At 39.1% G+C, this 144,179-nt stretch overlaps 1 protein-coding gene across 1 annotated transcript; it reads left to right on the top strand.

Annotated features, from left to right (window-relative positions):
• Positions 1–128,747: 128,747 nt before the first annotated feature.
• Positions 128,748–129,690, top strand: RAP2B (RAP2B, member of RAS oncogene family). The gene has a single exon (XM_052644299.1). The coding sequence runs from the start codon at positions 128,830–128,832 to the stop codon at positions 129,379–129,381; it is 552 nt and encodes a 183-aa protein (XP_052500259.1). The 5' UTR covers positions 128,748–128,829; the 3' UTR covers positions 129,382–129,690.
• The last annotated feature ends 14,489 nt before the right edge of the window (positions 129,691–144,179 follow it).

Genomic DNA, 144,179 nt, shown 5'->3' with positions numbered 1-144,179 from the left:
CATCTATAAAACATCTTTATTGTACACTATAGATAAGCCATTATTTTAAGAACCACTTCCAATTACCAGTGACTGCCACAAGGTGGCTCTAGACCATTTCTATTAGTTCGACTTCCCTGGTGCAAATAATAAATAATAATTTCCTGGTCCAAATAATAAATAAATAATAATTATACAAATAATCATTTCTATTATTTCAGTTCAGTTCAGTTCAGTTCAGTTCAGTCGCTCAGTCATGTCCGACTCTTTGCGACCCCATGAATCGCAGCACGCCAGGCCTCCCTGTCCACCACCAATTCCCAGAATTCACCCAGACTCACGTTCATTGAGTCAGTGATACCATCCAGCCATCTCATCCTCTCATCTCATCCTCGTCCCCTTCTCCTCCTGCCCCCAATCCCTCCCAACATCAGAGTCTTTTCCAGTGAGTCAACTCTTCACATGAGGTGGCCAAAGTACTGGAGTTTCAGCTTCAGCATCATTCCCTCCAAAGAAATCCCAATAATTCTCCTTTCTGAATGTTGTTTTTCAAGAAATACCATGAAAACAATCATGTTTTTGTTTTATAAAAAAATAGAGCATATAAAACAGACATCATTTTATGTTTGTCTTTCTTGCTAAAGGTCTAATTTTAATTGAGGAATATATATGTTACATATAAGGATATATATTCAGATAATTTCATCATGGTTGATAGTCACTCATTTGTATCATTTTATATATTATTATTATTGTCTGAAATTGCATTTCTATTCCTTGTTCATTTAAGCTTGAATACTGGAGAATTTTTATAAATAATGCCAAAAATCTAGTTATTAGGGAGTATCAGAATAAAGAACTGACTTTTTTTTCTGTAAGTCTTTTTATTTAGAAGATTGATTTCAGGATAATTCAGTTTTTAACTTTTCAAAATAAATGAAACTTATAGGGTTTTTAATGATGTTTTGTGTCATTCACTTTTGTAGTTCAAGATTCCAAGTGCTTCAGATAAATTGATTTAAGATTTAATGTGGAAAGACACAGGTGTAGTCAAATCATTAATGCATTCACTCTTAGTTCTGCCTTGGTGCTGCCTTTGTTTACTCGAGCTTTTTCAGTTAGAAATGTTGAAACTGTTAATTGTGAGATAAGATGTTTGCTTTCTCATTGATCTCCCTGGAAAGCGTGAGTGAGAGTCAGACACTGTTGTTAAATCTTTCTCCCAGCTGACTGCTGGGAGTTTAATTTTAGCATTTTGCTTCTGCTTGAAATCAGGAGTGGTGCTGTTTTTCTCTTCCTGGGAAAACTGCTGGCTTACACTTCCTTAGCTTTCCTCCAGCATAGACTTCTAGATAAACTGTTAAAAGGTTCCTTTCTGGACCCTGATTTTCATTTCTTAGGAGACTATGTTTTACATGCAAATTTTGTAATACGTAATACTTTTTACATAAGCAGAGTCCTCTCTCGAGTAGTAGGCAGAACATATGGGCTTCTCTGATGGCTCAGATGGTAAAGAATCTGCCTACAATGCAGGAGACCTGGGTTTAATCCCTGGGTCAGGAAGATCCCCTAGCGAAGGGAATGGCAACCCACTCCAGTATTCTTGCCTGGAGAATCCCGTGGAGAGAGGAGCCTGGTGGGCTACACAGTTCATGGGGTTGCAGAGTCGGACACGACTGAGCGACTAACAACTTTTGGAACATAGCCCAGACTCAGATACACGTGCGTAAGCACCATGTATTTGGAAAGTGTATTTCATATCTATGGAATGTATCATCTTACTTACATCTGGATTTGAACCTGGGATTGATGCAGGACCTCTGATGAAGACTCATAAACCGGTTTACCACAGTCCTACCTTCTTTTCTGTTACTTGTCAGCTTTGTTCATTCACACCATCTGACTGGACTCAACATGTTTGAGCTTGTGACCCCTGCCTTCGGTGTTCTGAATCAGGGCAGGAAACACAAACGCATCTAGAGGAAGAGGGAGGTGGGAGAAAGTTGTCTTGTAGCTGGATAATTAATTTGTAAATTGGGGGCTAACTTGGCTGTAACAGCATTAAACAGGACTTTAGAATCTCATGTTCAGAAGCATAAATGAGCTAAAGTATTCTTCCACCTGTATATGTCTGTGATCACTCATTTTTTTCAATTGAAGTATAGTTGTTTTACAGTATTATGCAAGTTACAGGTGAACAATATAGTGATTCACAATTTTTAAGGTTATACTCCAATTATAATATTATTATAATATACTCTGATATAATATTATTATAAAATAATTGGCTATATTCCCTATATTGTACAATATATCCTTGTAGCTTATTTTATACCTAATAGTCTATACCTCTTAATTTCCTAAACCTATAATGTTCCTCCCTTTTCCTTCTCCCCACTCATAGGCATTAGTTTGTTTTCTACATCTGTGAGTTCACTTCTTTGTTATATTCACTAGTTTATTGTATTTTTTAGATTCCATATATAAATGATATCATAAAGCAAAGGAAATAAAACTGAAAATAAACAAATGGGACCTAATTAAACTTAAAAGCTTTTGCATAGCTAAGGAAACCACCGACAAAATGAAAAAAACCTACTGCATGGGAGAAAATAGTTGCAAATGATATGACCAAGAAGGAATTAATATCCAACATACATAAACAACTCATACAACTCAGTATCAAAAAAACAAGCAAACAATGACCGAAAACCTAAATATTTTTCCAGCTAGAAAATGCAGATATCCAACAGGCACATGACAAGATGCTCAGCATGGCTACCCATCAGGGAAATGCAAATCTCACTCATTTTTCACAGAACTTAGAACAGAAAAAGGGCATATATAGTATGGAAAGCCTGTGCGATAATGAACATGAAATAGTTAAATATTTGACCCTAACTGTGTTTCTCTGTTGTACAACTAAGGAAGCAACAGGGAGTACAATCGTCTCCTCAGTGGAGGCGTTACTCAGGTTACAGCAAATCCAGAAGTTGTTCAGCCAAAATCGACAACAGGACGGATCATTCTCAATGGAGGGCCAACCCAAGTTCTAGAATACTGCACAAACCCAGAAGCATCATTTCAGAAGAGTAAGTAGCTAGGGTGAGTGTTTTGTTAATAATGCCACGGGGAGAAAGAACTTCCCTAAGCTTTGCATAATTCTGAGAACAGGCAGCTGTAACCATAGACAGGAATTACTTAGAGCCTAACTCTGAGTGACCGCAGACGGAGACCGAAATCTCTGTAACTAGCAATTAAGTCAATGATATAAAAAAGCAGCCTAGTGGGGATGAGTTGAGGATATAAATCCACAACAAAGAACAAACAAAAGGGTAGAGTATATAGTTGATCAAGTTAAACATTTCTGTTCATAAAGGTGAGTTTGTGTATAGTTAAAATATATGTTTAAAGCACATTCTTGCCTGGAAAATCCCATGGATGGAGGATACTGATAGGCTACAGTCCATAGGGTCACAAAGAGTAGGACACGACTGAGTGACTTCACTTTCACTTTCAGTTCAGTCAGTTCAGTTCAGTTCAGTCGCTCAGTCGGGTCCAACTCTTTGTGACCCAATAAATTGCAGCACCCCAAGCCTCCCTGTCCCTCACCATCTCCCGGAGTTCACTCAGACTCACGTCCATCGAGTCCGTGATGCCATCCAGCCATCTCATCCTCAGTAGTCCGCTTCTCCCCCTGCCCCCAATACCTCCCAGCATCAGAGTCTTTTCCAGTGAGTCAACTCTTGGCATGAGGTGGCCGAAGTACTGGAGCTTCAGCTTTAGCATCATTCCCTCCAAAGAAATCCCAGGGTTGATCTCCTTCAGAATGGACTGGTTGGATCTCCTTGCAGTCCAAGGGACTCTCAAGAGTCTTCTCCAACACCACAGGTCAAAAGCATCAATTCTTCGGTGCTCAGCTTTCTTCACAGTCCAACTCTCACATCCATACATGACCACTGGAAAAACCATAGCCTTGACTAGACGGACCTTAGTCGGCAAAGTAACGTCTCTGCTTTTGAATATACTATCTAGGTTGGTCCTAACTTTTCTTCCAAGGAGTAAGCGTCTTTTAATTTTATGGCTGCAGTCACCATCTGCAGTGATTTTGGAGCCCCCCAAAATAAAGTCTGACACTGTTTCCACTGTTTCCCCATCTATTTCCCACGAAGTGATGGGACCAGATGCTATGATCTTCGTTTTCTGAATGTTGAGCTTTAAGCCAACTTTTTCACTCTCTTCCTTCACTTTCATCAAGAGGCTTTTGAGTTCCTCTTCATTTTCTGCCATAAGGGTGGTGTCATCTGCATATCTGAGGTTATTGATATTTCTCCCAGCAATCTTGACTCCAGCTTGTGTTTCTTCCAACCCAGTGTTTCTCATGATGTACTCTGCATATAAGTTAAATAAGCAGGGTGACAATATACTGCCTTGATGTACTTCTTTTCCTATTTGGAACCAGTCTGTTGTTCCATGTCCAGTTCTAACTGTTGCTTCCTGACCTGCATACAGGTTTCTCAAGAGGCAGGTTAGGTGGTCTGGTATTCCCATCTCTTTCAGAATTTTCCACAGTTTATTGTGATCCACATAGTCAAAGGCTTTGGCATAGTCAATAAAGCAGAAATAGATGTTTCACTGGAACTCTCTTGCTTTTTCCATGATCCAGCAGATGTTTGCAATTTGATCTCTGGTTCCTCTGCCTTTTCTAAAGCCAGCTTGAACATCAGGGATTTCTCGGTTCACGTATTGCTGAAGCCTGGCTTGGAGAATTTTGAGCATTACTTTACTAGCATGTGAGATGAGTGCAATTGTGTGGTAGTTTGAGCATTCTTTGCCATTGCCTTTCTTTGGGATTGGAATGAAAACTGCCCTTTTCCAGTCCTGTGGCCACTGCTGAGTTTTCCAAATTTGCTGGCATATTGAGTGCAGCACTTTCACAGCATCATCTTTCAGGATTTGAAACAGCTCAACTGGAATTCCATCACCTCCACTAGCTTTGTTCGTAGTGATACTTTCTAAGGCCCACTTGACTTCACTTTCAGTTAATTAACCTAAAAAAGCCGTGGTATTCAGAACTCTCAACTAGGTTCTTATTTTAAGTCCATTAGCAAACATCTCCCAGTTACATCAATGGAAGGAAGCTACACCTGCTGTGGGTTCTTCTTGTCACCTGACTTATACCTGGTTATAGGTGACTTATAACATAGAGACACGAACAACGGTGGAACAAAGTTGGCAGACTAGGGTGAGACAGCAGGCACAAACCTTGACGTGACACTCACTCTCCCAATTTTAAGGCACAAAAATTTTAAGGTGCAAAATTTAAGATACAGGGTCATCACCCACCTTAAATTTTACATCCTAGGTACCCCTTAGTCCCAGTTCAACATTTACTTACTCTCCTCATATTCATCTTTTTCATACAGTTCAAGGGGGGCATATTTGGTGTTGTTGCCACTATTTTGAGGAGAAAGCTTGGCAGGAAGGACTGGATTCTTTACCTGCATCATTGCCAACATGTTTCCCTCTATCACCGGCTGTTCTGTGAAACAGACAGGCAACGTCAGCTGTCTTAATTCCACCCACCCCAGCAGCTGCCTGGACCTGCTCCAGGCAGTACACAGCAGGTGTGTGTGTGTGTGTCTGTGTGTGTGGTGTGTATTAGAGAGATGCTTTCAAGACGTGTCATGACCTAAACTGTTCTTTAGACATTTTTCTGTAAATCTCTTTATAACATATCCTAGTTAGATGATGTAACACATACAATTTTCAAAGCAATTTAAAAAGTCTATCAGCTGTTTGATGCTGTTGCAATCTGATATCCCAATCTTGAAAAAAAAATTTAAGACCTAAAAAGATTATTTTACTAAATTATACACTTTTGGAGTTAAAAGAAAACTTCAAACGTCCTTTTCACACCTTTAATGTTAGATACTTTAAAAAGGTGTATTCTACTGCAGAATAAAATTTTACTCTTTTATAGAAGTATTATGTGAAATTTTCAAATGTCCTTAATAATTCAGTTAAACATAAATATGTAGCTGTCCACAATGTATCCAGACAAATGAAATTAGAGTAAAGGGATACACTATATATGTATTTTGAGGGTCATAGTGTTTGAAAAAATTGACAATCCTAAAGACTACTGTGATTTGATTGTACAGAGGATATTGAGAAATTAATGAGTCAATATCAGTTACAAGAGAAAAACTGTACAAGCAAAAGACACTTTGACCTTATAAAGAAAGAAAATTACTCTGAGTGTCTCTATTATCTGAAACAGGATAATGTGAGCACAGGGAAGTAAAGCAAAGATTTTTATCTGGGATGATTACAAATCTATTACCTAGTAGCATTTTCAATAGGATTCTTTCAAGTACTCAAAAGCAATAAAGTTAGAAGGGTGATATATACTTTCTACATTAAATGAGTTTCAGGAATGGGTGAGTGTCTCTTCAAGACATAGATATTATCTCATAGCATTAGTAATTCAACATCCTATAATCAACCTGATAATATAAAATATACCATGAGGCAATAGCTCAGGGTAAATGGCTTGCATGTTCATTCACTCAGTCGTGTCTGACTCTACAACCCCATGGACAGTAGCCCTCTGTCCATGGGATTGTCCAGGCCAGAACACAGGAGTGGCTTGCCATTTCCTACTCCAGAGAATCTTCCTGACCCAGGGATTGAGCCTGCGTTTCCTTAGTTTCCTGCATTAGTAGACGCATTCTTTACCACCTAGCCACCTGGAAGCTAAATGGCTTGGGCTTCACTCAGTTGAATGTATTGAAAATAATGAATAGAATACACTTTACCTACTTAGGAAACTTTTGCAAATAGGCAAACCATTTGTCTCAGAAGCCATGTAAAATCAGTGTTTTGAGTTATATTTAATATGTGCTTAGTCACTCAGTCATGTCCGACTCTTTGTGACCCAATGGACTATAGCCCACCAGGCTCCTCTGTCCATGGGGATTCTCCAGGCAAGAATACTGCATTGTGTTGCCATGCCCTCCTCCAGGGGATCTTCCCAACCCAGGGATCAAACCCAGGTCTCCGGCATTGCAGGTGCTTTACCGTCAGCCACTAGAGAAGCCGAAGAATACTGGAGTGGCTAGCCTATCCCTTTTCCAGGCATTCTTCCTGACCTAGAAATCAAACCAAGGTCTCCTGCATTGCAAGCGGATTCTTTACCAGCTGAGCTACCAGAGAAACCCCTCAATTATATACTAATTGAGATAAACTCAACACAGCAACATACCGATTAGAATATATTTATGGAAGTTTCAGATTTAAGGTTTAAAAGTCTTAATTCAATCACTTCAAATTAAAAAGAAAGAGAGACCTAAAATAAGTTGAAAGCTAATTGTTCCAACTTAAAGCATGTTTTCCCCCAGATTAAATAAGCAATACATCTCATTTTAGAAAATACAGAAATTTAGGAAGAAAGAAAAGAAGGAAAGAAAATAGGTAAACAAAAGTACACATATCGTCCCACAGGGCAGGTTTCTAGTGGCCAAAAATTCGAAACGTGACCAAAACTCATGCATATACAGATAATCATGCCTTTCTGTGTACCAGCGAATCAGAGGGTTTTTTTGTTTTGTTTACTTTTGATTTTCTACAATTTTCTTCTCTTTTTTACTTTTTATAGTTTTATAACATCTTCTTATATATTTTTTTATGTGAGGTCAAAATTTTTTAAACAAAAAGATGAATGGTCTACAGGTAAATTAGTGGACTTAGTCTTTGGATATGAGAATTCTAGACCTGGGCTGGTCCACTGAATCTTAAGGTCTACATGGTCTCAAAGACCCTTCGGTCAGGTATTCATAATTCTCCGAAGCCTTCTAAACCCTTACAAACGTCAAACAATTTCTTGACTTTTTTTAAAAAAATGCTATGTATCATTCATTTCTCCTGATATTTTCTTGTTTTCTTAATGCTTATATCACCAAACTGGAATGTGTACTCCAGGAGATTACAACCATTATCTATCTTGTTCACTGCTACATAGAGAACAGCAATACCTGATACAGAGTAAGAGATCAATAAAAGCTTTATATAACCCACATATAAGCTAAGTTTTTCCCCCCCAAAATTCTAGAATAGAAAATAACTATATATACATATATATATGAGTCCTTATACAGTCTACTGTGTTATGAACACTTTCATAAGCCATAAAATACTGCTTAAAACGTTAGACAAAAATGAGCCAACAATTTATTTTCTAAAACTAGTGCTAGTTTTCATGTTTTTAAAGATCATCTGTTGAAATTAGTATAAAAGAAGGCAAGGAAGGTGAACAATTTCAGTGCATTTTAACATTATGTTTGCAAAGGTTGGAGGTCATTATAAACAATACTTTTAAACTTTAAAAGGCAGTAAAAGTTATCGTATTACAAAGATTAGGAAGATGAATCTAGAGGAAGAATAAAAATGAAAATGAAATTGTACTAATGTTTGTGAATGGGGACCTTCAGTTTCCACATCACACACACAATCACTGTGCTATATCTCAAAAGAACTGATAAATGATGCTGCTATGATGATTTTAAAATACTCTGGAAATGACAAAAACACTAATGTCAAAGATGCATCTGAAGAGGTTAGATATTTCATAAGTGTAACTAAGGGAAAAAATAATATTTCTAAATTACTCTATTTGGATAAAATGTAATTTAAATGTATGTGTGGCTAAAGTAACAAGTTTAATTCTATAAGTAGACAAGTTACTGTTTCATCAGCATCCTTTACAATTTACATTTTCCCAAAGGACAACTGACTTACTCAGGGGAATCTTCCCACTAGAGTAAATAACAAGTCTATTTTAAAATACATCCTGTTGGACATAGATAATAGACTAGTGGTTGCCAAGGGGGAGGAGGGTGGGAGAGGGACTAACTGGGAGTTTGGGATTAGTAGATGCAAACTGGTATATATAGGATGGATAAACAGCAAAATCCTACAGTGTAGTACAGGGAATTATATTCAATATCCTATGATAAACCACAACAGAAAAGTGTATGAAAGAGTACTGAGCCACTCTGCTGTACAGCAATAATTAATACATTATAAATTGATTACACTTCAATAAAAAAATTAAAATAAAACACACTGTTATATACTGTGTGCTATTTCAATAAGAAATTTTATTTCTTTTAGTTCTATAAAACACTAAACTATCTTTAACTATTGCTTCTCACCTATTTCTTCCATTGTCTTTTTCTAAAATTCCTAGTAAACAGCTTCGGAGTCTTTCTATAGCACATCATGGCTGACTGCTATCTCATAGATATTTTTCATGTTTTACCTCCTAGGACTACATCCTTTGTATATTTCTCAGTACCCTCTTGCTGTTATTTTAAAATTTCCTCTTTAACTGCATTAGTCTTGAGTTAATTCTGTTTGATGAAAGTGAAAGAGGAGAGTGAAAAAGCTGGCTTAAAGCTCAACATTCAGAAAACGAAGATCATGGCATCTGGTCCCATCACTTCACGGGAAATAGCTGGGGAAACAGTGTCAGACTTTATTATTTTGGGCTCCAAAATCACTGCAGATGGTGACTGCAGCCATGAAATTAAAAGATGCTTACTCCTTGGAAGAAAAGTTATGACCAACCTAGATAGCATATTCAAAAGCAGAGAGACATTACTTTGCCAACTAAGGTCCACCTAGTCAAGGCTATGGTTTTTCCTGTGGTCATGTATGGATGTGAGAGTTGGACTGTGAAGAAGGCTGAGTGCCAAAGAATTGATGCGTTTGAACTGTGGTGGTGGAGAAGACTCTTGAGAGTCCCTTGGACTGCAAGGAGATCCAACCAGTCCATTCTGAAGGAGATCAACCCTGGGATTTCTTTGGAAGGAATGATGCTAAAGCTGAAACTCCAGTACTTTGGCCACCTCATGAGAAGAGTTGACTCACTGGAAAAGACTCTGATGCTGGGAGGTATTGGGGGCAGGGGGAGAAGGGGACGACCGAGGATGAGATGGCTGGATGGCATCACAGACTCGATGGATGTGAGTCTGAGTGAACTCCGGGAGATGGTGATGGACAGGGAGGCCTGGCGTGCTGCGATTCATGGGGTTGCAAAGAGTCGGACACGACTGAGCGACTGAATTGAACTGAATCCTGTTTACTTTTTTCTATAATAGTACTTTTTGATTCCAAGGTTTTTACTTAATATTTTTTCATAAGTTACTGCTTTGGTTTTTCATAATTTTTATATTCTCAAGATTGTTATTCTTTCATCTTGTTAAAAAATCTCAAACATACTTGTCTTAATTTTTCAGATTGCTCTTATTTTCATTTCATCCAAAGGGATCATACACCAATCTTAAATTTTCTTGGTTATCTTTTCAATTATAATAATTCTGATGTACTTTGGAATTTGGTTTTCAAGCTCATTTTTATGGGGTGGCGGTGGGGGGGAGGGGTTCTCTCATAGTCTTTGTTTGTTTTTTATGCTCTTGCTTTATAATTATTTCTCCAAGAGATGCATCACTTGGACCACTAGGGACCACAATCCAGAACAAGGTCTTGCATCAGTGACCGAGCTTACTTGGGAATGAATAGAGGCAAATGCAGATCTAGGCACTGTGCTAGTGAGCACTTTGGCACAAGTCCTGGATACAAGGCAGTTTTTATTCCCTTCCTACATTCTTGTTTCAGTTCAGTTAAGTTCAGTCGCTCAGTCGTGTCCGACTCTTTGTGACCCCCTGAATCGAATCCCCCAAGCCTCCCTGTCCATCACCAATTCCTGGAGTTCACTCAGACTCACGTTCATCAAGTCAGTGATGCCATCCAGCCATCTCTTCCTCGGTCATCCCCCTCTTCTCCTGCCCCCAATCCCTCCCAGCATCAAAGTCTTTTCCAATGAGTCAACTCTTTGCATGAGGTGTCAAAAGTACTGAAGTTTCAGCTTTAGCATCATTCCTTCCAAAGAAATCCCAGGGTTGATCTCCTTTAGAATGGACTGGTTGGATCTCCTTGCAGTCCAAGGGACTCTCAAGAGTCTTCTCCAACACCACAGTTCAAAAGCATCAATTCTTCAGCGCTCAGCCTTCTTCACAGTCCAACTCTCACATCCATACATGACTACTGGAAAAACCATAGCCTTGACTAGATGGACCTTAGTCGGCAAAGTAATGTCCCTGCTTTTGAATATGCTATCTAGGTTGGTCATAACTTTTATTCCAAGGAGTAAGTGTCTTAATTTCATGGCTGAAATCACCATCTGCAGTGATTTTGGAGCCCCCAAAAATAAAGTCTGACACTGTTTCCACTGTTTCTCCATCTATTTCCCATGGAGTGATGGGACCGGATGCCATGATCTTCATTTTCTGAATGAGCTTTAAGCCAATTTTTTCACTCTCCTCTTTTACTTTCATCAAGAGGCTTTTTAGTTCCTCTTCACTTTCTGCCAGAAGGGTGGTGTCATCTGCATATCTGAGGTTATTGATATTTCTCCCAGCAATCTTGACTCCAGCTTGTGTTTCTTCCAACCCAGCGTTTCTCACAATGTACTCTGCATAGAAGTTAAATAAGCAGGGTGACATTCTTGTTTAGCAGTGTTATATAAGCTAAAACCCTAGCTGTTGGTCAAAAGCTTTCTTTTAAAACTTCCTTTCACAGACTGGAGCTCCCAATCCCTGCCCTTTATTTCAAGCAATGGCCCAGGTTCTGTTCCCCTGTTCTTCTTAGACTGCAGGACCTGAAATATAGCCATCTTTCCAGCTTACTCCCAGAGCTCAGTGAGCCAACTCTCACCCCACTACCTTACCACCAAACTCACTGATATTGTTGCTGAGCTGTATCTTTTAACTTTTCTTTTTATTATAATCGTTATTTTTATGATTCAGTGTACAAGGAATGAAAGGTCTCAATGATGAGCAGTATCAACAAGAGTTTTTGTGGTGTTTCTTTTAATTAGAAAGGGCAAAAGTAAAAGATTATTTATACCTAAAGTAGATCAACTTTTCTCCAAGTGTAATTAAAATGCAGGGACTTGTCTTATTGACTGCCGTATCTCCAGCTCCTAGAATGTACTATGCACACAGTGAAGAGTTTAATGAACATGTGTCAATGGAATGATCTGCTGTCCATCCCTAAGTTACTGAGGCAAAGAAGAGGGAACGACGAGAAGAATGTCAGGTTACCAAAGGACAGTCTAGTGGAAGGGACAGGATGAATATACATGACACAACAAACAGTGTGAGACAGTATACAAGGCAACTGTCACACACTGTGGGTGGGATTGTACACTGGTGCAGCCACTGTGGACAACAGTACGGAGGTTTCTCAAAACACTAAAAGCAGAGCTATCATATGACCCAACTATTTTACTTCTGGGTACACACACCCCAGTGTTCATAGCAGCATTATTTATAATTGCCGAGATATGGAAGCAACCTAAGTGTCCATCAACAGGTGATTGGATAAAGAAGATATGGTACATATACACAATGGGATACCATTTGGCCATAAAAAAGAATAAAATTTTCCCATTTGCAGCAATATGGATGAACTCGGAGGGCATTAAGTGAAATGAGTCAGATAGAAAAAGACAAATACTGTATGATAGCACTTGTATGTGGAATCTAGAAAATTCAACAAAGTAGTGAATATAACAAAAAGAAGCAGATTCACAGACAGAACGAACTAGTGGTTGCCAGTGAGGGGAGGGAGTGGCAATATAGGTATGGGAGTGGGAAGCACAAACTACTGGCTGTAAGTTTGGCTCAAGGATGTACAACATGGACAATGCAGCCAATATTTTGTAATAACTATCAATGGCGGTAACTTTTAAAAATTGTATAAGAAATGAAACATTTTTTTTAAATTTCAAAAGACAGTATATGTTTCTCAACTGGCCAGTGCCAACTACAAGTCATGGTACTTGATAAATTTACAAAGTATATCCAACCATAAGTCTGAATGGAGGATAAAGCTATGAGAGATTAACTAATTGTCACAGATTTTAAAATTGAGAGGGGAGTCGTAAAGGAAAGGGGAAAATTATAACCTGTTTTGTTTCTTATATTTAGTTGCCTGTGACCAGTAGGATGTGGTCACCACTTAGGGAAAATTAGTGAATATCTTGTGAAACAGTACAAGGTAACTTATGTAAACAGTAAATGCCAGAGGTTAATTTTGCAGAGCTACTTAAGTAATTTCAGAATGTAGAAAACTGGCTTACAGACCTGGGTGAACACAGAACATCACAGGTACTCTCTTTCAGAAAAGAAAGACTTTTTTTTAATAAGCAGTATCTCCATGGCAACCATAAAGGCAAATCTCGCTTTGTGTGTATGATAGCAACACCAGTAACAGCTGGAGCAGGTTGAACAAAAATGGCAGGGGAGCAGAAGCTGGGGGATTTGGAAAGAAGGTGAGTAAAGAAAACAACAGCCCAACAGTAAGCTGTGTGACTTAAGACTGCCTTGGTTCATTAGCATTGCGTTTGAAGAAATCAGACTTTAAAATCTATTGTTTTCAAAAGCACTTTCCCTCATCCTGTTCAAATCAAAGGTGAGACAAATTATTACGCCATTTGTTAAAGAAAAATAAATGACTTGAATTGTGAATGTTTTCAAAATCCGTAGGTGTTGACAAATTAAAATATATTAAAAAAATTGATGTCTTTGACAAGAGTCACACAGAGAAAATGAAAACAGACATGAATGTCCAGCCCCAGATAATGAATTAATGCAAGAGGAAAGCTCTGTTGTTAAGGGATTTCTTTTCACATTTCAAAAAAAGAACACCATACAATGCAGGTCTATATAGCAAAGAAATGAGGCATCACAGAATTACTTGTTAGTGTAGTCTAACAATAAAAGCAGGGCACCAATGGAGGGCAGGTGCTTTATTCACTGAACTTTTTAAATATCTACTTTGTGGCTAAAAATATGTATAAAAATTTAGCTCTTTTTTTTAGACATGTGGGAAAATAACTCTAAGATAATAGGATTATCTACAATAATTTTTAAATATTTTTTGAATTTTGAGATCATCTAGATTGGCAATAAATGTAAAAAAAAAAAAAATAGTGATCTCATGTACCCATTACTCAGTTTCCTCCAGTGATAACATCTTGCAAAAATATAAAGCATTTCACAAGCAGACACTGACCTTGATGCAACCCACAGATCATACTCAGATTTTCCCTGCTTTTACACGTGTGCAGGTGTATGTGTACTCAGCTCTATGTAATTTTATTACTAGGTGTAGACAGTGTATCTACCATCACAGCAGTCAGACAAAACAGCCCTATCATCACAAGGATCCCTGGCATTGCCCTTTTATATTGCCTTCACACCCAGTGGTTCTATTGCTCACCAGTTCAGTTCAGTTCAGTTCAGTCGCTCAGTTGTGTCTGACTCTTTGCAACAAAACAAACACTAAGCTGCTCTCCATAATTTAGCCATTTCAAAATGTTATGTAATGAAAATCTGTGCTTAACTTTTTAGAAATGGTAACCTTTTCTCCACTCAGCATAATTTATTTGAGATCTATACAAACTGTTACATATATGAATAGTTCATTCCTTTTTATTGCTGAATAATATTCCATGGTATGGATGTACCACAGTTTGTTTAACCATCTACCCTTCTGAAGGACATCTGGTTTGTTTCCAGATATATACAGGTTTTTTGCATGAGCACAGGTTTTCATTTCTCTTGGCTAAACATCCAAGACTGTAGTAGTCTGGCCATATAGTAACTGCATGTTTAGTTTTATAAGTGAAGTTGCTCAGTCGTGTCCAACTCTTTGCGAGCCCATGGACTGTAGCCCACCAGCCTCCTCCATCCATGGGATTCTCCAGGCAAGAATACTGGAGTGGGTTGCCATTTAAGTAATTGCCAAAGTGCTTGCAAGAGTGTTTGCCGTTCTACATTCCCAACAGCAAGGTACCCATAATCCTTTCTGACATCATTTTTACAAGCTAATTAAAGTAACTACTGTCTCATCAGAGCAATGGAATTGAGAGTGTTTCCTGTTGTCAGGGTTTTTACACTCAGTCGGCCTGGGTTTAAACCCTGGCTCTGCCACTTGATATCAGGTAAGTTATTCTTCTACTCAGCCTCCGTTTCTCCATCTGGAGAATGGGAATAACAATACACCAATCACACAGGCATATTATGAAGGTATAATAATTATTATTGTTGTTTGATATATTATTTATAATTGATATAATTGTAAAGAGGTCATGCTCAGTCATTGTCTGACTCTTTTGCAACCTATAGACTGTAGCTCACCAGATTCCTATGTCCATGGAATTTTCCAGGCAAGAATAATGGAGCGGTTATCTTTTCCTTCTCTAGGGGAACTTCCTGACCCAGAGACTGAACCCACTTCTCTTGTGTCTCCTGCATTGGCAGGCAGATTCTTTACCACTGAACCACCAGAAAAGCCTGCAAAAAAGAAAGAAAGAAAGAAAGAAAAAGGCATAGATCTGTAAAAACAGTTTTTTTAAGGCATACATAAGGTTAACAGAAAACACCACCTATTTTATTATGATAGTTTGACAATGCCCATATAATGAAAATATTCTGAGAATGTCTCAAGTGATATGACAATGAATTTACACAGAAATACTTTCAGACTTAAAATTTATTACATTGCTGATCCACAGTGAAACAGTGGCAAAATAACTATGTTTTGAAATGTAGGTAAGAACAGAGCTGTTCCTCCAAATTATACAGAATGCTTTCATAAACCTGTGGTAAGGAGAGGTCTGATTTTACTAAAAGTTGATTGGATGGGAAATAAGATGGCTCTAAGGAGCAAACGGAAGCTATAAAAGATGGCACCTCCTGCCACCAATTACTACTTCTAAAGAGAGGCAAAGAATTACTACTTCTAAAGAGAGGCAAAGAGAATAAAGTGTTGACTTTGTAAATCTTCTATCAAAAAATCCTTTCAAAGGAAATGATACTGATCAGAATCTTACTCTAAACAAGCTGTCATTTCAGTTCGTTTGTTTTTGTTTGTGTCTCCGTGTGTTTGTGTACGGTTGCCAAAACAGAGTACAATGTAAATAGCTAATTTTTATGTCTTGCTATGTAAATGTAACACAAATAATTTTATATTTATTAAACTCACTACTCCAATTAACTTTGAAAATGTTTCTATTTTCATCTTTTGTTTGAACTTTTTAAAATAAATTGATTTCATTTTGAATTTCCACTTCAATTTGAAGTGTTCTTTGGGGGCATTTTGTTATTTTTGTTGTTTTATGTTTTCCTTAATTTGGTTTGGCTTCCAAGAAAATTAAGACATTATCTCTCATATTAAAAGTATGAGAGTACCACTTTAAGAGGATGGCAAAGCTCAAGACAACATGGATCATGAACTCTGAAGTTTGGTTTACCCAGTTTTCCACTGGCATGCTAAAGCATTTGAGAAAGTTAAGTGGGGCATCCATAAAGTAGTAAGCAGACTTCCAGTTTCCTTGTCTTTTTCATCGTTCATTCTATGGAATTTAGCTCTTCCTTGTCTCAATTTAAGTTCACCAACACATTTTGTTAGACATTTTTTTTTTCAATATGCCATTTGTTGATTTTTCTAAATGCATAATTACTTCTCTGTTTTATTAAAATAAGACTTATTTTCATATTAATTCTCTTTCTCAATAGGGTTTAAACAAACTATTTCTGATTATTTCTTTCTTATATTTCACTTATGTTTTAATTAAGATGTTTTCAACTGTAAGTAACAGAAAACTCATTTCTACATTACTTTCAAAAGGAAGCTCTTTATTGTTCATGTGACACAAAGTTCAAGGCAAGGCAGCCCCTGGTTGGTTATCTTAGTGACTCTAAAGTATCATCAATGCCCATCCTCCCATTTGTTCATTTTGTCATTTTTGAGGTGTGAACTCATTCCCCTCATGGTCACAAGATGACTGCAATAGTGCCAGGCATAACATTTTCAGAAACCACTGTCAAAAGCCAGAAAAGGAACTTTTCTCTCTTGTGTTTCTTTTTTTATCCAGAATGAGAAACTTTTCTAGAAGACTTCGCTGTCTCATTGGCCATAAATGGGTTACCATGTCCAATCCTAAACCAATTCCTTGGTCCCAGGCAAGGTATCAAAATTATAAGGTTAGGTAATTATGAAAGAGTGACAGAGAACATCAAGTTAGAGAAAAGCCACCAAAAAACCCCTAAAAAGAAACAAATAAAAACCACTTCTGCCTAACACATTATTATCAGCTTGAAAGCCAAAAAACTTGGGTGAGCTTTTGGCTATATAAACTAAATCTCTGAGCTTCAGTTTATTTTTTTTTTTTTCAACTCACCCAGTTGCTTTCTTTGTATTACATAAATTAAAATATAAATAAAACACAATGCATCAGAGAGATACAATATATGTTAATCTCCTTTCCCTGCAAATGTGCAAAATAATAATTAATTAACAGTTAAGGCTAAATAGTAGAAATTTTGAATAACGTAGATTTTCTGATATTCCATTTCAAACTCAGCAAAGAACTCCTAACATGATTTTGAGGAATCTACAGCAATAACAATGCTTTAGAGAATTCTGCAGCTGCTACTGCTGCTGCTAAGTCGTTTCAGTCTTGTCCGACTCTGTGCGACCTCACAGATGGCAGCCCACCAGGCTCCGCCATCCCTGGGATTCTCCAGGCAAGAACGCTGGAGTGGGTTGCCATTTCCTTCTCCAATGCATGAAAGGGAAAAGTGAAAGTAAAGTTGCTCAGTCGTGTCCAACTCTTAGCGACCCCATGGACTGCAGCCCACCAGGCTCCTCTGTCCAAGGGATTTTCCAGGCAAGAGTACTGGAGTGGGTTGCCATTGCCTTCTCCATAGAGAATTCTAATTTTGTTATTTAAAATCACTTATAAAAGTAGAACAATCTGTTTTAAAAATGTAGGTAGATCCAATATTATATATTTGTAGAACAAGAGAAGTATAGTCTCTGAAATCCTATAATTTTTGTCACCATTTATTCATTTGTTTCTAACACATTCACATAAGGTTTATACAGGATGCCGCATACCATTCTAGATGCTGGTGTGTGCTAGTATTGTCCGACTCTGTGATGAGTTGAGCAAAACCTGAGAAGTAAAGGTCCTTGCTTTTTCTAAATCACCTCTAAATTCTTGCTTTTACCAATGAGTATTGATTTTGCTATCAAGTTTCAAACTAAATGCCTTTTCCCTGAAACTCAACTATTTCATTACATTCATTTTTCCCATGTATAAAATACAAAAAAAAAAAAAAAATCAACCCTTTTGGAGCAGGAAATGGCAACCCACTCCAGTAATCTCGCCTGGAGAATTCCATGGACAGAGGAGTCTGGCAGACTACAGTCCATGGAGTTGCAAAGAGTCGACATGACTAGCGCCAACCTTTCAGATGCTTTTCTCCGTTACATCACTAGATGGCGACCAAAGAATCTATTTCCCAACAATGGACTGGAGAAAAAGTACAGTTCAAACAGCAACTCTTCACAGAGTAAAAGGGACAAGGTCTCTGCTGTCTCTTCAGCTTCTATTTTATTTATCTGTTATTTCGCCAAAGATGCACAGATGTTTTTCATTATCACTTGGCACTCACAGTAAATTTTTAAGAGAGTCTTTGCAAGTCCACTACAATTTAGTAAAGCTCTTTACTTGACAGTAAGTCATTTCTATTCCTCTATCTTATAAACGGCAATTATTTATTTTGCCCTTTTCTTACTCTGATACACACACTGCTCCACTTCTTTAAAAGTGGTCATTCTCTCGAGAATTAGAGTTACCGAATGTCATTCCTGCATTCACTGCTTGACATTCTGCCACAACTCTCTTCAAAGTGTATCCTGGAAAATTCCCCCACTGCACTTCTGCCTTCCAGTTATTTTGGAGTTTTCACAACATTTATATCTTTCTTAGGTGTTTATACCATGATAAAATCTAGGGAACTAAAATCTGTATGCTTGCTCTCATAAAAAAGATATTATCATTTCCCAAGCCCTGTCTAAGAAAGGAAAAACCATACACACACACACACACTCGAAAGAGAAATTAGTTCAGCAGTGAATCAAATTCCAACCAAAGAATTATGAAACCTTTTTTCCCTCCTCTGTATTCTGTACTAAAACTAGGGGAAATTATGCTGTCAAATAATTAGTCAAGGAGTAACTGCCTGATTTATTGAAATTATTTTTGTAGGTAAAATTTGAAATATATGTGCATTTATTTCTGTGGGTATGAATGCACATATATTTACACACACACACACACACACACATACACACACACACATCCGCACATATAAAATCTTTCTCTGTCACTTCCACCCAGTGTCTGCTGCTGCTGCTAAGTCACTTCAGTCGTGTCTGACTCTGTGCGACCCCAGAGACGGCAGCCCAACAGGTTCCCCTGTCCCTGGGATTCTCCAGGCAAGAACACTGGAGTGGGCTGCCATTTCCTTCTCCAATGCATGGAAGTGAAAAGTGACAGGGAAGTCGCTCAGTCGTGTCCAACCCTCAGCGACCGCATGGACTGCAGCCCACCAGGCTCCTCTGCCCATGGGATTTTCCAGGCAGGAGCACTGGAGTGGGGTGCCGTTGTCACTTCCACCCAGTGTCAGAGCCACTCAAATGTAGGAACAGAGCTCTTCATGGGACTTCAGTTTACAGACTTGAATTGGGATCTTGGATCCATTGTCCTTACTGTCTGTTTTTCTTTCCTATGGATTATGCCTGCAACTGAAATTTCACCATTTTCCCTGTTGTATATGGACCATAATTAAGGATGTTTTTCACAGACAAAATCTTCCTAGAACCCAGATGCTGATCCTTTGGCTCCTTACAAATTGCACATCCTTGCATGCCTGAGGTGGAGGTAGAGTTTCTGCACCCATTTTATTTTACAAAGTCTATGCGTCCTACAGTTTTGCTTTTTATTTATGTTATCCATAACATCTCCTGGATACTGAGGAATTGGCTTGCACTCAGGTTTTGAACTTATTCATTTGGTTTCTTCATCTCCATTTATTGAAAAAGGTATTAAGTGACCAGGGAGGTGACTGCAGTGTTATTAAGACACACCCTTGCTCATTTAGGTTATTACAGAGTATTGAACAAAATCCCCTGTTCTGTAAGTAGGTCCTTGTCCTAAATACAGCAGCTTGTACACGTCAATCGTAAACTCCCAATCTCCTCTCCCCTCAGAAAAAGACACACCCTTTAGAAACAGAGTGAAACTTATCTTTGGAGAAAATACAGTGAATTCTGTGACTTTATATCTTTTTCCATAATCAATTAGACGAAATGCCCCTGACTACAAACTGGAAAATTTAAGATCAAACAATCAAAGGCTTGTTTCTATTCAGAAAACTTAGAGGGCTGTAGAAACTCCTAGTTGGAAGATACATGGAGTCATACAATCTGATGCTAGTTTGTGAATTGGCATTCAAGAAAGGTAAGTCTGGACTCTTGAGTTACTACCTCTGCCAAGCCTGAATCTTTGTTTTGCTGTCACTGTGTGGCTGTGGCGGCCAAGTGGTCCTCTCATGCCCAGGAAGGGATAAGAAAATGTTCAGTGTGAAACACTGTGTCCGAAGCACTCAACATGGTCCCAGGAGCCAGACATCTTGTACTCACAATTCCTCTTCTGCCCCGTATTAACTACGTGACCTTGGGCAAAGGACTTACTTTCGTCTGTCTCAGTTTCCTTATCTGTAAAATGGGGATAATAGTAATAACCTCCCCCTAGTTTTGTTGTAGGGATTGAGTAAGTCAATGCACGGAAAGCATTTAGAATAGTACCTGGCACTGAGTACAGACCGTTCCTGACGGAATGATGGTTCGGCTTGCAATTTTTTGACTTAGATGGTGTGAAAGTGATATGCATTCAGTAGAAACTGTTCTTTGAATTTTGGTCTTTTCCTAGGCTAGTGATAATGCAGTAAGATGCTCATGATGTTGGGCAGTGGCAGTGAGCTGTAGCTCCCTGTGAACCACACAATCAGGAGGGTAAATAATTGATACACTTAGAACCATTCTGCATTCATACAGCCATTTTGTTTTTCACTTTCAGTATAGTATTCAATAAATTACATAAGACATTCAACACTTTATTATAGTATAGATTTGGGGTTAGATGATGTTGCCCAATATAAGTGTTCTGAGCACACTCAGGGTAGGCTAGACTGTATTAAACAGTCTAGACTGCTAGACTGTTTGGCAGGTTAGATGTGTTAAATGTATTTTTGACTTAATGGTATTTTCAATTTATGGTGGGTTTCATGGGTCATAACCACATCATAAGTTCAGGAACATCTGTAATAGTAAAAAAAAAAAATGATAACCTTGTTCTTATTATGTTATTTATTATTCAGGAAAAAACAAACTCATGAACAATATATTATTCTAATTTAAGAAAAGAAAACTGAGGCTCAAACAAATTAAATATCATGTCCAAGTTGAACAGAGCTGGTGAGTGTTATAACCGAAATTCAAATCCAAACCTGATGACTTCAAGCTTATACTCCTTACACCTTAAGAAGCTGCTTGAACACCTCAGCTAACAGCTGGAATGACTACTTACAAAGGCAAGAATTTTTATCACTGCATACTTCTGACAAATAATGGTAAAGCGTGATGACCATTTATAAAGTGACTGTTGAAAGACCATTTGTTGAATCCTTACTAATGCCAGTTGCTACCTGTAACACTTTGAATACATTGTTGACTCATTTGATTGTTATGATAACTCTGCAAGTTAGTTGTTATTTTCCCCTGTTTATCAGACAAGGAAATTGAGGCTCAGAGTGGTTAAATATGTTGCCAAACTTTTACAATCAGTATGTGCTGGAACAGATAGTTGAACCCCTGACTTTCCAACTGTGTCATTTGTGTGCTTAACCACTTTCTTGAGCTTCTGTTCCTAAAGATGCTAATGAATCAAACACTGAGTTTTCTAGGTCAAGTTAATTTTTGAGTTATTTGGAAAAAGAACTGAAGTTGCTATTTCCTAGGTTAAACATCCAAATTCCTTCAACAAATCCAGAGAGTGGACATGACCTCAGACAGTGGACATGACCTCATCTTGAGGCCTTTTAGCAACAAAGTCACTCCTCTGAATATACCATTGACCTCTTGGTTACTCAAAGTGTGATGTATTAGAGAGAGACAGACAGACAAAAAAAAAAAAAAAAAAAGAGAGAGAGAGGACATCCTACAGCAGGCCTACTTTGACTTCCACCCAGAGGTAATAAGAGCTTCTAAATAGGTCCACACGGATGACTGTCATCTTAGTGTTGCAGTCTGTTTTCTGTTTTAAGAGCTAACATTATAGGGACTTCCCTGGTGGTCCAGTGGTTAAGAATCCACCTTGCAATGCAAGGAACACTGGTTTGATCCTGGTTTGGAAGATTCCACATGCTGCGGAGGAGCTAAGCCCATGTACCACAACTACTGAGCCTGTGCTCTAGAGTACGGGAGCTGTACCTACTGAGCCCACGTGCCACAACTACTGAAGCCCACACACCCTAGAGCCTGTACTCTACAACAAGAGAAGCCATAGCAACGAGAAGCCCACACACTGCAACTAGAGAGGAGCCCCTGCTCGGGGCAATTAGAGAAACGCCTGTGAAGCAACAACCCAGCACACACACAAAAAAGGATAAATCTTTTAAAAATTAAAAAATAAAAGTAACATTATAGAGAAGGTTTTGTTTTGGTTTGTTTTTCAATTATTTCTACCTTTGTGGTTTCATGGTAGCCTGTGAAATGTGAAAGTCGCTCAGCCGTGTCTGACTCTCTACAATCCCATGGACCATACAGTCCATGGAATTCTCCAGGCCAGAATACTGGAGTGGGTAGCCTTTCCCTTCTCCAGGGGATCTTCCCAACGCAGGGGTCGAACCCAGGTCTCCCACATTGCAGGCGGATTCTTTACCAGCTGAGCCACAAAGGAAGCCCAAAAATACTGGAGTGGGTAGCCTATCTCTTTTCCAGTGGATCTTCCCAACCCAGGAATAGAACCAGGGTCTCCTGCATTGCAGATGAATTTTTTTTACCAACTGAACTATCAGAGAAGCCCCTTTCATGGTAGCCTGAGATAGATGAAAAAAAATTAATATTTGAAATTTTTGTGCTAATTTCTTCACAAGCAATATTTTGTTCAAACCTAGGTTTCTGAATTAGAAAAATGTGTAATTTTTTTTTAAAGAGGGGATACATTTTCCATCCAGATGGAATGTTAATCAAAGGCTACTTTGGTATATCGGTAACTAGGTGATGGATCAGAAACCTGTTTGCAATCTTACCTGATATCCACCTGTACAGAGAAATGACACAATATCCAAATATGAATACTACTATTTCAGGTTAAATTTTATTAAGTTCCCTTTATTTCTTCAGGACAAATAAGTTTAATGTCCATGTTTCATGATCTTTGTTTCTATGGGATAAGCAGTTGCTTCCCAGTTTCCCTCAACCCATGTAAATGTACTTCATTAAAGATGCTTGTGTTTTAGACTGGGCTTCCCAGGTGGTGGTAGTGGTAAAAAACCTGCCTGCCAATGCAAGTAGAAGTAAGAGATGAGGGTTCAATCCCTGCGTCAGGAAGATCCCCTGGAGGAGGGCACAGCAACCCACTCCAGTATTCTTGCCTGGAAAATTCCATGGAAAGAAAAACCTCATTAATAGGTATAATAATATAGTCTTTTTAAAGTTTTAGCTTCATTATTTTTAAATCATATGAAGTTGGCTCAAGTCTCTAGAAACTATCATATTATTAATGATGAAAAAATACTTAATGCTGTCTTTCTTTGGAAATTGGTGAGGTGTTTGAAAGAAGAAAAAGACACTTGTATGGATCCAGAGATCTTTCCAATGGTCCTATTCCAAAATGATCAGAAGGGTTGGATGCAGAGAACCAATCTGTTCTGATTATTTTTTCATGAGAATTCCCACTGATTAGTGAGAATAATGTGTCCAGTAATATGAGTGTTGAAAACCAACATAGTTAGTGGGTCTGTTTAGTCATGACTTACCTTGACTAGCTTCAAAATATCATTGCATAATAAATTCTAAATTACTCATATAAAATCTCCATGATTTCTAGATCTTGCTTGGGAATTAAGAATCAGTAGCCCAGACTCTGACATTACTCTTTTTTGTTTCTTTGCCGTTTAAATTTAAAGTTTGTTTTAGACTTACTTAAAAATTACTTTTGTAGTAGAAATTCCAGGCACTTTGCTCATTTCCTAACCTACTGGTGAATTTTGAGTTACCACCTCAATATCTAGTCCTTCAAATTTTCTCACCAACAGTACCCAAATATTCCTTTCAGGAATTCAGCCAATTTCTGACTTATGCCTTTGACCCAGCAGCGCCAGGAATGGGGCACCTGATCAACACTTCCCAGCACCAGCTCACCCCCATCATCACACATGGATAGTTCAGGGAAAAATATATGACTCAACAAGAGCTGCTGAGAGAATGAATCCCACAGCTTGGGTGGGGAACACAGACGACTCTAAAGCAAAGAGAGATGAGGTCCTAAGGAAGAGCCAAGAGTTTCTGGGAGGCGCAGTGTGGCCTAAAGCCAAAACCAACACTGCAGAAAACAGAAAAGAGAAAGAGAAATTGGGAAAATGTTGACATGTGTTAAGGTTTTGGACCAAGCTTGACTTCTACATCTATCTCCAGACTTCTCAGTTGAGTGACCCATTAAATTTATTTTATTATTTAAATCTCTTTTCATAACATTTTCTGTAGACAATGGAAATGGAGATAACTTTTCTGAGCCTCAGTTGCTTGTTTTTTTTTAATCAGTAAAGCAATGTTAGTATTACCCATCTCATCAGGTATTTGTGATGGTGAAATCAGATAACATCTGTAAAGCATGTGTTATGTGCTGAGTACCAGTATTACATAGTTCTTGAACTATTAATTTAACTATTTAATCCTGTTTCCTTTTCTTCTCTCCTCACAGACTTCTGGATACTGCTGTATCAGACCAATGAACGCTCCATTGATCCAGGATGTTTTCAGAGAAGGAGTGGTGTAGGATAAGGAATGAAGTCATTACCAAGGTCACAAAATTCCCAGCGGCTCTCCTTAGACCTGACCGTACGCTAGTGCCTTTCCCAGGAAGCGTTAGTGGTCAGCCAGGTTGATGTATGTCTGGTAGAAAAGCACTGCCAGCTCCCCAAGGTAAGCGGTAAGACAAGTAGCGAGACAAACTGGAATTTTCTAAGAAGAACATCCTGGAGGGGCCACATTTAACACCAATGGATACTCTGTTTTCCTGGGATCTCAAGCTTACTCAAGACAATACACTTCCAATACAGACATTTAAAGATAACTCTTGCTTTTGATGAGAAAAATCTTAGGGACCTACTGATGAAAAAGATGCCCCATTTAACCTATGTCAAAGAGTTACACTTCACTGTGAGGGAATTTTTTCATTCCTTACACAACTCTGGAACAGGAAGGGACGAGTTCATTCAAATTCTTATTTGACAGAGGAGAGAAGGAGGCCCAGAGTGGTGAGGGGAACAAGCCCCACAATCGGCTGAGGGCAGAGTCAGGGTTGCCAGTGCCCAAGTAGTCTTCTTTAAATAGACTGTGCTCCACCCTGGCCCCTGCCTAGCAGACTTCACTTTCTCTTACAAACCAAGTGTCTGGCAGACACATAAACACCCATCAGGTCTAACAAGCATAGCTAGTTTTCACAAAGGTGGCACAACTGTCATCTGTGAGTCAGCACTGAGTCTCACGGACACGTTTCCCTGCTGCTGTGCATGCACCAAGCAACTCACATAACAAGGCACATCTGATGTCTCGGAAAGGGCTAGTTTCACAACCTCAATACCACTCAATTTTGGCTGAATAATCCTTTTTTCAGTGGCAGAGGGCGTCAGGGGTGTGCTGCAGGATGTTTAGCATGATCCCTCTATCCACTAGATGCCAGTAGCAGCCCTTCAGTTTCAAACGCTAAAAATGTCTCCAGATAACTGTCAAATGTCCTGGAGAAAGGGGTGCAAAATCAACCCACTGAGAACCACTGCTGCAGACAGGGGCCTTTGTGCACTGGGTGGTCCTGAAACCATTTTCTCTTGGAAGCGCAGTCCCCCATGCAGGGAGGGGAAGGACTGGACACAAGAGGTGATGTGCACTGGGAGGTGGAGCATTTCTTTTCAGGCAGGTTAAAAAACTGTCAGACTTCCACAGAACAGACCCTAAGAATACTGGAGTGGATTGCCATTTCCTTCTCCAAGAACAGACCCTATTTCTTTAACTGATGGGTATTCTAGGTGGAGAGCAAAGACCAAATCTAAAAGGGTCTGATATCTTATTACGATAACAACAATAAGAAATTATACATTAAATAAGAAAAATTAATAAATGGGATGATAACATCTATAATGCAAGGGGATAACTATACAGAGTCTTTGGAAAATAAGGGGTTGAATACTCACGCATACTGGGTCCCCTCCAATTCCCAGGCCTTCCTGTTTCTTGGATGTCCTTACAGAAGGAGCACACAGTGTTGTCATGCCTAAGAACCTCTGCCAAGCTCCTCAGGGCCATGGATGTGGAACCCTAAGGCAGAAGCTGAGCTAGACAGTAGAAGAGAAGAAGGATAACAATGAGATGTAGAAACACGGCAAAAAAGAAACAGGAGGAAAAAGTAAAAATGAAAAGGGAGTAGGTATAAAATAAAACTTGCCAGAGAATTCTAGCCCCAGCCCTAAAGAAAACATTTTGTTTAAATTAGATTTTCTTAGCATGGATTCTTTTTGGGGGAACTAACATGAATATTTCTCATCCAGAAAGTCTTGTATCAAAGTAGCAATTGTGTTGCTGTCGTTTAGAATACTTAAGTATGTCAGATTCACATTATTAAACCTGATAGAACAAGAAATAATACCAAATACTGTATCAATCCTGCATAATCGGTCCTTCTGAATATTATGCTCTGCTGCTATTCCAAGCTGTCCGTGGAGATAGCCTTAGCCTAGCAATACAAAAGGCTTCCCTTCGGCCTTCACAACTGCCTAGGACAACACACTCTTACATCTCATTTTTAATCATCTAAACCTTTTCAGATATACCAGTGTGCTTTCAATAGGACAATAAAAGAGACCCAAGACTTCTAAGTGCCTTATGTTTCTTTCTTCTCATGGTTGATAACATGCTGTTTCTGCCTTGTACTAGGTACCAGATGTGGAGCTGATAGCATAAGGAGGAGAAAGTAAGAGGGAGGCCAGATTCATCTGAGAGTAAAAATAATTTCCTCAAGCCGGCAAGTCTCTTCAAAGAAGAAGGGGGGCAGTGTATCCATTCATTTCAAATGCTAAGATAAGACAATTTAGAATGATTGGCACAAAAAATCTTCAGTAGAAGCACTCTTAGGAGAGGACTGAATGACAATTCTTGGTAAGGAGAGTAAGAAAAAGAGGTACTGACAAAAAAAAAAGAAAAAAGAAAAGCATTCTAACTCAAAAAATTCTCCAGAATTATAAGTCGAGTTATGAATATGCTCCCACATATACTGGGAAAATACAGCATTAGTGATGTCGTTATTTTAAGAGAAAGCTCCTGGCTCAGTTTTTCTGCACAACTAATACACATGAGTGCACTAAACAACTTCAGTTGTGCCCGACTCTTAGTGACTCTATGGACTGTAGCCCACCAGGCTCCTCTATCCTAGGACTTCTCCAAGCAAGAATACTGGAGTGGGTTGCCATTTCCTTCTCCAGGGGATCTTCCTGATCCAGGGATCACATAAAAGCAAGATGATGGAAAGTAGAAGTAAATGCATTTACTGCAAGTAAGGAAGCTGAAACTCCAGTACTTTGGCCACCTCATGCGAAGAGTTGACTCACTGGAAAAGACTCTGATGCTGGGAGGGATTGGGGGCAGGAGGAGAAGGGGATGCCAGAGGATGAGATGGCTGGATGGCATCACCGACTCGATGGACATGAATTTGAGTGAACTCCGGGAGATGGTGATGGACAGGGAGGCTTGGCGTGCTGCGATTAATGGGGTCGCAAAGTGTCAGACACGACTGAGTGACTGAACTGAACTGAATTGAACAAGTTTCTCAGTGGTCCCCAAGCCCTACCGACAACTACAATCAATTTGATCTTCCCCTATACATTCTGATTTAACAGTGTTAGGTTGAGGTCTGGAACTCTACTTCTCACAGTCTCCCTAGATCATTCTGATGCTTTGTCAGGCTTAGAAGCCACCGGAGAATTTGAGTTATGGGACAGTTTTTTAAAATATCCTTGTATTTTTTAGAGCTGTATTAAAAATGACTTAATTTCCAAATATGCCACTCAAGTTCATTTATTGCAAGGCCTTATGGGCCAGTGACCTTTAGAGGTCATACAGCATTTTGTTGAGCTGATGAAAAACGCAGACCCTACTGTAGAAAAATACATGTCTCTAGAAAGCTAAAAAATTTATACACAGTTTTAGGGTGTCTATAGATTGCGGAAATCCATCTTCATCCACGTGGGGAGAAGTCTGTTTGAACGCGTGCCCTTATGGTTTGTGAGTGTTAATAGTTCAGCAAAGGCCCCTCAAGTTTTAGCACTTGAAGATAGTCTGAAACTTGAAAGTTGCTACATTTAAGAGACCAGGTTTAAGAATCAGGAAATCCAGAGGCAATAATGCAGATTCTACGAGAACCTCTTACATGGTCCCTCTGCCTCCAGTTTTCTCCCTTCAATCCATTCTCCACTAGTCAGCCAGAGGAATAATTACAAAGTGAGTCTGACTATAACCTGCTCATGAATAAAAAACTTCAAGATTATCATTTTGCCCTAGGTCTAGGTCTAGGTTATCTTCCCTCATAGCTCAGTGGGTAAAGTATCTGCCTGAAAGGCAGGATACCTGGGTGTGATTCCTGGGTCGGGAAGATTACCTGGAGAAGGAAATGGCAACCCACTCCAGTATTTGTGCCTGGAGAATCCCATGGACAGAGGAGCCTGGCAGGCTACAGTCCATGGGGTCTCAAGGGTCAGACACAACTTAGAGACTAAACCATGCAGCCACCTAGGTTACAGGCTGTTGTTGGTGAAGGGTGAAGTATCACCTTCAACTGTTTTCATTGCCTTGCCCTTCAGCATCACTAGGGCTTCCCTGATAGCTCAGTTGGGAAAGAATCTGCCAGCAATGCTGGAGACCTTGGTTTGATTCCTGGGTTGGGAAGATCCCCTGGGGAAAGGAAAGGCTACCCACTCCAGTATTCTGGCCTGGAGAGGGCCACAAAGAGTCAGACACGACTGAGTGGCTTTAACTTTCAGCATCACTAGATGCTTTTTAAAATACCAATGCATGGGTACCACCCTTGACCAGTTACCTTAAAATCTCTTGAGGGCCAAAAGGAGTGACTTATAGGAAGGGGCAGAGTCTAGCATTTAAAAAAAAGAAGGGACGGGGAGAGGAGGAAAACACCTCCTGAGGAGATTTGGTTGTGTAGGTGAGTCAGGGCTGAATTGATCCAGTCTAAGACCCACCCTCTAGGTCTTCTACATATTCTTCCTTCTGCTTACCACAGTTTTCTCCTTCTGTTTCTTCACTAAGCTAACCCTATCCACCCTTATTTCTGAAATCAAAATTCCCAAAGCTGGGGCCCTCCATGGCTCATCTCTGATTACATTGTAAGCAGTTTGTAAGTTTGGTGTTTGGGATTCTTTTCCAATTCTAGAACTAGAGTCTAGTACTAAATCTAACATATTAAGTAGCCACTTGTAAATAGTTAATGAATAAGAAAAAATTCAGAATCTGCATATTAGTATATGCAGATTACACCCAAGTTCACTGGTTCTACTCTTGGAAGGCTGTATGATACCTCAACAGGGAACCTCGATGGTGCACATGAGAACTTTTCTGTTTGCTCAGATCTCTCTTTAAAAGATGGTAGCCAGCAAGGGTGATCAAACAAATCTCAGTTTGGTATTCAAGCTCTTCATCTTTTAAAATTATCTTTCTAAGCCTTCTTCCTAGCATCTAAAGGTAGCTGGAAATACTGTAGTTTATCATCCAATAAATATTAGTTAAGTGACTGAAAGAGTGAAAAGGTTTCAGTCTGTGAAACTTGGTTCTATGGGGCTATAGCTTATGAACCTGCAATATGTGTTAAAAGCATATCTCCCAAGTACACTTGGTCTGAAGTTTCTGTATGGAGATAACTTGGTATTTGTTATGGTAAGTAATTTTGTACTAATAATATCACTTTGGACATTTTTATTAGAATAGATAATAACAGAGAATATTTTTGAGTCCCCTCTATAAGTCACATACTTTTCCAAGGATTTCAGATATATTGACTGATTGTTCTTTTTTTTTAAATGAAGTATAGTTGCTTTACAAAATTGTGTTACTTACAGGTATATAGCAGTGATTCTTTTTTTTTTTAAGGTTATATCCCATTATAGGTTAATATAAGATATTGGGTAAAATTCCCTTTGCTATATAATCATTAATTCTTTACAACCTAAAAAGAAGCTTCCATTATAATCCCCACTTTACAGATGAGGAAATTTAAGCATAAAGAGGTTATTTAACTTCCCTAAAATTAATAGCTATTAAATAGAAGAGTCAGAAGTCAAATTCTGGTATCCTGGCTCCAGAGACCATGTTTTTAGCCATTCCACTGCCATTCAAAAGACAGCATCAAGGCACAACACTGTTTATTTTATGAAATGTATATTTAATCAGAATCCGTACCTGTAGTGGATTTTAAATTTTTTAAGAAGAAACTAAACTGTTCTCCTCTGGCCTGGAGAGGGTTGGATAATTTTTTTTTTTTTCTAGAGAGAATTTATCAATATGCATCTTTTCATAGGCTCTAAAATCTATAATAAAAGCCCATGTTTCTATGGCCTTATTCTTAAATTTTTAGGTCAGGAAACACTTTTTATGTGTCATTCAGAACAAAATACTTCTCTTTCTTCCCAAATAGACAGCAGGAATAAGAGAGAAGTGTAAAAAAAACATAAGAATGGAATCTATAAAACAGAGATTTATAGAGATCTAGAGAACAGAGATCTAACAGAAGTCTCCCCCTAATTTTTTAAATTATAATTTTAATGCTACAATACTTTTGAGAACCTATTTTCAGTTAATGTGCTAGGTGCTGATAATCTCTAGACATAGCTGAGCAAGTCAGTTGCTAATTAATAGGTAAAGATATCACAGAGATAATTTCAGATAGTAATGAATGCTATGAAAAGAATAAAACAGGGTGTTTTAGTACAGGGTGACTAGATCACAGGGTTATTTTCATTTCATTTCATAAAATGCAGGATGTAAAATTAATCATTTACAGTTGACATTAGTTAAGGGGTTTTGGTTACAAAAGCAAGTCTATCTCACTCTCTGAGTTGTTTTTATGTTTTACCTGAAACTAACTTTTTATCAAAATTTAAAATTCTCTTTTTGTTTTTCCTATTCTGTACTTGTAATATAAAAATGTCAATCAATATTATCTTTCCCCTTCAAATGATGTCAGACCTGAAATTTGGGGAAATTTTCTCTCTGTGATGTTTTCTATCAATTTGTGATTTTTTTCATGGAAGTGTTTCTGAATAGTGGTATTCCCTACCTTATCAATTTAATTAAAGACTAATTGCCAGTTAAATAAAGGAATGGGTGCTTTTGGGTAGATATTGCTTAATTTTATTAGTAGGTCTGAACTAATTCTGGAATATCACTATAATCCTACCAGAAAACAGAAAGTGAAAATGAAACTAGTGATGTTAATTTTAATAACTCAGAAATTTACAACTTGTAGAATTAAAACATGGAAGAGTAAATTTACACAATTCCATAGTTCAATTAAAAGTTTTTAACTATTTATTACTGAGCTTAAACTTGCACTGTACATCATGAGAAACGCTGGGCTGGAGGAAGCGCAAGCTGGAATCATGATTGCCAGGAGAAATATCAATAACCTCAGATATGCAGATGACACCACCCTTATGGCAGAAAGTGAAGAAGAACTAAAAAGCCTCTTGGTGAAAGTGAAAGAGGAGAGTGAAAAAGTTGGCTTAAAGCTCAACATTCAGAAAACTAAGATCATGGCATCTGGTTCCATCACTTCATGGGAAATAGATGGGGAAACAGTGGAAACAGTGGCTGACTTTATTTTGGGGGGCTCCAAAATCACTGCAGATGGTGACTGCAGCCATGAAATTAAAAGACGCTTATTCCTTGGAAGAAAAGTTATGACCAACCTTGACAGCATATTTAAAAGCAGAGACATTACTTTGTCAACAAAGGTCCGTCTAGTCAAGGCTATGGTTTTTCCAGTGGTCACGTATGCATGTGAGAGTTGGACTGTAAAGAAAGCTGAGGGCCGAAGAATTAATGCTTTTGGACTGTGGTGTTGGAGAAGACTCTTGAGAGTTCCTTGGACTGCAAGGAGATCCAGCCAGTCCATCCTAAAGGAGATCAGTCCTGGGTGTTCATTGGAAGGACTGATGTTGAAGCTGAAACTCCAATACTTTGGCCACCTGATATGAAAAGCTGACTGATTTGAAAAGACTCTGTTGCTGGGAAAGATTGAGGGCAGGAGGAGAAGGGGATGACAGAGGATGAGATAGTTGGATGGCATCACCGACTCAATGGACATGGGTTTGGGTGGACTCCTGGGTTTGGTGGCGGACAGGGAGGCCTGGCATACTGCGGTTCATGGGGTCGCAAAAAGTCAAGACACGACTGAGCCACTGAACTGGACTGAACTGAAACTTGAAAAACTGAAAATAAATCCACTGTGATATTTTTATCTTCAGTTGTTTTATATCAGTATTTCGTCAAACCATGTTTTCAAATCAAAACTACACATTGGTTAAACATTTGACTCTTGAGTCATTCCCTGAAACAGAATTTCTTTCTTGCATTGTTCGTTATTAATTCTGAATGGTTTTAGGCATTCTGACTACTTACAAACCCACAGCTTTTATGTTGGTCCCTTTTGAAAGATATTGTATTATGCATACTCCCTGTCTTTAAAATAAATGGCAATAATAGAAACAACAGCCCCCACCATGTCATATCAGAAAGGAATTGTTCTCTGCAGCTGGGTGATTACAGTGTGTGTTTTGTGAGACAGTCCTTGAAAATGGCTCATAATGCTTCCATTTTTCCTTTGGACTGCAATATATTGTTGGTAATAAAATCTATGAGCTCTGCCAAACACAAAATTGCAAATCGAGACTGTACAGGGACTGTCATCCAGTCTGTCACTGTTTATAGTTACCATCATTAGTTTTAGTCTATAACTAAGGCTGAGGCTCTCTATTAGGCTTCTGACAGGCTGAATACATATTTGTTTGGTAATTACATTGAAGGATGTACAGCAACCATGTGGTATTTTTGCTGAATATGTATTATTGATAAATAGAAATGACAGGAACTATAACATCTGACACGCCAAAGGTCTACATGATAGCACCTTTTCAAGGTTTCGGTTTTGGAGATTAACTAGTATTAGTTACAAGAATTCAAGGTTGTAAAGTACAACAACAAAAACTAACTCTTATCCAGTACTTTGCAATTTAGAATGTTTTCCTTCCCCCCCTAATTATTTGAATCTCATTACTTGGAGAGAGGTATAAATAATTCAGTGCCCAATCAGGAAGAGAGAAAAACCATGACTTGGATCCATGAACATGGACTTCAAGTTAGAATATGCTGAGGCCCAGATGTTTATCCTCAGTGTTTAAAGTTCAGAAGTGTATATTACCTCAAGGCCATTCAAGAAGTGAAAATCAGTACCGTTAAGCTTAGAGACCAATGCTATCCTGAAATACATAGTCGGCTATTTCTCCAGCAAAACTGGGTTCATGTGGAATCAGCAGAAAATTGTAATTCAGGGTCTGCAATCATGATGAGCCCCATACAAGTCCCTGCAAGGGAAGAAGAGCTCTTTTATAGAGAGGAAAAGTAAGTGGGGAGGGCTGTAGTAAACAAGAGTCCATGAGTTTTCACTGTCTAAGTCCTTGCCAGGGAAGGAGTCTATTTTCTTCCTGTTGGGCTCTACTATTGCTACATGAGAGCTCCCTCTTCTGGTAATTCCACTCTATTTAACTGAGATTTCTATTTATTAATTTTAAACACCAAAGGGTTTCCCTGGTGGCTCAGACAGTAAAGAATCCGCGAGCAATATGGGAGACCAGGGTTCAATCCCTGGGTTGGAAAGATCCCCTGGAGGAGGGTATGGCAACCCATTCCAGTATTCTTGCCTGGAGAATCCCCATGGACAGAGGAGCCTGGTGGGCTACCAGGGTATATCACCATGGTATACGCTGGCAGGGAGCTCTGAATAGTAGGTTTTAAAGTTTAAATTATCATCTATTTAAAGAACAAAGAAAAGGAGAGAGGCAGATGGAAGTAGGGGAGAAAGAGAGAAGCAGGGAGAGAAGGCTGGAGAGAGAAAGGAAAAGAAAGAAAAAGGAAAAGACAGAGAGAGTTCTTAATTGCCTGTGTAATGTACAGTTGTTCCAGCCACTCAGCATTTTGCATTCTACAAGGTCATGATCATATTTTCAAGACTTCTAGTGAGTTCTCAGTATGGTTTCTAACCCTTTCCTGACTCTAAACTCTCTGTGCTCCAATTTTCCCAGCTATAAAACTCTACATGCACATAAACACACACATGTAATACATTTCAATATTATAAGGATCAACTGAGATAAGCCATTAAAAAAAGGTGGCAGGGGGGCTATTTCCTTCCTTTTGTTTTCTTTCTTGATGTGCGCATTTTAAGACTACCCAAACTGAAGTATATCTGAGCATTGTTGTCATAACAGCGACCTGATTACAGAATTATACTGAATTGGGAAAAACAGATTTTGATACCACTCTGACCAGGACCATTGTCCTCTTGCTGGGTGTCTCCCAGACCAAAAAGAGTTCTCCATGTCAAGGGCCAACTGGATGAATGCCAAATACCTTATGCAGCAATCCTTCTCCAGCTTTTCTGTTTTAAATATGACCTATATCAGTGAATTAAAACTTATTATTCTAAGGGCCTAAGGATAGTTTCTGTTTTTATAACAGGTAAATCAAATTCCACTAAGATATTACATATAAGAAAGTTAGCTAGATTGGCTATTTTCAAAGTATGGTGACTAAGGGATTACATATTTTATTACTGAATCCCTGGGTAAATGGTAGTTATACTCTGAATTATAATTTTCTAGGCCAGAATACTAGAGTGGGTTGCCATGCCTTCCTCCAGAGGATTTTCCCAACCAAGGAATTAAACCCAGGTCTCCTGCATTGCAGGCAGATTCTTGCTTACTACAGCCCTCTCAACTTCCTTTTCCTTTCTATAAAAACGTTCTCCTTGCCTTGACTTACAGGGACTTTTGTGTGGCTCACCATGATTGCTGAAGGGGGTCTGTGTCCAGACTTCTCTATAGCTCAGATGGTAAAGAATCTCCCTGCAATGCAGACCTGGGTTCGATCCCTGGGTCAAGAAGATTCCCTGGAGAAGGAAATGGCAATCCACTCCAGTATTCTTGCCTGGAGAATTCCATGGACAAAGAGACCTGGAAGGCTACAGTCCATGGGGTCACAAAAGTAGGACACAATTAAGTGACTAACACACACAAGATATTAAGAAGAGGTGGCAAGAATACACGGAAGAACTATACAAAGAATATCTTCATGACCCAGATGACCATGATGGTGTGATCACTCACCTAGAGCCAGACATCCTGGAATGTGAAGTCAAGTGGGCATTAAGAAGCATCACTAGGAAAAAAGCTAGTGGAGGTGATGGAGCTATTGAGCTTCATAGTAATAGCAGCATCAGTTCAGTTCAGTTCAGTCACTCAGTCGTGTCCGACTATTTGCGACCCCATGAATCACAGCACGCCAGGCCTCCCTGTTCATCACCATCTCCTGGAGTTCACTCAGACTCACGTCCATCAAGTCCGTGATGCCATCCAGCCATCTCATCCTCGGTCATCCTCTTCTCCTCCTGCCCCCAATCCCTCCCAGCATCAGCATAGCATAGCTCAATAGCAGCTGAGCTACTTCAAATGCTAAAAGATGATGCTGTGAAAGTACTGCACTCAATATACCAGCAAATTTGGAAAGTTCAGCAGTGGCCACAGGACTGGAAAAGGTCAGTTTTCATTCCAATCCCAAAGAAAGGCAATGCCAAAGAATGTTCAAATGACCTCACAATTGCACTCATCTCACATGCTAGTTCAAGCCAGGCTTCAACAGTACACGAACTGTGAACTTCCAGATGCTCAGGCTGGATTTAGAAAAGGCAGAGGAACCAGAGATCAAATTGCCAATATCCACTGGATCATCAAAAAAGCAAGAGAGTTCCTGAAAAACATCTACCTCTGCTTTATTGACTATGCCAAAGCCTTTGACGTGTGAATCACGACAAACTGTGGAAAATTTTTCAAGAGACAGGAATACCAGACCACCTTACCTAACTCCTGAGAGACCTGTATGTAGGTCAAGAAGCAACAGTTAGAACTGGACATGGAAAGATAGACTGATTCCAACTTGGGAAAGGAGTACGCCAACGTTGTATATTGTCACCCTGCTTTTTAACTTCTATGCAGAGTACATCATGAGAAACGGCTAGATGAAGTACATGCTGGAATCAAGATTGCCAGGAGAAATACCAATAACCTCAGATATGCAGATTATATCACACTTATGGCAGAAAGTGAAGAAGAACTAAAAAGCCTCTTGATGAAAGTGAAAGAGGAGAGTGAAAAAGTTGGCTTAAAACTCAACATTCAGAAAACGAAGATCATGGCATCTGGTCCCATCGCTTCACGGCAAATAGATGGGGAAACAGTGGAAACAGTGACAGATTTTATTTTGGGGGGCTCCAAAATCACTGCAGACGGTGACTGCTGCCATGAAATTAAAAGACACTTGCTCCTTGGAAGAAAAGCTATGAGCAACTTAGATAGCATATTAAAAAGCAGAGACGTTATTTTGCGATCTAGTCAAAGCTATGGTTTTTCCAGTGGTCATGTATGGATGTGAGAGTTGGACTATAAAGAAAGCTGAATGCAGAAGAATTGATGCTTTTGAACTGTGGTGTTGGAGAAGACTCTTGAGAGTCCCTTGGACTGCAAGGAGATCCAGCCAGTCCATCCTAAAGTAAATCAGTCCTGAATGTTCATTGGAAGGACTGATGTTGAAGCTGAAACTCCAATACTTTGGCCACCTGAGGCGAAGAGCTGACTTACTGGAAAAGCCCCTGATAGAAAGACTGAAGGCAGGAGAAGGGGATGACAGAAGATAAGATGGTTGGATGGCATCACCGACTCGGTTGACATGAGTTTGAGTATGCTCCAGGAGTTAGTGATAGACAGGGAAGCCTGGAGTGCTGCAGTCCACGGGGTTGAGTCAGATACAACTGAACAACTGAACTGAACACACAAGAAAAAGGCAACAATGTCCATTAACATGAAAACTTTTCTATTACTAACCTTCTCACAAATCTTAGTTGATCTGTTTGTACTGACTTCAGCATTATGTAGTTAATTTAATCTGAAAACAGAATAACACTTACAGTTAAAAAATATTAATTTAGCTAAAGTTCCTCTGAGTGCTTGCTAAGCACTAGCCACTGTCCTAAGCAATTCATATGAATTAACTCATTAATCTTCACCGACATCCTGCTATGCCTTCTTATAGGTGATAAAACTGAGGTTCAGAGCAATTAACTATCCCAAAGCTTTCTATATTTGTGACTTTATGAAGTTAATTCAGCTTAAAAATATAAAGCTGTTACCTCTGGCTGTGTGTGTGTGTGTGTGTGTGTGTGTGTGTGTGTGTGTGTGTGTACACATTTGCTCAGTCATGTACAATTCTTTGCGACCCTATGGACTATGGCCTGCCAGGCTCCTCTGTGTTGCTCTGGTTGTCCCTTTCCTGGTTTTACCTTATACCTGCTTTGTAAAGATCAGTTCTATAACAGGTAAACTGAGCTTACTTTAGAGAAAAGGCCTTTTATTACCCTAGGGAGTTTGGTATTAATATGCCCTTAGTACTTTACAATGAATTCTGTTTTGAACTGCTACTTTTATTTTTCCAAAAAGTATACCCAAGGATTGTTTGTCCATATCCACTTTGCCCAGAGGATGAAACAATATCCACAGCACTCATTCAATGCAGTGGTCCACTGAAACGGATCTCCTTGGATGTTCATAAATACAAAATCTCTCTTACACAGATAGATGTGATTAGATTGAGAAGTTGAACAGGGAACTAATGATTCCACACTGAAGATCTCTTGTTCTTCAGGGGTTTCTTGTTTTTTGAGTCTTACTTCAAGACCAGGATGATTTACTGACAGAAGCAAGACCAGTATCCTGGTTTTCAGTCTGTTTTGCATACAGAAAGGCTTTGAAAGGCAAGGTAACAACCATCTCTACTGTAATTAACATTAGAGGAACTTTCAGATGATGCAAAAAGCTACAGCAATTTCTAAGAGTGCTTTCCACTTCCCGTCTGATTTAACTTTCTTGTCTGTAAATTAGGAATATTTCTAATCTACTATAGAGCTGGCCTGAAAACAGTCAAATGCTGCAAGGTGAAGCTGCTAGTGCTACCATTTGTTTTCTATGATGACAACTGTCTTGAGATTTCAATGCTGTTTTCAAAGTAAACCCATGTGTACTGGTTATTTTCATAGGTTCCTTAAAGGAGCATACTGTGCTTCTAGAACAGTCACCTATGGTCTCTCTAGGGCAGTGATCCCTAATCTTTTTGGCACTAGGGACAAGTTTTGCAGAAGACAATTTTTCCAGAGAGCAAGGGTAGGGGTGAGGGTTGGTTTCCAGATGATTCAAGCACATTACATGTATTGTGCACTTTATTTCTATTATTATTACATCAGCTCCACCTCAGATCATTAGCCGTTAGATCCCAGAGACTGGGGGCCCCTGCCCTAGAGCAGCAGTTATCAAACTTGCATGCATCACCCAGAGAGCTTATTAAAATACTGATCACTGGGCAGCATCTCTAGACTTTATGATTCAGTCAGTAAATCTAGAGCAGGGGCCAGTAATTTGCAGGCCTAACGAGTTCTGATGATGCTGATGCTACTGGTCCAAGGACACTTTAGCACTGCTGATGTAGGAAATGCTACAGAGATCTATTTGTTGGAGTTAGTATGACCAACTAGTGAGGTCTATTTCAAACTGCCACTGCACTGAATGAATGCTGTGGATATGGCTTTGTCCTCCAGATAAAGTGGATATAGACAAACAATCCTCAGATACACTCCTTGGAGAAATAAAAGTACTAGTTCTAAACAGAATCTGTTGTAAACTATTCAGTCAGTTCAGTTCACTCGCTCAGTCGCGTCCGACTCTTTGCGACCCCATGTATCACAGCACGCCAGGCCTCCCTGTCCATCACCAACTCCCAGAGTTCATTCAAACTCACGTCCATCGAGTCGGTGATGCCATCCAGCCATCTCATCCTCTGTCGTCCCCTTTTCCTCCTGCCCCCAATCCCTCCTAGCATCAAACATTACATGCATATTAATGCCAAGTCCCTAAGATAATAAAATAAAAATCATAGAATATGGACAGGGTAGAGGAGACAGATGGAGAAGAATATTTGTAGTCTTAAGACTGTTTTCACTGTCAACTCTTCAGTATTTATTTAACCAATCCCAGAAGACCATGCCACTGAAAGGATTGTCTTTCGGCAATTGACAGGGAGGACAGACACAGAATTCTAACACGAGCTGAGGCAAACGTGTTTTCTGGGGTGAAGGACTCAATTCTTTGTCTCTCCTTAGCGGGAAATTTCAGTGAATTGCAAGAATTATAGATTAGGGCTATCATCCAATTGTCAAAAATAATTTGAATCTGGACCACTGTTCTGTTTTTCTCAAGGTGAAAACAGAAATTTATCTTCTTCATTTTATCTTTATAAAAATGTTCTTGTATAAAAGTCTGAAAAACTGAAAACTGTTATCCCAAAATCTAAATGTATAGGTATGCTTCTTAAGTGTATAGTCACAAAATTTTCAAGTAGCATCCAATTTTTTTTTTCATAAGCTGTCCTTGTAATAATACCTTAAACCAACATCTCTGAAAAGTTCAAAGCTTCTATATCTTTATATCACTTATTCTCAAAATACCTCTGGGAGGATGCAGGCAAGGTATCATTAAACCCATTTTACAGACAGTACAGCTGAGGTCCAGACTGCTTGCATCACTTAGAAAACTAGTGGGGCAGAGTCTGTTATTATACACTTGTTCTAGAATTTCAACATCCTACCTTCATTTTAAAGCCACATGTTATATAGTATTAAAATGAAAACTTCTGTTTTGAAAAAATTTTTAATAATTTTAAATTTAGTTCTTACTCCCTTTTAATTTTTTTACTTATTTAGTTTTAAATTTGGCCTTGTCATGTGACATGTTGGATCCTAGATCCCCAACCAGAGACTGAACCTGCAGTCCCTGCATTTTAAGTGTGGAGTCTTAATCACCCAACGGCCAGGGAAATCCCAAAAGTATTCTATTGTTGAATCAAGGCTTTTTAAAATGCCATGTTATTTAATCCTAACGGATCTTGGTCAACTCTCTTACTACTAGCATATTCTCATTAACTCTATTTAAAAAAAAATATTTATTTTTGGCTATTCTGGGTCTTCACTGCTGTCTAGGCGTTTTCTCTAGTTGCAGTGAGCAAGGGCTACTCTTCATTGTGATGTGCAGGCTTCTCCCTGCAATGGCCTCTCTTGTTGCAGAGCACAGGCCCTAGGACTGGGCTTTCAGAGGTTGTGGCGCATGGACTTAGGGCTCCACAGCATGTGGGATCTTCCTGGGCCAGGAATCAAATCTGTGTATCCTCTATTGGCAGGCAGATTCTTTTACCACTGAGCCACCACAGAAGTCCTCTTACTCACTCTTTTCTCTGTTTTAACAAACTTACATATATACGTTTCTCATTTTTTAAATGATATTATTTTGACTTTTTTTCTTCGGACAAAAGTAATACATGCTTATGGTAATATTTTTAAAAATATTTAAAATAAAAATTACCTATCATTCTATTACCCAGAGATGTCACCAGTGCCACTTTGTGACCATCATCCACTTATTTTTCCATAAAAATAGAAATATTTTTCTATATAAGATGATTTTTCTAAGAAGATTTTTCTCTTTCTGTTCCATCCTTTAAGATGGAAAAGGATTTTTTATATTAAAATATATGCTGAACTTCTTTCTATGTTATGAATCCTTCTTAAGACTTTTCGTCTGGTAAATGTTATTGAAGTAACTGAAGTACAACAGACATTCAGGAAAGTAAACAATCATCAGTGTACAGTCTGATGAACATTTACAAAGTGAACATCCCCATGTATCAGTCTGAGACCAAGAAAAGAACACTGACAGAACTCCAGAAGCCCTGTGCCTACCACCAGTCACAAGGCACTTTCAAAGTTATCCATTAGTTATTTTTGCCTCATTTTGACTAGATATGAATGACATCGGGCATATATTCTTTTTTGTCTGGCTTCCTTTGTTCAGCATTGTGTTTATTAGATGCATTCATGCAAAAATTCTTTTTAGTGGCTGCACAGTATACTATGGATTTAGTGGATTACTATGATTTACTCAAGCATAAAAGCAAAAAAACACTCTTATAGGACCCATAAGGACATTTAAGGCATTGCGTATTTCTCACTGTCATAATAATGTTGCTATGAGCACCCTCGTTGATTTGTTCATGTTCTTATATGTTCCATTGGATAAGTTTCTAAAAATAGAAATACTGAATTGTGAAGATATCCATGATGTTAAGACTTTTGGTGAATATTACCCGATTGCCATTTAGAGTGATGAAAATACATTTCCACCGGTAACATGGGAGACAGCCTGTTTCCCATTTTTTTCTCCATCACTACATGTTTCAATTTTCTTTAGTCTTTAAGGTCTGATGGTTTCTGGTCTCAGCATATTAGAATTCTTAACAGCAATATTTCTCAGTTCAAATCTTGAATTATTTTAGAGGACCAGTTTTTCTTTTTTCATTAAAGGATAATTGATTTACAGAATTTTGTTGTTTTCTGTCAAAGCTCAACCTATGAATCAGCCAAAGATATACATATATCCCCTCCCTTTTGAACCTCCCTCCCACCTCCCTCCCCATCCCACCCCTTTAGGTTGATACAGACCCCCTGTTTGAGGTTCCTGAGCCATACAGCAAATCCCCATTGGCTATTTTACATATGGTAATGTAAGTTTCCATGTTACTCTTTCCATACATCTCACCCTCTCCTCCCTTCCCCTCATGTCCATAAGTCTATTCTCTATGTCTGTTTCTCTACTGTTGCTCTGTAAATAAATTTTTCAGCACCATTTTTCTAGATTCCATATATGTATGTTAGAATATGATATTTATCTTTCCGTTTCTGACTCACTTCACTCTGAATAATAGGTTCTAGGTTCATCCACCTCATCAGAATGGACTCAAATGTGTTCCTGTTTATGGCTGAGTAATATTCCATTGTGTATATGTACCACAACTTCTTTATCCATTCATCTGTCAGTGGACATCTAGGTTGCTTCCATGTTCTAGCTATTGTAAATAGTGCTGCAGTGAACACTGGGATACATGTGTCTTTTTCAGTTTTGGTTTCCACAGGGTATATGCCTAGGAGTGGGATTGCTGGGTCATATGGTGGTTTTTTCCTAGCGTTTTTAAGGAATCTCCATACTGTCTTCCATAGTGGCTGTATCAGTTTACATTCCCACCAATAGTGAGAGCGTTCCCTTTTCTCCACACCCTCTTCAGCATCTATTGTTTGTAGACTTTTTGATGATGGCCATACTGACTGGTGTGAAATGATATCTCACTGTAGCTTTGATTTGCATTTCTCTAATAATGAGCAACATTGAGCATTTTTTCATGTGTTTGTTAGCCATCTGTACATCTTCTTTGGAGAAATGTCTGTTTAGGTTTTCTTCCCACTTTTTGATTGGGTTTTTTGTTTTTCTGGCATTGAGTTGTATGAGCTGCTTGCATATTTTGGAAATTAATCCTTTGTCAGTTTCATTTGCTATTATTTTCTCCCATTTTGAGGGTTGTCTTTTTACCTTGCTTATAGTTTCCTTTGCTGTGTAAAAGCTTTTAAGTTTAATCAGGTCCCACTTGTTCTCTTTTGCTTCTATTTCCATTACTCTAGAAGGTGGGTCATAGAGGATCTTGCTTTATGTCATTGAGTGTTCTGCCTACGCTTTCCCCTAAGAGTTTTATAGTTTCTGGTCTTACATTAAGTCTTTGATCCATTTTGAGTTTATCTTTGTGTATGGTGTTAGGAAGTGTTCTAATTTCATTCTTTTACATGTAGCTGTCCAGTTTTCCCAGCACCATTTATTGAAGAGGCTGTCTTTGCCCCACTGCATATTCTTGCCTCCTTTGTCAAAAATAAGGTACCCATAGGTGCATGGCTTTATTTCTGGGCTATCTTGTTCCATTGGTCTATATTTCTGTTTTTGCACCAGTACCATACTGTCTTGATGACTGTAGCTTTATAGTATAATCTCAAGTCAGGAAGGTTGATTCCTCCAGCTCCATTTTTCTTTCTCAAGACTTCTTTGGCTAGTCGGGGACTTTTGTGTTTCCATAAGAATTGTGAAATTTTTTGTTCTAGTTCTGTGAAAAATCCAACTGGTAATTTGACAGGGATCATACTGAATCTGTAGATTGCATTTGGTAGTATAGTCATTTTCACAATATTGATTCTTCCTACTCAGGAACATGGAATATTTCTCCATCTGTTTATGTCATCTTTGGTTTCTTTCATTGATGTCTTATAATTTTTTTGTGTACGGTTCTTTTGTCTCCTTAGGTAAGTTTATTCCTAGATATTTTATCCTTTTGTTGCAATGGTGAATTGGATTGATTCCTTAATTTCTCTGATTTTTTTTAATTGTCAGTATCTAGAAATGCAAGTGATTTTTGTGTATTGATTTTATACCCTGCAACTTTGCTAAATTCACTGATTAGCTCTAATTACTAATTGCTAATTAGTTTTTCTTTTCTTAAACTAAGTTACTCTTTTATTATATGTATTTGTATGAGCCAGATTTTTTTATTGTTGTTGTTTAGTGCACTCTTCAGTTACTAACTCTTAAATGCTAACAGACATCATGATATAGGATTCCTTGAATGTGTACAGCCTGACCTAGCTAAATATTTCACTTCTCAAATATGTATTGTTCTAGTGTGTGAAAGAAATATAAATTCTGTGTTCTTTATGTCTGTATTTTAATTGCTTTCTGTTCCCTTAAGTCTAGAGATTTACTAGTCTAAGTAATAATTATTGCCCCATGTTTTTATGACTTAAATGTTTCCTTCCCTAAAGCCTTTTATAGAACTTTGTCTTAAAAGTAACATTATTGTGTGAAAACATAAGTCAGAAGAAAGCAAAAATCATCTGTATCCCCTCTACCTCCCTCCTTGTTTGTTTGCTATGTCTCACTGCAGTCTTAGTGTTGCATATTTACAGAATTATTTTCACACAAAAAAATGAACTGTACTGCACATGCTGTTTTGTAACCTGCTTTTCCCCCCTTACTATATCATGGACAGTTGTCCATCCAATCATTTCTTGATCCAAATAACATCCCTCAATCAATCAGTGTTATAGACTTACATACATTCTCTCCAGAGTGCTTTGTAAACACCACAGTGTAAAGAAGGTGAAAGTTCCTTCTTGTGGAATTATCTGGCAACAACTGTGTTTGGTGTTGAAAGAGTCTTGGTGTCCTGGGACCCAGTGAACCCAGGTGAGAATATATTTATTGATGTGATTCTCTAGGCTCCAGCCCATCTCCCCAGCCATCCTCATTTTGCTCCTAGCACTTTTGTCTGACCAAAAGGAAAAGTTAGCAATTCACTTTCTTATCTTTCACACACATTTCAGTTTCCAGTAATGAATCCTGAATGCAGAGATCTGCAGTTTTCTTGGATTTTTGCTAAACAAGCTATCCCTGGGAAGCAGGCAAACGGTTACATTTATTTCCCAAAGTGTCACTGTTGTTTTAATTTCATTTATAAGCATGCAGTGCTTATCAATTAGGAGTGCTATCTCCATTCATAAAATGTATGAGCTGATGGTACAATGGCTAGTTAACTAAAAAAATATGCAATTACTGTGTAAAACACATGGTCTTAAGCTAGTGAGGATTTGGAATGGGACCAGTATTTTTCTCATTAAATGTGGGTTTGGGGGGCGGGGAGCTTATTACTATAGTTCCCCAGCAGCATAATTATTTTCAGAAATACTCCTTTCTAGTTACCTAACACAAACTGGTATGTATTTTTAGTTGTTTGTATCCTTGAACAGACAATCCAATGAGAGACATAGATTCCCTGATTTAACTTTTAGCCCAGGATAAGAGAAGTTACTTAGTTATAAAACTTGACTTTATCCAGGGGTGAAAAAAAAAAAAATCTCTCTGAAGATCAACTGTGAGTTATTTACCAGGCCCAGCCAATGTTTGAGTATCTTAAAGGGTATTAGGCGTGACAATATGTGTTTGAAAAGTGTGTTGTCTTCATCCTTTGACAGAGCTAAATCCACAAATCATTAGGTCCAGAACTAAACTTGAGATGAAAGCTCACTGCTTTTTTCCACCAAGCCATCTAACCTCTAGTTTAAGCACAAGTATAAAACCATCTGCTTACCAGGAGGTTGAGGCCGCCCAAAATCCATTAACACCATATGTATCAACAGAAGTGTGATTTCAGAGCCTCAAATGTTTTTCTTTTTTTTTCCTTTCCTTCATTATTGTCTGCCAGAAACTTAGCTGGGATGCTTTTCCTTTCCTTAAAATGCATTGCATTTCAGTTTAATTATGCAAGTCCCCCTCTTATTAAGTAATCACACACATTTTCTCATCTGTTTGTCTGTAGTTCAGAAGTAACCACTTCATTTAGTTGAAAAATAAGCCAAAAAGAGGAATAAAAGATTTTATTTTCAATTTCCTTTCTTCCTCCCTAGGGGAACTAACACATCTTTCAATGCATCACAAGATAAAGATGCTGACTCAGTCTCTTAAATCACCCCTGGAGTCTCCAGTACAGTCCTTAATGAGACGGAGTTTGCTGTACAAGAAGTTGTTTTATTAAGTGAGTGAAAAATAACTTTTCCTCCTCCAAAAGTGCCCTTGGTGAAATAATTTATGTCTGAACCCAAACCTCCTATGCTTATCCCAAAACACAGGGAAGGGCAAACAATACAATTTCAAAATGACAAAATGGCTACTTGGTTGGAAGTCATACTTTGGAAATATCACCCCAAATGAGAGGTTAACTGTGGTCAACATATGGAAGTAAAGTACCTGCCAACTGGGTGGGGGGCGGAGTGGGGGGGGAAGGTGGGGGAGTTTGAGGGGGAGAAGACAAATCATGCAGATCTTCAGAGAGCAAGGAAGGAAACAAAGTGGGAGAATTTCTACTGTAGTTCATAATGATTTTGCCTTATTTATGTGGATGGAGATTTTCTCTAATCTTTGGCATTTGTGGCTTATAAAAATAAGCATTTTTATATCAGTTACCTCATTCAATCCTCATAACAGCCTTAAGAATGAGGCAAAAAATAGATTACTCTTCCCCCAAGTCACAGACATGATTATTAAAGATTATTAAATGACTTGTCCAAGGTTCTATGTGGTTGATCAGTGCTCCATGACAACCGATCCTGAATGAGTCGTGTCCTACTGCTTTTTAAATTAACCGATAGAAAATTATTTATAGTATACAAGTTCTTTGCAGGCTATAGTGACTCAGCAGCACTGGTGGAACAAAGGGAAGTTAAGAATTATTGGTGCATATAATCCACATAAAATGCTAAATTCAAGTGGCTAATTTCAGCTTTGTCCACCCAAATCTTTCAAAGATGCTTACATTCACATAGTAATCACAGATATTTAAGTTCCCCTTTTGTTTATCATGACACTGGTTGATGGAAGTTTCACTGATTTTCTTTTTGCCTGCTAGCAGAACAATCCAACGGTAAAACAGCAGGAGGGAAAAGGAAAGGAAAAAAACAAACCCTGCATATTCTGAAAAGTCAAAAATAAAAAGTTGATATTATTGATTGACTATGAAGTAACATCTCCCTGAGGATTCGACCCCATGGATTGTAGCTCACCAGGCTCCTCTGTTCATGGAATTCTCCAGGCGAGGGGTTGGCATTTCCTACTACAGGGGATCTTCTCAACCCAGGGATTGAACCTGGGTCCCCGCATTTCAGGTAGATTCTTTACTGTCTGAGCCACCAGAGAAGCCCACTGATCTACTAGCTTACTACAAAGTAGCCTCCTAACTTGTCTCCCTGTCTCCTCTCCCCACCCCACTTCCCTCTAGCCTTATAAATTGCTGAAGGATTATTCCAATTGTAGTTACCTTATGCAAACCCTTCCATAAACTGGCTAAGAAAATAGAAACTCTTCACCCTTGTATTCAAGACCTCTGCAAAATAATAATACCTATTAAACACCTACTATAGAACGAATAGGCTTCCCTGGTGACTCAATGGTAAAGAAACTGCCTGCAATGCTGTAGAGGCAGGAGACCAGGGTTCAATTCCTGGGTCAGGAAGATCCCCTGGATGACGTCATGGCAACCTTCTCCAGTATTCTTGCCTGAAAAATTCCATAGACAGAGGAGCCTGGCAGGCTACAGTCCATAGGTCACAGAGAGTGGACATAACTGAAGCAACTTACTAGGCACACACACAGAACGGATATCTCAAATGATCCTGAGAAATGTATGATTAGGTTCGTTTTAGAAGTGAGAAAACTGAGGCTGAAAGAAGCTAAATAACTCTACCTACGTTAGGTATTTATTCAGTGGTGCCACCAGTGTCCAAACTCAGGCCCACTTAACTCCAAGGTCCAGCTTGTCTGTCTAGATTTGCTTCTGACCACTAGGACATGTGTGTGTGCATGCCTTCAGCCCCTGTACCATAGCCTGCCAGACTCCTCTGTCCATAGGATTCTGCAGGCAAGAATACTGGAGTAGGTTGCCATGCCCTCCTCCAGGGGATCTTCTGGACCCACGGATTGAACCAGTGTCTCTTAAGACTCTTGCATTGGCAGGCAGGTTCTTTTCCACTAGGGCCACCTGGGAAGCCACCACTACCACATAGGTAGCCTAAATTAACAGGAGCCTGCCCTGCTACTTTGCAACCATTCCTGGCCCCATCATAGTCTCGTGCTATGTGGGGAGTTTTTCCATCTGGAATATTCTCCTCAATCCTACTGCCTTATAGATATAACAGTTCTGGAATTTCCCTAGTGGTCCAATGGCTATGACTGTATGCTCCCAACGTAGGGGGCCTGAGTTCAGTTCCTTGGCAAACTAGGTCCCACATGCTGCAACAAAGACCTAGCGCACTGAAATAAATAAATTTAAAAAATAAAATAAGTAGACGTTAGTTGTTCAGGACACATCTCAAACATCACCTCCTCCTTGAAGTCTTTTGCTGAATCTTATTTCCAGCGACCTCTAACACTTGAAAAAAAATCTCTCTCTTCTTTGAATACATTTACGTCTTTGCATAGTTCTTATGGCACTTACCTTCTTCTTTATTGTAGCTGTTTTCCTGTCCCCATGAAAAATTTGCAAATTTCTTGAAAATGGGAAACTCGGATTTATTCATTACTAATGTCCTTATAGCCCTAGTACGAATTAAACGTAGCAGGAATTCAGAGCTTCAAAATAGAATTGCAATATCCCAGGGACAGGGGAGCCTGGTGGGCTGCCGTCTATGAGGTTGCACTGAGTCGGACACGACTGAAGCGACTTAGCAGCAGCAGCAGCAGCACTGCATTAAGAAACATCACCGGCAGCAGCCCAACCAATGAGAAGCCTCCATACTTTGGAATCCTGACTTCCACCAATGAACTCCTTTATTATTACAGCCTCCTTTCAATTCTCCGCTTCCTCCTCAAACTTTCCCCTATTTAAAAGCAAGTCCTGACTTTGCTTAATGTCAGGCATAGTTCACAAATTCAGGATGATGCTTTTCTTGGGTACTCTTGAATAAATTGCTTTTGCTGGTAGAAAAAAGAAAAAGAAAAAAGGGACAAAGAAATACTACGTAGACTATACCATATGGAAAAACACTCTTTCTCGCTCCCCTTCGTGTCCTGAAGCCTCCCCGCAGACTTTCTCATACACTCTGTGCTCTGTGCGAACTAAGAACCCCTAGGAAGCCCCAGGATTGGGGCAAAGCCCGGCTGGTTCCCCCGAGGCCTAGGGGATCCGCTCTGTGCTGGCGATGGGGTCGCCCTGAGGGACGGCATGAAGCAGGAGTAGTAGGTTGGGTCCTCCCAAGCTTGGGTTCTGCAGCAGACTGGAGCGGGACCCGGGACCTCCCGGCCGAGGCCCCGCAGGCCCAGTTGCCAGTCCTCATCGTACGTTGGACGTTTTCGGGGTCCATGAAGAAGAGGGCCTGTCAGTACCTGCTATAGAGGTACCTGGGCCTCTTCCTGCACGAGGAGCTGAGCCTGGAGCTGCTCAGGCTGGACCAGATCCTCGAGTACCCCGCCCAGGTCCTCTGACAGAAAGGTAAGAGCAGCCGGCAGCCAGCGGGGCGGGACTCTTGCGGGTGATTTGAAGGCGAGTCATCCAGGACTGATGATGTATGGCAGGACTCAGAGAAATGTGTTCAAGTGTTGTTTCATCTTTCTAGCTGTTTTGCACCCTCCAGTCTCCATGTTCTAGAAACTTAACAGAGGTAATGGCATCTACACTGTGGCAGTCAGTTAAGCCAGTGGTTTGAGGGAGTCCATGAAGCTGGCTTAAAGGGGTGCATCCATGGAAGGAAGTGACCAGTGCTGCACCTTTTAGGAGTCGTCACGGAGTTCTGTGCAGACAAACTGTATTTCATGGGATGAGACCTCCTGAGAGATTAAGGCTGAAGAAGATCTTTGAGAATATCAGAATGCCTAGTTATTCCTGTATTTATTCGGGGTTGGTTACTTGCTTGTGGCAACCTATGTACAGCGTTTGCCATCTGGAGGAAAATAAGTGAAGGCCTCCTCTGCCAGGTTGCCGGCTTTTGCTTGATAATGTTTATGAGATCAGCCTGTGGGTGGGATGGTTGTGGGCCCCTAACTGTGCTATTCGGTTATACCTGTTTGCTTCACGTGACAAATCCTAAAAGCAGGTGTTGCAAATGGCGCTGGCGTTGCCGTCTTCAGACATTCAAAAACGTGTTTTCTGCTTGTCCAGAGGTGGTGAACTGACTTGCCTTAACAGGTGCTTCTTGTACAGTTCACCTCACCACATCCAGTCGTGTCTGGATGTTTTGTGCATCATATTTGCTTCATGTGTATTCTGCCTTGAGTTTGGCAAGAACAGAGTGCCTTTCCCACTTCCCTCAACTCTATGTACTGCTAGAATTTGCTGCTTACCATTTGAATTGGTTGTGCCACTCTAATATATTACTATTCTAAAAGCGTTCCTACACAGTTTACATTTAGGAAATCATAGACATAGGTGAGTTTCCTGTGGTAGTTAGGCAAAAGAAAACTTTTGTCTTAATTTAAGCTGTGTAAAAACCTTAAGTACTTATTTTTTAAATTTATTTTATGGAAGAGTATTTTAACTGAGTAATAACTTCCTTAGCTATAGAAACCTGAAAAACTCAAATTATCATTAACATCTTATTACAACCCTAACATTAATTTGTACTACTCTAAATAAGCATATAATTGTTATCAGCAAGTATATAAGTTAACCTAGGCAGAGTACACAGGATAGTGGAAAGAGCCCTTGAGTAGCAGAAATACCCAGGCTAGTTTATCCTGCCACAGTCAGCTGACAGTGGACGCAGTAATTCATCTGAATTCAATAAACATTAGTAGAGGGTCCACCCCATGCCAGGTACTGTGTCAAGGTACTGGTAATTCTTATCAGAAGACAGTGATTCTGATGGATATTTTTAAATTCATTGACCCATGAGCATTGGTACTGTTGGTATACTATACCAAGGATACTGGAGTAGGTTGTCATGCCCTCCTCCAGGGGATCTTCCGGACCCATGAATTGAACTAGTGTCTCTTAAGCCACCTGCATTGGCAGGCAGGTTCTTTTCCACTAGGGCCACCTGGGAAGCCACCACTACCACATGCGTAGCCTAAATTAACAGGAGCCTACCCTGCTGCTTTGCAACCATTCCTGGCCCCATCATAGTCTCGTGCTATGTGGGGAGTTTTTCCATCTGGAATATTCTCCTCAATCCTACTGCCTTATAGAAATATTAGTTCTGGAACTTCCCTAGTGGTCCAATGGCTATGACTGTGTGCTCCCAACATAGGGGGCCTGAGTTCAGTTCCTGGTTGGCAAACTAGGTCCCACATGCCACAACAAAGACCTAGTGCAGTGAAATAAATAAAAAAATAAAATAAAATAGATGGATTGTGTCTTTGAGTGTGCAGGAGGTGAGGGTCAAGGGTGGCACAGTGTTGATTAGAGAAATACCTAAAGAGGGAAGGGGATGAACTTAATAAATCCTGTTAAGGTTTTAAACTTTATTCAGGTGGTTTATTTCTATAGACACTGTGTGGCAACATGCAGGAATCTAGTCATTGCCTTTCTGTTTAGATATTCAGTTCCAAGATGGAAAAATGTGATTATGTCCACAAAAAAACGTGCTTCAGTTGTTTATCCCTTTCAGCACCTTTCTTCCCTCCTCACTGTGCTCTATTCTCTTTCTCTTGTAGAACTACTGATTGCCCCAGGTGGTCTATTACAACAAGTTTCAGTGCCTAGTGACTTATTGAATGCCCCTGACTCACTGAGTGTACAGGGCCTGCAGGGCTGTACCTGCCTGAGGATATCTGTGCTGGAAATAAACTCCAGCCCCTTCCCCACCCTCCCAGGGCTGCCTAGTGGGGGGTGATTGTTTTTATGCATCCCTGATAAACTCTGTTGCATACTAGGTCACCACTGCCATAAAAGAAAGGAGGCTGGTGAGAAGTTTCTGTGTTTTAGTACTCAATCTGCAAGGAGGAGAGAAGGCAGCAAGTTCAGTTCAGTTCACTCAGTCATGTCTGACTCTTTGTAACCCCATGGACTGCAGCACTCCAGGCTTCCCTGTCCATCACCAACTCCCGGAGCTTACTCTAACTCTTGTCCACTCAGTCAGTGATGCCATGCAACCATCTCGTCCTCTGTTGTCCCCTTCTCCTCCTGCCTTCAATCTTTCCCAGCATCAGAGTCTTTTCAAATGAGTCAGTTCTTCCCGTCAGGTGGCCAAAGTATTGGAGTTTCAGCTTCAGCATCAGTCCTTCCAATGGATATTCAGGACTGATTTCCTTTAGGATGGACTGGTTGGATCTCCTTGCAGTCCAAGGAGCTCTCAAGAGTCTTCTCCAACACCTCAGTTCAAAAGCATCAATTATTTGGCGCTCAGCTTTCTTCAGTCCAAGGGCTTCCCTGGTGGTGCAGAGGTTAAAGCGTCTGCCTGCAATATGAGAGAACTGGTGTTCGATCCCTGGGTCAGGAAGATCCCCTGGAGAAGGAAATGGCAACCCACTCCAGTATTCTTGCCTGGAGAGTCCCATGGACGGAGGAGCTTGGTGGGCTACAGTCCACGGGTCACAAAGAGTTGGGCACGACTGAGCGACTTCACTTCACTTTCTGCAGTCCAACTCTCACATCCATACATGACTACTAGAAAAACCAAAGCTTTGACTAGACGGACCTTAGTCGGCAAAGTAATGTCTCTGCTTTTTAATATGCTATCTAGGTTGGTCATAGCTTTTCTTCCAAGGAGCAAATGTCTTTTAATTTCATGGCTGCAGTCACCATCTGCCGTGATTTTGGAGCTCAAGAAAAAGGTCTCTTGTTTCCCCACCTGTCCTTCAGCCACTGAGCTTTACAGACAGCACTGCAGAGGCAGCAGAAGCTGATGTGGGCAGTGCTGTCCAAGAAGTAAATCACAGGCCATTTCCCCACAAGAGGCCTAACTGTTTAATTCAGAAGTCTCCCTGTCATCTTGGACCCAGACAAGCCTATAAGCTTCAGCTGTCCTGTGAACAGGGGTTGCTAGGGGGGCCTACCCTCCTTCTGTTTAGAAACACCTGATATATAGGTTATCTTCTCCTCTACTGCCATCTGTAAGGCAGGAAACCTATGGTCTTATCCTCAGTCCCACTGCTTGACTTTGTGAACTTGGCAAGCTGCTTAACATTTAGATGCCGTGATAGTTTCTTTTTTTCTTTTCCCCACCAGGAGTAGTAATAAGTATCCCCTCCTAACTTCCTAATATGCTGGATGCATTTGATTGGGGCTTTTTGGAGCAAATGGTTAAAATACATGCCCCTATCATAATCAGCTAATTTGTATCAAAATTATTTTTTTAACATTCTTTTTGAGATGGAAAAATATATATCTTTCCAAAGGAGAAATGGTCTTCTTTGATTATCTGTTGAAAATGAACACACAATAAATTGTGTTAAGTTTTAAAATATTAGTTCCAAAGAAAATGCTTTATTAAAAATGACTGCATCAAGATATTTACTACTCTATTAGCTTCCCAAAAGATAAGGCAAAATAGAATTCTGGAAATACTTCTAACATCCTGACCAAAAGATTTGATCAATATCTTGCTGTATTTTAAACTATAAATGAAGTCATAGAATGTAATATTCCACTAGTATGTAAATAAGTGACTATTATCTTATAACTCAAAGGTGTTAAGTCTATTTCTTAGTGAAGAAGACAGATTCATTTTTGAAATTCCCTTCTTTACCTCTCAGAACATTGTAGTAATGTTCCGAGAGGTATATAATTAATCTTCTTTTTACTCAGACCAAACCAAAGCTGTACTTAATGACAAGAAAAGGGGTGGAAGGGAGCCTGTCAGATAGGATCATTCATAGGAAAGAAAACTAAAGAGATTTAAAATTGCACCCTGTCATTACCTTCTGCATCATATCGGAAGGACTGAAAAATACCACTTTATAAAAAATATAAGTCTAGAAAGGAGAAACAACGTCTGTTTTTTTAAAAGTGTTATTTCAACTATCGTGATTATCTGGTAGCTTACATAGCTCAATATGAAGGTATTATAAAACAGCATTAGTGGCTGGGGGCAGGTGGTGGGGTGTACTTCTTGACAGCTCTATTCACTATCAGGTATTAAAGGTCAAGGGTAGCATACCACTGAGGGTGTCAGAAATTCTTAGTTAGGTGACTAATAACTTTTATTTGTCTCAAATTTTTGCTTCAGTTCAGTTCAGTTGCTCAGTTGAGTCTGACTCTTTGCAACCCCATGAATTGCAGCACGCCAGGCCTCTCTGTCCATCACCAACTCCCGGAGTTCACTCAGATTCACGTCCATCGAGTCAGTGATGCCATCCAGCCATCTCATCCTCTGTTGTCCCCTTCTCCTCCTGCCCCCAATCCCTCCCAGCATCAAAGTCTTTTCCAATGAGTCAACTCTTTGCATGAGGTGGCCAAAGTACTGGAGTTTCAGCTTTAGCATCATTCCTTCCAAAGAACACCCAGGACTGACTGGTTGGATCTCCTTGCAGTCCAAGGAACTCTCATGAGTCTTCTCCAACACCACAGTTCAAAAGCGTCAATTCTTCAGTGCTTAGCCTTCTTCACAGTCCAACTCTCACATCCATACATGACTACTGGGAAAACCATAGCCTTGACTAGACGGACCTTAGTCGGCAAAGTAATGTCTCTGCTTTTGAATATGCTGTCTAGGTTGGTCATAACTTTTCTTCCAGGGAGTAAGTGTCCTTTAATTTCATGGCTGCGGTCACCATCTGCAGTGATTTTGGACCCCCAAAAAATAAAGTCTGCCTCTGTTTCCACTGTGTCCCCATCTATTTCCCATTAAGTGATGGGACTGGATGCCATTATCTTCGTTTTCTGAATGTTGAGCTTTAAGCCAACTTTTTCACTCTCCTCTTTCACTTTCATCAAAAGGCTTTTTAGTTCCTCTTCATTTTCTGCTATAAGGGTGGTGTCAGGCACAGTATAAACCATTAGCTGACAAATCTTCAAATAATTATGTAGATTCAGGAATTTTCTCCTGTATTTCAGTTTTAAGAAACTGAAAAAGGACAGTGTGTCTTCAGTGTCCCAAATAACCCCTTTTTATGCATTTGTCTTCTCACCTTCCCTGACTTACTCATGTGCCTAATCCTAAGCCTCTATCTGTGTGAAAGTGAAATCTCTCAGTTGTGTCCCACTCTTTGCTACCCTATGAACTGTAGCCTGCCAGGCTCCCCCATCCATGGGATTTTCCAGGCAAGAATACTAGAGTGGGTTGTAGTTTCCTTCCTCAGGGGATCTTCCAACCAGGGATCAAACTTGGATCTCTTGCACTGCAGGCAGACTCTACCGTCTGAGCCACCAGGGATCCATCTGTAGACGTATATGTAAACACATTGTTGTCACAAGGCTAAGGGCCTGGTGATACAGTAAACTGATTATTAAGTCATAGCACGTTATTAGAGTCTTAGTGTAGTATGTCCCTCTGCTTTTTGAAAGAGAAGAAAAGTCTTAAACACAAATGACTTGACCTTCAATAATAGAACATCATGCACTACAGCATTTTCTGTGAAAAGAGTACTAATACCCCCACAAAATTACACTTTGTAAGTCTCCATCCTCTTCTTATGAATAGGGATGACTTGGTTGCCTTAAGTCAAAACATCAACAGTAAACCAGAAATTTAAATTTTGTCTTCTAATACCTGATTCTGAGTTCTTACTGTCAGACAGATTCACACAGCCTCCTAAGTAATAGTTAGTGATGGGAAAAGCAGATGGAATTATGAAATTACTATAAAGCAGAGGAAATCCTAAGGTCATCAATACCTTCATGCTAGAGTTGTACCTGTAATTATTAGCTGGTGCTCCAGCTGTTGGCAGCACATTTTGAACCAAATTTTAAAATTTAGCATTAAAGGACTTCCCTGGTGGCTCAGGGTAAAGAATTCTCCTGCCAGTGCAGGAGACATAGGCTTGATCCCAGATTCGGGAAGATACCACTTGCCATGGGGCAGCTAAGCCCATGCAACACAACTATTGAGCCTGTGTTTTACAGCCCAGAAGCCACAACTACTGAAGCCCGTGCACCTATAGCCTGTGCTCCACAGCAAGAGAAGTCACCACAATGAGAACCCCATGCACCATAACCGGAGAGGAGCCCCTGCTCTTTGCAACTAGAGAAAAGCCTGCACAGCAAAGAAGACTCAGGACAACCCAAAATAAAATAAATTTAAAAAAAAATTTTTTTTTAATTTAGCATTAAAAAGTTCATTTATATACTCAGTAACATGAATCTGGCAGATTTAGCCTCTCTGTGCTTGTGCTTAGTCGAGTCTGATTAATAATATATCATGTAGACTTATCTATTTAAATATGAGGGAAAATAAAGAGCTGATATTTTAAAATCTAACTTTCTCAAGTGGTAAATGCTGAAGAAGAGGGCAAAATAAGCGATGGAGGAGTTGGAGCAGGAGAAAAGAAGAGCAGGGAAATGTGCTATGCATCTCCTGAAGCAGATTGCTGCAGAAATTTAGTTATTATGGTTTTATGCAGAGAACAAATTAAATTAATTTGGAAACCCCAAGTTAGAAGAAATCAAGCAAATCTACAAATCTTAGTTAAGTAACATACATAATAAATGGGATGCTACGGAGCTCAATATCATCTCTTTGTACTGAAATGCCCCTTAGGATAGGGTATAATTTCAACAAAAATTGAATTAAGGGGATGGATAGCTTACGAAATGCCATAGGGTACATGCAGACTTTTATTTTTAGACTGTTCATTTACATGGAGTTCCAATCTATATGTGCTGCTTGCAATTAGCCCACCAAGTAGCCAGCCATGGAATGATAGGAAATAGCTTTATTTAAGAGGTGGGGATGGGGGTGGGGGTGGGCCTTAAATTTTTTTATTATCTGTTAATGGGCAGAAATAGAGATCTGAGTGATCAGGGAGTCAAAAAACTAGATGCAAAAGTGAGATGATTGCTAAAGTGTTAAGTTTCACAACTCTTCGTCATCCCGCACCTCCAAGGAAGCTTCTAGGTAGAAAGGAAAATCTTAATTGAGGAAAGGAAATATGGCGCTTTAAAGCTATACAGTGGGGAGCACTATGTTGAAGAAACTGAATTTCAGGAAACCGAATTTCATCTAATGTTTATGATATGTGATCATTTTAGTCCCCTCCAACATCATTTTCCAAGATGAAGTGCTCTTAGAACACCATTTGAGGCTATTCTGATGGTAGATACCATGTTCAACAAGTGCTTTTCTACTAGTATACTGGTGGCATGGTTTGGGGTTTATTATTATACCAGTCTCTGCAACTACTTGCTTTAATCTGAGACTTAGAATATTTCTTTAATAGCAAACCATGCATATTCATTCACTCATTCATTCATTTGTCCTTTTATTCTATAACCTCTGTATACATGGGTGGACACTTTATATACCATGTTCCCTAAAAATTAAAAAGAATGACAGTTCCTATCCCCCAAAAGTTCATTATCATAGAGAAAATTACTTATATGTGATATAACACAATGAGATACAAAATTTGATTTTATACAAGTTCAACAGGCCTCTGTCTCTCCATGTGTGTATTTAAATATTCAACTATGTTCTATTGTTGAGAAGCAGTACTGGAGTTTGCATAATTAAACTAGCATGCAAGTCCTGACACCATCACTAACTAGTCTTGTGACCTTGAGATCTGGGTGGAATTTAGCCTCTCTAAATCATTTCACCTCTCAGAGCCCCAGTTTCCTCATAATAGATAATAGTTAATGATTGGGCTTCCTTGGTGGCTCAGATGGTAAAGAATCTGCCTGTAGTGCAGCCTGCAATGCAAGAGACCTGGATGCAATCTCTGGGGTTGGAAGATCCCCTAGAGAAGGAAATGGCCACCCACTCAGTATTCTTACTTAGGAAATTGCATGGACAGTGGAGCCTAGTGGTCCAGTCCATGGGGTCACGAGTCTGACATGATAGTTTAGTATGAGCTTTGCTGTTGTTTAGTCACCAGGTCGTGTCTGACTCTTTGTGACCCTATGGACTGTAGCCAACCAGGCCCCTCTGTCCACGGGTTTTTCCAGGTAAGAATACTGGGGTGGGTTGCCATTTCCTTTTCCAAGGGTTCTTCCCAACCCAGGAATCAAACTGGAGTCTCCTGCATAGGCAGGCAGGTTCTTTACCACTGAGCCATCTGGGAAGCCCTTAAGATGAGCTAGGTACCATTATATCCTTTATGTGTATTAATTTATATAGTCCTGTCAGTCGACCCATCAAAAGGTTGCTAATGCAGTCCTTGTTTTGTGTATAAGAAAACTTTGGTATACATAGGATGTATACCCCAAGGTATTCCCCAAGGGTGAGACAGCTTAACAATCTTTGAACCCTGGTCACAGCATCTCGGCTGTTACTCAGTGCTCTATATAGCCTTTTCACATAGAGTGATAATAGTTATAATAATGTGCTTAAAATTAGAGTACCTGTGGGAAAGGATTTTGAGAAGTTTGTAGCATACAAAAGTAAAAAGTGTCATTTTTTTTTATTTTTTTTTTTTGAATCTTTAATTCTTACATATTTTCCCAAAGGCTTTTAAATCCAGAACTGCATTGGAGGAAATCAACTAACAGCTGTAGTGTCCTGCTGTATTTCCTTAGCACCTGAACCATCTTCCTTAGGGAATAGCATTTTGATTTCCTTCCTTAACCCTCAGTCTCTTTAGGTTGGGTAGGAATAGCCCCATTCCTGTCTCCAGCGATGAGAAAATTGAAATCTGGTTGTGCACGTTGTTGTTCAGTCACTCAGTCGTGTCCTACTCTTTGCGACCCTGTGGACTGCAGCATGCCAGACTTCCCTGTCCTTCACTCTCTCCCAGAGTTTGCTTAAACTCACGGCCATTGAGTTGGTCGTACACGTGTTCTGGACCAAAAGCTTAAGGGAGAGCTAAAGTCAAATCCCTCTATATCCTCCAAACTCTGAAATCCTGCGCATGCCTAGCCTTGGAAACCGCTGTCAGAAGCCTTTGCTTTTCCTCCTGAAATCTGTTAGGAAGCAGCTGTTAGGCTTCAATTTTCTCATCTATACTAGCCACTGAGTTTCTTTGTTAGTTATTGCCAGGAATCAGCAAAATTATACATCTATATGAGTCTCGACCTATAGGTTGTATCCAAAAACTAGGAACACATGAACATACTTCTAGGCAAGCAAGTTTTCCTGTCATCATCACCAAGCATGACAGGGAGCAAAGGAGGGATTCCTAGCTAAAGGGTATAGCCCAGAATCACACCAATCTCATACCCCACTGGAGCTAACTGACACAGTACTTCGGAGGCTAGTCCAGTAAATGTAGCCATTTTGCTAATGGTCATAAAATTGTAGAAACCAGGTACCTAAGGCTACCTACAGAGAAGATCGAAAGCCACCATTTTTTGAGGCTCAGTCATGGCCCTCAGCATAGGGTGGCAGAACAAACATTATTCTGCCATATAATTTAAAGTTGGCATTCATAGTTACATGTTGTAATAGAATTGATGACCATTTTAGCCCTGTAGACTTTTACTAATGTAACCATATCAAGAGAGCATTATTTAAATCGTGCTTTGAACTGAAACAAGTCAGAGCGAACAAAGATTTCCTTCCAGCCATGGGTTCCTTCTAGGTTTATATTTCTGATGCAATTACCACTGCCCTCCATTTGCTCTCACCGCCATCTTTGTATCTCTCAGCCCCTTTCTTTTCCTCCACACACTTCAACTGGAATCCAGTAGTCTCCTCCTGATCTGCAGGGATAAGACTCCCCAGTGAATTCCTGAAACTTCTGATAGTACTGGACCCTGTATATACTATGTTTTTTTCCTTAGACGGACATCACTGTGATAAATTAGGCTAGGCACAGTTAGAGGTTAATCAACAATATCTAATAATAAAATAGAACGGTTATAACAAAATTCTGTAATAAAAGTTACGTGAATGTAGTCTCTTTCAAAATATCTTGTTATACAAATTTAATGCCTTTCATGTCTTACCTAAACACTTATGTGCTGTGGCCAAAAGATTTTCAGTTAGAGGTGCAACAGCAAAACTAGCAGAAATTTCTTTTTCCTTTTTCACAATTTCATGCATATAAGATTCCTTCTTACCATAGGTCTTAGGAACCTCAGTATACGATTTTTGTTTTCTTTCCTTGTTAAGTCTAGAACCATTCACATTTTTACTTTACAAAAGCACTCTATATCTGCTCTTTGCCATATCCAAATTTTCAGTATCACTTCTCTTGCTTTGGGACCACTATAGTGGTGCTGGTAGTAAAGAACCTGCCTGCCGATGCACAAGATGCGAAAGATGAAGATTCAATCCCTGGGTCAGGAAGATCTCCTGGAATAGGAACCCCCACTCCAGTGTTCTTGCTTGGAAAATTCCATGGGCAGGGGGGCCTGGCAGGCTACTGTTCATGGGCCGCAAATAGCTGGACACTACTGGGGCACTGAGCACGCATATTGAGTAAAATAAATGTAATTTGAACACAGTGAAAATATGATACTGTGACAGTCCATCTGATAGCCACTGAGTGACTAACAGACAGGATATGCTAGACAAAGGGATGATTCACCTCCTGGGGACAGGGTGGGACAGGGTGAGGTTTCATCATGCCAGTCCAAATGGCGCACAGTTTAAAAGTTAAGAAGTTTATTCCTGGAATTTTTAAATTTAATATATTTGGACCTTGTTTTACTGTGGAAATTGAAACTGTGGGTAAGGAGGGACTAATGTAATAGATTTCTCAGTCTCTGTGAAAAGAGCAAGGTTTAAGGACTCAAGCAGGATAGAAAGGTATTGCCCAACAGAAGGATACTGTCGACTCTGGAATCCGCTATTGCAACAAGCATACTTGTTCCTCAAGTTGATTATAACACTAGCTGCAGCATGAAAGCCCATCAGCGGAATTACAGGCCGGAATCCAGTGAGTCTAGGAATACAGTATATCTTCTATTGTTGCTTTTAACCTATAAGAGTCCCAAGGCATTCTGCTACATTCCAGTCAGCTGACTAAAACAACATTTTCTTCACTGCATTTAGCAGAATTTCAAGAAGTATGACCTCAAAGATCTCAGACATGGTTTTCTATACTTTATAACAAATAAATTCAGTATTATGAGACTTTTTTTTCCTGTTTTTCCTATTATTTTAGGCAGATTGTTCCTAAATAATTCCTTCACTGAGGTTCTATCTTTGTTTAGGCAAGGCTTCCCTCTGTCCCAGCCCATATTGAACATCTGTATGCATCCTGAATGTTCTTGGTGCTGACAGTCCTGCTTCTCCACAAACTGTCACCATCTGGCCATCAGCTGTGCACTTCTGAGAACCCACGCGTGCGAATGCCAATCTTCGCCCTGGAAGGCTGTGAGCTTAGCATTTCTCTAGGATTCTAGCCCAGTGACTCAAGTGAGTCTAAAGTTATTTTTCCCCTCAGTACTCTCATTTGCCTAGCCTTTAATGTAATAGTTTACATCCATCAAGAAAACAATAAAATGTCCCTTTAATTCGAGGAAATATTTTCAGATTGAAGGTGAAATATGTATTTTTCAATGTGATTTGTTATGTCGCATCATGGAAATATACATTCTTCTAAGAATTATGACATACATACGTGGAAAGCAGCCAATTTCAACTGTCTCTTTAACAATAAAAAGCATTAATATTTCTTTAAGAGACACTTTACTTTTCTCACTTATTTCAAAAGAATCAGTTCAGTTTAGTTCAGTCGCTCAGTTGTGTCCGACTCTCCGACCCCATGAATCGCAGCACGCCAGGCCTCAAAAGAATATGCCTTCTAAAAAAACACACCTTTTGCAGCTTTATAAAATTACTTTTAAAATTTTACATGGAAATTAAAAAGTTACTTTTATCACGCCTTTGTTATTTCAGCAAGTAACTTTAAATACGTAACAAGCATTTGGCTCCATTAATTAATTAGTTATTTTGAGAAACATTTATCAGTGCTTACATTAGATCAGTGTCAGAAATATATAGGTATCCAAGACATGGCAAATGTTCTGGAGCTTGCAAGCAAGTAGGTAAGGCAGAAAGAAAAGCAATACTTTCATTTCAGCTCAGAAAGTAGAAGCATAGAGACACAAAAGCCCTTCAGAGGACAGTACTTGATTCAACCATTTTAGTTTTCTTTTAAGGCAGAGCTAGATGATTTTTAATTCAGATTTAATTATCAAGACAAACAAGGCCTTTTGCCCATAAATAAAAAATGTTTTAAAACACTGTTACCTCCCTGATACTTTTTTTTTAATGTATTTTGTTTTTCTTTAATTAAAGGTGGTTTTCATCTCTGCAGTGGTTCTTAACCTTTTAGGAAAAGTCAACACAAATATGTCAGAATTAGAATCCCAGGGGGAGGTTTTTCAGTTTTCACATGATCTCTCTATTCCTATACTTACATACTTTATAGTGGAGGCTTTGTAAAAACAGATTGCCGTACCCACCCTCAGAGTTTCTGACTGAGTCTGGAATGGGACCTGACGCTGCATTCCTAACTAGTTCCTGGGTGATGCTGATGGTCTGGGCATCCAGCTTTGAGCACCACTACACTGTCCCATCAATGGCTCGGTGGTAAAGAATCTGTCTGCAATGAAGGAAACATGAGTTTGATCCTTGGGTGGGGAAGATCCTCTGGAGGAAGAAATGGAAACCCACTCCAGTATTTTTGCCTGAAAATTCCCATGGACAGGGGAGCCTGACAGGCTAGAGTCCAAAGGGTCACAAAGTATCATACACAACTACACGCATGCACACTCACACACACTGTCTCTCTTTTACTCTTTCTTTCTCTCTCATCAGACTCCAAAGTAGGGGTTACATCTGGGGTGAAATCTCCCAGGTAATTGCAATACCCATTTCTTAACCACTAATTACTTCTGAACTTTCTCTACCAGCCACAGCAGATCCTTTTATTCTTTTTTTTAGTGCACCAGATGGTGCAGGCACAAACCTACAGATTAGCCTTGTCCCTAACTTCCTATTGGTGATTTCTCAGTCTCTCTAATTATAAAATAGGATCAATGAAGTTTTCTGTCTACATGTTTTATCAGGGGTTTATAAGAATATATTTGGAATAACACTAACACTACTATAGAAGTAACACATACCAGACGTGGTTAAGAACTTCATATATGTTAACTCATTTAAATTCTCACAACAACCCAATAAAGTAGGGATTATTATTATCCCCATTCTAGAAAGCTCGAAACTAAATGGCTGCCCCTTAAAGTTAAGAAGCTTGCCCTATATCATCAGCTAGTGAGTGATGGGGCACAAGCAGTCTGACTTCCAATCCATGCAGCTAACCATTCTCTTTCCTGTTGCAATCTGGAAAAGTTAAAAGCTATTAGTATATCTATTAGTGATTCTTAAAAATTAAAAAAAAAAACCCTTTCTAAATTTCCATAATATTTTCAACAGTTGTGTTATGTGCATATCCTAAATTTAAATGGTATCACCATTAAGCATATAATACCTCAAATATTTCTATATCTCTCTTTTACTATCTCTTTAATCACTGTAGGTCAAGAAGCATCTACTATGTGGTTTATCATATGATAGATGGTTTAATGATTAATGGAAGAAAGATAAGCTTTCCATGAATTTTGAAAAAGCAAAAGGAAAGAGAAAAAAATCCTGATACTTTTCAAGAGAGATTATCAAAACTTCATCATGGATAGCTGATAGGTTTCCCAGGTGGCTCAGCGGTAAAGAATCTGTCTGCCAAACTGGGAACTGCAAGAGATGCAGATTCAATTAGAGTATGCATATGACTCTCCTGTGACATATTCAAATATGTCCCAAAGTTGAATAGGCTGTTTTCTCCCATTTCTCTGAATAGATCCTTGTGGAAGAAGATTGGGAAGAATAGAAATAGCGTGTTTGCTATTTGGAAGTTCTCATTCAAGATGTCCAAGAAAAAAAATCATATCAATCAATTTTTAAGAAAAATGTCCCATAATTTCATTCTGGGTGAATATAAACTCTGGGTAAGTTTAAAAAGGTTGAAGACCAGTAACACTGAATTTCACCCCAGATTCTGAAACTCAAACTTATCTTTTCTCTTCTGGTTCTCTTGGGTTGGCCAAAAAGTTCGTTTGGATTTTCTCATAAGATGTGATAGAAAAAGCAAAGGAACTTTTTGGTGAACCCAATAGTGTGTGGGCCTGAAGACTCTCTTCCTGCCCCTCATCCCAGGGACCCATCATGGAAGTTCAATATATTGGACCTTGTAACTTAGGTCACATGATATTAAGTCTTCAAAACATTTCAACAAATGAAACCTTTTGGTTTAATTGTACCAATTGCACTGTTCTAAAGTGTCAGTGTCTTGAAGTTTCAGTTTAATTTTGGTCTCCAGACTAAAATGATTTAATTAAAATTAATAGAAAATAGCATATTTTTAAAAAATATCCTTTTAAAACCCATTAGTTTTCCTGAGGCAGAGACAGTTGCTTTCAATAGTTCGCATTTCTATTCAATCAAGTTATAATATCTTAGAGTTTAAAGACAAGGCTCAAATTGGATTGGATTATAAAATCATAAACAGTTACAACTACAAAATATTATGCTTAAGTGTCCAAAATAATGATAATAAAACCAACTCAAGAGCCCAGATACTAGAATGCTTTCTACTACTAGATCTAGCCTTGCCTTTGGCTTTAACATCTCTGTACTCTTTGATAGTTACTTGATACTTATAATTTTTCAGCCACTTAATGCAAGTACAACACAAAAATCAACTGCCAATCAACTGTACTTCAATAAAAAATATATGTGAAAAAAAATCAACTGCAAACTGAAGTCAAAGATCAGACACAATGATGCTGGGGCTGCAAAAGAGAATAATTTGCCTATCAAAGGACGAACGAGTTCTTTGGGCCTAGACTATTTTGCACTCTCCTATATACTCTCATGCCATGAACTTTCTTGCAAGCTGCAGGAAAGTTAAATGTGAGGTGAAAGCTCCTTGGAAAAAATTACATCAAAACAAGACAAACCACCTTCCTATCGCTCTCATTATTCTAATATATCTTTAGATACTTTTATACCCTTCACTGCATGATAACAAAAATAAACCTATTTTCATAATTTTAAGCTTCAGCTTTCAAAGCAGAGTGACCTGTTTTACACGCGCTCACTTTAAATGACCCTTTTCTGGAAACAATTATCTTCGTATAATCGGCACTGCCTATATTTTAAAATGTCTGATGGAAATAATAAGTTTTACCACAGTCAACCCATCCAGGTAAACTAAAAATATCAAATTCATTTGGCTTTGGCCAATAGTATATGTACCCCATGTGGTAATCCTGGGTATCTTACACTAATCAGAGGCAGTGATTAATATTCTTCATTAATAAAAATCTGAGAAAGAATTTATTAGTCATCAGATTCAGTTTGGTTAGCAAATTTTCAAAGTATAGGCCCTATGGTGAGTGAGTGAATAATAAAGGGGGTCCTTAATATGAATATATTGGGATTTGACAACATATACCAACTCTTAAATTTTACAGAAGCAGAAACCGAGGCCAAGAAAGGTTGCAATTTGCCAAAATCCTCTTCCAGCTCTGAATTTTTATTTGTCTACTGAATCAATGGTACATTCCTAAGCTTTTCATATACTACAAGGCTTAATAAATCTCACTGATGATTAAATATATTCAACCTCAATTCCTCATGGTTCAACTAAAATCCATTTCCTCTGTAGGTAAATTCCATTCCATCATACCTTACAAAAGTGACTGATTAATTAAAACAATCCCATGGCTTGTGTCATAATAGGCTAATGTTAGGCTTGGTTACCTTAGTTCAGTAATCCCTACTAGTAAAACATATTTATAAAAACTATTTGTACCATATGCATTAAATCCCCTTCATAGAACATGTGGCTTTAAATAATGAGGGGAAAATTTGGCAAAAGCATTTTGTGTTCTGCCAAACCCAGAACAAAATGATTTATGAAATTTAACTAAGGCTTAAAACCCTGGTTCCTACTTTTTTTTCCTCTCTGAATTCTTTGTCCTCTTTGAGGACAAAGCTTTTCTTAATTTTTAATATTTAAATTCTCAAGGCAACTTTTTGTCATTCTAGAAAGACGTAAAAGAGTGTTAATTGAAAACTAAGAAATGAAGAAACACTCATTTAAATTATCTCATGTTTAGTATTATTAAAAATCTATTTTAAATTGCATGATGAAAAAGCTTAATATATTTTATTTCTATGAGTCATCTTAACATTCCTATAGAAAATTAAAGATTAGAATTCAAGAAAAAGAATTCTGTAAAATGCTACTCTGATTGATCTAAACCATTTTGATTATACACAACTCTTGAATCCTATCTGACCCTGAGAAACCTTGGGTGGGAAAGTTTTAGCTCTTCCCCAGCAAACTGGTTACCATCTTATAATGAAAATAAATCTCAGACCCAATTTTTGCTATATAGACATTTACTTAACACTTATTAACAAGCAGATTCAGAAACAGTTCTTAGAACCTGGTCTGGAAGCCTGAAGACGTGCTCTCTGTTCTTTAGGCATTCTGCATGAAAGTTTACTCGAGATAGAGAAAACAACAATCCACAGGCAGAATTCTGCCTTGAACAGCCAGTGAACCTCAGATCCAAAGGATGAACACAGAAGAATGTGGGGGTCCAGCCTCAAGTCCCCTCCCTGCTGGTCCAAATTTTAGCATTAACTAGATTCACTCAAAAGTAAAAGGTGTTTCTAAAATATCTCAAAGATCCATGGATACCTTTAATGTCACCAATAATGGCCTGTTACTAACATTCATCTTGCCTATAAATAAACCATGAATTTCCCAGATAGAAACTACTTCTGACATTTAGTATGCTAATTAGCCAAGTCTCAGGTATTGAGATGCAGAGAGCTGAAGTGCTTGTACTAGTTACTTCTGAAAAATGGCATTTTCTGATAAATTGCTTGCTGCCCGTCTCTGGAATCTCCATTAAGGCAACTGACTGACCCTTGGGTTAAAACTGAAACTAATAGACACATATGTAATATTATACTGTCTAAGAGCATTTTTAAATGGATCACAAATCTTATAACCAAGCCTTGATGATAATTATTAGGTATTTTGAGATAGCATTTGTAGTAACAGGCGAAATAACAAAAGAAGTAATTCTGTTTAGAATTCTCTTTGATAGCGTTTCTAAATGGCAGTTTTCTTAGTTCAGAGAGTTAATTTTCTTTTCACCATATATACTCAATTTTACCATGGACCTTTACCTCTGTGAATTGGTAAATACTATTCATGGTAGAGATCTTGAGTAGTTAATTTACTGCTATGTTAAACTTGGAGTTCATTATATTTTGCCTTAATTCCCACTGATTTAAACCACTCACAGCTAGAGATGGCTTTATAAACAGAATGGTCTTTAAAGGAAAAGGAATGTTACTGTGCTTTTCTTTCCCTTTTTAATGCTAGTTGCTAAACATTAGAATTGTGAAAACTATTTTTAAATTTAAAAGCATTTTCATTATCTAGCTCTTTCGAATTCATATGTACACAGAGGCATCTACCAAAATAGCGAACAAGCTTTGACACTCAGTCAAGAGAAATAACCATTATGGCCAATCTTTTAGTGAAGCATATTCCAAATTGGCATTCCAGAAGAACTAGGAGAGCCAGAAAGGGGTGATTTAAATGCTATTGTCCTTTAAGCCTGTGGTGTTAGGGGAAGTAAACTGACATTTGTTGAGTTAGGCAGGCAGTGTACCAAGTGCTTTACAGGCACTGTTTTATTAAATATATTCACAATCATTCAATTAGGGATGACAATGGTATAGAGTTAAAAGAACAGGCCTTGAAGTTGTGAAGATCTGGGATTTCTGCCAAACTGTCCTCTCTGAGCCTCAGTTTCTTCATCAGTGAATAGGGCTACTTACCTTATGGGGGCTAACACATATTTGCTCGTGTGTCTGTGTCTGTTTCAATGGCTGAAATATAGTCATCGCTGCAAAATATCTCTTTTCTTATTGTTAATGAATTAGCATTTCTAACAAATATGTTTAGGGTAAGTTGAATTCACCCCAAAGTCCCAGCCCCCAGAATGCTAAAATCTAACTCTTTGGAGACAGGACCCTTTTAAAGAGATGATTAAATCAAATGATGCCTTTGGGGTGGGCCCTAACCCAATCTAACCGGTGTTCTTATAAAAAGAGGAAATTTGGACATAGGTACCAAGGATATGTGTGCACAGGGGAAAGGCCACGTGAGGATACAGGGAGAAGACTTGCCGTCTGCTTGGGGAGAGAGCTCAGGAGAAACCAAACCAGCTGACATTGCTCTTGGACTTCAGAATTAGCCTCCAGAATTATGAGAAAATACATGTCTGTTGTTTAAACCACCCATTACACAGTATTTATTATGGCAGCCCTAGAAAAATAATATCAAATATAAACATAACTATCTGTGTGTTACTCCTGACACCAATTTAACTAAATATTTCTAAAATAAAATTTTATATCATCAAATAACCCCAGTGTAGAAATTAACATGAATTATCCTGAAAATAAAGTATTTTCCCAGTGACAGAATAGCAAATGGGATACATTTTAGGGAGCCCTTATAAAGTTTATGTAAGTAGAAAAAGGAAATAAAATTTCACATGTCAGCATTTATTCATTTATTTATTGCACATGTATTATCAGGAATCTAATATGCATTCCTAGGTGATAAAAAGATAAATTTAACACAGTCCTTGTCCTTAGAGAACTCAGAGGCAACAGTAAGTCATGCACTTTATAAAGATATTTCAAACTGTTCAAAAAGGTGGTAGGTTATGAGTTGTTTCATTTCCCAGAATCATAGGGCTAAGGACCCTTAGGAGTCTACATAGACTGTTCCATGAAGACATTGATGCTCTTACCTAGTTTGGTCCACAAAAGTCAACAGAATTCTAATAATATTAATTGTGGCATTAGAAATAAAATAGGAAAAAACATCTTTATGAAAACGCTATAGACTCTTTACATTTGTAGGTGTCTCTATTGCCTTTACTTCCAAGTCATTAAAAAAAAAAAAAAATCCACTTCACTCTATGTCTGCTCCTACCACAATGTTCAAGTCCCTCTCATTCCCTGTCTGGACTGAAATAGCCATTGGCTTCCAACCTTGCCTCTCTACAGTCTTGCCTCTTCACAGAACAGCAAAGAGGATCTTTTTAAGTCCTAAGTCTGGTCACATCACTCTTATGTTTAAAATGTATCAAGGATTTTTTGTTTTCAATTAGGAAAAAAAAAAAAAGGTTCCTGTCTACTGTCTCAAAGACCCTGTGTGATCTAGTTCCTGCCTACCACCCTGACCTCATTTCCCATCACTATCTTCCATGCCCACTTTTCTCTATTTTGTAAGTATGCACAGCTTCTCCTCATTTTAGGGTTTTTGTATTCCATGCTCTCTCCCTGCCTAGAATGCCCTTATCCCCAAAACTTAGACGCTGGCCACCTTTGCATTTCTGCTTAAATGTTGACATAATCTCCATAGAGAAGCCTCTTCTGAGAACACAGAGTTACGCACCAGGTACTATATAGCAGTTTATTTTGTTGTTATCACAGCACTTCTCATTAACTGGCATTTCCTTATTTGTTTCTTGGTTGCCTCTGTGGAATGTACGTTCTCTGACAGGCAGGGGATCTTGCCTGTCTTGTTCACAGCTATATGCCAGCTTCTAAAGTGCCTATCTCACAGTAGATGTTCAATAAACATGTTTTAATTAGTGTATTGATAAACAATTCTCAGGCAGAGTCACAGAGGTATAGTGGTATGCTCTGGAAAGGTATGCCTGCAGTGGAATATAAACAGCTTGTATAAAGTGTGCTTAGTGTGAATGTGACTGTAACTCTGTTCACACGATTGCAGTATATTGGATTTAAGAGGAGCACTTCTCAAAAGTGGTAGCTTTAAGACACACACACACACAATAATGACTAATAAAAAAATTGGGGGTACTTTCACTCAAAAAGCAATCTGAGCACATAGATTCAGTTGGTTCATTTCTTGGAGATGTAGCCTTTATGTGGTGACCTGTGCTGCCATTAAAAGTAAACACCAGGCTTCCTGGTGGTTCAGTGGTTAAGAATCTGCCTTACAATGCAAGGGACACCAGTTCAGTCCCTGGTTCAGAAAGATGCCACATGCCTGAGGCAGCTAGGCCGGTGCTCCGTAACTACTGAGCTCATGCATTCTGAGGGCCCATGCTCTGGAACTAGAGAAGCCACCACACGGTGACAAAGAGTAACCCCTGCTCTCCAAAACTAGAGAAAGTCTAAAACACACCGCAGCCAAAAGATTAAATAAGGAAATCTTTAAAAAAATGCACATCTCCCCCATCATGCTAACCACTACCCTGATTTAATTAAAAAAAGAAAAAGTAAACACTGGAATGATTTAGGTGCTGCATTCTATTTTTGCAAACAAATGCTTACTATATACAGATAAGTGAAAGGTAAACTCCAATCTTCAATTCAGTTTTAGGAAAAGTCAACCTGAAAGGTTCCTTTGTCCTTAGGTATTTGTTAGACAGTTGAATTATGCTGTTTTTCCTTCATTCATTAAATGAAATAACTTGACAGATTTCTCAGTTGATCTGAATTAGATTAAAATGAGAAGTTTATGAAAATTTTCACGTTTCAAACATTTGATTTTCCATGGGAGAATAATTTAATAGAATTCTTTAAAAGACTTGTGTTATGACATAGAACTCTTAAGTTAACTTTGTCTTAAAAATTTAATTCTACAGCTACATCTTGGAGAACATGACTTAGAACAAAGTATCTAAAATACATATTCATCAGCAAATTGGTTTTATTATCTTGTAGTTTTAGAGAGTGAATTTTTGACAGCATGGATGGCAGTACTCCACAAATGAGTTACTTTCTGCTTTTGAAGGTCTTCAAAGAAAATTAATTCATTTTACAAACTATTTCCTTTGTTCATAAAGACTAAACAAATGCTTAGTCATTAAAAATTTTTTAACTTTTTATCCTCAATGATGTAAAACATGCAATTTTAATTTAGCATATATGTGCTGGTCATCCTGACTCATAGTCTTCTATTGATACTAACTAAATAATTATTTGATTTAGTACATTCTTATATATTTTTTTGTTTACTTGACAAGTATGTTCTTAGAACCTACTTTAAACAAGGCTTTGTAGTGGTTATTAATTCACTCATTCATTAATTCATTCACAACCTAATGAGACTTTTCTTTTTCTAGGCATCCTTCTGTATGCTAGGGATAGATGAATAAGATTTCTTGTTTGTTTAGATATTTGATTTTTCTCTCACTGTTACAGATATCTAAATTTGGAAATTCTAATATTAATTAACTCTTTATAGATCAGCATGAAAATTCAGTTTGTTTTCTGAACTCAGAATAAGCCTTTTCTGTGGATAACTGAAGACAACTCAAATGCATAAGAGAATTGTGCTCTAATAGCTTATTTATAAGTTGTTGAAGTTGGAACACATTTCCCTATGGGTGCTGTATTGCATGACTTGGTTTGACTCTTAAGCTAGTTTCAAAGCCTACTTAACTCATAATGTAATTAAAGTACATTAGTAACAGCACAGGCTTGAGGCCTGGCTATTAGAAGCAACAGTCATTTGGAGCAGGAGGAACAGAGGCATTTCCCGACTTTCTTAGTCATAGAGCCTCCTTTAGGGTAATTATTTGAAATAAGAAATAAAAATTTAGAGCAGATTTCTCAAGCTCTGATTAGTATCAAAATACTTGAGGTTTTGTTAAAATGCAGATTCAGCTACTATAGCCTCGAGAAGGACCTTGAGGTTCTGTATTTCTAACAAGCTTCCAGGTAATACCATGGTCCTCAGACCATGCTTTGATTGACAAGATCTTTGATTACCTAAACTATTCATAAGACTTCTTTATTTGCCATTCCTCTGCCCTGTCCCCACCTTTTTTGGTGGTCCTCTCAATTTACTGTGACAACCTGCCATCTCCTCTTAAAATATTTCCCACTCCCAACCTAGCTACAAAATTCCCCATCTCTACAAGTAAAGCTGATTTCAGTTAATGTATAGGGGAAAGCCACCTAATTTAAATTGCTTTATCTTTGTGAGACTAATGTCACATTAACCCTAAAAACTCCCTGCTAGCTCAGATGGTAAAGTGTCTGCCTGCAGTGCGGGAGACCTGGGTTCGATCCCTGGGTCGGGAAGATCCCCTGGAGAAGGCAATGGCAACCCACTCCAGTATTCTTGCCTGGAGAATCCCATGGACAGAGGAGCCTGGTGGGCTACAGTCCCTGGGGTCACAGAGAGTCGGACACGACTGAGCGATTTCACTTAGCTAAATTAAGTCTTCAGTTGTCATCGACTTAATGGACATGTATTTGAGCAAACTCCGGGAGATGGTGAAGGACAGGGAAACCTGATGTGCTGCAGTCCATGGGGTTGCAAAGATCAGACATGACTTAGCGACTGAACAACAACAATTTTTAAAAAAAGAAAAAACACAGATGCTGAGGAAGGGATATTTTTCAGTCAAGGCCAGCCGTGGAGCCCTGTGTCTACCTCAGGGTTCAGTGTCCAGAGTTATTCTAACACCTTGCAGATGCTTCCCTTCCTCTACTCTTGGACTGAGGATGCCTTTGAGACAGGAGGCTGACTACTTATTCATTATCAAGTTCTGTTTGAAACAACTAATGTTTCACCTCCTTTGTATGATGCACTGTGATAAATACAGTATATTTAGATACATAAGGTCTCAGGAAACTTATAGTTTAATTATAACTTCAATTTCACCTAATTGTTTCCTTAGAGGAAACTGAATTTTGCATCTGTCCTAGGTGGCTCTCCTATTGTCTGATATTTGTTGTTGTTGTTTAGTCACTGAGTCATGTTTGACTCTTTTGTGACCCCACGGACTATAGCCTGCCTGTTTCCTCTGTCCATGTGGCTTTTCTACCTAGATCCCAGAGTCCAGTGCTTTATGACTGTGGGAGGGGGATGGGAAGAGTGGGCATGGAGGGAGAGTGGCACTATAGTTGCTCTTGGAAAAATTAATAGATATTTCCTTCTTCCATTGTAACTAAAGGATTTTGTTCTAGTCCCCTTTTTAGAAGTCTTAATTCCAGAATTATGAGAAACATTTAAAAACTCTTTAAGCTTGAATTTCACGTGATGAAACTATAAAACATAATCCTTAACAGAAGTAGTCATTTTCACTTTGCATTTATTTATATATTGAACTTCTAACAACTTCTAATTCCTTTCATGGGAAGAAATCTGTGAAACATTTGTGGTGACTCTAGGTGGTCCCTTTGTTTTATATTCATTTTAATTGTGATTTTGACAAATAAAAATTATTTAATCTTTAGACTTATACAAAGTGAGATAAATGGCCAAGTTTACATCAAATGCAAATCAAAACTACAGACTACTGTTAACATGGGAATTGAAATTTAAGAATGGGAATTGAAATTAAGCTCGAACTAGAAGGATCACAGATTGTTTTTTGACATACTCTCTGGGACTTTTCAAAATAGATAATTTGGGTATAAAAAGTCATTACTTTGTTCATGTATCAGTTTATATGAAATAGTTTATCACAAAGCTAACATTCAGTGTTTAAATGTAGAAATATTAGGTGGTAGACAATTAAAACCTACATCATGTTTTTTAGTCAGATAAAACCTGATCCATGAAGTAATTAGGAAGTCTGTGCGTCATATTCCAGCTTAAGGAGAGATTATTATCCTATTAAACAGCTCTTCTTTTGAGTGGTGGTTTTATATCCTCTTTCTGAGTTCCAGCAGTTTCCTCTATAGCATTGCTGTAGTTTTGCGCAAAGAAGTTACTGTCTCTGTTTTGACTGATTCATTCGTAAACACATCAAGTTCACACACTTTAGAAGGAGAGGGCACAGGATAGTGGCAAGAGGGGAGAAGTCTTTAAAAAAATCCATCAAGAAATGAGCACAGCACATGAAGATGATATGAGTTACCAGTATTAAAAAAAAAAAACAAAAACACTCTACCTAGGAATAACCTCTTTCTGCCTCCCTCCCTCAACCTGAAACACTCCAATTCTATTTAATCTTGTGTTAAACCTTGATTATTTGCCTGCACATTACATTGTAGAAATCAATGCTAATATACATAGAAATATGCGCATTTAATAGAAGTTTTATGTTAGCAAATGGTGCCAAAAAATTTTTGCATATTTATTGCCAAGTAAAAAAAAAACCTTGACTCCTTTTAAATTTTTCTCTATTAACCACATATTGCAGAGTAATGGGATATTCATATCTCTACTTTCCTACTTGACTGTAAACTTCTGGAAGGAAGGGGTAGACCTTATTCATCTTTGTTGGTAGAAGAACTAGTGCTAGTGCAGTGCCTGGACACAAAGCACATCTCAATGAGAAGAGCTGAATGAAGCATTGTATCAGGTCATTTCAGTCGTTCAGTCCTGTCCGACTCTTTACGACCCCATAGACTACAGCACACCAGGCCTCCCTGTCCATCACCAACTCCTGGAGTTTACCCAAACTCATGTCTACTGAGTCGGTGATGCCATCCAACCATCCCATCCTCTGTCATCCCCTTCTCCTCCTGCCCTCATTCTTTCCAGCATCAGAGTCTTTTCAAATGAGTCAGCTCTTCACATCAGGTGGCCAAAGTATTGCAGTTTCAGCTTCAATATCAGTCCTTCCAGTGAACAGCCAGGACTGATCTCCTTTAGAATGGACTGGTTGGATCTCCTTGCAGTCCAAGGAACTCTCAAGAGTCTTCTCCAACACCACAGTTCAACAGCATCAATTCTTCAGTGCTCAGCTTTCTTCGCAGTCCAACTCTCACATCCATACATGACCACTGGAAAAACCATAGCCTTGACTAGACAGACCTTTGTTGGCGAAGTAATGTCTCTGCTTTTTAATATGCTGTCTAGGTTGGGCATAACTTTCCTTCCAAAGAGTAAGCATCTTTTAATTTCATGGCTGCAGTCACCATCAGCAGTGATTTTGGAGCCCTGAAAAACAAACTCTGCCTCTGTTTCCACTGTTTCCCCATCTATTTGCCATGAGGTGACAGGAACGGAAGCCATGATCTTAGTTTTCTGAATGTTGAGCTTTAAGCCACTTTTTCACTCTCCTCTTTTACTTTCATCAAGAGGCTCTTTATTTTTTCTTCACTTTCTGCCATAAGGGTGGTGTCATCTGCATATCTGAGGTTATTGATATTTCTCCCGGCAATCTTGATTCCAGCTTGTTCTTCCTCCAGCCCAGCATTTCTCATGATGTAGTCTCAGTTCAGTTCAGTAGCTCAGTCGTGTCTGACTCTTTGTGATCCCATGAATCGCAGCATGCCAGGCCTCCCTGTCCATCACCAACTCCCGGAGTTCACTCAGACTCACATCCATTGAGTCAGTGATGCCATCCAGCCATCTCATCCTCTGTCGTCCCCTTCTCCTCCTGCCCCCAATCCTTCCCAGCATCAGAGTCTTTTCCAGTGAGTCAACTTTTCGCATGGGTGGCCAAAGTACTGGAGTTTCAGCTTTAAGAAGTTAAACAAGCAGGGTGACAATATACAGCCTTGATGTACTCCTTTTCCTGTTTGGAACCAGGCTGTTTTTCCACGTCCAGTTCTAACTGTTGCTTCCTGACCTGCATACAGATTTCTCAGGAGGCAGGTCAGGTGCTCTGGTATTCCCATCTCTTTCAGAATTTTCCACAGTTTATTGTGATCCACACAGTCAAAGGCCTTGGCATGCATAGTCAATAAAGCAGAAATAGATGTTTCTTTGGAACTCTGTCTCTTTTGTGATGATCCAACAGATGTTGACAATTTGATCTCCAGTTCCTCTGCCTTTTCTAAATCCAGCTTGAACATCTGGAAGTTCATGGTTCACATACTGTTGAAGCCTGACTTGGAGAATTTTGAGCATTACTTTGCTAGTATGTGAGATGAGTGCAATTGTGTGGTAATTTGAGCATTCTTTGGCATTGCCTTTCTTTGGGATTGGAATGAAAACTGCCCTTTTCCAGTCCTGTGGCCACTGCTGAGTTTTCCAAACTTGCTGGCATATTGAGTGCAGCACTTTCACAGCATCATCTTTCAGGACTTTTAATAGCTCAGCTGGAATTCCATCACCTGCACTAGCTTTGTTCGTAATGATGCTTCCTAAGTCCCACTTGACTTCACATTCCAGGATGTCTGGCTCTAGGTGAGTGATCACACCATCATGGTTATCTGGGTCATGAAGGTCTTTTTTGTACAGTTCTTCTGTGTATTCTTGCCACCTCTTCTTAATATCTTCTGCTTCTGTTAGGTACCATTTCTGTCCTTTATTGTATGACAAGAGCATAAGTTATTGTTGATAAATGGATGAATAATAAATGAGTATAGATGCAGTATGTTGGGCTTCCCTGGTGCCTCACAGGTAAAGAATCTACCTGCCAATGCCGGAGACACAGGTTAGATCCCTGAGCCCAGAAGATCTCACATGCTAGGAGCTACTAAGCCCGTGTGCCACAGTTACTGAGCCTGTGCTCTAGAGCCCAGGATCCGCCAACGACGAGGCCATGTGCCACAACTACTGAAGCCTGAGCACCCTAGAGCCTGTGTTCTTCAGAAAGAGAAGCCACTGCAGTGAGAAGCCTGAGCACTGCACCTAGAGGAGCCCCCTCTCTCCTCAACTAGAGAAAGCCTGCATGCAGCAACAAAGACCCAGTGCAGCCAAAAATAAATAAATAAAATTATGTATATATATAAAGACACAGCGTGTCAAACTCACGCTCAGCTTTTCTGATTAGTTTTCATTAACAACACATGAGTAAGAAATTGTTCTGTTTATGTTAACTGGCAAAATAGCTGTTTTGACTTTAAAGGCAAACCACTTCACGGTGGTTAATATCCCATCCCTCACACTGCTCTACCTCCAAATTCTGTTTATTCTCTTTGGAGTAAAATTTGAAAACTTCAAATAACATTTTGAAAAAGAAGTATCTTCACAGACATCATACATGGTTTAAACCACATATTACAGAGCATAGTAAGTAATTAAACCTGATAAGTAGAGACATAGAAATTATACCCATTTTAAAAATAATAATTAAGTTTTATCTTCAGAGCATCCTTTCCACCCCATATCTTTTGACTCCAGTTTATATCAAATCCATTAAGTAAAATTATTTTTCCCACACTAAGATGGTAGAAATTTTTTTCTTGTTTTCTGTTAGGCCAAGTGTGTGCTGATTACTGTGTAAACACAGAAGTAGAAATATTGATGTATCTGCAGTGATAATATTTAACAATAATACTCTAACACATTCCTTATAATAAGGTTTTTATTATATTAAAGTTCTCTTTTCTCAATGTAACTATCACTTCTTAAATTCCATAACACTTGACAGATTTTATAGAGTGAATGCTTTGGTTTTACCTGCTCAGCCATCTCCTTAAAAAAAAACAAAAAAAAAAGGACAGTTAATAATAATAATAAAAATAATAATGGCTTACACTTACAAAGGACTAGCCATATGCTAGCAATAATTAAAGTGCTTTTCAGGCATCTACTCATTTATTGCTCAGAACATTCTATGCAGTAGGTTTTATTTTTGTCCCTCTCTTACTTATGAGGTCTTTGAGGCATGGAGAAGTTAAATAACTTTTTCAAAGTCACACACAGTAAGTAGCAAAGCTGGAATTTGAACCCAAGCAATTTGTCTCTGAAGTCGGTCTTCTTAACCACCAGGAAATATAAATTTTAAAGTAAAATATGTATTATGAATATCAGCCCTGTATTGACAAGGATTGTGTCTGTTTGATTTACCTTTCGATACACTGTCTTATACAGTATCTGGCATATAGCTCCATAAATTGTTATAAAATGAATATCAAAGTAATGCAGATTCATTGCAGGAGGTCTAGAAAATCCTGATAAGAAAAAAAAAAAAACCTGTAACCCCAACATACAGAATTTTGTATGTGTCATTTCAGTCTTTAATAAACATACTTTTTTTTGCATATACATACACAAAATAGCTTCCTTTATTATTATTGTAAATATTATTCACATCATTCTCTTATTATTATTTTTTCATTTTGAATTTTCCCAGGCAGAAAAGTACTGTCTGCAACAGTAATTCTTCCCTTCTATAACATTGTACATTCTTCCATGATCAATTTTAATGTACATCTGTAAATACAATCCATGTTGATCCCAAAGTGGTGCTCTGTGTAGATATTTGGGGTTATTGTTGTTAAAATATAACAACATTGTTAAAATGTACAATAGTCTCATGTTTCTCTATCTGTAACACAAAATTATTATCTGAAATTCTAAAAATTAGTAATATTTGAAAAATAATCTTGTTCTTAGCTGACGTAAGAATGAGTAAATTAAATGAATATACATGTGAAAGTTTGTCAGCCAGTGAGAACATGGTATCTCTTCACCTGTCTTTGTTTAAATGTTAGAGGACTATCTGTTTTGTTTTGATTTTTTGAATCATTTTGCTTTAATTATGTTGTTTTCAGTTTACAAATTGCATTGCCTTAGATCGTTCTAGTCTGAATTTTAAAATGCTATTAAAAATATGACAGCAAAAAAAAAAAAAAGACAGCAAATTTATCCTCATCCTAACACCACATAATTTCAAAGCTTGGCATTTCTATGCTAGAGCCAGTGGGCTATTTCTGTTAACAAGAAGGATAAGGGAAGCCAAAATAGATGTGCCTTTTTGATTAAATGTTAAAACTTTCAAGTTTCAATACACTGTGTTATCCAGGGATAATGGGTTTTCAGGTCTTCCTTTAATTAGTTTACAATGGAAAATTTAATTACATATAATTATAACTTTGCTTGAGTATAGGACTTCCGAAACACTGACAGTAGGTAAAGAGCAGCTCTTTTACTAATAGGTATACTGACTTGGCTTGTGACATCCCAGGAGGGATTTTGTGGTACTGTTTTAGATGACATTAACTTAGTGCTATAGACTTGGAACCAAAACATACAAAGAATAATGAAATGTTTTTAAACTTATAAATCTTTTTCTTTATGATTCACGTCTTATTCTGTCAATGCCTTCTGATAAACCAAAATCGCTTACAATATTATGGCTCTGTCTTTTTGTAAGCACTGATTTCACAGAAATCTTCAAGGGATACTGGTACTGTAGATAGACTTTCTGACTATTGTACAGAAAATTTAGAACAAATAAGAATTATCAAAATGGGGCTGGCACTGGGTACACAGAAAGTTTGCTCCCTAAGTATACAGAATAATTGCAAAAGTTGTCCAAAAACTTCATTAGTTAAAACAAATGTTAGAAGTACAAAAGACATTTTTCCACATTGAAATAATATAATAAATCAACAAAGTCAGTGGCTTTTTCCTTGGTCCTCATACATCCAAAGCTATTACATTTCATTTGATTATTCATCTACTTGTGTGTGTGTGTGTGTGTGTGTGTGTGTGTGTGTGTAGGCAATTTCTGCATCACAGATGGTCAGTGACACTGCACTTCTGGATTCTCCTACTTCCCTTTTTCCTTCGCTGGCTCCTCTTCGAGGTCACTTAATTGTGAGCCATTTTCAAGGCAGGCCCCTCCTCATCTCTCTTGCACATGACTTCTCTTAGTCACCACACACTGCCTGTGTGTATCTACATGTTAGTGGTTTCCAAATTTTTCTTTTCTTTGTTTAGACTCTTACAACATAATTCTGTCTCTCACACCTGGCTACTCAGGTATTATCTAAAATGTTAAAGTGGCCTGAAATGACATATGAGCCCAGATCTCAGCAAATCTGGAGGGAGCGTTCCAGCGAGGGGAACAAACTGGGTGTTTTGGGAAAACAGCCAATAGTCGGTTTTTCTGCAGCATGGTGAGAGAGAAGGAGGGAGGGTGGAAGAATGGAAGACTGGAACCATATTATTTAGGGTCTTTTGGGCTATAGATTTTATGAAGCCTTTGGCATTCTCAATGTGGTACCTTTGGAGGGTTGAGGTCATAGGTGTGGCAAGTTCTGGTTATACTTTTAAATAATCACAATCACTCTGATTGCTGGGTTAAAAATACCAGAAAAGGCAAAGATAGAAGCAGAGAGAACAGCTAGGTTGGATATAATTGGATATTGTATATTATTTTGCCTGGACACTTCCAGGCAAAATGTTAGGGATGAATAAATAGTAAGAGTCAAGGTGAGCCCACAGGTGCCTATTTAAACCATAATGTGACTGAGGTTCTTTAAATTACAGTGAAAAATAAAGTAGTATTTCTATAATAGTAATGATATAAAACAGAAAAGCTGTACCACTTAATATGTTTTCTTATTGATCCTCCATCTTGATGCTGGTATATGAAGGGAAAGCTGGTGTTATTAAAAAAAGTTTTGGAGTTAGATGGAGATTTGTATAATGTCTGTTGGGAACTTCTGGATACTTTCAAGAGCTATAGAAGTCAAAGGAAATTGATCTGTGTTATATTTAAACTTACTTTAAAACTCATGACTTCCCTTTTTACTATAAGAGTATAGGGCTTATCACCTAGGATTAACTTAATCTAGATTACAAATGGAAGGAGAGAACATGAGAGAAAAAATAAGAGATTTTTCCCAAAGTAAAAAGAGAAAGAGTTGGAACAAAGCTGAGGGAGAATGGAATTAAAGAGGATATTGTATACATGATAAACACCAGCTAAAGTGAAATTAGGGGCTTCCCAAGTGGCTCAGCAGTAAAGAGTCTCAGGCCTGTGGATTCGATCCCTGTGTCGGGAGGAGGGAATGGCCACTCTGGTGTTCTTGCCTGGGAAATGCCATGGACAGAGGAGCCTGGCAGGTTACAGTCCATGGGGTCAAAAAAGAGTGGGATATGACTGAGCAGCTAAACAATAAAAAGTGGAATTAACTGAGCTGTGAAAGGTGGAAGATAAAGAAATGGAAGACCACAACTTGGACATGGCCCACCTCAGTAAAAAGAAAGAATATGTGAAAAAGGAAAAAAAAAAATAATGATTGGGTGATAAGTTCTTGGCAGCTTTGGAAATGAGAAACAAAATCATACAATAGAATGTTAAAATGGCAGTTTTAAGTCTATTTAGAAACATCTTACAGTGTGAATTGCTTATCAAGAGATTGCCCATACTGTCTTAAAGCTAATAAAGAGTTCTAAAAAAAAATCCTTTCTGAAAGTTAATAGGAAACAAAAATTATACACATTCATTTAAACTTATATCCACGAAGTTAAGGAATTTCCCACTCCAAATTATGTTGCAGTATTAGCTATATATATTCTAGCACATGATCGTTTTCTGAGATCTGTTAACAGTGTCATGCTTTAAGTTGTGAACAGCGTTTAGCATCATGAAATAGGCTATTCAGTTCAGTTCAGTTCAGTTGCTCAGTCGTGTCTGACTCTTTGAGACCCTGTGAACTGCAGCACGCCAGGCCTCCCTGTCCATCATCAACTCCCAGAGCCTACCCAAACTCATGTCCATTGAGTCAGTGATGCCATCCAACCATCCCATTCTCCGTCGTCCCCTACTCCTTCTGCCCTCAATCTTTCCCAGCATCAGGGTCTTTTCCAGCGAGTCAGCTCTTCACATCAGGTGGCCAAAGTATTGCATTTTCAGCTTCAACGTCAGTCCTTCCAATGAACACCCAGGACTGGTCTCCTTTAGAATGGAATGGTTGGATCTCCTTGCAGTCCAAGGGACTCTCAAGAGTCTTCTCCAACACCATAGTTCAAAAGCATCCATTCTTCGGTGCTCAGCTTTCTTTATAGTCCAACTCTCGCATCCATACATGACCACTGGAAAAACCATAGCCTTGACTAAACAGACCTTTTTTGGCAAAGTAATGTCTCTGCTTTTGAATATGCTGTCTCGGTTGGTCATAACTTTCCTTCCAAGGAGTAAGCATCTTTTTAATTTCATGGCTGCAGTCACCATCTGCAGTGATTTTGGAGCCCCTCCAAATAAAGTCAGCCACTGTTTCCACTGTTTCCCCATCTCTTTGAGGATTATAATTCTTTGTTATACATTCTTAAGAAGTAGTCCCCTTTATTGTTTAATAACATATTTCATTTATACCTGCTTATATGTGTGTATGAGGCAGGGCTATGCTGGTTTTTTTTTGGACAAAGCTATTATAATTTAAACAAGCCTCTGTTATTGATTTCACTGGAATTATACTTCAGTACTCAATAGTAAAACTGATCATTATATTTGAGTTCAAACACTCTGATATAAGGTTATCCTCTATGAAAATATTACATATATTTTAAATGTCACCACTTTATACTTTATTCAACATAATTCATTATAAAGCAAAAAATAAATATATGCTAAAGGTTAAATACTCGCATCAGATCTAAAACAGTAAAAAAAAAATACATTTTTAAAATAATAAACTAAAAAAAAACTATATATTTTTCTTTCCTGGTCAGAGAAATTGTGTTAACAGCATGCTAGCAAGAATCATCCTAATTTTTGCAAAACATGATTTTTACTGCAGTGTAGGCAGGGCCTTAAATACATTTCTCACTACTGGATCTATTTTTAATTTCTAATTCAACGTGGAATTCTTAATTCACTGTCTCTAAGTTGCAGGCTATTTACAAAGGCTTAGGTAAAACACTAAGCTTTTACTGAGTATTTTATTTATAACTTTTCTCTTCCCTAGGAATAACATGAAATAGACCTCTTTTGAAAATGTGATAAGGATATATCTGGTGCATTTTTCTTCGGCAGTTTTTAAAATAGATTTCCTGCATCAGCAATGACAGTGTTCTCTCAACCAAGCAAGTATCAGCTATAGTACATACTGGACAGAAAGTGCGCAGGATTAACCAACCTTAACATATGAAGATTAAGCTAAGTGAAGTCATTTTAAAACAACAACAAAAAAATTATTAATGTTTAGATTTTTTTAAAAATGCCTTGGTTTGTCTCTGTCTCTCTGGAAAGTTTGCATGTCTAGGTTTTGGATTTGTTGTTGATAAAAAGAAATGTATGTCTAGTTGGGGTTGTACAGTACAATTCTGTTTTTACATTAATTTATCCTAATTTTGAACAAATGATTATATCTACTTATAAGGTTCAGATATCCCATGGGATATGGGCCAACTATCTTTTAAAGCACACACGATGTGTATTTTTATTTCTCCCTATACACAGGTATAGACTTTTTTTTTTAGATTTATTTATTTATTTATTTATTTTTGGCCATGGTGGGTATTCACGGCTGCACACAGGCTTTCTCTAGTTGCGGCCAGTGGGGATGACTCTTCATTGAGATGCACAGTTTCTCTACAGTGGCCTCCGTTGCGGAGCATGGGTTCCAGGGCACAGGCTTCAGTAATTGCAGCATGTGACCTCTATAGTTGTGGCGCATGGGCTTAGTTGCACTGCAGCACGTGAGATCTTCCTGGACCAGGGATTGAACCAATGTCGCTTGCATTGCAAGGTGGATTCTTAGCTGCTGGACCATCAGGGAAGCCCCAGGTGTAGACTTTTAGGAGTCTTTTTTGCTCTCTTTGTATCCTCAGGATGAAAAGGAAGCAGAATCTTGCATGAAAATTTTATAGTAAATGTTTTCTCACAGGTTTTATGGTAGTTTAGTCGATGAGTGGATGGCATCACCAACTCGATGGACATGAGTCTGAGTAAGCTCCATGAGTTGGTGATGGACAGGGAAGCCTGGTGTGCTGTAGTCCATGGGGGTCTCAGAGTCGGACAGGACTGAGCGACTGAACTGAGCTGAACTTACAGTAGTCATTTCCAGTTCATTTAAGCCATGAAACAAATTTATTATTATGCAGTTTTGAGATTTATTTTAAAAATGGCCATGGGAAACTAATCTTTGGTGATAGTGGCAAGAACAGTTATTACCTTGGGGTGGAGGGGACTAGTTACCTACTGGGAAGGAGCATCTCATTATCTTGTTCTGGGTGCTGATTGCATGGGTGGAATCATACATGGGTTTCCCTGGTGGCTCAGTGGTAAAGAATTCATCTGCCAATGCAGGAGACATGGGTTCAGTCCCTGGGTTGGAATGATCTCCTAGAGAAGGAACTGGTAAGCCACCCCAGTATTCTTGCCTGGGAAATCCCATGGAGAAAGGAGCCTGGAAAGCTACAGTCCATGATATCATAGAAGAGTCAGACATGACTTATCTACTAAACAACAACCCCCAAAGAAAATGAATCCTGCCATACCAGTGTCAGTAATCTTCCCTGAAGATTTTAGAATCTTGATCTCAGGGACAATTAAGCCTTTTTAAAAGGAAAAGTTCTTCAGAAATGGGATTTTAAAAATTTGTGATTCTAAGGAGTGGATACTGCTCTAAATTTTCACAGATTGAGGAGATTGGGAAGAGGCAAGCATGAAAATTAAAAAAAAAAAATGATAGTTGTTAATTGTTGGCTATACCTTATCACATTTAACTTTATCTCTAAAAAATTTGTGGAAAAGGATGAGATTTCTTTAATCACCTCCCTTGAGAACAAAAAAGTAAAAAGAGGTAAAGTTTGCCCAGAAGCCCCTGAAAAAATTTGAGCACAGAAGTTATTTTTAATCTCTTTACAGATATGTTTTTGTTCCTTACAAGTCCCATTGTTTGCAGAGTTTTCAGTAGTTAAGTAGCATCTTCAACATCACCTCAGGAGAAATTGGTAGGAAAAAAAAAAAGAAGTTAAGGACATCTAGATATACAGTGATTTTTAATAGTTTAATAGTGATTTTTAATGGTTCGGGCATCCTAAAATTATGGTTGACAAATAATCTCTGAAGTCAGTTAATGGTTGAGATAATCATGTTTCATATTCTGCAGCATCTATTCCTTTATAATAGATTACCCTCAGAGTCTAACAGCTTGAAACAACAGCAACAATTGATTATGTCATACAGAGTCAGGAATTCAAGAATGGGTCAGCTGGATGGTTCTGGCTCAGAGTCTCTCATAAACTTGCAATATGGTATTGGCTGAGGCTGTAGACATCTGAAGGTTTCATGGGGCCTGGAGTTTCTTTTTCAGGGATGATTCATTCACATTGTTGACAAATTAATGCTGGTTGTTGGTGGAAAGTCTTAGTTCTTCTCTACATAGTGTTGCTTGAGTGTCGTTAGGGCATGTCCACTGGCTTCTCCTAGAGTGAGTCATCCAGTATAAAGCAAAGAGGAAACTGCAATGACTTTCATGATCTAGTCTGAAAAGATAGTGTGTGCCACCTGCAGAATAAGCTCTTGATTTTAGAGGTCAGTATAGAAATGGGCCTCACAACGCCATGAATAATAGGAGGTGAGAATCATTCAGGGAATCAACATGGAACCTGGCTACCATAGTCCTCTCAGTCCCCAGTGATTTCCATTCCTCCCATTCACTCTTGCTCAAGGCCGCAGAGAAGTCTCGGCCCAGTGCAAAGTCCAAAATCTTGTCTTCTTGGTTAGGTTTAGGTGCTGATGAGACCTCACAGGTGTAGTCTGTCAGTTCCAGCTTCTTAAGTATATTTCTTTGACCTACAGGCCTAGAGACAGACTATCTGCTTCTCGCCCAGCACACACCTGTCATACATAGGATAACTACTATTAATACCACTTTGGAAGTGGGGAGGACCAGAGGCTCAAAAAGGTCATTGGTCCATAGTTCTGAAAATCATTCAGGCTCATATTGGAACTGGAAACTTTCATATATGTTGAATTTTAAAAGAAATCGTACTCCATTATTTCTGTACTATCCTCTTGGTTACAGAGGTTAGACTTACTTGGTATGAGATGCTAACTACTACCTCTGCAAATGGCAGAGCATAAGAAACTCTTATGTTATTAAACTTCCCATTTGCAGGTGCATACATCTCATGTTAGAGAGCTTATAGATTGTAAATAAGTATGCCAGTATTGCTTGTATACTACAGAAACAATTAATGATACCCAGGCAGTAGTTTTAGAATACCAAAGGGAAAGATATCCAAGATAGTGGTTAACTTTTAGGAAATATGTATCCCTCTCCTATACTTGAGACTAGATCCCTTGTGTAGTCTCTTATATGTGGACTTGCTCTTCTCTTAGCTTTCTGTCTATTGGCTGAGTAGCTTCTCTCAGAAGAAAGGAGTTTCATTTTCATATTTATTAGCCACCCTGGAAAAAAAAGAGTCACAACTATGACAGTATATTGATGCTGCATGTCCAACTCTTTTGCAGTCCCATGGACTGCAGACTGCCAGGCTCCTCTGTCCATGGCATTTTCCAGGCAAGAATACTGGAGTGGGTTGCCATTTCCTTCTCCAGGGGATCTTCCCGACCTAGGGTTCGAACCGGTGTCTCCTGCATTGCAGGCAGATCGGTTACTACTGAACCACCTGGGAAGCCCATGACAGTATAGTAAGGTGGTTAAAAGCATTGGCTTTGGCATCAAAAACTTCACGTGGAATCACAGCCCTGCCAGTTACTAGTTGTGTGATCTTGGGAAGGTGAGTTACCTGAGTCTTGCACCCACCTAATAAGGAGATTGAGGAGATTAAATGAGATAATGTATATAAAGCATTTAGCACATTCTCTGGCCCAGAATAAGCCCCCTAATTATTATTATTATCTAGAATTATAGAAATTATCTGTGCATGTCACTACTCTTGAGGTCAAAGTTTTCCCATCTGCAAAATTAGGGGGTTGGACTCAATTTCTCAGTTTCCTTTGCAGCTCCACCAGCCTACAGTTTTTCTGGCTGAGTTGGCCACTGAAGCCTTTTTTCCCCCTAATAATCATTTTCATTTACACAGCACTTTTAATTTCAAATTCTTTCATATCTATTATCTCCTTTGATTCTTATCATCACTCTGTGAAGCAAGTGGGCAGGATAGGCAATATTATTCTCATTTGACTGGTGAAGAAAATGACATACTGAGAGGTTGTAACTTGCCTAATGTTGATTACAGAATCAAAACTAGAGAAACCTGGCACTTTGGAGAAACCTGGCACCCCAGGATTCTTTCTTCTAGGCAATATATCCTGTCTTAGTGTTTCATACACTTTATTTCATCTGAGAAACATAAAAATAATTTAAAAGATTCTCATGGGACACCACAGGAATTAAATATAAAGAAAATGGGCAGTTCTGATCAAAACCAATGGGAGATAGGCTGTATATTACATCTCATTTGTTCACACCAATCTGAAAAGATCAATTTACTATGCCCCTTGACTTCCTTGTGACACACTAGGATGTCATAATATGTGTTAGTAGGGAGCTGTCATTTCTATGAGCTGTGTAACTTTATAAAAACAGGATGTGAGTAATTACTCAGTTCATCAGTTTTCTTCCTTTGCTGTTGATTGTTTCCAGTTTGAGTAAGGGTTTTTCCATTAAAGTGATTAGCTTCTCTACTATTTTAATCAGTAGCTCTGTTTGAAAATCAATGACTAGAAAACATGTCAGAGGAAATAAAGGGCATGTTGTTGGTAAGCCCAAATAGATAATTAAGGAGTGGAATAGACTGAAGCCTGAAGTAGATAAAGGAGCTGGAGGGAATGTTCTCAGCAGCCTCTCTATTGCCATGCTTCTTTCCTGCAGTGGAACTCATGCAAATATATTGGGGCATGAAGCCAAAGCGTTGGTCAAATATTGACTTTTCATTGGCAAGACTCTCTGACCACACCCTGGTTCAGAGTACCAAAGATTCGCTAAAACCATTGACAGTATATTAAGCCCCATTACTCTGTATTTAGTCAGGAGATTTAGTATTATTCTTTTTTTTTTTTTTAGTTACTAAACCAGAATGCCATACCCAATTTCATGACATTTATTTGGCATGATCTTCAATTGTAGGATTCCTGTGGATAACAAGACAGCCTCCTCTCTAATCTTAGAAATATGGTGCAGAAGATTCCAGCTGAAATTTCCTGCTAGCTGGGAGACAGTGTGCTCAGTTCCTAATGAGAATCTTAAAAGTTTTAATTAAGAAACCTTACCAAAAAAAAAAAACCCTTACGAAATTCCTTCAACATTCTGAGTTTTTAGCTTCATTCTCTGTAGAACTCTTGGAGGCACAACTTTTTAAGAATTATAGATATGTTACATATACTATACATATTTATATAATATATAAGTAATGTAGAAAATAATATATGTATGTTGATATAATATATAAATATATATGTTTACATAAAACAATAAAATCTGTCAGCAACATAGTATTCTCTCAAGGATCCTGTGTCAGGAAATGAAATCTTATTAAGGAATGGGAAATTTTTTTAACCGGTTGTTATTAAAGTGTGTCTTGACTAAAAATTTGTTTTATGTAGTAAGATTCTTCTAAAAAATTTATATAGAGTTAAATGCCTAAGTTGGATGGCATCACTGACTCAATGAACATGAGTTTGAGTAAACTCCAGGAGTTGGTGATGGACAAGGTGGCCTGGTGTGCTGCAGTCCATGGGGTCGCAAAGAGTTGGACACGACTGAACAATTGAACAGAACTGAACTGAATGAAATGCCTAAGTATTTATACAGAGCTGTTGACTGGGCTTTAATAACCCACTTGGAGGTGTGGATGAGAACAGCTCTAACACAACTGTGCGTTCTTAAAGTCTTAAAATCAACATTTCCTTTGTCTCAGGTGAAACATACTAAATTCATTTTGAAGATCTGTCTGGTTTGTTTTGTTTTCCTAAAAGAAAATTTTGGACTGTTTCGACACATGGAAAAATTTCACTGTTACTGTTGAAAAAGCATTACAAATGGCAAGGTTTGCTCTCACCTTAAATGTTAGTCCATGATATCAAAACCCTCTTACAACATAGTTCCCTATTAGTAACTTTACTGGGAGAACTCTGTAAATAACTGCTATATACTCTGCCACTTTGCTAAGGAATAGCTAAATACTTCAAAATGAGTACCCATCAAATAGTTTGGAGGCTTTCACCAAATATTAACTACCAAGAAGTTATAAAAAGCAAGCTTCCAGTTCCCCACTTGGGCTCTCTGCCTTGTCTGTAAGCTTCTTGAGGTTATGACTCATGCTGTTTTGACTTCTTTTTAGTATTTCTCATTGTATGATCCTGAGGACTGCAAAACTGAAGTTTGATAAATGCTTACAAAATTAAATTGGTTCACTAAACTGTTGAGAGAGGGAAGTGAGAGAGATCCCTGCCCCCGAATCAGAGTCCAGAAATAGAGAAAGCCTCAGCACAGTACTAGCTTTTATTTGCCCTGTGACTTCATGGGTGAATTTTACCAGACATAACGCTGTAACAGACTTAAAAATGATCAGAAACTTTATTTCAGTTTTTCTAGAGCTCTGGCTTTCTTCAGTGCTCTGGCGGCACTGAAGAATTCTCTTCACTGTTTTTTCTATCTCATATATAACTTCCTGCTCTTGCATGATATCAGTGATCTCTGTGTTATTACAATTTAGCAAAGCTATGAAAGTGCTAGAAATAATATTGTATGATGACTTTTATATCTATTTTACTTTTGAGATGCAAGATTATAAAATACAAATTTTTTCATCAATTTTTTTATATCTCAAAAGACATTGTTTAAATGACAAGTATTTGTTTTTCACACTTGTGACATACGGGCTTCTCTAGAGACTATGCAATTTTTGAGAGGTATTCTCTCAAATCTCCATCACCTTCTTACACATAAATGAGTGTCAAGGCCATGTATGAATGAGTGTTTTCCATTTCCTGTGTATGTTAGAATATTGTTCAGAAGTGAATTTCCCTTTTAGCCAGTCAGCAAATATGTAAGAAGTGTCTATACACATACTTTTTTATAGGAAGTAAATGATTGGAACACATTTCTCTTGACATTTTCTGAAAAGTGTTACACGTTCATACCAGCCAACAAAATACATTGAGGCAGAAAGCAAAGAGATCTAAAATATTGTCATTGCTAATAAAAACCATGCATGCTAATAAAGCATGTCAGCAGGAGGGAATGCAATTTTGCATTGTTCTAACAACATTCAGAAAACTAAGATCATGGCATCCAGTCCCATCACTTCATGGCAAATAGATGGGGAAACAGTGGAAACAGTGACTGACTTTATTTTGGGGGGCTCCAAAATCATTGCAGATGGTGACTGCAGCCATGAAATTAAAAGATGTTTACTCTTTGAAAGGAAAGTTATGGCCAACCTAGACAGCATATTAAAAAGCAGAGACATTACTTTGACAACAAATGTCCGTCTAGTCAAGGCTATGCTTTTTCCAGTGGTCATGTATGGAGGTGAGAGTTGGACTATAAAGAAAGCTGAGCACAGAAGAATTGATGCTTTTGAACTGTGGTGTTGGAGAAGGCTCTTGAGAGTCCGTTTAGACTGTGACGAGATCCAACCAGTCCATCCTAAAGGAGATCAGTCCTGGGTGTTCATTGGAACGATTGATGTTGAAGCTGAAAGTGCAGTACTTTGGCACCTGATGAGAAGAGCTGACTCATTTGAAAAGACCCTGATGCTAGGAAAGATTGAGGGCAGGAGGAGAAGGGAACAGTGGAGGATGGGATGATTGGATGGCATCACCAACTCAATGGACATGGGTTTGGGTGGACTCCAGGAGTTGGTGATAGACAAGGAGGCCTGGCATGCTGCAATTCATAGGGTCGCAAAGAGTTGGACATGACTGAGCAACTGAACTGAAATGAACTGTGCTTTATTTCCTGAGACCTCCTATTAGTGGCTTCTTATTATGTTTTCATTTGTTTTGTTTTGTTCTAGAAAGTTTTATATTATTTTTGGCATCAGATATATACTTAAAATGTATTTTCATTCATTTGTAATTGAAATAGTTATAGAAAATTGTTCAGAGAAAATTCTTTTTCAAAAAAATTTATTGAATGAACTCACAGTCCTTTAAAAGATACTATTTTCAGAAATGCATGAAAACTTACATCTGGCAGCCATTGCATTTTAAACATAATGAAGTGAAGTCCATCTTCACATATTTTCAGACACTTTTTATTTCTTTTAATGGACAACACCAATCTACCAAATTTTGTACAGTAAGTGTTTTGAAACACATTTGGGGTCGGTAATAATATTACTTCACAAAGGAAAAATATGAATTTAGACAGTTACCAATTTAATTTTTTTTAAGACCAATTTCATTAGTTTTATTTTTTTCCCCTCTTGTAAAAGAGAAAGATGTGACATTCCACATAATCCATCACCCACCCCACCCCCTATTCTTCCCAACTCCTCAGCCAGAGGGTTTCTGCCCTTAACATTTATATTGAGAAGGCTAATCAGACTCTAGAACTTGCAGGTTGGTGGAGCCACTCTGGGTCTAGGAATTATAATTAGCCAGCTCTTTGAAGACTGCCTCATGAGTGGGAAGCAAGCTCAGAAAAACTACTTATGAAGCTATTCAGACTCAAACAAGGCATCTCTACCAGAAAAAGAATTTATTAATTTAGAATGAGGAGCTAATTTTTTTTGTTGTTGTTTCCTGTATTTAATATTTTCAGATTTGGGTCATGATACAGAAATTTGAGTTCCCCAAATTCTACTTTATGATGTACAGTTTAAAATCTTTAAGGAAGGTTTAGTTTATTCCACCATTTTCACTTCCCTGGCAGGAGATAGAGGTATATAACTATATATCTGTATCTATGCCTATCTGAAAAGAATAAACACATTGTTTAGCACTGTTTTCCTTATTTAAGACATTTATAAGCAATTTTTAGTTAGCTTCAGAAGTATCCCAGGCTAGTTGGCTGGTCTTGGTCTTCCTTCAGTTCAGTTCAGTTCAATTGCTCAGTCGTGTCCGACTCTTTGCGACCCCATGAATCGCAGCACGCCAGGACTCCCTGTCCATCACCATCTCCCGGAGTTAGGAAACTGCTTTAACCTCATTTGAGTCCTAACTCTATTATGGAATTTTCCTAGAAAAGATAAACCTGACCATATATGTAGATTCTCCCTAAAGTAGAGAAGTGAATGTCTTAAATTTGTCCTTCTAACTTTTTCTTGCTGTTTATCTGTCCCTGATTTTAATATCCAGTTCTCTGGATCCCTCCTGCCTCCCTGTCTTATAGTTATCATGTTATCTCTCAAGTGCTATAATACAGTCTCAGGAGAGAAGGATTGGGCCTGGAGGGGGAGATGGCAGAAAATCAAGTACAGTTTAGAGGAATGTGGGGGAAGAGTCTGTTTGGGAAAGTAACAGATGATAACATGGACTAAGGAAGCAGAGGAGTTGAATATCTAGTGAAAGGATAATGATGCAAGGAAATATGGAGTTCACTAATCTCAATGAGCCAGTTCACTCACTGGTCAACACCTGCATGGGAACAAATTTTCATTGATCATAGGATCAGTTAGTGCTGCCACATTATATTGATGTGACAAACCGTTCAGCGTAGCTCTTCTCAGAATTGTCTTCCTATGTTGTCAAAGCAAGCTTACCTTCCAGTGTGGAACATACTACTTGAGAGTTACTATAGAAACTGATTTCTGGCTAGTCTGTTTGCCTAAGTTACGTTGATTGATGCCAGAAACCATTTAGAAGTCCCTCAGACAAAACTACCCTAGTGGGGAGGATCTGGAGCCCCTTTCTTTTAAACCAATCAATAAATACAATGTTCAGCACTTCATAGTAACATTTTAAACGATGTTCATATTGAATATCTATGGATCAGAGGATTGTAGCAGACTGTTAACATCTCTGTATAGCAGTTAAGGGGAAATATTTTGCAAACAAAACTATTTGCTGAATGGGTTTTCCTTTGTGTTGCTTTCCTTTTTATAATGTTAACATTTCTTCTAAGTTCTGCTTTCTCAGTAGAAAATTTGTCGCTAAAATTTAAAAAATGAAAGTAAAGCAGATAATTCTTTCTAATTGTTTCACACAGCAAACCTCTAACTTCAGAGTTGGTAGAGTATTCTAGAAATACTGAGGATCAAATTGATACCACAGTTCAGTTCAGTCACTCAGTCGTGTCTAACTCTTTGCAACTCCATGGACTGCAGCATGCCAGGCCTCCCTGTCCACCACAAACTCCTGGAGTTTACTCAAAGTCATGTCCGTTGAGTTGGTGATGCCATCCAACCATCTCATCCTCTGTCATCCCCTTCTCCGCCCACTTTCAATCTTTCCCAATAAGGGTCTTTTCAAATGAGCCAATTCTTTGCATCAGGTGGCCAAAGTATTGGAGTTTCAGCTTCAGAATCAGTCCTTCTAATGAATATTCAGGCCTGATTTCCTTTAGGATGGACTGGTTGGATATCCTTGCTGTCCAAGGGACTCTCAAGAGTCTTCTCCAACATCACAGTTCAAAAGCATCAATTCTTTGGTGCTTAGCTTTCTTTATAGTCCAACTCTCACATCCATACATGACCACTGGAAAAACCATAGCTTTGACTAGATGGACCTTTGTTGCCCCAACCAGTAATGCTGAAGAAGCTGAAGTTGAACGGTTCTATGAAGACCTACAAGACCTTTCAGAACTAACACCCAAAAAAGATGTCCTTTTCATTATAGGAGACTGGAATGCAAAAGTAGGAAGTCAAGAAACACCTGGAGTAACAGGCAAATTTGGCTTTGGAATGCAGAATGAAGCAGGGCAAAGACTAACAGAGTTTTGCCAAGAAAATGCACTGGTCATAGCACACACCCTCTTCCAACAATACAAGAGAAGAATCTACACATGGACATCACCAGATGGTCAACACAAAATCAGATTGATTATATTCTTTGCAGCCAAAGATGGAGAAGCTCTATACAGTCAACAAAAACAAGACCAGGATCTGACTGTGGCTCAGATCATGAACTCCTTATTACCAAATTCAGACTTATATTGAAGAACGTAGGGAAAACCGCTAGACCATTCAGCTTTGACCTAAATTAAATTCCTTATGATTATACAATGGAAGTGAGAAATAGATTTAAGGGCCTAGATCTGATAGATAGAGTGCCTGATGAACTATGGAATGAGGTTCATGACATTGTACAGGAGACAGGGATCAAGACCATCTCCATGGAAAAGAAAAGCAAAAAAGCAAAATGGCTGTCTGGGAAGGCCTTACAAATAGCTGTGAAAAGAAGAGAGGTGAAAAGCAAAGGAGAAAAGGAAAGATATAAGCATCTGAATGCAGAGTTCCAGAGCATAGCAAGAAGAGATAAGAAAGCCTTCTTCAGCGATCAATGCAACGAAATAGAGGAAAACAATAGAATGGGAAAGACTAGAGATCTTTTCAAGAAAATTAGAGATACCAAGGGAACATTTCATGCAAAGATGGGTTCGATAAAGGACAGAAATGGTATGGACCTAACCGAAGCAGAAGATATTAAGAAGAGGTGGCAAGAATATACAGAAGTGTACAAAAAAGATCTTCATGACCTGTATAATCACGATGATGTGATCACTCATCTAGAGCCAGACGTCCTGGAATGTGAAGTCAAGTGGGCCTTAGAAAACATCACTATGAACAAAGCTAGTGGAGGTGATGAAATTCCAGTTGATCTGTTTCAAATCCTGAAAGATGATGCTGTGAAAGTGCTGCACTCAATATGCCAGCAAATTTGGAAAACTCAGCAGTGGCCACAGGACTGGAAAAGGTCAGTTTTCATTCCAATCCCAAAGAAAGGCAATGACAGAGAATGCTCAAACTACCACACAATTGCACTCATCTCACATGCTAGTAAAATAATGCTCAAAATTCTCCAAGCCAGGCTTCGGCAGTACCTGAACTGTGAACTTCCTGATGTTCAAGCTGGTCTTAGAAAAGGCAGAGGAATCAGAGATCAGATTGCCAACATCCGCTGGATCATGGAGAAAGCAAGAGAGTTCCAGAAAAATATCTATTTCTGCTCTATTGACTATGCCAAAGCCTTTGACTGTGTGGATCACAATAAACTGTGGAAAATTCTGAAAGAGATGGGAATACCAGACCACGTGACCTGCCTCTTGAGAAATCTGTATGCAGGTCAGGAAGCAACAGTTGGAACTGGACATGGAACAACAGATTGGTTCCAAATAGGAAAAGGAGTACGTCAAGGCTGTACATTGTCACCCTGGTGATTTAACTTCTATGCAGATTACATCATGAGAAATGCTGGGCTGGAAGAAACACAAGCTGGAATCAAGATTGCCAGGAGAAATATCAATAACCTCAGATATACAGATGACACCACCCTTATGGCAGAAAGTGAAGAGGAACTCAAAAGCCTCTTGATGAAAGTGAAAGAGGAGAGTGAAAAGGTTGGCTTAAAGCTCAACATTCATAAAACGAAGATCATGGCATCTGGTCCCATCACTTCATGGGAAATAGATGGGGACACAGTGAAAACAGAGGCAGAGTTTATTTTTGGGGGCTCCAAAATCAGTGCAGATGGTGACTGCAGCCATGAAATTAAAAGACGCTTACTCCTTGGAAGAAAAGTTATGACCAATCTAGATAGCATATTCAAAAGCAGAGATATTACTTTGCCAACAAAGGTCCGTCTAGACAAGGCTATAGTTTTTCCAGTAGTCATGTATGGATGTGAGAGTTGGACTGTGAAGAAGGCTGAGCGCCCAGGAATTGATGCTTTTGAACTGTGGTGTTGAAGAAGACTCTTGAGAGTCCCTTGGACTGCAAGGAGATCCAACCAGTCCATTCTGAAGGAGATCAGCCCTGCAATTTCTTTGGAAGGAATGATGCTAAAGCTGAAACTCCAGTACTTTGGCGACCTCATGCGAAGATTTGACTCATTGGAAAAGACTCTGATGCTGGGAGGGATTGGGGGCAGGAGGAGAAGGGGACGACAGAGGATGAGATGGCTGGATGGCATCACGGACTCAATGGACGTGAGTCTGAGTGAACTCCGGGAGCTGGTGATGGACAGGGAGGCCTGGTGTGCTCTGATTCACGGGGTCGCAAAGAGTCGGACACGACTGAGTGACTGAACTGAACTGAACTGGCAAAGTAATGTCTCTGCTTTTTAATATGCTATCTAGGTTGGACAGAGGTTAAAGCGTCTGCCTGCAAGGCTGGAGACTCGGGTTCAATCCCTGAATTGGGAAGATCCCCTGGAGAAGGAAATGGCAACCCACTCCAGTATTCTTGCCTGGAGAATCCCATGGACGGAGGAGCCTGGTAGGTTACAGTCCATGGGGTCACAAAGAGTCGGACACGACTGAGCGACTTCGCTTTCACTTTCTTTCAGATTGGTCATAGCTTTTCTTCCAAGGAGCAAGTGTCTTTTAATGTCATGGCTTCAGTCACCATCTGCAGTGATTTTAGAGCCCATAAAATAAAGTCTGACACTTTTTCCATTGTTTCCCCATCTATTTGCCATGAAGTGATGGGGACCAGATGCCATCTTAGTTTTCTGAATGTTGAGTTTTAAGCCAGCTTTTTCACTCTCCTCTCTCTCTTTCATCAAGAGGCTCTTTAGTTCTTCTGACCCCACAGAGCAATGTATTATCTACAATTAAATTTTTTTCAATGTCCTGAGTATCCAAAGCCAGTTTTGAGAAAGTAAGACTTTTTAGGTAAATGAATCCGATAATTTTCCCTTTTTAAATGAAAATGAGTTTCAATGAACAACTCATTAAACTTGATTGAACAACTAGGTTAAATGAACACCTTCAAGAACAATCTTAAAAGAGAAAAGAAAAATGTCACAGAGGCTATACATGACCATCCAGAGCCTGTGCATATATAGAAGTTCTGTTCAGTTCAATCGTTCAGTGTGTCCGACTCTTTGCGACCCCATGAATCGCAGCACGCCAGGCCTCCCTGTCCATCACCAATTCTCGGAGTTCACTCAGACTCAGTTTTCATTCCAATCCCAAAGAAAGGCAATGTCAAAGAATGCTCAAACTACCACACAATTGCACTCATCTCACACGCTAGTAAAGTAATGCTCAAAATTCTCCAAGCCAGACTTCAGCAATACATGAACTGTGAACTTCCAGATGTTCAAGCATATATAGAAGAGGGAGAAATTATTCTATTATATGGTGATTAATGTTTACAGTTCCTCTGGGTTACTTCTCCCCCAGTGGTCACCTCTGTAATTACTGCTTTGACTCCAAATATCCATAAAAAGTACTCCCTACCCAATTGCAACGGGATGAATCTGACTGTAATATTCATAACAGTATTATAAAGGGATTCTTTTATATGATGATGGGACTGACAGAACAGTGGTAGATTTGATACGGCATTGATAGCAAGAAAATGGAGGAAAAGTTACATGCAAAAAACAGTGCACAGAATGGGCTGAAGGGGAGAAAGGAAATACAGATAAAGCTAAGAAACTCTTCTTAAAATAAGTCCTTTAAGGACAGATCCTAACTCAAACACATTTAGAAAGAACTTCAGGGACCCTGACAAACCAAATGCCATCAGGTGTGGGGATCTGAGTGCAGTTCTTTCATTGCCAAGTCGTGTCTGACTCTTTGCGACCCCATGAACTGTCTGCCAGGCTCCTCTGTTCATGGAATTCTCCAGGCAAAAATAATGGAGTGGGTTGCTGTTTTCTTCTCCAGGGTATCTTCCCAAGCCAGGAATAAACCCACGTCTCCTGCTCACGTCGCTTGCATTGCTGGCAGGTCTCTACCTCTGAGCCACCTGAAAAGCCCTAGATAATAACCAATAGGAGTTATTGGTAGAAGACCCTTCATTCTGAAGCATGACGCCTTTTCTGAGCCAGTGTATACCTCTTGCATGCCTTTGGGCTCTCTTGAGAATCCTGAGTCAATAGGCTTCCCTTTAAGCCTTTAGACTCCACTGAGGCCAAAATATTCTCTTCCTTTTGGTGGTAATGGCACTAGAATATATGGAGCTGTGAGAAAGTCAAGGTATGCATACAAGGTGGCATCAGCTTTTTTAAAAAAAATTTCTAAGTTTATTTTTTGGATTTAGTTGCTTTACAATGTTAAAGCTGTAACACTGTAATGTTATTAGTTTCTCCTGTACAATGAAGTGTATCAGCTATATGTATACGTATATCCCCTCCCTCTTAGATCTCCCTCCTCCATCCCACCCATCTAGGTCACCACAGAGCACTAAGCTGAGCTCTCTGTGCTATACAGAAGGTTCCTGCTAGCCATCTATCTTACACATGCTAGTGTGTGTATGTCAATGCCAATCTCCCAGTTCATCCCACACTCCCTTCCCCCTACCCCGTGTCCACACATCTGTTTTCTGCATCTGTGTCTCTATTTCTGCTCTGCAAATAGATTCATCTGTACCATTTTTCTAGATTACACATATATGTGTTAATATACAATATTTGTTTTTGTCTTTCTGATTTACTTCACTCTGTGTGAAGGACTCTAGGTCCATCCACATCTCTGCAAATGACCTAATTTCATTTATTTTTGTGACTGAGTAATATCCCATTGTATATATGTACATCTTCTTTATCCATTCATCTGTCAATGGACATTTAGGTTGCTTCCATGTCCTGATCATTGTAAATAGTGCTGCAGTGAACATTGGGGTGCATGTGTCTTTCTGATTTATAGTGTTTTTAGGGTGTATGTCCAGTAGTAGGATGCTGGGCCATATGGTAGTTCTGTTTAGTTTTTAAGGAACCTTCATACTGTTCTGCATAGTGGCTGTATCAACTTAAATTCCCACCAGCAGTACAAGAGGGTTCCCTTTGCTCCACATTTCTCCAGCATTTACTGTTTGTCGATTTTTCAATGATGGCTATTCTGAACAGTGTGAGGGGATAACCTCGTTGTAGTTTTGATCTGCATTTCTCTAGCAATTAGTAATGTTGGGCATCTTTTCATGTGCCTCTTGGCCATCTATATGTCTTCCTGGAGAAGTATCTCTTTAGGTCTTCTGCCCATTTTTGATTGGGTTGTTCATTTTTTTGATGTTGACCTAATGAGCTGTTTTTATATTTTGGAGATTAATCCCTTGTCAGTTGCTTAATCTGCAAATGTTATAACCTTTTGATACCATGTTGTAATTTACAAGAATATTGCCCCAAGGATACAGTACATGAAGTTCATTAAAGGAAACTCTTGCTAAGAAGTCTGGTGAAACTGCCCTGCCCATTCCCTATGACACACACAGCAAGGTGTGTTACAGAAACTGACGCGGTTAGGGAAAGCATGACCAAGCATCACTGAGGCGGAAGCTGGCAGAGAGGAAAACCCGACATGTTCTGTCAGGTCAGCAGTCAGCGTGGCTATAAGCAAATAAGGTTGCAGCATTTTGAGGTGATCCTAGTCTGACTCATGCTTTATCAGTAACTTTCAGCTCATGTTCATGAATGTTCTGTTGAGCAAATAAAACAGTTTCACAATGATGCCATAGTTAAATGTTATGTCTCTGCTTATCCAATCCTCTACTTATTGTTTCTTTTATTTACTTTTCCTGAAATAATCCCATCACAATAGAGAGCAATGGGAGAGAAAATGAGGGAGGAAACAGTGTCATCGTCTTCTCTATTACTATGATGCCTCTACTTGAGGCCACATTCTAAAGATACCTGGGAAATCAGGAGAGAGAAAGGAGATAAAACATTTTAAAGCAGAAGCAGCCTTCAAAGTCACTGCATTTAATTCCCTTAAATTTATAGATGAGAAATATAAAAGGCCCAAAAAAGAAGAGTCGCTTGCTTAAGTTATACAGCAAGTTAGTGAAAGAATCTGAATTAGAATTCCAGTCTTTTGATCACCAATCTTAATGTAAAAGTTTAGTTATAAATTTTGTTTTAGTTTAACTATAGTTGATTTACAGATTGTGTTAGTTTCAGGTGTACAGCTTCAGATTCTTTTTCATTGTAGGTTATTACAAGATACTGAATATAATTCTCTGTGCTATATGGTAAATCTTGTTAATCATCTATTTTGTAGATAGCGGTCTATATTTGTTCATCTCATATTCCTAATTTATCCCTCTCCTACTCCCTTTTCTCTTTGTTTTCTATGTCTGTGTGTCTGTTTCTGATTTGTAGACAAGTTCATTTGTGGCATATTTTAGATTCTACATGTAAATATCTTATGACCTTTGTCTTTCGCTTACTTCAGTTAATATGATAATCTCTAGGTCCATCCATGTTGATGCAAATGGCATTATTTCATTCTTTTTATAGCTGAGTAGTATTTCATTGTATATATGTACTATATTTTCTTTATCCATTCACAGAATAGTGGATCCAAGTTGTGCTGCTGAGACATAGTACAGTGATTCCAGAATAGCAAGCAAGTTTCCTTGGCATCAAGTTTTCTCTTCTCTCTGGATTCTATAGCAAAATAAGGGGCAGGTCATTGTGCAACTCAAGTGTGGGGCATGCAGGGGCACTTGAGCACACTGATTAGCAGGTGTGAAAGTTTAAACTCCATTTAAAGTTGGGAGAAAATAGGGCTCTGGATACTCAAATCTATGTAGGAAATCTCTTGGGTGTTTGAGTTAAAAGACACATATATGTACCACTGACTGTTGCTAAATTTTAGGGTTAAAGTGCTAGTAGATAAGAACCCAAGACCTCTGATGTTGCTGGGAAAAAGATCAGCTCCAAATAATAGAGAAGATGTGGGAGTCAGGCCTCCAAGTGAGAAAAGGGTCTAGAAATCAGAGAAAGGGGCTTCCTCAGTAGCTCAGCAGTAAAAAAATGTGCTTGCCAATGCAGGAGAAGTGGGTTTAATCCCTTGGTCGGGGAAGATTCCCCTGGAGGATGAAGTGGCAACCCACTCCAGTATTCTTGTGTAAGAAATCCTGTGGATAGTGCCTGGTGGGCTATAGTTCATGGGGTTCCAAAAGAGTTAGACACAACCTTGCGACTAAACAACAAAACAACAATCAGTGAAAGGAATTGCTGGAAGGGAAGACATTTTCCTGCATGGAGCCTGAGGAGAGTTCCACTCTTCTCTGGGAGCTTGCATGGGATCTGGAAGTGAAACCACAGTGGAATCACCCAACTTCCACATGGGCCTGGTATTCGTCATACTCTGGAAACCATCCAGAAATTAGCTCAAGGAAAAGTTAATGTCCATAAATAGGGCTGTTGATCTTCTATAAATGTGCCTTTCTGTGTATGATCTAAAATCTTGTAAATGGCTTTTTCAATTATAATAAGAAATGAGTTTCCTCTGATCTGCCTCATCTATATAAAGGGATATGGAAATAAGGTAAGGGGGCTTCACCCCAAAGGCTGTAGTCCCATTTATTTTTTAAATATAAGCATTCAGTCATTCAACAAATATTTATTATGTCCCTCTTATTACATCCACATACCTTCTGATTGAGTATGGGAGAGAAAGATAATATCTCCATCTTCATTAGGCTTCTAAACAAACAAGTGAATCAATTAAAACAGCATAGTTATGGATTTGATAAGTGATATCAAGGTGGTTGCTGAAATAACCTACATCAGGGGGTGACTAACTTTTCCCATGAAGGGACACACAGACCGTGTGTAGGCTGTCTGGTCTCTGTGACAACCACTTCATCCTGTTATCCCTGTAGTTCAACACAGTCAGTCATACATCTTTATATGCTTGAATAGCTCAGCTGTGTTACAATAAAACTTTATTTATAGATACTAAAACTTGAATTTCTTACAATTTTTATATCATGAAATATTATTTAACAACAAAAAAAATTTAAAATCATTCTCAACTCATGGGCTGTACCCACCCCTCCAAAAAAAGAAAAAGTATCAGATTTGACCTGTAGACAAGCCCCACTATGGTCTGAATGTTTATGTCCCTACCCAATTTCATGTGTTGAAATCCTGTTGCCCAGTGTGACAGTATTAGGAAGTGGGACCTTTGGGAGGTGCTGCAGTCCTGAGGGTGGAGCCCTCATAGACGGGATTGTTGCCTTGTTGAAGAGACTGCACAGAGCTCCCTAGCTCATTCCATCATTTGAGGACATAATGAGAAGTCAGCAGTCTGCAGCCTGGAAGAGTGTCTTCTCCAGAGTCTGACTGTGCTGGTACCCTGATCCTGGACTTCTAGCCTGCAAATCCGTGAAAAAATAAATTTCAACTGCTCCCAAGCTACCCAGTCTGTGGTGTTTTGGTACAGAAGCCTGAATGGGATAAAATATTTCCATAGTGTTAACTACTGGCTATGTGGTTTAGGGAGAAGGGAGTACAGTTAACTTCACTAGAACTTGATAAGGCTTCTCTGAGGAGGTGACAATGTAGTGGATGAGGGGAAGACAGCTGTGGAAAGAGCTAGGAAAAGAATACCCCAGACAGAGGAAAAAACAAACAAACAAAAAACCCTGAAGCAGCAGGAGCTCCCCAAACCCTTTACTGTCCATTGAAGTTTATTAAGGAATTAAATACTTAAGCAAAAATCCTTTGAAAGTATGTCTCATTGCATTAGCAGCATTGATCTCCAGTCATTAGGTGATAAATGTTATAAAAGGGATGGCATAAACATGGCATAAATAATCCTTTAAAGAAAATTTCACATCCTCTTACTGATGTCTCTGGCAGAGACATCAGAATGACAGGTTGATTTTTTCTTTCTTGTGTGTGATAACTTGGCAGAGGAAGAGAATAATCATTTCAGATCTTTGTATCAATTTAAATGAATTATCGTGTAGAAATGGTAGACATTTTTCATTGAATGTTTTTACTGTACGTTTGTGTCATTAAGTACAAAACCATATGTTTGCCAGCCAAATATTCTAATTCTTTGAGGCATTCTGCAATGAAATTATGTGAAAGGTGAATAAAATATATTTATTTGTATGTACATTTAGAAGTCTATCCATCAATATTTTACTTCTGTATAAAAGGCATTTATGTTACCACAGACTTGTAACCTGGCCATCTGGTAGTATGGTTGGAGAATGCCCATAAAAATGAATGATGAAAAGAAATGTCCAAATACAGTTTTATACAGTGTTTTTTTCTGAACCCATACTCCATTTGTGATTTCAAAGCTTGGCATAAAAAATACAAAAATATTACTTGCAGAGTCACCTTATGTGGGAGAGAGATGATTACTTCTGTCTACATTTTAAATCTGTGACAGAACTCCAAATCTTACCCAGATGCTGGTAAAGGGGAACATTTTCTTAATTTTAGAAATAATACTCAGAAAACACACCCATCTGTCTGTTGTAAGAAAATGTCCAAGTCACATTCACATGTTTATCAAAAGAACCCAAAGCGTTAGCGAGAGCTAAAATATGCCAGGAACAGAAAAAAAAAAAAAAAATCAAGGAAAATAGTGGGCAATAGTGTTTCAAAATGTGTCTCTGGTAAAAATGTATCTAGGGTGTCTGTTACATAAAAAGTACCTCACAGTATATTAAATTCATGATGTTAAAACAGTCTTAAGAAAGATGGCTGTGAGATTCATGTCAGATGTGAAGCAGAAAAATAATGAAATGATACCATTGATACCTAGTTCAGATTTTTACCAGGTAAATAAGTATATCTTAGTTTGCAGAAGAATTTTACTTTTGCTACCCTGTATCATTGCATAGTTTAAGGACTTGCATTGTGTAGGTGTATTGAGTGTTTTAGGTTTTATAATGCATTGAAATAATCTTTGGATATAACTTCAGTTAAATTCAGCATCACTTATCTAACTCCCTGAGGGTCCCAAATACAAAGATGAGTAAGACTGGAATATTTTCTAAAGTCTTTATGTTCATCAGTTTAAAAAAAAGATCTCAAAGATCTCTGATTTGAGGCAGAAAATTGCATTAATCCAGGGAGAAAGTGTGAAGGGAGCAAAGGGAAGGAACTGGTTGATTTCAGTGGAAAAAAATCTAGGATGTTTCCTCAATGAGCTGGCACTTGAGCTGGGCCTGGAACAAATGAGAATACATGAGAAGGCATCCAGCCACTGACATTTTCATCCATGGAAAGCCACCTCATTGAAGTTTTTGAGCAGGAAGTGCTCTGATCAGTTCTGATTTGTTTTTGTTTTTCACATTTTAAAAAAGCTGTAAGATAGAATAAACTTACAGAGAAGCACTTATATCATAAATGTTTGATTTGGGGATTTTTCGAAAAAATACCAGCATGACTCTCCTCCTACCAAGGATAAAGCAAGCAAGCAAGCATTAACAGAATTGCAGAAATATTCAAATCAGAACCAGCTTTCTGAAGGTGCACCTGGGCGGTAGCACAAACCCCAGCACTGAGCAGGGTCCTTCCTTGGTTTAATGCTCTGCTTTTGCATCTTGAAATTCTTAATAAATTTTGAACAAGGGACCCTGTGTTTGTATTTGGCATTGAGCCCCACAATTTCTGTAGCCTTTCCTGTCCTAACCATCATTCTCCAACACATCCAAATGTGCAGTTCTCCTCACTAGGGCAAACCATTATTTTTTATTTTCTTTATGGTTTATTCCCTAATTACACATGCATGAATACAGTAGTTCAATTTTGTCTGTTATGAAATAGAAATAGAAATAGATTTATAAGTCTGTATTCTGTTGTGTCTGGCTTTTTCCCCTTAGTGTTATGATTTTAAGAGTCATCACGATGTGATTCATTCATTTTCTCAGTGGTATCTTTAATGAGCTCTATCTGCTAGATTATGCAAGACTGGTTGGTGCATGGCGGAGAGGAAGACTGGAAGCAGAGAGACCAGTTCGGAGACTAAGCTTATGGACAGTTACAGTGGGAGAGCCTGAGACCTGTAAATAATACTACTGGAGAATTTCTGCTCTCTATAAACCAGTATTTCAGAGCCCTCAGACTTTTGCAACTACTGTAGATACAAACCAAACAGCAGCAACAGCAACAAAACTCTGGTTTGGGAGCTAAGAAGCAGGCCCCTGAGCATCCAGCAACAAATGATAGTGAAGACAGTTCAGGAACCAAAAATGACTCCCAGCATGCTGGGTTAGCCAAGGGGAAAAAAAAAGGAATGCTAGGATAGAAAATGCACACACATATTTTTATGTATTGATATAAATCCACACATAATATGTGTAGATAAATACATTTATACATATGCATACTTTATTTTATCACAGATGAATTAAGGTATATCATGAGACAAGGAAATAACATAATTTTTTTTAAGGGAAAAGGAAAAGTAGAGATGATTAGAGGCTGTGGAGCAAGTTCGAAGTGGCTGGGCTGTGGTCATGGAGTCTATGGTTAGAAATAGATCAGGCAGTGGAAAGTGGCGAGGGTTAGCAACAATGTGAAACACAGCTAGACCGCTCTGCAGAGTGCGGCGCTCTGTGCACCTCACACCCTGATTCAGCAATGAGGCTGCGTTCCCTGAGTGCAGCCCATTAAAGTCACCACAAGCCTTCTATTGTAGGACAGGACCTATATATAGCAATAGGGCGATATTTTATTTATCTGGTAGTCCACTAAAGACCCATCAGACACCACAGTTCAGGATTCTGGGAAAGGTATTCATTATTAAAAACAAATGACCTTAACTAAAGAAACCATCCCAGTGCAGCACAGAGTTGAGGCCAGGCAGCTGAGCCAGCTGTGTTTAACACACATTCCTGTACTAGTGAAAAGCAAAGGGCAAGGATGTTTTTTAAAAACTGTTTATCTAAAATAAAAAGGAGTTCTGAAAAGGATGAGCATGTAAAGATGACCACAAACAAATAATATTTGTTGAATTAACTTCTTCTGTGCCCTCATTATGCTGCAGGAATGTATTGGGCAGTTTCATGTATGTGATCTTTCTGAATGCTGAAGGATTAACTTCCAAATTTGCCTTCACAGTTACCTGTAGTCCTGTTACTCACAACTGTTGGAGTCAAGACCTCAGTTCCCAGTCACAGTTCCCAGGAACTCCACCAGGTTCCCTGATTTTTCTGATGATACGCACCTGGCTTCTCACAGAGTAAGGAATTCAAGAGACACATATAGCCCCGGATCAAAGTTCTAGTCTTTTATGACTTAACCTTGGAAGCAACATATCATCACTTCTGGTCTATTGGTCATATAAGCCAACCCTAGTACACTATGGGAGAGGCTGTTCAAGTGTGAATGCCAGGATGTAGGAATAGTGGGAGCCATTTTGGAGATTGCCCTACCTCTGAAATTAAATTGACCAACTGTACAGCTAGAAAGTGACAGCCAAAATTGAAAAGTAAGTCTATCAGACTATGACTTTAGAACATCAGGAATCAATAAGTGTAAAAGATTATTTTTTTTGCAGATTTTTGTGTTAAAAAAAAAGTTGAATTAACTATAACGTCATATTGAAGACAGATAAAGCTTTTTATTTGTAACTGTCAATGAAAAGATAAGATTATGCTTATCTCTCATCTAGTATTTATTGAGCAGGAATGAAAAATTATAATTTTAATTGCCGAAAAGATTCTGAGTTTCTAAAGGATATTTCAGTATTTGAGGTAGACACTATAGGCTGGCTTCCTAAAACCATTGTTTATTTATTTCTTACTTGTCTCCCTCTGCTCTAAAAGGTAGATTAGTTTATTATGAATTACCCCAGCCTCTTTTGCAGCTATAGTGAAGTTGCTCAGTTGTGTCCGACTCTTTGCGACCCCGTGGACTGTAGCCTACCAGGCTCCTCTGTCCATGGGATTTTCCAGGCAATAGTCCTGGAGTGGATTGCCATTTCCTTCTCCAGGGGATCTTCCCAACCCAGGGATCGAACCCCGGTCTCCCGCATTGTAGACAGACGCAGTCCACCACCAGGGAAGTCATAAGGACATTCAATGCAGTACTCGCCAAAGAAATTTAACTGGAAGATTCCTGGAGCTTTTGTTTCTTGATGGAACATAAAATCCTCCTGGCGTATCCTTGGTCAACCCTCCCACTCCCACCTTCTTCCAGCCTCAAAAACAGATTTGAAGTCTGGGACCTTAGTCCTTGGAAGAAAGGATCACCATCACGACGGACCTTAGTCGACAAAGTAATGTCTCTGTTTTTGAATATACTATCTAGGTTGGTCATAGCTTTTCTTCCAAGGAGTAAATGTCTTTTAATTTCATGGCTGCAGTCACCATCTGCACTGATTTTGGAGCCCAAGAAAATAGTCTTTCATTGTTTCCCCATCTATTTCCCATGAAGTGATGGGACTGGATGCCATGATCTTAGTTTTCTGAATATTGAGTTTTAAGCCAGCTTTTTCACTCTCCTCTTTCACTTTCATGAAGACACTTTTTAATTCTTCTTTGCTTTCTGCCATAAAGGTGGTGTCATCTGCATATCTGAGATTATTGATATTTCTCCCAACAATCTTGATTCCAGCTTGTGCTTCATCCAGCCTGGCATTTCACATGATGTACTCTAAATATAAGTTAAATAAGCAGGGTGACAATATTCAGCCTTGACGTACTCCTTTGCCAATTTGGAACCAGTTCATTGTTCCATGTCCAGTTCTAACTGTTGCTTCTTGACCTGCATACAGATTTCTTAGGTGAGTCAGGTGGTCTGGTATTCCCATCTCTTGAAGAATTTTCCATTTTCTTGTGATCCACATAGTCAGAAGCTCTGGCGTAGTCAGTAAAACACAACTAGATATTTTTCTGGAACTCTCTTGCTTTTTTGATGATCCAGTGGATGTTGGCAATTTGATCTCTGGTTCGTCCGCCTTTTCTAAATCCAGCTTGAACATCTGGAAGTTCTCAGTTCACGTACTGTTAAGCATCACTTGGAGAGTTTTGAGCATTACTTTGCTAGCATTACTTTGCTAGTGTGAGATGAGTGCAATTTGTGGTACTTTGAACATTCTTTAGCATTGCCTTTCTTTGGGATTGGAATGAAAACTGACCTTTTCCAGTCCTGTGGTCACTGCTGAGTTTTTCAAATTTGCTAGCATATTGAGTGCAGCACTTTAACAGCATCATCTTTTAGGATCTGAAATAGCTCAGCTGGAATTCCATCACCTCCATTAGGTTTGTTTGTAGTGATGCTTCCTAAGGCCCACTTGACTTCACATTCCAGGATGTCTGGCTCTAGGTGAGTGATCACACCGTCATGGTTGTTTGGGTCATAAAGATCTTTTTTTTGTATTGTTCTTCTGTGTATTCTTGCCACCTCTTCTTAATATCTTCTGCTTCTGTTAGGTCCGTATCATTTCTGTCCTTTATTGAGCCCATCTTTGCATGAAATGTTCCCTTAGTATCTCTGATTTTATTGAAGACATCGCTAGTCTCCCTTTCTATTATTTTCCTCTATTTCTTTGCATGATCACTGAGGAAGGCTTTCTTATCTCTCATTGCTATTGTTTGGAACTCTGCATTCAAATGGGTATATCTTTCCTTTTCTCCTTTGCCTTTTGCTTCTCTTCTTTTCTCAGCTATTTGTAAGGCTTCCTCTGGAAGTCCAGACCTCCTTAATTCCTCTCCAATAGCTCTGGGACCCCTTAGAGGTCCCTCCCCTACCCTTTCCCAGACCAGCCTCCTTGACTGCTTTATGGATTGTAACATTCATTTTGCTCCTGTGTCAGCTCATTATATGGGACTTCCTAGGTGGGACTAGTGGTAAAGAACTTGCCTGTCAATGCAGGAGACATAAGAGATGTGGGTTCAAACCTGGGTCAGGAAGTTCCCCAGAGGATGGCATGACAACCCACGCCAATATTCTTGCCTAGAGAATCCCATGGACAGAAGAGCCTGGGGGCTACCGTCCATAGGGTTGCAAAGAGTTGGACACAATGGAAGGCACTTTAGCACGCACGCACAGCTCATTATATGGAGGTGTTTGTGGCAGCTTCTAATGCCCTAGTGACTATAATTCTGCTGGAGTCTGCTGAAGAGGCTACATGCTACTGTGGAAGTTTACCATAGACCCTCTGAGGCTGCTGCAGCATCACAGCTACAGGCCCTGGTAACAAAAATGTTACAGACACTTGAGCCCAAATGCTATTGGCACCCTGCCAGCTAAGTGGCCCAGAGATTGCTCCTCTGGGTACCTTCATTGAGGTAATTGCAAGGGTAATCTAAGAGGTACACCCTACATTGGTAGATGCTACACCCCCTTTCTCTTTGGTGACCTTTGCCATCTTTGAATAACATTTATGATCCTCAGCCATTTCTCCTCTTACCTCTGCAGTGGTAACCTGGTCCCTCACAGAACTGTGCGTTTGCTGACCTGATTCACTGGTCCTGGGACGTCCTTTCTGGCTCTCCTGCATCTTAGCATGGAGAAGCTTTGGCTCAAGCTATGATTCTTGATACATAAAAGTCATATAAATTTGGCCTAATTTAATGTGTACTTGTATACATTGATAAAAGCTTATTTGAATTAAATAGAATAAGAATAGCCTGATAGTTTAATATTTGGAAGATTACATGGGATGGTTCTAAAGCATTTGAGAATGTCCCCTGTTGCTTACATTGTACAAATGGTCCTCAGAAAATCTGAAATAGCCTTTTCTGTCACATCCAACCTCCTCCCATTATTTTTATTTACATTGAACAAGAGATCTTTTCAAAACCATAGGCTTTACCTCAGAATAACAAAATATTCTGTTTTCACACAATTATTCAGCTGACCCAGTGGAAATACAGTGGTATCTCTGAACATTATTTCTATCTCCCAGCTACCAAAATATTAAATAACTCCCTGGGTCAACCTATAGAAAACATGTTATTCAAGACAGGAAATTTTACTACATATAAGTTTTAATGAGAAAGATTTATCAGGCATGTAATATTCAGGAATTTCCATTTCACAGTTATATACACTTTAAAAATATTGCCTATGCCTAGTATTCTATTCAAATCAAATACTGAGAACAGTTTAGAGAAAATCTCAGCCTGAAACTAAGTCAATAAAATAATCTTTTTTTTTTTTCTCCTTCTTCTTCTGATAAAGAATTTGCAGCCTCGAGGATCAGTCATTTCCCAAACATTCTGGGACACACTTTGTAAGTAGTGAGAGGCAGATTTCTTTTTAAACCTCAGGAAAAGCTTAGGGCAAGAGAGATGGAAGCCTGGGTCCAGTTTGAAAAGGAAGCACAAATGTGTTAATGATTCAGAAGTCACAGCCTGGCTTTGAATGGTGCTGACACATCAAAGGGCACTGTTTGCCACAGAAAGGAAGATCATTTCTGGACAGGGACAAACTGTTTGGGAGAAAGCGGCTGAAGCCTTTGATTCCCTGGTTAATGATGCTGGCCAGCAGCCTCTATGTTCTACTGCCCCAGGATTATGAATTTGAACCTACTTCATGCCACCTTCAGAACAAATAGGCAAACAGCCCCAAGCCAGGCTGTCATTTGGGGCTTTGTCAATTAAATCACTTCCTGGGCAATATTAGCATACGTGAGAAATAGTCTCATCGGAATCCATTAAATAAGGAAGGGGACAACTCTTTGATAAATAAGTACTTAAGATAACTGTCTTATTTGACCAGTAGGTTATAGAATACCTGAGGTCTACATTAAGCTGTGTGTTAAAATAGTGAAAAAACTAGAATTAGTTTTATTTTTTAGATGTGAAAGTCGCTCAGTCATGTCCAACTCTTGGCAACCCCATGGACTGTACAGTCCATGGAATTCTCCAAGACAGAATATTGGAGTGGGTAGCCTTTCCCTTCTCCAGGGGATCTTCCCAACCCAGGGGTTGAACCCAGGTCTCCCACATTGCAAGTAGATTCTTTACCAGCTGAGCCACAAGGGAATCCCATTTTTCAAATAATTCCCTGGTAAAAAGATAAGACTATTAACCAAACTGTTAAGTTTTTGTTTGGCAGTAATTTATTTTTTTTTCCTTTCTGCTTTATTATACATTTTAAATTTATTATGGTAAACAGAGTTTATCTAAAGAACAGAATATAAATATTTTTCTTATGGTAACAGGACACCCTGTACAACAGTGACATTTTCTAGACAGATATTCCACTACTCAAAATGATCCTCTGAGGTTAGGTACCCAAGGTTTTATTATAATTTAGCATGAAATAGAGAAACTCAAGAGATTATGTCGTTAAGAAAGTTTCATGAGTTTATTTAACTTCCAATTAGTAATGGAACTTTTAACCACGTTAAGTCACAGGTTTTTTTTTTTTTAAATATTTTCACTAAAGGTATGGGCATGTAGGAGATGGGAAGATAACTTTATAATTATTTATTTGTATGTATTGAGAAAAAGCCTTCAGAAATTTTAACAGAATCTGGTTGGACAGACTCAAGAGGAATTATCAGTATCCTTCTTAATTAAAAACAAGATGAACTGGCATCTTCATGTAACCCAAATTCAACAGCTTCATGCTGTGTGCTGCACAGTTGCTGTTAGAAAACAGTTTGATTTCTACTCCTATTCCCAAATCCACACTTGGCCTCCCTTCCATCAGCAGGTGCCTTATCATTTTTAGTTACAGAGAGAAGGTTATTTGCAGTTTGAACGCTCATATTTTCACCTTCTCAGTTCCAGTTTTTAGGTCTTTTGGCTCTTCTTCTTTCCTGTACAAGAAGAAAGATGTTTTGCCAGCCTCACCACCAGAGTTTTCAGACACCTCCTCTGCCCTCTCCTCAGAAGCTTCTATTAAATGGATATCCTATTGCTTGGATTTCAGTCTCTCCATCTTTACTGACATTGAATTACTACTGAATAGTTGACTGAATTATTTTTCAATTGAAAAGCAAGCCAAAATGTAACCATAAAAAGAAAAACTTAAAATGCTAGAGGAAAACACTAGTATTTATAAATACTTACATATATCCTGAAAAGTGACACAAATTTCTACTTGTGGCATGAAATTCAAAAAGAAAACCCAAAAAGAAAAAGGTCAATAAATTCAAATACGATATATTTTAAAATATTAATGAAAAAGCACAAACAAGGACTAATAACAAATTAATAGTTATTTGCAGTTCAGTACAATTCAGTCGCTCAGACATGTCCAACTCTTTGTGACCCCACTGACTGCAGCACCCTGTCCATCACCAACTCCTGGAGCTTACTCAAACTCACGTCCATCAAGTCGGTGACCCATACAACCAATCTCATCCTCTGTCATCCCCTTCTTCTGCCTTCAATCTTTCCCAGCATCAAGGTCTTTTCCAATGAGTCAGTTCTTTGCATCAGGTGCCCGAACTATTGGAGCTTCAGCATCAGTCCTTCTAATGAATATTCAGGCCTGATTTCCTTTAGGATGGGCTAGTTTGATCTCCTTGCAGTCCAAGGGACTCTCAAGAGTCTTCTCCAACATTACAGTTCAAAAACATCAATTCTTCAGTGCTGAACTTTCTTTATGGTCCAACTCCCGCATCCATTCATGACTAGTAGAAAAACCATAGCTTGGAGTAGATGGACTTTTGTTGGCAAAGTAACATCTCTGCTTTTTAATATGCAGTTGAGGTTTGTCATAGCTTTTCTTCCAAAGAGCAAGCATCTTTTAATTTCCTGGCTGCAGTCACCATCTGCAATGATTTTGGAGCCCAAGAAAATAAAGTCTGACACTGTTTCCATTGTTTTTCCATCTATTTGTCATGAAGTGCTGGGGCCGAATGCCATGATCTTACTTTTTTGAATGTTGAGTTTTAACCCAGCTTTCTCACTCTTCTCTTTCACTTTCGTCAAGAGGCTCTTTAGTTATTCTTCACTTTCTGCCATAACGGTGGTGTCATCTGCATATCTGAGATTATTGATATTTCTCCCAAGAATCTTTTTTCCAGCTTGTGCTTCATCCAGCCTGGCACTTCACATGATGTACTCTGAATATAAGTTAAATAAGCAGGGTGACAGTATTCAGCCTTGACGTATTCCTTTCCCAATTTGGAACGAGTTCATTGTTCCATGTCCAGTTCTAACTGTTGCTTCCTGACCTGCATACAGATTTCTCAGAAGGCAGGTCAGGTGGTCTGGTATTCCCATCTCTTTCAGAATTTTCCACAGTTTATTGTGATCCACATAGTCAAAGGCTTTGGCATAGTCAATAAAGCAGAACTAGATGTTTCTCTCGAACTCTTGCTTTTTGTTGATCCAGTGGATGTAGGCAATTTGATCTCTGGTTCCTCTGCCTTTTCTAAATCCAGCTTGAACATCAGGAAGTTCACGGTTCACGTACTGTTGAAGCCTGGCTTGGAGAATTTTGAGCACTGCTTTGCTAGCATGTGAGATGAGTGCAATTGTGAGGCAGTTTGAGCATTCTTTGGCATTGCCTTTCTTTGGGATTGGAATGAAAACTGACCTTTTCCAGTCCCGTGGTCACTGCTGAGTTTTTCAAATTTGCTGACATATAGAGTGGAGCACTTTCACAGCATCATCTTTTAGGATTTGAAATAGCTCAGCTGGAATTCCATCACCTCCATTAGATTTGTTCATAGTGATGGTTCCCAAGGCCCACTTGACTTCACATTCCAGGATGTCTGACTCTAGGTGAGTGATCACACCATCGTGGTTATCTGGGTCGTGAAGATCTTTTTTGTATAGTTCTTCTATGTATTCTTGCCACCTCTTCTTAATATCTTCTGCTTCTGTTAGGTCCATACCATTTCTGTCGTTTATTGAGCCCATCTTTGCATGAAATGTTCCCTTGGTATCTCTAATTTTCTTGAAGAGTTCTCTAGTCTTTCCCATTCTATTGTTTTCCTCTGTTTCTTTGCACTGATCACTGAGGAAGGCTTTCTTATCTCTCCTTGCTATTTTTTGGAACTCTGTATTCAGATGGGTATATCTTTCCTTTTCTCCTTTGACTTTCACTTCTCTTATTTTCTCAGCTATTTGTAAGGCCTCCTCAGACAACTATTTTGCCTTTTTGCATTCCTTTTCTTGGGGATGGTCTTGATCACCACCTCATGTACAATGTCACGATCTCCATCCATCATTCTTCCTGTACTCTATCAGATCTAATCCCTTGAATCTATTTGTTACTTCTACTGTATAATCATAAGGGATTTGATTTAGGTCGTAGTTGAATCGTCTTGGCAATGGCACCCCACTCCAGTACCCTTGCCTGGAAAATCCCATGGACAGAGGAGCCTGGTAGGCTACAGTCCACGGGGTCACGAAGAGTCGAACACGACTGAGCGACTTCCCTTTCACTTTTCACTTTCATGCATTGGAGAAGGAAATGGCAACCCACTCCAGTGTTCTTGCCTGGAGAATCCCAGGGACGGGGGAGCTTGGTGGGCTGCCCTCTATGGGGTCACACAGAGTCGGACATGACTGAAGTGACTTAGCAGTTAGCAGTGAATCATCTTGTGGTTTTCCCTACTTTCTTCAATTTAAGCCTGAATTTGGCAATAAGTTGATGATCTGAGCCACAGTCAGCTCCTGGTCTTGTTTTTGCTGACTGTATAGAGCTTCTCCATCTTTGGCCGCAAAGAATGTAATCAGTCTGATTTTGGGAAGCCTGGCTTGGCTTGACCATCTGGTGATGTCCACGTGTAGAGTCATCTCTTGTGTTGCTGGAAGGAGGTATTTGCTGTGACAAGTAAATTCTCTTGGCAAAACTCTGTAAGCTTTTGCCCTGCTTCATTTTGTACTCCATGCCCAACCTTGCCCTTTACTGCAGGTATCTCTTGACTTCCTACATTTGCATTCCAGTCCCCTATGATGAAAAGAACATCTTTTTTGGGTGTTAGTTCTAAAAGATCTCATAGATCATCATACAGTTATTCAACTTCAACTTCTTCAGCATTAGTGGTAGGGGCATAGACTTGGATTACTGTGATAATGAATAGTTTGCCTTGGAAATGAACAGAGGTCATTCTGTCATTTTTGAGATTGCACCCAAGTACTGCATTTTGGACTCTTTTGTTGACTGGGAGGGATACTCCATTCTTATAAGGGATTCTTGCCCACAGTAGTAGATATAATAGTCATCTGAATTAAATTCACCCATTCCTGTCCGTTTTAGTTCACTGTTTCCTGAAATGTTGATGTTGACTCTTTCTATCTCCTGTTTGACCACTTCAAATTTACCTTGATTCATGGACCTAACATTCCCAGGTGCCTATGCAATATTGTTCTTTACAGCATTGGACTTCCATCCCCAGTCACAACTGGGTGTTGTTTTCGCTTTGGCTCCATCTCTTTATTCTTTCCGCTCTTCTCCAGTAGCATATTGGGCACATACCGACCTGGAAAGTTCATCTTTCAGTGTCCTATCTTTTTTCCTTTTCGTACTGTTCATGGGGTTCTCAAGGTAAGAATACTGAAGTGGTGTGCCATTTCCTTTTCCAGTGGACCACATTTTGTCAGAACTCTCCATGACCCATCCATCTTGGGTGGCCCTACACGACATGGCTCATAATTTCATTGAGTTAGACAAGGCTGTGATCCGTGTGGTCACATTTATAAATACTTATATAACACTAGTTTTATAAATATCCTGGAGTGTAAGACAGCTTTATACTTGTGGCATGAAATTCCGAGAGAAAACCCAAAAGAAAAAAGTCAATAAATTAAAATAGAATATTTTTTAAAATATTAATGAAAAAGCATAAACACAGGCTAATAACAAACTAATAGTTATTTTCAAAGTATGTGATTATCAGAGGTTAATATCCTTATTATATAACAACTATAATACATAGTCAACAATTATAAATCAATAAGAAAAAGTTGAGAAGTCCAACAAAAGATGGGTGCTACTTTAACTATTGAAAACAAATTTAAAGTACATCTGTAAAAATATAAATCTGAGTATTTCCTAAATATAAGGAATTTCCTAAAGTTATATAGAATTGTGTCTATGTATCCACTGTTTGAGTAGTACTTCAGTATAGATTCAAGGGCTTCCCTTGTGGCTCAGCGGGTAAAATAAAGAATCTGCCTGCAATGCAGGAGACCTGGGTTTGATCCCTGGGTTGGGAGGATCCCCTGGAGAAGGGAAAGACTACCTGCTCCAGTATTCTGGCCTGGAGAATTCCAAAGGGGTTTGCAAGGAGTCAGACAGGACTGAGCAACTTTCACTTTCACTGTAGATTGAAGTCAAGAGTTATGGCTATATCCAATGACAGATTAGTACTTCATTTTGATTATGTGTTTGGCCTCCAGCAACAAGTGAGGATATTTCATTAATACATAGTTTAGAGATTGGCAAACCATGAGTCTGTGGGCCAAATGCAGCCCACCGCCTGTTTCTGTAAAGAAAGTGTTATGGAACTCAGTCATGTGCATTTATTTACATATTATCTATGGCTGCTTTTATACTGCAGGGGCAGATTTGAGTAGTTGTAATGGAGATGTATGGCTCGCAAAATCTGAAATATTTACTCTCTGGCCCTTTACTAAAAAAAGTTTGCCAACTGCTTGTTTAAAACATTTAGCTTACATGAAACATGGAAATGTTTGAGAAGTTTCCTAGGATCACTCCTTTTTAATAATTCTATATAATTATATTCTACACGGCAATAAGGTTTTTTTAAGGACATAAATTCCTTAAGAGAAAGGATTTGGTTTTTATGCTTCAGGGGTAATATGTTCATGTTGCCATAGTTTAATAATAGGCCAGTAAGGAGTACATCAAGGCTGTATATTGTCACCCTGCTTATTTAACTTATATGCAGAGTACATCATAAGAAATGCTGGGCTGGAAGAAGCACAAGCTGGAATCAAGATTGCCAGGAGAGATATCAATAACCTCAGATATGCAGATGACACCACCCTTATGGCAGAAAGTGAAGAGGAACTGAAAAGCCTCTTGATGAAAATGAAAGTGGAGAGTGAAAAAGTTGGCTTAAAGCTCAACATTCATAAAACGAAGATCATGGCATCTGGTCCCATTACTTCATGGGAAATAGATGGGGACACAGTGTCAGACTTTATTTCTTTTGGCTCCAAAATCAGTGCAGATGGTGACTGAAGCCATGAAATTAAAAGACGCTTAATCCTTGGAAGAAAAGTTATGACCAACTTAGATAGCATATTCAAAAGCAGAGACATTATTTTGCCAACAAAGGTCTGTCTAGTCAAGGCTATGGTTTTTCCAGTGGTCATGCATGGATGTTGAGAGTTGGACTGTGAAGAAAGCTGGGCGCTGAAGAATTGATGCTTTTGAACTGTGGTGTTGGAGAAGACTCTTGAGAGTCCCTTGGACTGCAACGAGATCCAACCAGTCCATTCTGAAGGGGATCAGTCCTGGGATCTCTTTGGAAGGAATGATGCTAAAGCTGAAACTCCAGTACTTTGGCCACCTCATGCGAAGAGTTGACTCATTGGAAAAGACTCTGATGTTTAGAGGGATTGGTGGCAGGAGGAGAAGGGGACGACAGAGGATGAGATGGCTGGATGACATCACTGACTCGATGGATGTGAGTCTGAGTGAACTCCGGGAGTTGGTGATGGACAGGGAGGCCTGGCATGTTGCGAGTCATGGGGTCGCAAAGAGTCAGACACGACTGAGCGGCTGAACTGAACTGAACTGAATCTTTCTTTTAAATGTAAGTTTTAAAACAAAGAAAAAAAATCTTCAGAAGAGTAACAAACTTCTGCAACAGAACAAAATACAATAATCATGAAATTATTTAAATAGCCTGAATTCTGCAGTTCTAGTGTTATCTTTCTAAGATATCACCACAGATCCTTTTCTGAAAATTTCTACCACAAGATAGTGTAACTGCAAGTAAAATAGAAACCCCTTTGGCAGATTACTTAAACCAAGCCTGACGGCTAATGGTAATTTACAGAGGAAGCTTCCTCTCCCTCATTATAGACTCTCATTGTCTCCATCAAAACCACAGAGTTAGAAGGATTTATTGGAGCCCCTGCTGCAGAAAGAATGATGGGCTTCCTCCAGCATCAGGGGAAGTGATGGATTTTTGTCCCTGCAAGAGAAAAGGAGACTCCTTTAATTTTGTGGTTGGTGACAAAAAAGCAAGTGAAAGTTCTTTTGTTTTTTTAACTTTATTATTTTATTGAACTTTAGTTGATGTACAGTGTTAATTACTGATGTATAGCAAATTATTCAGTTATAGAGAGATATTTTTTATAATGTTTTCCATTATGGTTTATCATAGGCTATTAAATACAGTTCTCTGTGCTATACAGTAGGACCTTGTTGTTTTATCTATTCTGTGTATGAAAGCATACATCTGCTAACCCCAGCCTCCTACTCATTCTTTCCCCATGGCAACCACCAGTCTGTTCTCTATGTCCCTGAGGCTATTTCCTGGATTGGTTCTTTTGCGTCTCATTTTAGACTCCACATATAAGTGATATCATATGGTATTTGTCTTCCTCTGACTTATTTCACTTAGTGTGATAGTCTCTGGTTGCAGCCATATTGCTGCAAATAGCATTGTTTTGTTCTTTTTTATGGCTGAGTAGTATTTCATTGTATATATGTACCATATATCTTTATCTATTCATCTGTTGTTGGACATTTAGGTTGTTTCCATGTCTGGGTTATGTGAATAGTGCTGCTGTGAACATGGGTGCATGTACCTTTTTTAATTATAGTTATGACTGAAATGGAGGAAAACAGTAGAATGGGAAAGACCTAGAGATCTTGTCAAGAAAATTAGAGATACCAAGGGAACATTTCATGCAAAGATGGGCTCAATAAACGACAGAAATGGTATGGACCTAACAGAAGCAGAAGATATTAAGAAGAGGTGGCAAGAATACACAGAAGAACTGTACAAAAAAGATCTCCACGAACCAGATAGTCACGAATGTGTGATCACTCACCTAGAGCCAGACATCCTGGAATGTGAAGTCAAGTGGCCCTTAGAAAGCATCACTACGAACAAAGCTAGTGGAGGTGATGGAATTCCAGTTGAGCTGTTTCAAATCCTGAAAGATGATGCTGTGAAGTGCTGCACTCAATATGCCAGCAAATTTGGAAAACTTAGCAATGGCCACAGGACTGGAAAAGGTCAGTTTTCATTCCAATCCCAAAGAAAGGCAATGCCAAAGAATGCTCAAACTATAGCACAATTGCACTCATCTCACACGCTAGTAAAGTAATGCTTAAAATTCTCCAAGCCAGGCTTTAGCAATACGTGAACCAAGAAACTTTCAGATGTTCCAGCTGGTTTTCAAAAAGGCAGAGGAACCAGAGATCAAATTGCCAACATCCATTGGATCATAGAAAAAGCAAGAGAGTTCCAGAAAAACATCTATTTCTGCTTTATTGACTATGCCAAAGCCTTTGACTGTGTGGATCACAATAAATTGTGGAAAATTCTTAAAGAGTTGGGAATACCAGGCCACCTTACCTGCCTCCTGAGAAACCTGTATGCAGGTCATGAAGCAACAGTTAGAACTGGACATGGAACAACAGATTGGTTTCAAATAGGAAAAGGAGTACGTCAAGGCTGTATATTGTCACCCTACTTATTTAACTTATATGCAGACTACATCATGAGACATGCTGGGCTGGAGGAAGCACAAGCTGGAATCAAGATTGCCAGGAGAAATATCAATAACTTCAGATATGCAGATGACACCACCTTTATCGCAGAAAGTGAAGAAGAACTAAAGAGCCTCTTGATGAAAGTGAAAGAGGAGAGTGAAAAGGTTGGCTTAAAGCTCAACATTCAGAAAACTAAGATCATGGCATCTGGTCCCATCACTTTATGGGAAATAGATGAGGAAACAGTGGAAACAGTGTCAGACTTTATTTTTTTGGGCTCCAAAATCACTGCAGATGGTGACTGCAGCCATGAGATTAAAAGACACTTACTCCTTGGAAGGAAAGTTATGAGCAACCAAGACAGCATATTAAAAAGCAGAGACACTACTTTTCCAACAAAGATCTATCTAGTCAAGCCTATGGTTTTTCCAGTGGTCTTGTATGGATATGAGAGTTGGACTATAAAGAAAGCTGAGCACAGAAGAATTGATGCTTTTGAACTGTGGTATTGGAGAAGACTCTTAAGAGTCCCTTGGACTGCAAGGAGATCCAACCAGTCCATCCTAAAGGAGATTGGTCCTGGGTGTTCATTGGAAGGACAGATGCTGAAGCTGAAACTCCAATACTTTGGCCCCCTCACGCGAAGAGCTGACTCATTGGAAAAGACCCTGACACTAGGAAAGATTGACGGCAGGAGGAGAAGGGGACGACAGAGGTTGAGATGGTTGGATGGCATCACTGACTCAATGGACGTGGGTTTGGGTGGACTCCAGGAGTTGGTGATGGACAGGGAGGCCTGGCGTTCTGTGGTCCATGGGGTCTCAAAGAGTCGGACATGACTGAGCAACTGAAGTGAACTGGACTAGATATATGCCCAGGATTGGGATTATTGGATCATATGGTAATTCTATTTTTGATTTTCTGAGGATGCGCTAACCTCCACAGTGGCTGAACCAGGTTACATTCCCACCAACAGTGTAGCAAGGGTCCATTTTCTCCATACCCTCTTCAGCATTTGTTATCTGTAGTCTTTTTCATGATTGCCATCCTGACCAGTGTGAAATGGTACCTTGTTGTAGTCTTGATTTGCATTTTTTAAATAATTAGTGGTATTGAGCATCTATTCATGTGCCTATTGGCCATCTATATTTCTTCTTTGGAAAAATGTTTGTTTAGGTCTTCTGCTCTTTTTGGATTGGGTTGTTTGTTGTTGTTGTTGTTGTTGTATGAGTTGTTGGTATATTTTGGAAAGTAAACCCTTATCTGTTGCATAATTTGCAAATATGTTCTCCCATTTATGGTTTCCTTTGCTGTGAAAAAGCTTGTAAGTTTCATTAGGTCCCATTTGTTTATTTTTCTTTTTATTTCTATTGCCTTGAGGGACTAAGAAATTGGTATGATTTATATCAGAGAATGTTTTGCCTGTGATCTCTTCTAGCAGTTTGATGATGTCATGTCTTAGGTTTAAGTCTTTAAGCCATTTTGAGCTTATTTTTGTATATGGTGAGAGGGTGTGGTCTGACTTAACTGATTTATATCTGGCTGTCCAACTTTCCCAATAGCACTTGCGAAAGAGACGGTCCTTTCCCTATTGTATATTCTTGCCTCTTTGGTGAGGATTAATTGGCTGTAGGTTCAGTTCGTTTTAGTCTCTCAGCTGTTTGTCACTCTTTGTGACCCCATGGAGTGCAGCACTCCACGCCTCCCTGTCCATCACCGATTCCTGGAGCTTGCTCAAACTCATGCCCATCAAGTCGGTGATGCCATCCAACAACCTCATCCTCTGTTGTCCCCTTCTCCTGCCTTCAATCTCCCAGCATCAGGGTCTTTCCCAATGAGTCAGTTCTTCGCATCAGGTGCCCAAAGTATTGGAGTTTGAGCTTCACCATCAGTCCTTCCAGTGAATATTCAGGACTGATTTCCTTTAGGATTGAATGGTTTTATCTCCTTGCAATCCAAGGAATTCACAAAAGTCTTCTCCAACCCCACAGTTCAAAAGCATCAATTCTTCAGCACTCAGCCTTCCTTATAGTCCAACTCTCACATCCATTCATGACTATTGGAAAAACCATAGCTTTGACTAGACAGACCTTTGTTGGCAAAGTAATGCCTCTGCTCTTTAATACGCTGTCTAGCTTTTCTTCCAAGGAGTACGCGTCTTTTAGTTTCATGGCTGCAGTCACCATCAGCAGTGATTTTGGAGCCCCCCCCCCCCCCCCCGCCGCCCGCCAAAAAAAAGTCTGTCACTGTTTCCAGTTTCCCCATCTATTTGCCATGAAGTGATGGGACTGGATGCCATGATCTTAGTTTTTTGAATGTTCAGTTTTAGCCTCGCTTTTTCACTATCCTCTCTCATTTTCATCAAGAGGCTTTTTAGTTCCTCTTCACTTTCTGCATATCTGAAGTTATTGATATCTCTCCCAGCCGTCTTGATTCCAGCTTGTGCTTCATCCAGCCCGGCATTTCTCATGATGTACTCTGCATAGAAGTTAAATAAGCAGGGTGACAATATACAGCCTTGACGTACTCCTTTTCCTATTTGGAACCAGTCTGTTGTTCCATGTCCAGTTCTAACTGTTGCTTCCTGACCTGCATACAGATTTCTCAAGAGGCAGGTCAGGTGGTCTGGTATTCCCATCTCTTGAAGAATTTTCCACAGTTTGTTGTGATCCACACAGTCAAAGGCTTTGGCACAATCAGTAAAGCAGATGTTTTTCTGGAACTCTCTTGCTTATTTGATGATCCAGTGGATGTTGGCAATTTCATCTCTGGTTTCTGTGCCTTTTCTAAATCCAGCTTGAACATTTGGAAGTTCATGGTTCCCGTACTGTTGATACCTGGCTTGGAGTATGAACCCTTGCCTGTAGGTGTATGGGTTTATTGCGGTCTCTCTATTCTGTTCTGTAGATCCATATGTCTGTTTTTGTGCCAGTACTACAATGTTTTGATTACTGTAGCTCTGTAGTATTGTCTGAAGCCTGGAAAGTTTATGCTTCTTGCTTTCTTGTTCTTCTTCACTAACCTTTGGCAATCCTGGGTCTTTCATGTTCCATAGGAATAGAATTATTTGTTCTATCACTGTGAAAAATGTCATGTGTAATTTGATAGGGATTATATTACATTTGTAGATTGCCTTGGATAGAATGGCTATTTTAACTGTATCAATTCTTCCAATCCAAGAGCATGGAATATCTTTCCATTTCTTTGAATAATAGTTTCCTTTATACATGTTTTATAGTTGTCAGCATATAAATCTTTCACATCCTTGGTCAGGTTTATTCCTAAGTGTTTTATTTCTGGGGATATAATTTTAAAGTAAGTAAGTAAGAGAAGTTGCTCAGTCATGTCCGACTCTTTGCGACCCCATGGACTTTAGCCCACCAGGTTTCTCTGCACATGGGATTCTCCAGGCAAGAATCCTGAGTGGGTTGCCATTTTCTTCTCCAGGGAATCTTCCAGATTGAACCGGGTCTCCCGTATTGCAGGCAGACACTTTAACCTCTGAGCCACCAAGGAAGCTTTTTTTTTTTATTTTTTGCATTCTATTGGATATTTCATTGTGGTGTAAAGAAATGCAGTTAATTCCTCTATGTTAATCTTGTATCCTGCTCCCTTGCTGAATTCATTTCTTAGTTCTAATAGTTTTTGTGTGGAGTCTTTAGGGTTTTCTGTATATAGTATCATATCATCTGCATATAATGACAATTTTACAAGAAGAAAGCACTTTTTAATGGATCTAAGGCATTGCTTCTATTATTGCTGTATTTGTTTCTCTGGAATGCCAGAATATTGTGTAACTGTGCTTTCAACTATGAAAAATAGGATCAATGAAATCAATTTAAAGTTTCCCTTGAGTGAGAATATATTCATCACATAAAAGTGGTGCTCTAAGCCCATTTTGTTCTTTTCTCTACAGATCAGCGTCTCAAGCAAATTTCAGACTCTATAGAGAAGGTCAGGTCATTTAGCTTAGAAAAGATTTTTCTTTTAAAAAAAATCATGTAAAATAACGACAGTAGGCCAAACCATTAGTAAGATTCTATGATAGAACTCAAGTTGTGTGGTAGTTGCCTATATGTGTGTAACACTTCAGCCCAGGATAACATTTTTATGGAGTTATGAGTGGTTTTTGTTATCAAAAAAACAGCACATTAATGTATATGGTGAAATCATATTTAATTCTAATCTGATAGCCTTGAGAAAATAGTTATTTTGATTTTTCTATGTCTTTATTTGGGCCTATCAAAAAGTTTGTTAAAAAGCTTGACTGATTTTAAGAGGTTATTTAATTTAAAATTTAACTCACCTACATTTTCCTTTGAAAAATAATTTTAAAAGGAGAAAAAAATCCAATCAGAGTACACATAAGGGGCAAACAGTGAAATTATAAAATCAGGCATACATTTGTCTCTCTTTAATTTCCATGCTAGAATTTTAGAACATTTTTTAAGACATAAAATCTCATTGCAAGGAGTACAAGCCATTGTTCTTACAAGTTGGCTGCCTAAAGTGCAATATGAAGGGTATGAAATGATGATGGTTTGGCTGACTAATGAATATTTTCAGGGGCATAACTAGAGATTATTTTTTAAAGATCACTGATAAAATAAAACATCGTAAGCCTGCTTGTGGATGCCTGGTTATAACATGTTCAGGTACTTAACAAATATTTACTGAGAACTCTGAAAGGCACAGTTAGTCTTACAGCAACATCCCTTTAAAATAATGATACATGGTCACTCTCAACTCAACTCCTGATATTTTCAAAATTAGAATTTTTTTTTTAGAATTATTTGTTTATCTACAGGTCAAGCCAGCTAAAACTATGAACATGGTGAAATAAACCTCCACTTTGTATAAATGAAGAGAACAAATGGGTACTTATTTTCTGGAGGACTTAAAAGATTCATGTTGTAGCAAACCCTCCAATTCTTTGAAGGCCCAAAACCAGTGTCACAGAGCTCACTGTGTAAGCAAGGCCAGGCAGGAATCACTGGGTATATAATAGTCAATACCAAAGATTAAGTAGTTCTTAATCTGTTAGCTTTTACTTCAGATCGTTTTCTAGAGGTGTCTTTTGTGTGTTATCTGCACGAACATTTAAAATCTTCAGAGTAAGAGTTTATCTACGGGGTGCTTTGGTATTTTTTCCCAAATACTCAGAACCACACCAGACAGCATTGGCAGTGTTTCCATCCATATAAGGGTAGACTTTATCATTCCAGCATCTTTAAGACTCAGGAAGACTGAAACATTAGTATTTTACAGTTTTCTAAGGATACAGGAAGTGTTTTGTCTCACCAAGAATTAGTATAGCTTTTACCACAAAGAGAGTTTGGGAAAGGGATAAAATGCCATTTATATACCCATGAATAGTTAATTGAGGGACTCCTATGTAGGCATTCTTACTGGGGGAAGGACAGAGGTGGCTCCAGAGATAAACCACATATAGACTCTGACCTCAGGGAATTCACACAGTGACACAATACAGACATGTAAATGATTATGGTACAGGATAATTGAATATGACACAGGATTATACCATAAGGAAGGTATGTAAAGACTCCTAACAAATTTCCCAGGAAGAAGTGATCAACTTCAAAACTTTGTGCATCAGTAATTTCATTCATTACTTCATTTTGAATTCCAAAGCCCCAGTGGAAATCTTTCTGAGGGAGACTATCTGAGTGTAATAAAAATTGTTATCAAAGAATCCTCAATGGGAAAGATTCAAAGTGTGGCAACTCTTGGTACCAGAGAGGCCACCAAGATTCAAAAATACCCATCTGCATGACTACCCAGAGTCCTGAAGATGGTCTCTTCTAGATACGGCTGTCAAGACACCTGGGTTGTAATTGTCATGAATATTATGGTGCACTGCAGCTTTAAAAGTATGTTTCCATCCATTATTTGCTAATTACTATCCCTGAGTATAGGCTGGCACCTTGAAAAGGGGCAGCCAGGACACCAGGGTTCTAATACTGCTCACTGGTTATGATGTAAAATGAAGCGTTTGGTCATCAGATACTCTCCAAGGTTCCTTGGGTAGCTAGGTGGGTGGGGCAAACTTTATTATCACCACTTTAGAGATAGAGAAGCTAAGGTCAGGAGCAACTTGAAGGGCTTGCCCAAGGTCTCAGATAATAATTGATAAGTAATACTTGAGATTATACACCTGCCCATAAGGACAAAGTATTTTCTACTGTACTCAGAACCACACCTAACTTCTGTGGGCTAGAGGACAGAGGCCCAGGTAGCATTACTCTAGTTATTTCAGTTATAAATCAAGATAAGTCACTCAGTTGTGACCGACTCTTTGTGACCCCATGGACTGTAGCCTACCAGCCTCCTCCATTAATGGGATTTTCCAGGCAAGAGTACTAGAGTGGGCTGCCATTTCCTTCTCCAGGGGATCTTCCTGACCCAGGGATAGAACCCGAGTCTCCTGCATTGCAGGCAGATGCTTTACCGTCTGAGCCATCAGAGAAGCCCTAAAATCAAGATAACACCACAAGTGTGAAAATATGATATGTCCTCCCACCTTGACAAATACTTCTTTGAAAGACCTGGATGGTCAGGTGTGAATCACAAATTCTTAGACTTCTCCAAGAGCCAAGCTGAAAAGTGGCAGGGAAGAGAAAGCTGACTAGAAGGCACCCCTCTTCTTGCAGTTAAGTGGGGGCCCATAGTGCCTGGGAGGGTATTCCTTAGTTCATGGGTCCAAGCACCACCCGCACTCCAACAAAGACCCATTCCTGCACACAGGGATGAGTTCAGAGATCCAAGCAGATCCGAGGAGAGGGTTTGGTACTATTTGGGGAGGGGATTCCAGAATTCTGACCACCTGGGGCATGGTCTGGACGTGGGTTCTAGCTCCTTAACCCTGTGGGAAGGGGCACTGTCAGAAGAGGCAGAGGGTGGACACAGGTCCCTCTAGCTTGGGCTTAAGAGCCAGTCTGTTCATACTACCTCAAAAGTCAACCTAAGAAAGGGTACAATCTGGAAACTTTCTTGTTAGGAAGTAGTATTCATAATAGTTACAAGACCAGGTCCTGCACCCAAACACCTGGGTCAGGATCCCAGCGTGACCACTTATGCTGTGAAATTTCATGCCAGTTATGCCAGTTAGACAACATCTTAGGATTTCAGTTTCCTCATTTTTAAAATAGGTAGAATTACTATTTTTATGAGGAGTAAATAAGATAGCACATGTAAAAGGCCTGGCAAACATTAAACTGGGTAAACGCGAGGTTCACTCCAGCTATATTAGGTGAGTTTGCCTTGAAAGGTTTCTGGAGAATTATATAAGGTTAACTAGCGAAGCACTGTGATAACCCCTCTCTCCACTAAATAGCGGAGCCAGGCGCAGGAATGGGCTCCGCCCACCCAAGGCATTGGCTGCTGCCCAGGACCCATTGGGTCCCATGGCCAGGGCTTCAAGTTGCAGCTGTGCATTCTACGAGCTATAGCTAGAGATTCAAAGAAGGTTAACTGGCCACGCGGCCCTGAGTCACAACGGGACTAAGGCACTGAAACAAGCATTAGCACACCACTTCTTTTATCCCTCCAATGCAGATGGTTAAACCAGTGAGAAGTGGCGTCGACAGGATACCAAGCCAGGGTTGATGCAGCTCAGTCCCCTCCCACCCCTTCACCCTGGGGCTCACGCTATCATTGCTTAGCCTTCTGACAGGTCTTGACATCTCTCCTCCTCGAGAAAGGAGAGACCTGGAACAAGCCAAGGCATCTCGCTGGTAGCTCCTGTGAGTGGGAGCCAAGCCCAGTTTAGCGAATGCCCGCCCCAAAGCAAAGATGTTTACCAAAGGCAAGCCTGGGCATTCCCCCACCCCACCGGGTGAGCTGAATTCAGTGTGGCCCATTTCCACATCCTAGCCCCTCCCCCTCCCTGGGGAAAAATTTAAAAACCACCTTGGAAACTTTGCCATTTCTTGAGGACCAAGAACTGTAACCAGCTCCCTTTAACGGACAGTCGTGACTGGGCACCAAGAAGTCAGACTTGAAAACACCAACAAAGGACTATATTTAGCTCTGAGCTCTCCGCCTAAATTCCTTTTATTTTTTCACTCTTAGCTTCAAAACGACTAGGTTGGGGAAGTGGGAGGAAGGGGGCGGGGGAGAGCAGAGAAAGAACAGCTGTGCCTCCGCCTCTCCACTCAATCTCTATAAATAACCAATCACGAGCGGAGGCTACTTTTTAGCCAATGAAGCAGCCCAAACTGATAAAACCTTGGCAGTAGCCAATGGAAGAACATTCGAGGGTGTGAGATTTGCGCCCCAGGACCAATGGGTCCTGAGTCTAGAAGAGATAATTTGAGCTGGAGCGTGGGTGTGCAGTGCACAAGCTTCCTACTTCCAAACCCCCAAACCTACTCCGCCCACTGAGCATGCCCTGACTAGCTACCGGCACCCGGGCTGATTGTGGATCGGGTTGTGATTCACTCTCCGGGTTTTGGCCATAACCGAGTGGGGAGGTGGGTGGGGCCTTCTGAGTCCCAGCCTGGAGACCGCCCTGATCACTAGAGGCTGCCCGTTCCCTCTTCCGGACAGGTTTCAGGCCGAATGTTCCTGTTTTCTTTGTCTGAGGGATGAAGTGCGAGGAGAGTCCGCGAGGGAAGGCTGGGCAGGAAGGGCCACGCCTAGAGTGTGGGAAAATGCTCCGCCCATAGAAGAAAATGTTTCTATCATACACCCAAATGTTCTTTGGGTCTCGGCCTTCGGGACGCACACCCGCCGGGGGCTCGGGGAGTGGAGTCCACAAGCTTTGGATAAAAGGAACGGCATGAGACCAGCCTGTTCCCGGGGGGGCCCACGGCGCCCGCCCTTTTCTCATAGAGCCGGGATTCCTATGCACTAAAGCCAGGTCGGCGCAGGAAGGTGGCCTCCGTCCTCCCTCGAGCTGTCCTAGCCAGCCTCTTAATACCCATACACCCCCACACATTTCTCCGGCTCCTATACTAGTGCGCCCATCCCGAATCCGCTAGTCTTGAATCAAATCGCTAGCTCCGCCTACAGCCCCACCCCCGTCCGGCCCCCCGGAAAACCAGGAGCCGGGGAGCCGGCGGGCGGGGCCGGCAGCGGCGCACTGGGCATGCTCGCCAGGGCGGGGCGGGCCCGGCTGCGCGCGGCGAGTAGGAAGCCCTCGCCCCGCGGAGGCTGCGGGAGAGAGCTCGAAGGGCCGCGGCGGAGGGCGCACGCTCTGCGGGGACTCATGCCACGCGCGTCCCGGCCCGGCGCGCAATTAGCAGCCGCCTCCGCAGCCCGCCGCCGCCGCCTCCTCGCCTTCCTGGGCTGCTGCGGAGAGAAGCTGCAGCCCTCGCCTAGCACGGGCTGCCGGCATTGTCCTCCCGATCCGCCGCCCAGGCTGCTGCTGCCGCTGCCGTGGGCTGCCTCGGAGCCCCGGACCCGCGCTGCAGGGACTCGCCGCCGCGCCGGCCGGCCCGGCGCCCGGCCCCCGTTTGGTGATTTCCGCGTCCTGCGTTCCTCGGTCATCTCCTGAGTTTTCCTGCAGAGCTGAGGACAGAAAAGTCTAGCCACCAAGCCCAGCTTTCCTCCAGTGCGCAGCCCCGACGGGGCCGTGGCAGGCGCAGCGAGAACGCCGACGGAGCCATGAGAGAGTACAAAGTGGTGGTGCTGGGCTCGGGCGGCGTGGGCAAGTCCGCGCTCACGGTGCAGTTCGTGACCGGCTCCTTCATCGAGAAGTATGACCCCACCATCGAGGACTTCTACCGCAAAGAGATTGAGGTGGACTCATCGCCGTCGGTGCTGGAGATCTTGGATACGGCGGGCACGGAGCAGTTCGCATCCATGCGGGACCTGTACATCAAAAATGGCCAGGGCTTCATCCTCGTGTACAGCCTTGTTAACCAGCAGAGCTTCCAGGACATCAAGCCCATGCGGGACCAGATCATCCGCGTGAAGCGGTACGAGCGCGTGCCCATGATTCTGGTGGGCAACAAGGTGGACCTGGAGGGCGAGCGCGAGGTTTCATTCGGCGAGGGCAAGGCCCTGGCGGAGGAGTGGAGCTGCCCCTTCATGGAGACTTCGGCCAAAAACAAAGCCTCGGTGGACGAGCTGTTCGCCGAGATCGTGCGGCAGATGAACTACGCGGCGCAGCCCAACGGTGATGAGGGCTGCTGCTCGGCCTGCGTGATCCTCTGAGGCGCCCGCGGCTGCCGCGCGACAGCCGCGCTCTCCGCACAAAAGCCAAACGCACCCGACTCTTCTAAATGTGATTTCTCTTCTTGCTTTGAGATTGAGGATGACTTTGCATCGGCTGGGGGGTCTTGGCGCCCGACTGGCCGCGGTGGCCTCGTCCCCCGCCTCTCCCCGGTTTCCTAGGGGCTGTCCCGTCAGGACCATCCGAGTCCCGGTGGAAATGTGGATCTTTTGCAGCATGTACGTTTCTCATTGATTTTGGTTGACGCATATTTCCCCATTGAAGCAGCCCATGGGGCCCTGTATTGGCGGCTTGACACCGGCAGGCGAAAGTTTCAGTCTGGAAAAAAAAAAAGAAAGAAATGGGGTGGGGGCGGAAGAGGACGGGGAGAAGGTGGAAAAGGGGGGATTTTTTATTTTTGTTTTTCTGTCAACAACCGTTTTTCTAGTTCCAAGTTTCAAAAACACGGAAGGAAGTCCGGGAGAACCAAATGAAGGAGCAGGAGGAGAGGAAGAAACTTTTGTTTTTTCCTTGTTTTCCAGGAGTAGCTGGAAATTAAGATCGGGTTCCTTTTCTGCCAGCTTGGAAAGGCAACCCCGTGACTGATTTCGATTCTGAGGATGTCTATGCAAAGTTGGATTCTTGTTACAGTGTATCCAATCTGAAGTATTGCACATCTGAACTGGGACTGTTAACACTGATGCCAATACAGTGTGGGGTGCCAGAAAGTGTCTGCTGATAATTTGTGGGGAAAAAAATCTATTTTGTTTACCTACTGTATCAAAGGGGAGTCTGGGGGAGAACGGTAGTATTTTTTTTTATCAGCTGTGAAAAAAAATGTTACAGATCTGCACATTTTTGTGTGTACTGTTGTGTGTGTGTTTTTTTAGATTTAGCTTTTTGTTCGTATTGGTTGGCCATACATGGTTTTGATGGCTAGCTCTTTAAACTACAGTACAGAAACTTCGCAAATGTGATTCAGGGCCCCCAGCACCCCTGTGTCTGCAGAGTGCCTTCAAAACTCAGCTGTTCCAGCCGGTGCCAACCTGTGAACTTCCCACCAGTTCCCAGAATCTGTTATTCCTCCCCAAACTACTTCCCAGTTTACTTCTAATAATCTTCCTGAAGGAGCCAGGACAATAGGGCCTGTTGTTCGTTGAATTCTTTATTCTTTCCAGCCTTTAAAATGTAATTTACTTGTAATGCAATGGGTTATTTTTTTTCTTTTTAAAAAATTTTTGCTTCATTTTGTTCCAGTGTTCAGGTATTTAGCTCCCCTTTTATATAATTTTTTTTTTTAATTTTTGGTTTTCTGTTGTAGGGTGTTCCTCCAGAAGCACAGAGCAAAATTTTACTGTTGTGATGTACCAAGAGAATTCTAACAATTTGTAATTTCTAATTCCATACACGTGGTTAATCATTGTCTCTTCATTTTAAGATTTTTAATACAAATGTCATTTTTAAAGAAACAAATCCAAACTATCGTTTGTGTTTCTGTGTTTCATATTCAGTGATTTAATACAGTGTCATGGCTGAGGTGGACAGGGGCAGGTGCCTGATGCCCCCAAGAGTGGTTTGTCAGATTTTGAAGAGAGAAGTGTCAGGGACAAGTTAGGAGACATTACTCCCAACTCTTTAAACATGAAAAATAATCATCAAGGTCTAGGAATCCCTGGGGTGTGGCTTTACCCTCTGACTGTTAAGATGAACTGGATATTGAATCTGTTCTTCTGACTTGGAGCAGGAAAGGGAGAAGCCAGCTGCTAAGACTGCCTTAGATCTGGAAGAGTAACCATCCACTGGTCAGGCAGGATGGTGTTTTTAGTGTTCTTTTTTTCTTTTTCTTTCTTTCTTCGTATTTTGTTCTGCTTTGTTTAAAACACCTATCCAGTTTAAAGCTTGTTTGGAGGATATGATTTTCAATTCTGAAGTCATGCCTTGTAGTGTTTTCTACAGTACATTTGGGTGGGTTGTGAATAGTGTCTCAGCCCTTTTGTGGCTTTAATTAGGAAGCAGATCATTAGGTTAAAAAAGAAGAGAAAAGTCTCTTGCTTCATTACACTGTGCAGTTTGTGGACCATTTTGACCTCATGAAATTTTCCTTCTAACAGCAGGAGGCAGTGTGAGCTTTTTATTTTGTATTTTGTTTTTCTTAAGGGCCATTTTACTGATATCTTTATGGAGTGGAAGGTGTATGACTGTGTATCAAAAGCACTTCATATATACCTTAGGTCCATAAAGTGTAGGGTGAAGAGTTTTGACTTTCCAAAAGATTTATTGTGTTGAGGGAGCCAAAAGAAGTTAAAGGCCACAGGTTTCTTAAAGCTGTATTAACATATTTTGCCTTAAAATGTTGTGTCTTTGGCCCAGGTGACCTCTCAGAATTGCAGCATGGAGGAGGAATAGAGAATTCTGCCTGGGCTTGGTTCTAAAGCTTTTTCTTTTTTTTTTTAACACTTGATCTCATTGAAGTTTAGTACCAAACTTAATTAGAAGGTAATGTATATATGCTAAATAAGAAATTAGGAAAAAATATTCACACTTAGGCTTTGCAAAGTTTCATTCTTGCATTTGTGTAAATTTAGTTAATTCAATAGATCTAAAGTGTAAAGATGAAAGCTCTGAAGACATATAACAAGTACTGTATAAAAGATTTTTTTAAATGCATTCAGTGACTTAGGAGTTTGTTTTAGTTTTTGGAAGCCTTTTGATGTGAAATACTGGCAAGTATCTAATTTAGGAAATGTATATACTCCTGACAGGGAGTTTTTGAAAATGGGAAATTGGAAATGAAATAGGTTGCTGGGTGCATTAATCATCTTCACATAGGATTTAGTCACTTACATGACTAAATTTTTTATAGGTCTGGGATGGCAGGGCAGAAGATTTTAATATGCTCTTACTGAGTACTGTAAAATAAATGCTTTTTAGATTCTCAATGAAAGCAATTTTGCGTGTGTGCCTGGAGCAGGAAAATAGTATTAAGTTTTGTAGCCTTCTCCAATTATTTCCTTCATGAAATTGAGAAATTAGGGACATTGTTTTTAAGACTGTGTCAGTTTATTTGGCTAGTAAGAACCCCTTAGAATTATGGTGTGAAGAGATAAGGGCATTTGTTTCCCTGAAAAGGGGGCTGACTTAAGGGTGTCACAGGAAGGGAGGGAGGGAGGGAGTTTGTTGTAAGGCAGTCACCTGTCAAAACAGAAACTGGGTGGAAAAGGAACCTTTATCTTGGAAAGCAAAAGTTAACTTTTAAACTTGACCCCTGCTGGTTTTTAACAGCTTTTCCTTTTGGTCCCTGACAGTCATCCAAGCTTTATGTTATTTCAAAGGATTATTTCTGTTCTCCTTTTGTAATAGCCTCAGAAAAGTTGAAGATAGCATTGGAAGTCTCACATTTTCATATTTGGGGGTTACGATTCTTAGGTAAAACATTGTGCACCTTCTTAACTGCTGAAACAGACTCCATTGCATCACATTTTAGGACCAGCTGTATTGGGGGATTAGAATCTTTTCAGCATGTGAGGCCTCATGCTTCCTGATTTATTACCCTTTCCTGTAGGTAGGAATCCAAAAATGCTCTATTGATGTGAACTATTTGGGTTATTTTAAACATGTTTTCACCAGCATGTTGTTGCACCTACTTTTGAGTTATTTTCCAGTATTTCTCATAGATGGGATGGGAGAGTGAGAGAACACTATAGGTAGCAGCTGGTCTTGAGAAATAGATACAAAATGCCTGTACCTTTACTGGCATAAAAGGATCTCTTTCCTTTTCACAACAGAATAAGTCTCCTACTTACAAACATTAGGGTTTAATTGTAGATCACCACCATGAATTAAAATGATATCAAACATTTGACAGAGTGTCTACTTAATTGGGAAAAACTTGCTAATATAATTTTGTCCTGGTGAAAATGTGAAGTTTTAAGTACTATATAATAGAGTATGGTAAGTTTGATTGTGATATTTTACTCAGACTACTATGAATAATCAAGTGCATTTAATTGAACAGAGTGCTAGTTCTAGAAGATACATTTGCTCTGATGACAGTAGGATTTTGATCCTTGGAAAAGGCTTTTATCTATTTCAGAGGATCTCACACTTGACCATGTATCAATCACCTAGAGGTGAAAACAAGTCTTGAAGGCTCTTCCTACAGTTTCTTAATTCAGGCTATCCATCTATTACCTCATAATTTTCATTTCTGACAAGTTTCCAGGTGAGGCTGATAGAACTGCTTCTGGGACCACATTTTGAGAACCAATGATCTTGTCCAAACTCTAAATGAGGACTTCACTGGGAACTACCTAGGGATGCAGACTTCAGACCTGTTTCACACATTTAGAGTGCTGCCTTCCACAAAATCATGGAGTGGTCTTGACTGAATTCTGTGTCTATTGAGGACACATGCCAGTTACACTAGTGTTCTCTTACTTCGAGATTAAAAGGCAAGAATTTTAGTTTTTTATGATTCCTAGTAAGGATTTTTTAAAAACTGTACTTGAGAATTGAAATCTTAAGGTCATAGTAAGCACATGCATCTGTCTATATGTAATGTCTGTGTGTTTTAATACATATGTTTAGTTTCTTACCAGACTTTCTAGGAATCAGTTCAGTGTCGTGTAGTTCTGTAGTTAACCATCCTGGGACAATGCACAGCATAAAATGGTGCCATGCGTCTTGTTTCATTGGAACTAAGTGTTGATTGATTTTGTTAATTGGAGGGGGCAGCTGTTTATATTTTCCCTTTATTATTAAATGGAAATCTCTTTGGAAATGTTTTTCTTAAGACTAGGAAACACATCGTATTTTGTGCAATTGACTAAACTTGCTATTTTCTTTTGAATGAATTACCTAGCACAATTACGTGTACCTAAGTTTATCAGAGGTTTGAAGATGTGTGGTTGTGTTTTTGTGTGTGTATGTGTGGTAATTGTGCAAATACAGCAAAATATTTTTTAAAAGTAGAAAAGAGAATATTGATGCATTGAGAATACAGGTGCCCAGAAGGGCCCGAGATTGTTCGTTGTTAAGAATATAGTTACAGTGGATAGTGGTAAACATGACAGAAATAAATTCATTTCGTTATTCAGCAAGCATTTATTAATATATTAGTTGTGGTGTAAGGGCTAATCCTTAAATAGGCAAAAGCCAGACAAGGGAGCAATGGCTTTGTGCTGATCTTATCATCATAAATTGTGACAATAGTGTATATTGAACAGTAGGAGTATGTGGAAAAGTAGTTACCATCAATTATAGAATCCTGTGGGTCTGTCTGGCAGGCAATAGAGTAAGTCAAATTTGTTAAAAATTGGAACTTTACTTTGAAAGGTATGTGAATATTGCAAATAAAAATGGATCCGATGAGGTTTACGTAACAGTTGTGTTGCATGTGGAACTCTGTAATTTTGTGCATTGCTTCCAACTAACTTTTTGAGATTAGCTGAAATGGCATATTTGGAAATAAAAAGTCAGTTTGCTTTTACATTTCCATGTCAAAGGAAAGAAGGGAAATAGGCTTATGAGAAGTGTTCACTGTCTTTATTTTTATATGAGGAAACAAAAAAGGGAAGGGCAGTTAATTTTCTATTCTTAAAGAAAGAAGCAATTGTTGGCATAAGGTTTTCTGGGGTTCCTCATGTAAATAAGATTCAATGGAGTATTTCTTCTGAAAAAGATAATCCAGAAATGAGTGTACCAAAGAATAAGGTTGACGTTTTAAGTTTGCTAAGCCTATAATTTTTTCATACGGACGCTCTTGTTCTCAAGCCTTGTGTACTCACTGAAGAAGGCAACCAGCTCAGAGAAAGAAATGTTAGGCAACAAACTATAAGGAGTAACAATAATAGCAATTATTGTAAAACCATATGAACTAAAGAGAGTTGTGATTATTAACCTCCTGCAGTTTGTAAAATGATTTCTAGTGACTCTCTTGTGTAGAATATCTCATGAATTTAACAGCATGCTTTTTAAATAAAAAGTTTTAGAATTATAGATAGAATAGTTCATCTGAAAGTACTTCATTATTTTTTTAATCTTATTATTGTAAGACCATTTATGAGATGAAAATTTGTTACTTACACTTTTGTGGCTAAGGTAGAGGTCTTTATGTTTTACATCTGACCATTTATAAAAAGTTTTCAAAAAATCTGGGTTGAATCATGAACTCAGAATATTTTAATGTTATTTAATATTTGCATATTAATATATTTCAAAAATATTCTCTTTTAAGGCTAACATTATACTGAATTATCTCTTTCAAGAAAAGAGCCTCTAGAGATCTGTACTAGTACCAGCATAATTCTGTAAGAACATTTATGTCAATAAGATATTTAAAAATATATTTTAGATAGTTTTGCATTTATATTCTAAGTAGGTAATAGAATTGCAAGTATATCTCTTAAGTTGGATTTTAGCATCATTTCACATCGAGTTTGAAAAAGGCTTGAGTTGGAAGTTCTTTACTCTGAGTTTGGTTATCTTAGCTTTATCACATCACCTGTTTTTTCTTTTTGTGTATCATTTCATTCATCTACCTCAGCTTTATGCAAATGGTGTCTCATATGTAATCCATGTTAGTAGATTAAAAAACCTAAGACCTTAATTAATGGCTATATAAATGTTTTTTCCATTTAATAATGTAAAGGGAAAAGTATTTTTCACACCATGTTTGAGGTCCAGACTGAAATAACCAACTAGTTAGAGAAGATGGCCTACTAAAAATAGATAACTACCTTTTGATATGGGCATAGACTTTGCATTTCCTTTCTAGAACTGGTAAAGGAATTTTTTTAAAAAAGAATTCAATTGTAGGAGTATTCATTTTCATATATATACAAAGGCCTATAAATATTCCAGACCACCTCTTCTTCCTTACTAATCTGCTGAGGTCAAAAAATGAGAAATAAGCCGTGCACTCTCTCTCTCTGAGAGAATACCTTATAACCTAAAAGGGCCAACAATAATCCAATCTGAAGAGCAAAATTTTTCCTGCATTTCTGTACAAACCAGCTTTTAATTTGTCATAGAGGAATCATAAATAGTGGTAAGGGCGAGAGAATATTTTCCTTAATTATTTTGGCAACATCAAGCAAGCAGGCTGGGTACTCTGGTTGCTGAGGAAGAAGAGATGATAGAGCTGAGAAGGCAATTGTGGAGAAGGCAGGCTGAGTTGAAATCATTCCTCAGCCCCCATCCTCATTCCTGCATTCCTACAATCCTAGAGGATTTCCTTGTGTCCAGGCTTGTGATTCACTGTGATGCAAGATTTACTGAGGCTTAGGGCTGCTGCCGATGGCCAAAATGAAGGAGCCTTATAGGATGGTGTGATAACGCTACTGTAATAAATTCCACTCTAACTCAGACTTGCTTAACCTCAGTACTACTAATATTTGTGGCTGGATAATTTTCCGTAGAGCAATGTCCTGTGTTTCAGGATGTTTAGCAGCATCCCTGGCCTCTACCCACTAGATGCCAGTAGCACCCCTTCCCACGCCAGTTTGACAACCAAAAGTGTCTGCAGACATTGCTGTCTAATCTGAGGGGAGTGGGGGTGGAGGTTGCTGCTTAACAGCCCCTGCTTGAGAACTATTACTGAGTTCAGCCTACCTGTGGAGTTGGGGGAGGCATAAGTCAAGAGGAGAGAGGGGTTGAACCTAGGGGCCCTTGAAACTTTTCTTACTCCAGGAAAGTGCTGCAGTCATGTAAAGTATCAGTGTTCTCTATTGTGCTTGGGACAATATCACTTTGATCAGTTCATTAAAATCCACACCTCAGAGTAAATCTCAGGGATTGGATTTTTCGGTGATTTAATTCAAAAGGTGGTTGCGCTGTGACTGGTGATGAACTAAACTCATGGTCAGAGAGTAAGTACATCAGGTCATGCTGATAGTTAAGTAGAGGGACCTAGATGGGAAATCAAGGGCAACAGTGTTGCAGTTTTGTTCAGAGCCTCTGAAAGCTCCACAAGAAGACATGTGGAAGGCTTTCAGTCTCACCCAGCCTCCTCCACTCACCTCAGTCCCTTTCCAGTTAATCCAGGCCCCTGTTCCCCACTGGCCCTCCTCACTTTGGGCTGGAAAGGATGCATTTTATGCATCTGTCCCTCCTTATTTTCACTTTTGCAATTCCTCCCACCCTCCCCCTTTCTTCCTTCTACTCTGCCTTCAGAACTAATGGCTGAATGTGTCCAGGGCAGACCTCAGCTAGTTAACTGCTCACACTTATCTGTGTGCAAACCCGGCTGCCAGGCTGTTAAGAAGGAAGCCGTGGAGGCAGTAGAGATTGCCTGTTAATGAAGTGATTGTGGGAGCTGGCAGTCTCTAGCCAGCAGCACACAGGCTGTGGCTGCTAACCCCTGAAATGCAGCATTAAGGACTATCCTGTCAGCAAATTCATGAATGTGAAGTTAACTCAGTGACCATGGACTTCTAACTCACTTGGTCACGATTGTTTTTGTCCTTAAGTTTTAAATGAACACACCTTAAAATCCATGTAAGATACCTCTAAAAACTTGAAGCAACCAGAGACTCTACCTGGTGGGACACTTGTGATTCTACATTTCACAGGGGGAACACTTGGAAACCTCACATTCCTAGTAAGTGGACGACGTAACAGCTTTGTAACTGAGAGAGACCCATCTCCAAGCCCATCAAAAGATTCTAAACAGCTACAAGTCTAACAAAGGTAGGCAGTAAATAAAATAATTCTTTACAATAAAAAGAACCATTTGGTGAAAGTGGATGAGTGATTTATGTAGCTGAAACTTAAATTTGAAAGCAGTCATGCATTAGGTTGGATGGTGTTCATGGAGATATTCTCTGTAGTATCTTTGTATTAAATCAAAAAGGGAAACATCTGATTGAACTGCTAATGTGATCACAATTAAGATATAGAAAACTGTTTTTGTGTAGATTTCCTGTTTTTCTTATATTCTGTTTTCCTCTTTTATAAATTATCTGTACTGTTTTGCAACAGTTTTTCTTATCTCTGAGTTTTATTGGCTTTGAGTGTTATGTTTTCTTTCTAATTAAAGAGTCTATAATGAGGGAAATATTTAGTTATGAATCATTGTAGCCAGTAGCCAAGAAAATATATGTATTCATATATTTAAACAAATAAATTAATTGTGTAGGATGTTTTGCAATGTCATTATTTGCATTTACCTTTTATGGCTTAGAAATTATTTTCAATGCAACATTTTCAGAGGAAATGAAATTCACCTTTTTCTTTGGTTAATTACCATTTGACTTATTTGGGGAAAAAAGTAATCTTTTTTTTAAAGTACTATGGTGAAAGCGCTCTAGCTTATATTTTTTAGCAAAATTACTAACAATTTCCCTTTTTAACTCTTTCCTCAGAAGAGTAGCACTTCATGAATAGAAAAAAATTCATCTATGTGAGTTATCCAAAAGTCATACAATAGTTGTTTGGATTTATCATGATGGTGGTGATTTGGCAAAAATATTTACCCACTTAACTGCAAATAATATAATTGATTTGTGTTAGCCTATAGGGAAATATCAAAAATGCATGCACAGTGGGACTAGTGTGCTTTCTTGGTGTTAACAGTTTTGGAGAATGCGCAGAGTAGATACACATCAGAAGTAAATATACAAAGGGTTCATTTCCTAGAAAGTATTTTGGTTTAGTCATGTTTAACATGTAGTTTTAAAGATTACATGATGAAAATTATCAGAATGATAACCATCTTCTTCAGTGAGAATCGCCAATTTTCATGTTAAAAAAATTTCAAACCACCTAAACTATCTTACTTCCCAAGCCTGGCTCACTTCGGCTATTGAGAACACAGTCTTTTATTTGCCCAAGAATGCAAACAGATTTTGTTGTATACAGTGAATTCAAAATGGACTTTAAAGTATTACATACCAGAAATTAAACAAATGGCTTCTTAAACTTGAGAACAGTCTTGTATTAGGATGGATGGTGTTCATAGAGATATTTTATTCTCTGTAGAACCTTTGTATTAAGTAAAAAATGGAGACATCTGATTAAATTGGTCAAGTGATCACAATTAAGGTAGAGAAAACATTTGATATATCTAAATTTCCTGTTTTTTTATGTCCATTTTCCTCTTATAATTGTATTGTTTTTTTTTTTCATTTTTAGTATCAGAATACAAACTTTGTATAGAGTGGGTTTCATTAAGCAATAAAACATTTAATCATAAATAATAAGCACCGTTGTAGAGAAGTGAGTGAATCTTATAATTGCTGTCAGTATCAATGTCATTGGAACTTCATTCCCTTAGTCAAGTTTGTGAAATAGGTATCTCCTTGGCTATTCTTTATGCTCATTTTAGAGTAAAAATGAAATCTCTATAATTTGCTGTTTAAAAAATTTACCTTTTGGAGTATTTTTCTCTTGGTATTATTCTTAAAAATACTATAGTTAACCTGACTAGAGTTAAAACTTCTGACTAGAGTTAAAGCCTCAAATACTAAATTATAGTTCCCATAGCAACCATAATTTACTCTCTTATATAACTCCCTGCTTCATGCCATGGATAATATATGCAATATAACTCTAATTAACTTTCATCTTTCCTTAGATTAAGTGTTTGGATTCCAGGAATAGAAGATAGAGGAAGGTGGGGAGTGATGCTGTGTTTATAGAACCTGCAGATTGAGAACAGGAGGTTTGCTAAGTAATAGAAAAAGGATTTACTTAAGATTTCAGTCTTAATATTTTGTTTTAAAAAAAAACCATTAAATTGAACATTTAAATTCATGATATATAGTATACATGAATGAAGTTTCTTAACTGACATTATAGATCTTGAATTAGAATCTCCAAAAATAATTATTAGAACATTGTTTAACTTATTTGATTAGAATACTGTTTTAGAAGATGATATAGCCTTATTTTATTTTAAGGACATAGCCATCTGCAAACTGTGAAGAATGCATTTATGTAGTCAATTAAATATTGAGCACCAAATAAGCACTGTACTGAGAATAAGATACCATCTGTGCCTTCAATATATTTAATATTTTCTTACATTGAATTTTATTATTGATTTCCTCCACTAGAAGTTAAGTCTATACGGGCAAGGGCTCATCCTTTTATCCTCAGTACCAAGAACAATATGTCATGAATCAACACTCAGTATTAGTTGAATCAATGAATGAACAATTAGTCACAAGGGGAAAGGAAGTACATTTGACTGCAGTGCTAAAAATAGGTCACAGTTACTAGAAAAGTTGGAATATTTCAAAGTCCTGCATCAGTGGCAGGCAAATATTATAGAATGAAATTTGTGGCCTGTTCTTTTATTCATCAGTTCTTAAAATGTATAGCTTGGAATGGCAATGCTACTATATAGTACTAATGGGACTTAATTTTTCTGTACAGTTATCAGAAACAAAGTTAAAAGTTCTAAAACTTTTAGGAAATCAGTATATTGTGTTATAAACCTTTGCATTGCTCTGCATTGTTTTCCAGATGCAGGCATGCCTTGATCTATGCAATGGATATAATTCAGGGAAAAACTGTGTATGAAAATTGAATCATATTTAAGGTACATTTTAATCTAATGGGCCCACTTTTGAATACTTCAAAAACAGATAAATTATTTTATAGTACAAATAACCTCTAGCTAACAATTTGAATTTATATTATCACACTGGATTTTTATGTTAAGCATTTGTTTCTTAATTTTTTAAAATTTGAACACTTGGAATTCTGTTTCTTCCAATGGCAGACTCATTAAATTTAGTAGTGCTGACCTGAGTTCTGTTTGTCTAGATTGTTCCTACTTTAATTTGACTGCTTATCTCTGTCTTTCCAGCTTATTTGCTGTAACTCAGAGGTCTACCAGGACTTAAAGTATTTTTGAATAACCAGTCCTAAGTTAGAATTGCTTTCTAAGCAATACTTTTAAATTTGCAAGAAACTCATAAAATTGTTTGACAGAGAATCTAGAAAGATGGAAACTAGTTTTTCATATTATAATATTTTCCAAAAATATAATTTATTATCATTAAGATTTTTAAGAAGTTTGTGATAAGAAAAGGATAAATTGTATTGTGCCTAAGAAAAGGATAAACTGTATTGTGCCTAGCGAAGACTTAGTAATAAATGTTCCTATTTAGAAAAATAGGCTGTATACATGCTAGCATGCTGTCACTCTGTCGAGTCTGACTCTTCACGATCCTATGGACTATAGCCAGCAAGGCTTCTCTGTCCATGGGATTTTACAGGCATGAGTACTGGAGTGGGTTGCCATTTCCTTCTGCAGGGGATCTTCCCAACCCAGAGATTGAACCTGTGTCTCCTGCATCTCTTGCACTGGCAAGCAGATTCTTTACCACTGAGCCACCAAATATTATATATGTTATAAATATGTAAGTGTATCTACTCTATCCTTATTTTAAACTTGTTACATTTTTAAGAATCTTATAATTTATCTAATTCAATTTCTTATGCTCTGCAAACACTATAAGTTTTATGGTAGCTCCACAAGCAGGCATCCATATGCCCAGTGGGATTTGCTCTGTGGTAGTGGTTTTCAAAGTAAGGGCCCCAAACCAGCAACATCAGCATCGCCTTGTTAAAAATGCAGATTCTCAGATCCCAACTCAGATCTCCTCTATCAGAACTCTAAGGGTGGGGCTGAACAATGTGTTTTAATGTACATTCCACATGCTTTTGTCCATGGTAAAGTTTGAGAAGCACTGCTGCTGCTGCTGCTAAGTCGCTTCAGTGGTGTCCGACTCTGTGTGACCCCAGAGACAGCAGCCCAACAGGCTCCCCGTCCCTGAGATTCTCCAGGCAAGAACACTGGAGTGGGTTGCCATTCCTTCTCCAATGCATGAAAGTGAAAAGTGAAAGTGAAGTTGCTCAGTCATGTCCGACTCTTCCCGACCCCATGGACTGCAGCCTACCAGGCTCCTCTGTCCATGGGATTTTCTAGGCGAGAGTACTGGAGTGGGGTGCCATCGCCCTCTCCGTTGAGAAGCACAGTTCTATGCAATATAGGAAGGAAAACTCATGGATAATGCCTGTTTTGTTGGAAAGATAAGACATGTACACAATGACAGTAATAACAGGGTGACAATGAAAAAAGGGTGGCATTCAGTGTAAAATAGTCATAGATAAATTGGAATTAGAACTTGTGGAGAAGAGATTACTCTAAGATGGAACTGATATCCCTAATCATTCATTCATTTATTGAAATATTCTAGGTGCTGGGACTCAGTAAGACATGATCCTTGACTTGTTAAATATTTGGTTTAAGTTGATAAACAGGTGGTGCCACTTGCTAATTACTTCACAACTAGAATAAACTTAAGAGATCACATAATCCATCTTGAGAGTGCATCAAAATCATCTGGATGGCTTGTTAAAATACATATTGCTGAAGCCCAGCTGTTCTAATTCAGTAAGTACAGGGTGGGGCCTGGGAAGCAATATTTCTAACAAATTCCCAGGTCTTCAACTTGAGAATCACTGACATTAGTCAATAACTTCAAGTTAAAACTGGTAAAGCTAGAACCCAGAAATGTGACTTGCCCAACAAAGTTAGCTAATACCTAAGATGGACATAAAACCAGGTTGCCAACTCCCAGTTCAATAGAACCTCCACTGCAGACTGTCTTTGGGACACCCCTTGAAGAAAGGATGCTTGCTTAAGATCACAATTGATTCTAAGAACAACTCTAGGAGTAAGGAATTAACTGGATAATATTTCATCTGACTTTTGTTTATATTGTAATTTCTTATTTCACAATCAGCCCATGTTTGTGACATCTGCAGTCTCAATTCTGAACTACCAAGTATTCTATATTGTGTATGGGGATCTGGTCTGCATATAAAAGTGACATTTGAATCTCAATATCATTTCAAAAGGCAATTCTAAAACTCACTAATATTATCTTCCTGGTAATAGGGGGCTCTCAGGACAAAGATCTTTTATTACAAAAGCATTCTCTCTGTAGAAGCTCTCTGTTAGATGACTAGTTGTGGAGCTAACAAAAAATGAAGCATTTTAATTGAGAGTAAAGAGTGAAAATATGTACTGGAAGACAGTTAATGGAGATAATACGCTGTGCATTCTTTGCTGATAATTCACTTTCCTTTCAGTAGCATGCGTGCTTTATCCATAAATCCACAAATCCATTAATTTCTCTAATTCTGTAAATTAGAGAAAATATATTCATTTCCTTTTATTTGGTGATAAAGATAGATTTCCCCCAAATTTAATTAATCTACTTTGCATTCTTGAATGATTATGTGAAAAACCCAGACCCCTCAGCACAAATCATGTAATTGTACTTTAAGAGATAATGTGGGAAAAATTAGACATGGATGAAACTGATATAATCTGAATTGTACTGTGACTTCCTCTGAAAAGTTCAAAATCCATATTTAATTGCCTTCATTTTAAATTGAGTCTTGTAAGAAAACTATTTTGGTAACCTGAGGGTTAGCACTAAAGAACTAGAAATGAAGAAGAGGCAAAACTTCCAGATGGAAGCGGATGAATCTTGTGGATATCGGAGGAATGATTTGCTTAATTCCATTGTGATGACCCTGGAAAAGACCCTGATGCTGGGAAAGATGGAAAGCAGTAGGAGAAGGGGGCGGCAGAGGATGAGATAGTTAGATAGCATCACCAAATCAATGGACATGAATTTGAGCAAACTCCGGGACATAGTGAAGGACAGGGAAGCTTGGCATGTTGCAGTCCAGGTCACAAAAAGTTGGACTTATTGACTCAACAACAACGTTGTGATGAATAGCCTCTAAAGGGATGAGAGCATGTTTTAGACACTTA

The sequence above is a fragment of the Budorcas taxicolor genome, chromosome 1 (genome assembly GCF_023091745.1).
Source record: "Budorcas taxicolor isolate Tak-1 chromosome 1, Takin1.1, whole genome shotgun sequence".
NCBI classification, from domain to species: Eukaryota; Metazoa; Chordata; class Mammalia; order Artiodactyla; family Bovidae; genus Budorcas; species Budorcas taxicolor.
This window is presented reverse-complemented; position numbering and strand designations above follow the sequence as displayed.

What these genes read in the sequence shown, in the direction of transcription:
- RAP2B (XM_052644299.1), top strand. Translation starts at nt 128,830, where the DNA reads ATGAGAGAGTACAAAGTGGTGGTGCTGGGCTCGGGCGGCGTGGGCAAG.